The following is a 133,551-nucleotide window of genomic DNA, read 5'->3' as shown; positions in this document are numbered from 1 at the left end:
ATTTTTATTACCCCTCACATCCAATTCTTTCCTTGATCTACCTGTTAAACAAAACTGGTTTTAACTGGCCCTGGTGGTGTGTTCAGTGGTTAGAGCATCACCCTGCCCACCGAAGGGTCACAAGTTTGATTCCCGGTCAAGGGCACGTACCTGGGTTGCAGGTTCCATCCCCAGCCCCTGTTGGGGCAGGTGCAGGAGGCAACCGACTGATGTGTTTCTCTCGAGTAGATGTTTCTCTCTCTCTTCCCCCTCCCTTGCACTCTCTCTAAAAAGGATCAATTGAAAAAATATCCTCAGGTGAGGATTAACAAAACCAAAACAAAGCAAAAAAACTGGTTTCAGCCGAAGAAAAATCAAAATGTTGCCTTGCTGTTGACCTTTAATATTTATGCAGCGTTTCTGCTGTAGGCAAACAAGGAGGTGGTATTGATGTCAGGTCACCTTGACAAGTTGTTGCTGCTCATAAATATCACGCAACAAAAACACTAATTTCCGGGAGGTGGGACTTGGAAGGAAAAAGGTAGGATTATAAGGCTGATTTTGTCAACAGGCCTTTATCTCGTTCTCACCATGTGCCAAACACAGACACTTGGAGTTCGTGAACCCAGCGGTCATGAAGATTTGGCTGGCATAGGAAACCGGCACATTGCCAGCCACCTGGGCTGGGAGGCCAGATGTAATGAGGGTGAGTCATGAAGAGGGGGTTGCCCAGGGCACACACAGGGGCGTGGTGCAGTGTGGAGAGCCCAGGAAGCACCTCGAAATGCACACCCAGCGATGGCAAGCCGAGGGGGCTCGGGATGGCAACGGGACTTACCTGGGACTTCCCCTCTCGCACGTCACCCAGCTCACGCCGTTGTTCTGTTTTCTTCACTCTCACTTGGGGAAGAAGAAGATATGTTATGACACGTGTCTCCTTGGGGCTTGTTGGAGTCAGATGCTGGGCAGGGAAGCTTTGCTGTAGAGAGGGCCTAAGTCCTGTTCAGAGAGAGAGCTGGTACAGGGGTGGGCGGGGTAGGCGCTGCCATGCCTGGGGCCGGGCCTGCCTTAAGCAGGAAACTTCCCAGTGGGAAAGGAGGGAGCCACGCCATTGGAGCGGAAGCCCGGCTGCTAGTCTTGGTGACGGGGTAGGTATTGGGGGGACCCAGGGAGAGCCCCTTGGGAGCTGGCGGGCGTCCGGGGCGCATGGAGACCCAGCGCTGGTCTCCAGCAGAAATTTGGGGAAGGAAGAGTGATCAGGGCGTGGCCCTCTGTGCATCAGACACCGGGGAGCTGTTTTAAATGCACATGTCACCTGTACCTGCATGAGCCTCCATCTCAGTGCAGGCCCTCAGGTGCCCCAAATCGCCTCTCTCCCTCTCCCTCTCCCTTTTCACTCCCCTCTTTCTCTCTCTCCCTCTCCCCTTTCCCTCTCCCTCTTTCTCTCTCTCTCACATACTCACACACACGCATGCACAGAGTATGCACACACAAAGTATGCACACAGGCACACACACTCTCCTTCCCACACACACTTCCTGGACTTAGAACCCCACAGGGAATGTCTGCCCGCCCTGGTGTTCCGTTATTCCAGATGATGCTGGAAGCCAGCGTGGGCTCCGGTTGCCCAGGGACACGAGAGCCAGGCGTGCGGTAAAGCCCCGGGGGCTGGCTGAGGTGCGGGCAGAGGAGCTGCTGACAGCAGCTGATTGAGAAAAAGCACTGGTGTGATTCCCCTGCTCAGCCTCACCCACCGCCAGAAGCAACGCTTCGATCCCATGCGGACGGTGCTACCTGCTCCACACGAGTGCGGGCAGCCGCCGTGACACCCGCAGTTCAGCGTCCTCCCTCCTGAGAGAAGCTGTTACAAGTGCAGCGCGTCCCGTTTCACCTTTTCTTTTCGCTTGGTTGGTAATTGTCCCAAAGCCACTGGACCAAGGATGAGCGTGAGTGTGCATGTTCATGTGATACCCGGACGTGGTTGAGCTGTCAGCAGGCCTGGAAAACGCCTATGCAGTTCAGGTATGGTAACAGGCTCTGCGGTTCAGGTATGGTAACAGCCTGTGCGGTTCAGGTATGGTAACAGGCTCTGCGGTTCAGGTATGGTAACAGGCTGTGCGGTTCAGGTATGGTAACAGGCTCTGCGGTTCAGGTATGGTAACAGGCTCTGCGGTTCAGGTATGGTGACAGCCTGTGCGGTTCAGGTATGGTAACAGCCTGTGTGGTTCAGGTATGGTAACAGGCTCTGCGGTTCAGGTATGGTAACAGCCTGTGCGGATCAGGTATGGTAACAGGCTCTGCGGTTCAGGTATGGTAACAGGCTCTGCGGTTCAGGTATGGTGACAGCCTGTGCGGTTCAGGTATGGTAACAGCCTGTGTGGTTCAGGTATGGTAACAGCCTGTGCGGTTCAGGTATGGTAACAGCCTGTGCGGTTCAGGTATGGTAACAGCCTGTGCCATTCAGGTATGGTAACAGCCTGTGTGGTTCAGGTATGGTAACAGCCTGTGCAATTCAGGTATGGTAACAGCCTGTGTGGTTCAGGTATGGTAACAGCCTGTGCAGTTAGGTATGGTAGCCCATGCAGGGTTCAGGTATGGTAACAGCCTGTGCGGTTAGGTATGGTAACAGCCTGTGCAGTTCAGGTATGGTAACAGCCTGTGCGGTTCAGGTATGGTAACAGCCTGTGCGGTTCAGGTATGGTAACAGCCTGTGCGGTTAGGTATGGTAACAGCCTGTGCGGTTCAGGTATGGTAACAGCCTGTGCAGTTAGGTATGGTAGCCCGTGCAGGGTTTAGGTATGGTAACAGCCTGTGCAGTGCAGGTATGGTGACAGCCTATGGGGTTCAGGTATGGTAACAGCCTGTGCGGTTTAGGTATGGTAACAGCCTGTGCGGTTAGGTATGGTAGCCCGTGCGGGGTTTAGGTATGGTAACAGCCTGTGCAGTGCAGGTATGGTGACAGCCTATGGGGTTCAGGTATGGTAACAGCCTTTGCGGTTCAGGTATGGTGACAGCCTGTGCGGTTCAGGTATGGTGACAGCCTGTGCGGTTCAGGTATGGTGACAGCCTGTGCGGTTCAGGTATGGTGACAGCCTGTGCAGTTCAGGTATGGTAACAGCCTGTGGGGTTCAGATATGGTAACAGCCTGTGCGGTTCAGGTATGGTAACAGCCTGTGGGGTTCAGGTATGGTAAAGGTCTATTCGGTTCAGGTATGGTAACAGCCGAGAAACTACAGGAACCAGACGGAGACTGTGTGCACCTGCGGAGCCTGCCTGCCTTCTTTGCTGACGCGTCTCCTGCAGAGGCCGCCTCGCCGCCCGGCTCAGGTCCCAGCTCACACCCCTCCGGAAGGCCAGGGTGAGGGGTCTGGAGCCCCCTGTAGCCAGGGGAGCCCCTGGGTCGTTGCACAGCCCAGAGGTTTGCCCTCTTTCTGAAGGGGGTCCTGGCAGACCCCAGCACCCTGAGCTGGAAGAAAGGAGACGGGATCCCTGGCAGCACGGCTGAGAGCAGGCCCCTGTTCTCCAGAGCTGCGTCCCAGGAGCCCTCAGACCCGGGCGGACAAGGGCACGGCAGCCTCAGTTGCTGAAAGGACGACATAGTGTCTGTGCTAAGACTGCTCTCGTGGTCCCCGTGGCCGGGGACTTATCTGGGATTGTCCCTCTCGCCCATCACCCTAGCTCACGCCATTTTCCCGTTTTCTTCACTCTGATTTGGGGGAAAGGAAGATACTTTACAACAAGTGAAAAACAAGCACTTTGAACTTCATGCATCTGGAGTGTTAAACTCCTGCACTGCGTCCTGCAGGAGTGCCAAACCTCAGTGCTGGGTCCTCCTTCCTCCTGCGGGCTCTCCCTCAGCCGTGTGCCTGGAGATACGCGGTGTGTGTGGAGACACGCGGTGTGCGCGGGGACACGCGGTGCGCCTGGAGACACGCGGTGTGCGCGGAGACACGCGGTGTGCCTGGAGACACGCGGTGTGCGCGGGGACACGCGGTGTGCCTGGAGACACGCGGTGTGCGCGGGGACACGCGGTGTGCCTGGAGACACGCGGTGTGCGCGGGGACACGCGGTGTGCCTGGAGACACGCGGTGTGCGCGGGGACACGCGGTGTGCCTGGAGACACGCGGTGTGCGCGGGGACACGCGGTGTGCCTGGAGACACGCGGTGTGCCTGGAGACACGCGGTGTGCCTGGGGACACGCGGTGTGCGCGGGGACACGCGGTGTGCGCGGAGAGATGTGAGGCTGGGCGGCTAGGCCTGGCTCTGCAGCCTGGAAGGACTCGCCCTGTCTGAAGCAGCGGCCCTGGCACGGCACGGCTGGTGCAGAGGCAGCTGCCAGAGCGCCGGGCCTGAGCCCAGTGTGGGCCCAGCTCAGCAGGAAGCGTCTTCACCAGCCTCCCGGTTCTCCTGCTGTGGAAGCTGGGGGCGGGGGAAGCTGAGCGCCCCGCTCTCCGCTGCAGAGGCCTTCACCCCGGACCGCTCCCAGGGCCCTCAGTCCGGTTAATGCTGGGCCGGCGCCGTTCCGTGCTCTCCAGTCCACTGTGGTCCACGTGGGGTGCCAGTCATGGCCGCTGATGCCCTCAGCAGTGGTCACCCTCTCTCTCCAGAAATCTCTACAGCTACTGGCAACTACGGAGTTACAGACGATTGTTCTGAGCGATTTTTACAAATTTAACCCAACACACGTAAACTCTAATTTGCGTTCAGAATTATCCTTCATCCACATCTAAGGCCAGGTAGATTTACACTGTGTGACATTAAATGACTTTTCTAGTGGCTGGGAGGAACCAAGCCGAGATGTTTATAAAAACAAAAAGTGGGGGTGGGGGAGGCGGACTGCAACGTCCAGGCCATTTTTTCCTTGGGTGAGTCAGCTGCTCCCAAGCGGAAAGGCTGGCCACTGGTGACTGCCAACATGCCCGATGGACCAGGTCACCACGTGTGGCCAGTGCCAGGGTCCCAGCTCCCTTCGTGGGTGCCCAGCCTGAGATGGCCCATGCCGTCCTGGAGAGAAGCAGAGCGGGCACTGTGCCCATTCATAGTGCCCAGGCCAGGCTGCTGACCCGCTGGAGGAGTGGTGCCCTGGGCCAGTGCGTGGGGCCAGATTCTGGTGTCTTAGCTGAGCGTGGGAAGCAGGGTCTACTCCCGAGTGGCAGTGGCTCTAAGGAAACAACCAATGGGGTTACAGAAACAGGAACGGACGCCAAGCCGGGAAATGCTGTTTGGGGTCCAGGGAACTCCGGCACCTATTAGAGCAATCCTGGTCCTGGACGAGAGAAGTTGTCCAACCCTAGGCCATATATGTCACAATTGTTTTTGACCCCCAGTAGCTTTTGTATTCATCAAATGGTAACGTTGCCCCTTTCGTATTAGGGTCATTCAAGACCTGCACTTACTCTGGGTTCCTGCTAACTATGCACACATCTCAGAGAATGGCACACTAACTATTTTTCTATCTACAACACAGGTGATTGGGTGGGGAGGCTGGGTTATACCTTCATGTGGCCAATGGCTTAGCTTCTACCTTGAGAGACGAAAGGGAAACCGTACGCTTGAATTTTAATCCACCATTGGCTAGCTTGTGCCAGAAGGAACACACATCAAATATCCAAGAAGCAAAACTGATCACTAGCTTAATTTGGGGACTCCCTGTGGGAGGAGTTATCGTGTCTAGAACACACACACCTACGAGTAGACTGTGAGCTGGTTTCTTGGCAACCAGGTCTTAAAAGCCCTTTAAAATGTTCTGGACAGCACAACTCCTGGGTCCGTATGGTTGATGTAAGCATAACTAAGTAGTGAAATTGTATGGTATATGTCTACATGCCAATAGTGTACACCTGTATGTGGGATTTGCTAATGTAACCATTTCAATAAAAACCTATTGAAAAAGCTGCTTTGCCGCACGGAATCCTGTTGGTGGTAACCTGTCAGTGAGGAGTCTTACAGAAACCCCAACCAACACTGGCTTCAGCAACAGGGGCTGCCGCGAGGGGCTCGCAGGAGCTAAATGCCCAGGGACTGTTTGTTTCAGCGGCGTGGCCTGGCTCGCTCCTCAGACACGGATACAGGGCACGTTGCTGGCTTTGCCGCCTCCAGGTAAACTTCAGGCTCAGGCACGGGTTGGTGGTAGCCCTGTGAGCAGTGGAGCTGATCTAATTCCCCAGGAGGTAGCCCAGGCCAGAATGGCATTTCCTTAACCCTGCCTGCTTGCTGGGAGGCACGTGGTCATCACCAAACTGGCCACCATGGTCACAGAAGTAGAGTGTGTAGTGGTCACCATGGGTTCCACTTCTGCCACTGCCTTCGGCTCCACCTGAAAGACATTCCGAGTTCTAAGGCGTGGTTCCCACAGCATCCACTCTTTCTGTGCAGCATCTTGATTTTGCTGCAGGTGCCCCATTCAGGTAGAAAAGAGCGGGAGCCAGGAAGGCCTGCGCATGAGTGCCACCCCTGCCACGTGCAAGTGTGAACTTGGCAGGATTTCACCTGTCTGGATTTTTGTTTTATCGTCTCTCAAATAAGGATCATAAAATACTCACTGTTAGGGTCACCAAAGGAGGAACGCACGAGGCCAAAAAGGGCAAAGGATTATGAATTTATTAGGTCACCTGGATACCAGATGGGCTGAGCCCCCAAATGGCGCTAGCACCCAAAGACGGGGAGTCAGAGGTTTTTAAAGGACTCTAGGTGGGCTTTTTCTGGGCGGAGAATGCTCTGTGCAGGTCTGGATTCTGGGAAAGTCCAGAGGGGAGAGAGAATGGTCTCAGCAAGTGGAGTGTCCATTGTGAAGGGGGTTTCGATTTCATTTATTTGGTCAGACCTAACACCTACCTCACCCAGTTAACGTGTGAGGATTAGATTTAAAATAATGTAAGAGGTCTAGTATCCCAAATACACAGATAACTCTTACAACGCAACAATAAAAAGGCAACCTCATTTATTTATTTTATTTTTTTCAGAAAAAATGTTGCTTTATTATGACATCAGAAAGACTACAAGCCATGAAAGAAGGGAAGAGCCAAACAGTTCCTCAAACAGCACAGTACGATCATCAGAATATTTTCCCTACAATTTTAGTTTTTGGTTATAACAATCACTTCAATTATTAACACACACACACACACACAGCCCACCCCGGCAATTTTACACAGTCAAAGCATACACACCAGGCCTAACCCACAAAAGCTTGGGTATATAGTCCTGGGACATTCTAGCGCCTGACAGGAGAAGGGCTGTGTGGGCCAGAGCGAGGCCTGGCCGCTCAGTCCTCAGGCTGCCACTGGGCCAGGACCTGACCCCATTATCCCAGCATCTACACAGCTTGGAACTCACTCCACACATCAGAAGAGCGACCGTCCACCATTTCACTGAGAAGCGTGAAGTGGCGGCCAACATTTCAGAAATTCCGGTCATTTTAAATACACGGATGGGAGTGGAGGGGTCACCTATTGCTGGGGTCCAACCCCAGCAGGTCCAGGGGTCCCCAAAGGTGTGGACGGAGTCGGCGAAGAAGGAATGACACGGAGACAGCGTTCAGTTGATCAGCAGCCTAGCCAGGATCTCTAGCCAAGTTCTGTTCAGGATCTCCAGCGAAGATCTGTTCAGGATCTCCAGCGAAGTTCTGGTTAGGATCTCCGGCCAGGTTCTGTGTCCATGTTCTCTTGCTAGGTTCTCCAGGTTCTCCAGTCAGGTTCTGTAGCCATGTTCCCTCGCTAGGTTCTCCAGCCAGATTCTGTCCAGGTTCTCCAGCCAGGTTCAGTCGCCAGGTTCTAGTCAGGTTCTCTTGCCATGTTCTATCCAGGTTCTGTAGCCAGGTTCTGTCTCCTGTGGCCAGTTTCTGTCCAGGATCTTTTGCCATGTTCTCTCGCTAGGTTCTGTCTCTAGGTTCTGTGTCCTGTTGTCTTGTTACATCTGTATTTATACCAGTTGATTCCAATCCTATCAATCTCTATTCCAAAGGTTAGGGCGTTTCTTATCTCCATTCCAGGGAGTAAAGATTATGTAGTTTAAGCATGATTGTTCGTAGTTAGTGAGTAATTACCCGCCTGGCACTTAGTTAAGGGGTTTTATTCCCTCCCTAACTTCAGGGGAAAATCCCTACCTGGGGAAACAACCTTTCTCAGAGAGGTGACCTTGGTTAAAACACATAGTGCCAAGAAGGTGAGCAAACATATTAAGAACAGTATGCCATATATGCCAGGTCCCTTGAAACAGCAAGGATGGACCAGCTCCCGGCAACCTATGAGTCCTTAGTGTCAGACCCACTGGGTAAGGATAGGAACACCTACATAGAAGTGATTGTTAGGAAACAACCATTTTCCTGAATTTAATAGCTGGATTGGGAACTTTATAAAAAGGAAATTTAATGTAATATTTTGTTCCTAACAAGATCAATTCAAATAAGCACGGCTACCACGGACCTCCTGCTGGGCGTCAACCTGTGAGCCAGGAGGTCACGGTTCGATTCCAGGTCAGGGGTCAGGGCACAGGCAGGAATCGGGCAGATCTGGGGCAGCTCCCCTCCCTGGAGCCCTTCCAGGTGCAGGGACGGAGGTAAGTGCTTAGAACACCAAGGCCAGAGGGAAGAAAGAGAACTAATGCGGATACACAAGTTTCAAATAATGTCCACAAAAGATATACCTGGCCCCACCGTCCCTCCCTATCCTTGTGTCCTCAGGGCAGCTGAGCCTCTGAGCACCAGCGCAGGCAGGGAGGGTGGAGGGAGCACAGACTGGGAAGCAGGCTGCCTAGACCACAGATAATCTTCCAGAAACCCCAAGGCCAACACGTCTGCTTGGTCCCCACTCTGCATCTGTAACCGCCAGTCAAGCGAGGAGGACACAGCAGCACACGCACACCTCGAACATGTTGCCATTTCTAAAAATCTGCACCCATCCATACTTCTCTGAAAACAACTGCTATTTTAAAACACGCTTTAACAGAGCAGGGCAACCCAATTTAAAATGGACAAAGGCCCTGGCTGGTTTGACTCAGTGATTAAAGCATCAGCCCACGGACTACAGGGTCATGGGTTCGATTCCTGATCTAGGGCACGTACCTCAGTTGCAGGTTCCATCCCCAGCCCCAGCTGGAGCATATGTGGGAGTCAACCAATCAATGTGTCTCTCTTACATCAATGTTTCTCTCTCTTTCTCCCCCTCCTCCTTCCCTTTCATCCTCTCTAAAAATAAACGGGGAAAATATCCTCGGGTGAGGATTCAAACATAATAAAATAAAATAAAATAAAATGGGCAAAGGATGTGAATAGACATTTCCCCAAAGAAGAAACACAAATGACCATCAAGTACACGAAAAGACTCTCCAGCCCAGCCAGTGTGGCTCAGTGGCTGAGCGTCAGCCTATGAACCAGGAGATCATGGTTCGATTCCGGTCAGGGCACGTGCCTAGGTTTCAGGTTCGATCCTCAGTTGGGGGCATGCAGGAGGCAGGCGATCAGTGATTCTCTCCCATCACTGATGTTTCTATCTCTCTCTCTCCATCTCCTTTCCTCTCTCTGGAATCAATAAAAACATGTTATTAAAAAAACAAAGATACTCCATATCATAAGTCATTACAAAACTGCAAACCCAAACCACATGAGATGCCACTTCAGACCCACTAGGATGGCTATAATAACAAAGATAGGCAATAGCAAATGTTGAGATAGAGAAACTGCAACCCTCACAGATCTCTGGTGCCAATGGGAAATGGTATGGCTGCTTTGAAGGACAGTTTGGTGGTTCCTCAAAAAGATAAACATGGCCCTAACCAGTTTGGCTCAGTGGATAGAGCGTCGGCCTGCGGATTCAAGGGTCCCAGGTTTGATTCCGGTCAAGGGCATGTACCTTGGTTGTGGGCACATCCCCAGTAGCAGGAAGCAGCTGATCAATGTTTCTCTCTCATCGATGTTTCTAGCTCTCTATCCCTCTCCCTTCCTCTCTGTAAAAAATCAATAAAATATATATATTTTTAAAAAAAGATAAACATGACCTTGCTATATGACTGAACAATTCCGCTCCTAGGGACCTGCCCAAGAGAACTGAAACATGTCTCCATGAAAACTTGTACACAGCTGTTTACAGCATGGTCATTCACCGTAGCCAAAAGGGGAAACAACACAAATGTCCAACTGATGAACAGATCAGCAATGTGGCCTATCCACACAATGGACTGGGATTCAGCCATGAAGCAGAATGAAGCACTGACATGCTAGAGCCTGCATGAACCTTGAACAGGTGATAGTAACTAAAAGAATTCACACACAAAGGCCACATATTAAGTGGTTTTATTTACATGAAATGTCCAGTGTGAGCAAATCTATAGGGATAGAAATGGGTTAGTGTTGCCAGGAGTGGAGGGAGGTGGGGAGTGGGGAGTGACTGTTAATGGCTAAGAGGTTTCTCTTTTGAAGTAATAAAAATGTTCTGGATTAGATAGTGGTGATGGTTGTACAGCTTTGTGAATATACTAATAGTCACTGCATTGTGTGATTTAAAAGGGTGAGTTTTAATGGGGTGTGAATTATCTATACTAATAAAAGGGTTATATGCTAATTAGACCAGAGATCTTCCAGACGTCCTTCTGGACAAAGCCATGGTGATGGGGGCCGAGGCAGAGGTGGTTATGGGCAATCAGGCAGGCAGGCAGGCAGAGGGGTTAGGGATGATCAGGCAGGCAGAGGCAATTAGGGGTGATCAGGCAGGCAGGCAGGTAAGCGGTTAGGAGCCAGTGGTCCCAGGTTGTGAGAGAGTGCAGGCTGGGCTGAGGGACAAATTTCATGCACTGGGCCTCTAGTATCTTATAAAGAAGAGTTCTCAAAAGGTGGTCTCCAGGTCAGCAGCATCAACATCATTAGAACTTGTTAGAAAAACAAATACTCCAGGTGGGGCCCAGCAATCCACCTTTTGACAAGCGCTGCAGGTGATTCCGATGCAGCCCAGGTTTGAGAACCTCTGGAGTGAAGAAACCAAATAATCCTCACCTCCTCTCCGGGTGTTAACCAGTTCCTCCAAATTATTGAGATCACAAGGACACCTTATCAATTTAAGTTTCCAAGGTTTAGAGAGAACCAGCCTCTACATCTGGAATGTAGATTCAGAGTCAGGCAACATTTCAGAAGACTTTTGATCGCTTTGGCCGTCAACCATGAAAACACCTGTTTATATCGACATCTACCATATTCCATTATTGAATGCCAGTGACAGAACCCCAATTGGAAAGTAACTTAAATTAAGCTTCCCAGGGTGATTCTGCCCTCCTCCCGGGCCCTGGCAGGCCAGCAGGGTGAGCCTGCATCCGTTGGTTGGCCCAGGACACTCTGCATATTGTCCCAGACGGAGTTACCAGCTTCACTCAAGAGTCAGTGCTGGGACTGTGAGGGGTGGACTCCTACAGGCCAGCACTGGAGACCCGCATCCCAGTGCCCGGTGCTGGTGATGCCCGCCGGTGCCCGTGCAGAAACCTCCGCTGGCCCCAGGGCCACCCAGCCTTAGGATCCTGCCAGCCTCGGGGCTTCCTGAAACCTGTCCCCGGCTCCTAGAGGTCCTCTTAGTCTCAGGCCCGAGTGTCCAAATTCAGAGAATTATTAGAACTGCCTAACCCTTTCCAGCTGCCCTTTGCAACGTTAGCACTCACTGGCCGCACTGCCCAATCAGCCAAGGTGTACCTCCAAACGCTCTTTACATTTCCCCCCAGACCCTGGGCAGGTTTTCTGCCCTCTGCACAACCAGCTCCTCCCTGCACAGCCAGTTCCTCTTGGCCTGTGTGCTCGGCCACCCCAGGCAGACCCCGTGACCGCGGGGCTGGGCCGTTCCTGGCGGATAAAGCTACAGCGCTGGGGCCGCCGGGGAAGGGGAGGCATACATCGCGGAGCGGCGGGGCGTGGGGCGGGGCCTGCGCGGCGGGGCCTTTGTGGGTGGCTGGGGCGGGCGTAGGGCGTGGCCTTTGTGGGTGGGGCGGGGCCGAGCGGGCCGTGCTTGAGTGGGCGGGGCCTGCATGGACTGGGCCGCCTGGGAGAGCCGGCGCCGGCGTCCTGCGGTCAGGCCGCCCGCCAGGGGGCGCCGCTCGCCCCGCCCTCTCGCTCGGCCCCGGAGCGGCGGCGACGGCGGCAGCGCTTCCGCCTGGCGGGCCGGGCCGGTGCGAGTGGCCGCAAGATGTGGCTGGGCCCCGAGGAAGTGCTGGTGGCCAACGCGCTGTGGGTGACGGAACGGGCCAACCCCTTCTTCGTGCTGCAGCGGCGCCGGGGCCACGGCAGGGGCGGCGGCCTCACGGGTGAGAGAGCGCAGCAGCCCGGCGGGAAGGGCGCGCCGGGTGGCGGGGCCGGACGACCTGCCCCGACAGGCCCGGCCTCGGCGCGTCGTCGCGGACGCGCACGTCAGCGCGCGCGGCGGGCACGGGCGCGAGGCCGAGCCCGGCGGGCCGGGAGGCGGGGGCCGGGGTGGCGGGGCGAGGGCTGCCAGCTGTGGGGAGCCGGCGAGGGGCGGAGTGAGGACGCGGCGCGGCGGGGCGGGAGGAGACCGAGGCGCGGCACTCGGAGGCGGGTTGGGAGCCGGTCCACCGGGAGGCTGGCGGCGGCCTCTGCCCGCGCTCGGTGCCGGCGGCTTCCCGGGGCTCCGCCAAGTGGGTGCAGCCGGACCTCCCGGTCTCTCCCCCGCCTCAGTTTCCCCGAGGGCCAGCTCGCCAAGGAACGGCCCCTTAGCGAGATCAGCGGCTCCGCGAGCTGCGGGCTGCCCTCCCCGCTCCCTCCCGCCTCCCTGCCACCTTCCCTGGTTCTTGGCGCATCGGAGCTGCAGACCAAGCCTTTGCCAAGTGGCCAGTGTGCCGCGCTCCGGGGAGCTAGGCGGGGGCGTCTGTGCCGTGTGGCCTCGCCGCTCCCCGGGATGAGGCTGCGCCGCAGGCGCTCCTGCAGCACGGCCTGTGGGGTCCACCTCTGCAGGTGTCCGGCCCCTGGGCCCGGGGCCTGTGCCGCCGGCCAGGGCAGAGCTGGGTCCGGCTCGGGCTCGGGCCGGACCAGGGCCTGGGCGCAGGGGCCCTGTCGTTGCCCTGCAGGGCTGTGCGCCACAGTTGCCAGATGTTCCTGTTGATCCTGAGAATCTTCTCGAACCTAGTCCTGCCGGGGGCAGAGGCTGCCCGCTGCTGCCAGCCTCGCCTGGGCGCCCCTCCTGATGCGGAGAGACGGCACCATTCCCAAGAAAACTGCTCCCTCCCGCAGCGGGGGCGCGGTGCTGGGCCTGCCTCCTAGGTGCTGGGCCTGCCTCCTGCCAGGACGCGCGGGGAGGTGACAGCAGCTTCTGGAGGGGCTGGGAGCGCACCCTTGGCAGCTCCTGCAAGCCCGCGTTGGAAATTGGGGAGCCAGTGCCCAGCACCGAGTTGCCGTGAACAGTGTGTCGGATCGCCAGCCGCTCGGAGCCTTGTTCTGTGCGGATGTATCTGTGGGTGATCTCAGCCAGTGGCCGGGGGCCCTCTGGGCACCCTGGCTCGCTCCCCAGAACACCGTGTTCTGGTCACTTGGCAAAGGCTTGGTCTGCGGCCCCCGTGGCACCTTCCTGCCCAGAGAAAGACCTTCCTACGTCCTTTACCCCTTTGTGTCCCCCAAGACAGCTCCCCAGGTCCCCCCAGGAAACCGCGTCTTGAACTCCCCACTCTGGCTAGGTTTTGCAGGTCCTGCCATGGCCTTCCCTGGGCCATCGCAGACGCCGCGGCCTCCTGAACGCGGATGGGCAGGAAAGGCGCACACAGTGATGTGGTTTCAGTCCAGCTGTCTTACAAGCAGCTGCCAACCGTACTCGGGAAGAGCCGATGGCCCATCCACTGTAAAGCTTCCAGGTCTTGCCAACAGTGTAAGGATGAAACGAAATTTCCAAGACCGGAAGAGAAATCCCAACAGCAATCATGAGAAAAAGTTTATAGCGTGAATATGCTGTTTTAACTGCAATTTAGAAAAGCATTTTAGGACATTTCAATAAAACCAGTGAGAAATTACAGACTCCTGACTTGGATGTATGTGAAGAGTACCTTCTTTTGTAATTGGTAATTTTATTTATTAAAGACTGGAAGGGAAAATATGGTTAAAATGGAAAACGAAACGAAAGTGTTAAAGTTGAGGAATAAAATGGATAGAAATTATTCTGACATCAACAGGAAAATGATAACAAAATACTTTGAGATCATATCGAAAGCAGGACTTCATTAAAGGGAAAAAGTAGCCCTAACTGGTTTGGCTCAGTGGATAGAGCGTCAGCCTGTGGACTCAAGGGTCCCAGGTTCGATTCTGGTCAAGGGCATGTACCTTGGTTGCGGGCACATTCCCAGTAGGAGGTGTGCAGGAGGCAGCTAATCAATGTTTCTCTCTCATCAATGTTTCTAACTCTCTATCCCTCTCTCTTCCTCTCTGTAAAATATCAATAAAATGTTTTTTTTAAAAAAGAAAAAGTAAATTTTAAATAGGAACAATGAACAGATTTTTAGGTAGCTTGATAATTCCGTTAATGAAGAGGACTGAATCAAGTTAGACCTTTCCTCTGATTTGTTGGGGAAATAGTGACAACGAAGGGTACATGTGATGAGAAGGAAAACTTGAAATGCCCTAAAATGCTTCAAAGATGAGGGGGGAAAAAAACAAACTAGATCCTGTTTTCCCAAATTGGATACTTCTAAAAATTTGCATGTCCTTTTCAGTCATGACTTTGAAGGCTGCAGAGAACTTCCTTAAACTTTCCGTCATAAAAAGGATCCTGTGGCAGAGGAAAGTCTATGTTATCCTCCTGTTGAGATAGGGGAATGATGTTACAAAGCCACTGTCTTATGGAAAAAGCCATCAGAGTTCACCAAAAGTGTCGGGGGCGGGGTGGGGTGGGAATGTATCTCAAGTGATGTCTGGCAGTGAATAAAACACATTGTGTAATTTTTCTAGATTTTGTGGTATTATTTTTGTTTTTAATTTGTAACTGTTGGACTTTGTCATTCTAAAGTATTGTTTACAAAAGCTGGCTGTGCTTTTCTTGGAGAGGGCATCCCAGATTGTTTCAGCTGTGGGCTTCCTAAAACCTGCATGTGGGTGCTCCGACCTGAGCCTCAGCCCGGGCTCAGAGCCGTGTGGTGTGTTTGACAGGGCATCGTGGGTCTGTATAAAGTAAATAATATGAATATGGGGAGAGGCTGGTGGTGCCCCTGCCTGCAGGTGCGTCTGCGTCAGGAGGACAGCAGCAGCTTCCAGGAAGAAGCGGGGGGGATTGTTTGGCAGGAATCAGACATGAGGAAAAGGGAGTCAGTTGATGGAAGAGGCGATATGCTGCAGGATGCTTCTTTCTCTAGGTCCCGTCCTGGCTGCCGGGCTCAGCTCTCAGCGCCACCCTCCCTCACTCTCCACCTCTCTCCCTGCTCCCAGGTCTTCTTGTGGGCACCCTGGACGTGGTATTGGACTCCAGCGCCCGCGTGGCCCCCTATCGAATCCTGCACCAGACCCAGGACTCACAGGTCTACTGGACAGTGGCGTGCGGTAGGAGACCTGGATCGGGGGGTGCTGGGCAGGGCCTGCCCTGAGAGGGGCCAGAAGGGAGGGGACACGGCCGGGTTCCTAGGCTGGGTGTTGCCCCCTGGAGCCCAGCACTGCCCCTCACTCAGACAGCACAGCCCAGGCCAGTGTCCTGCTTAGGAAGGCAGCTTTGCTGGTCACAGGCCTGGCAGTGCTGAGTCATCTGCGGCATGGTTGGGAATACCCACGTGCAGAGCAGCGAAAAATGTGAGTCACCCAACACAGATTCCCAGCTGAGGTGGAACAAGGCGTTCTTCTGCGTTCCTGTGTCAGCTCTCAAACTGCAAACAAGTGTCCTTTCATTGGTCTAAATACCTTGTTTTTCCCATTTTTTCTTGGTGATTTGCTGTTGAGAGTGGCCCCAAGCGTAGTGATGAAGTGCTGTGTGCTGTTCCCCAGGGTGGGAAGCTGTGGGTGCCCCACGAGCCAGGGTGCACGTTGGAGGAGCTTGCTGCAGGCCTGAGCCGCAGTGTGTTGGCCGAGTGCAGTGTTAGGGAACTCACATGCAAATTTTTAAACAAAAAAAACACATAAAGCAAAGTTATGTATTGGTCAGTTGATGAAAATGTGACCAGAGGCTTCAAAGAACTTGGCTCTATAGATCCCTGGGAGTGGCCTGGTGGGTTCCGTATTCTAGGAGACTGTGTGGGCGGGACTGCTGCAAGGAACAAGAATCGGCTGCACTTGCCACCCTCGACAGCGATTTTCAACCGGTGTGCGGAAAGGACTTTCAAAACGTGAAATTCCTGACATTTAGTCATGGGCACTGGCCTCTTTTTCTTAGATTGTCAAATAACATCAAATGACAACAGCCAACACAACAATAGCCATCCAGTGTAAATGAATCTCAAAATTATACCTTTTTTTTTGTGTCAGATCAGCAAACGATATAACACTTTTTGGTGTGTCACCGAAGGTTTATGTGTGCCGTGAGATGCAAAAGGTTGAAAATCACTGCCCTATAAGACACACACCCACCTTCCTAAGAGTCTGGGGAAAGTCTCCTTCCAGTGGGTGCCTGGCTAGGGTCACCCGGTTAAAGGCAGTCATAGCCAGCACTCGGGGTGCTGCCTGCAGCCGGGCACTTCGGTGAACCTCCCAACAACTGCAGAAGGCGGAACTTTGGTCTTCCCTATTTTGAAGATGAGGAAACTGGCCCAGAGGGGTTGAGTAACTTGTCCAAGGCCACGCAGACTGCAGTTCAAACCAGGAGTATCTCCTCATGTCCCTGTGCTGAAAACCTCTCTCTGTGCTAGCAGCCACGGTGTCACTGTCCCCCAGGATAATGGCTTTCCTGGAGGCCTGAGAAAAGATAACAAGGGTGCTCACAGCTGAACGCCAGCTTCGGGAGAGGAGGGAGGTCAGGGCTGGAGGCACAGGTGGACAGCAGCCAGCACAATCCCTCTGACCAGGTGCCCCTGGCCTGGGTGCCAGGCCAGGTGGTATCTTCCTCCCAGGTACCTAACAGAGGCGTCCTCCCCCTCAGTGTGAACGGGTAAAGGCAGGCTGAAAAGGCTGTTTGCCCAGGGCCACCCTGGACGGCCGGTGGGAGCCCTGCTCTCCTGGTTACAGAGCCTGAGTGGTGCACTGGGCGGCCGGCTTGCCCGCAGGAGAGGGGCCTCCTGTGGGGTGGGATTCCCTGAGCAGGGCAGGGGAGGTCCTCGCTCTCAGCGGACCCTCAAGGTTTCCATCTCTGTCTCAGTGTGTCCTTCCCAGGGGGCGAGTGGGGAGGGGGCCGTGGCCGTGCGAGCAGCTTCTCTGTGGGGAGAGAGGAGTGTGGCCCGGCTCTGTGGGAGCCCCTTTGGTGGCAGTGGGCCTAGTGCTGGGAACTCAGGCCACACAGGCTGACCTGTCCCCCTTTACCAGCCCCCTGGCCTCTGCCGGAGCCTCCACCCCTCTGCCCATGCCCCATGCCCAGCCCCTGCCCTTCAGCTCTCCCAAACCAGACCTGGTTGTGCTGGCACTTGCGGTGAGTCCCAGCTGCTCAGCTGGCCCTGAAGGAATTCCAGGGTTGCCTCCTGCATTTCTGCCCTCGTCCTTCAGCTCACACCTGGCTGTCAGCCAGACCGGACACTGGCAGGACCCGAAGTTCCCAACTGCACTTGTCCTGAACTGTGGGAACAGCATCCCCCTGTGTCCACCTAATCTCCTCCCACTCTGATGTCACCCCCTGTGGAAAACCTTCCCAGAATCCCCAGGCCCATGTACCCACTCTTCCTTCTTCTCCTTGGGACCTGCCATGTGTGCACTTGCACACGGCATGCTGCTGGCTCTCCTGCTAGATCAGCAGCTCCCTGAGGACAAGGGGAAGCTCTGCAGCTGGGCAGCCTGGGTTAGAGTTATGGTCTGGTTATTTCCCAGCTGTGTGACACTGGGCAGCTAACTTAACCTCTCTGTGCCTCAGCTTCATCCTATAAAATGAAAATAATGATACCTATCTCCAAGGTGTTCTAAAAATTAAGTGAGTTAATCCACAAAAAGTTCTGAAAACGGAAGTAGCACTGATTAATTAATTAGCTTTTATATTCCTTTTACCAAGCATGGAGGTGGCATAGTTTGTGTTTACTTGCACTAAATGAAGATTGTGTTACTTTTAACTAATAATTCTTTCAAATGCACATACATAAATATTTATTACTGAAGTGCAGACAGATTCATAGAGACGATGTAGACACATTTCCTTCGGTTTTATACTTTCAGGAACATGCATAAAAGCAAATGATACAGTAGAGTTGCATCATGTGCAGATTTAACTTCCAAATTCAAATGTGGGCCTTGGCAAAAAGACAGGGAGAAATCCTTCCCCTACCAACTAGACCTTGGCCTCCATGCAACAGGGAAAGGAGGCCATAGCAAAAAATGCAAAGAAAAGGGGTAAAAAGGAATGGTAATGTCTGGGTACTCCAGTGTAATTCTGCCCGCCTGTTGTGACTCACTGTGAGTTATCTAAGCCCTAAGCCCCGGTTTAATTGTTTTCACACGGACATCCTCACACAGGCCAATGGAGAGGGTCCTTCCTTGGAATTGCTTGTTAGGGGCTAAATTGCTGGGGTACATGTAAAGAAACAGATCAACCCCAGCCAAGTCAGCTGGGCTGTGACATGTGAAGAGCATTGAGCAGGTACCTGGGGGGGGGGGGGGGGGGAGACACTAACTTGGGCGGGGCAGGGTGAGGGCTGAGTGTTCAGCTGGTGGAGGAAGAGTTTCTCCAGGTGGGGAAGGATGGAATGACTTGGCTCAGGCACCCAGCAACCTGTCTGTGGTCCACAGCAATGCTAGACTTGTGGCTTAGCCGAGGCTCCTCCACACCACGAGGTCAACTGAGCCACTTGGGCACTCATGACCCGTACACTGTCTGACCCCAGGACAGCTGGGAGGGTGGAGGGCCTTCACTCCTCTTCTTATTCTTGGCTTCATTCACTCAGAAAACAGTGTTTAAGTGCAGGCTCCATGCCTGGCACATGCCGGGGGCAGGGGAAGCCGGGCCACGTTGGCACTTCCCTCATCCTTTTGCTTCTCCTGGGGCCCCTTCCCCCAGTTCCCTGATGGGGACAGAGAGGGCAGCTTCCCCACCCTTTGGGGATGGCACTAGTCTGCCTTTCTCAGTGTTTCCATGTGGGCTGGGTCTGCGGTGCCCTCCAGGGCCCCTCCCTGGAGAGGACAAGCACCACCTCCCAGGCGAGGCAGACACGTCAGGCCAAGTGGAAGCTGAAGGGCTCAGATGGGTGCTCGGAGGAGGCAAGAGCAGGGCTGGGGTGTGAGCTGGAAAGGGAGGGCTGAGCATTGCAGGCAAAGGCCTGGGTGGGTGCATCTGACCTCGGAGAGACAAGGGAACTGCAGGCCTGGCCTGGCCTGCCCAGCAGGAGACTGGCCAACTGGGCGAGGAGTCCTGCAGGAAGCTCCAGCTGCCACCTGTGGACTCCTGAATTCTCAGGGGGAGCTGCAGTCATTTATACCAAGACTAACCATGTCTGCGGAGTCACCTATGTGTCAAAGGCCACATACGTTCTTTCATCTCAAAGAGCAAGCTTCAGAACTGAGCAGATTTGTAGATGCATAGACCATTTCTGGGAGGACACATAGGAAACCAGTGGTCGTTCCCATTCAGCTTCAGGGGAAATGAAGGCTCTATTTTCCATGTGGCTGCAATTCTGCCTGAATTTGTTTTTTAGTGTTCATTTTCACCAGGACTACTTATGACTTTCGTTATATAATGTATGTAAAGCCTAAGAGGAAAAGAGTCAGCAGCTTGAAGATTGTAGTCACTTGGACATAGCACTTCAGGTCATCTTTATTCTCCGAGCTCCCCTTTAAGGCCTGGTGATTATGTGATTTCCCTCTTCTTTATTCACCAAACCTCCCCTAGGCTCTTCCCGCAAAGAGATAACAGAACACTGGGAATGGCTGGAGAACAACTTACTGCAGACGCTGTCCATCTTCGACAGTGAGGAAGATATCACCACTTTCGTCAAGGGCAAGATACACGTAAGGTTCACTTTCTCTTCTCTGTGCTGGCAACACACGTTTATCTGAATGTATGTGTGTTTTCCTTTCTGTTCCTTAGGTTAGATTCCTAGCAAGACACTGCACGTATGCCAGCTTACTTCATTTTTTTTTTTTTAAATATATTTTATTGATTTTTTACAGAGAGGAAGGGAGAGAGATAGAGAGTCAGAAACATCGATGAGAGAGAAACATCGATCAGCCGCCTCCTGCACATGCCCCACCGGGGGTGTGCCCGCAACCCAGGTACATGCCCTTGACCGGAATCGAACCTGGGACCTTTCAGTCCACAGGCCGACGCTCTATCCACTGAGCCAAACCGGTCTCGGCCCAGCTTACTTCATTTTAACAACACAGCATTGGTCTTATCCCCAGCTTACAGAGGTGAAACCGGAGTGTCATTGCCAGTCCCTTGCTGTTCAAGGGGGCAGCTGAGCCGATTGCCCATGCAGGCCCATCTTCCCCTGACCAGCCACTGGAATGTGACTGAGTGGGCAGTTTCCATTCCCGCAAAGGGCCCAAGAGCAAGTGTATGGATCCACAGCTGCCTGCCAGCAACTTGGCTGGCAGAGGAGGAAGCTGGAGGTGATAGTATAGTTGGAGGCATGTTTGTGTTTTAAAACTAACATGACTTAGAAATGCACAGACCCATGACCCAGCAATGTCATTCCTTGGAGTTGACCTTGCAGTGTATTTATTCATATGTGCAGAACTAGAGGCCCAGTGCATGAAATTTGTGCACAGGTGCGGTCCCTAGGCCTGGCCTGCTATCGAGCGCGAGCGTCTGGCATGGAAGGGGAGCTCCCAGCTGGCCTCTGGGCCCTGGTCAGCACCTGGGCCCCCATGCGCCCCCCTCTGCCTGGGTCACAGCAGCCGTGTCCCCACACAGGGATGCGGTGAGCGCGGCCAGATGCTGCGGGCCGGGGCGCAGTGTGGGCCTCTGGGCTGCCCAGTGGCACCGCACAGAAGCCACACGGGCAGTGCACTCTCTCCTGCCGGCCTCGCATACCGGCTCCTGTGTGAACCCACAGGGAGCCCGACCGGCCCCAGCGGCCTGGCTCACCGGAAAAGGCCACTCGCGTGCACACGCAGGTGCAAGGGCCCTGTACCTAAGTGTGGGAGCTCCAGCAGTGCACAAGCCCTGGCGTCCCAGGGGAGGGTAGCGGGGGAGTGAGAGCAAACTCGGTGGACACCCCACATTCTCACCGCACCTCTGTCCCCATCACCCCCACCCCCAGGTAGCCGAGCGAGAGGTTACAGCCCCCTGCCCTGGCGCTGTGTCACCAACACCCACCATGTTCCATGCCACCCCCTGGTGGTCAGCACATGTCATAGTGAGCGGTCAAACTCCTGGTCTCCCAGTCAAACGACCACCTGAGGGGACAATTTGCATTTTAGGCGTTTATTATATAGGATGGCAAATGTGTCAGGATGTCCCTGCAACACTGTCGCAAAAAGACTGAGCAGTGCACCCCCAGACCTATGGTCAGGGTAACAGCCACACTCTCCTTTGCAGAACAAGAGTGATGAAATGAGAGCAGAGCATTTATTGGGCACTTTCTCTGTGAGTCCTGTGCTGAGCACTTACATTTGGGGCACTGGGTAAGTCACAGGTGGTGTACATAGTGGACTATCTTACAGCTATCAAAATAATAATTATGAGAATTGTAGCAACATGTAAAACCAGATACCATGATGATATTTAGATTGTTTCCTCTTGTGAGTAATTAACATGATAATGAGCATTTATCTGAATGTATGTTTGTTTTCCTTTCTGTTCCATTATTGCCTTAGGTTAGATTCCTAGCAGGGCTCTTACTGGTGCTGAGTTTGCCCTTGTGACTTTATTACACCACAACTTTTTAGACGTGGCAGAAGACATAAAGAGCTCCTCAGCTCTTCTCTGGGCACTTTGGAGTTCAAGGCAGGACCTGTGTTGCCTACTAGCTCCAGGGAAACAGGCAGAGAGCTAGACTCTAACAATGATAATAACAGCAACATTTTTATTTATTTTTAATATTTCTTTGATTTCAGAGAGGGAGAGAGAGCTAGAAACATCAATGATGAGAGAGAATCATTGATCGGCTGCCTCCTACACACCCCCTACTGGGGATCAAACCCATAATCTGGACATTTACCCTTGACCAGAATCGAACCTGGGACCCTTCAGTCCACAGGCTAACACTCTGTCCACTAAGCCAAACTGGCTAGGGCAATAAGAGCAACATTTTTAAATGCTTCCTGTATGCCAGACTCAAACAAACCAATCTACAAAATAGGAGAAGAGGTTCTAAATGACTCATGGGATGAAATGGAAAATAGAAAATAGTTTAGAACTGAATGATAATTGAAATACTACCGCATCTTAGAATTGATGCAAAGCAGTACAGAGTAGAGAATGTAAAGGCTTAAACCTCACATAAAAGAACAAAGGGCAGAAATTAATGAGCCAAGTGTCTAACTCAGTAAGTGAGAATTCCAGAGAAACCAGGAAATTAGAAAGAAGGAAACAACAAAGGGTAGAAGTTAATTCCGTAGAGAACAAAGGAACTATAGGAAGAGCAGCAGACCCCACAGAACCCACAAGTCCATGGTGGAGGGATCCAGGGCGGCAGGAGCCTCCTCTAAGCAAGCAGCCATGAAGGTCTGTGAGCAGCACCTGTGAGGAACTGTGACAAGCACCTATATAGAAGCAGAATTTAAAGAAAAAGAGATAATGTTATAAATAGCTTTAAGCCAATAAATTTAAGAATGTAGACAAACCCTGGCTGGTTTTGCTCAGTGGGTAGAGTGTCAGCCTGCAGACTGAAGGGCCCCAGGTTTGATTCCGGTCAAGGGCACATGCCTGGGTTGGAGGCAATCAAGAGCACATGCCTAGGGTGTGCAGGAGGCAGCTAATCAATGAGTCTCTCATCATTGATGTTTCTATCTCTCTCTCCCTCTCCCTTCCTCTCCGAAATCAATAAAAATATATTTTTTAAAAAGAGTGTAGACAAGATGGATACTTTATTAGGCATTTATTTCCAATTACTACCTCAACAAGTTAACCACAAGCTTAGTGCACAAAACAACACAAACTCAGAAATGGGTCTTGTCCTAGCTGGTTTGGCTCAGTGGATAGAGCATCAGCCTGCAGACTGAAGGTCCTGGGTTTGATTCTGGTCAAGGGCACATGCCCAGGTTGTGGGCTCAATCCCCAGTAGGAGGCAGCCGATCAACGATTCTCTCTCATCATTGATGTTTCTAGCTCTCTCTCCCTCTCCCTTCCTCTCTGAAATCAATAAAAAAATTTTTTTTAAAAAAAAGAAAAGAAATGGGTCTTATGAGCTAAAATCAAGGTGTCAGCAGGGCTCCCTTCTTTCTGGAGGCTCAAGAGAATGCGTTCATTTTCCAGCTTTTAGGGTTCACTTGTGTTCCTTGGTTCTTGACCCCTTCCTTCATCTTGAGTGCCAGCAGGGTGGCATCTTCAAATCAATCAGTCACACACCCCCTATCTTGTGCCCTCTGTGACCCTTGATTATAATGGGCCCACCGAAATAATCCAGGATAAGCTGCCCCTCTCAGAACCCTATTTAATCACATCTACAGAGTCACCTTTGCTCTAGGAGGTCACATTTTCCCAGGTTCTGGGGGTTGGGGTGTGGACATCTTTGGGGCTATTATTTGACCTACCATCCTATATAATAAAAGCCCAATATGCTAAGTGTCCTGTCCAACCAATCAAAACATAATATGCTAATGATATGCTAAGGCTGCTCAACCACTCACTATGACGTGCACTGATCACCAGGGGGCAGATGCTCCGACAGGTAGGTTAGCTTGCTGCTGGGGTCCAGCCGATTGGGACTGAGCAAGACAGGCTGGACTTGCCCTGGAGCCCTCCCGCAGTCCCTCCCTGGCTGGCCAACCTCCCACATCCCTCCCCAGCCCTGATTGTGCACCGGTGGGGTCCTTTAGCCTGGCCTGTGCCCTCTCACAATCCAGGACCCCTTGGGGGATATTGGAGAGCTGGTTTCAGTCCGATCCCGCAGGCCAGGCCTAGGGACCCCACTGGTGCACAAATTTGTGCACCGGACCTCTAATATAATATAAGTTAAACCAAGACTCAGGAAGGAAGATGCCTAAAACTATGAAAGACATGGAGTCAAGAATTTAAAGTTTAGAGAGAAACCAAGATGGCAACATAGGTAAACACCTAAAATTGTTGCCTCACTCAACCACTTCAAAAATACAACTAAAAGACAAAATGGACATCATCCAGAACCACAGGAAGGCTGGCTGAGTGAAAATTCTAAAACTAGAAGGAAAGAGAAAAGCACACTGAGACTCAGAGGAGGTGCGGAAATAAAGTGCAGAGGTACAGAAGCGCATGCGGAAAGGGCTGGCAACTGAGGACGCGGTTGTCTTTTTCAATTGGGAAGGAGACACAAGCTTCCAACTGCTCTGAACTCCAGTTCTGGGCGAGTCTTTGGGGACCCAGACTCATACGGGGAGAAACTGGACTGTCTGGCATCGGGCGGAACTCGAGAGCGGCTTTCTCTCAGAGGTGCTTGCAGCAATTACCACGGGACACTGAGACCCGGGGCCTCTTAGGGCAGGGCTGATGATCAGCCATAGCTGTTTGCCCTGCCCTGTTGATTCCCTGAGACCCCGCCTCACCCAAGCTGTGTGCAGAGGCTTTTGCATATGAATGACAGGTCAGGGCATGTCCTTTGTAAAATTACCTAACAAACTGCAGCTGGGTCAGAGAGATTCAGGACATCCAAAAGAAGGCCCAAGGCCCCACAGCAGCTTGCATTGCTTCACAGCTGGGCCTCATCTGGGCACCTCCAAACCCCAAACAAAGAAGAGAAATCTGCAGATCTCTCCATAGCTCCTGCTGGGTAGCCTCAGGCAGAGACTAAACTAGCACCTCCTTAGAGATCCAAGAGCCAGTGTACCCAGTGGTCAGAGTGAAACCATCCAGATTACAACTCCTCAGATCCATAAGGGACACACTTAGGGAGCAGACTCAGTGAGCACCAAAGCCCCACTGAAGCAGGTCTTGTCCCATAAGGGTGTCTCCAGCACAGAAGTTCTCCCACCATAGACACAGCTGATTCTCACAGCCAATTGGCCTGGAGGTCAATTCCTCCCAGTGATACCAACTACAGTCAAGGCTTAACTACAACAACACTGTGCACACAGCCCACAAAGGGGTGCACCAAGAGTGTCCACCTCAGGTAATTGGGGAGGCTGAGCCACTGGGCCCTATAGGACACCTAGCACACAAAGCCACTCTGTCAACACAGGAAAGCAGCCAAAATGTGGAGACAAAGAAACAGGTCACAAATGACAGAAATGGAGGAAAGCAAACTACTGGATATAGAGTTCAAAACCACAGTTATAAGGTTTTTCAAGAATTTTCTAGAAACCGCTGATGAATTTAGTAAGACCCTCAATAAGTCTAGTGAGACCCTCGAGGATATGAAAAAGGACCAACTAGAAATTAAGCATACACTGACTGAAATAAAGAATTATACAGAGATCCAACAGCAGACTAGAGGATCGCAAGAATCAAGTCAAAGATTTGAAGTACGAAGAAGTAAAGAACACCCAACCGGAAAAACAAAAAGAAAAAAGAATCCAAAAATATGAAGATGGTGTAAGGAGCCTCTGGGGCAACTTCAAGCGTAACAACATCTGAATTATGGGGGTGCCAGAAGAAGAGAGAGAGCAAGATATTGAAAACCTATTTGAAGAAATAATGACAGAAAACTTCCCCTACCTGGTGAAAGAAATAGACTTACAAATCCAGGAAGTCCAGAGAACCCCAAACAAAAGGAATCCAAAGAGGACCACACCAAGACACATCATAATTAAAATGCCAAGAGCAAAAGACAAAGAGAGAATCTTAAAAGCAGCAAGAGAAAAACAGTTACCTACAAGGGAGTACCCATACAATTGTCAGCTGATTTCTCAACAGAAACTGTACAGACCAAAAGGGAGTGGCAAGAAATATTCAAAGTGATGAATAGCAAGAACCTGCAACCAAGATTACTTTATCCAGCAAAGCTATCATTCAGAATTGAAGGTCAGATAAAGAGCTTCACAGATAAGAAAAAGCTAAAGGAGTTCATCACCACCAAACCAGTATTAATGAAATGCTGAAAGGTATTCTTTATGAAGAGGAAGAAGAAGAAAAAGGTAAAGATAAAAATTATAAGCAATAAATACATATCTACCAACAAGTAAATCTAAAAATCAAGTGAATAAAAAAATCTGATGAACAGAATAAACTGGTGAATATAATAGAATCGGGCCATAGAAAGGGAGTGGACTGACAATTCTCGGGGGGAAAGGGGTGTGGGGGTGCGGGAAGAGACTGGACAAAAATCGTACACCTATGGATGAGGACATGGGGGGGGTGGGTAAGGGCAGAGAGTGGAGTGGGAACCAGGTGGAGGGGAGCTATGGGGGGGAAAAAGAGGAACAACTGTAATATGAACAATAAAGATTTTTTTAAAAAAATAATTTAAAGTTTACTCAGTGATTTTTACAGTCCAGCAATATCCGCCAATAAATATAAAGCCCTAGCCCTGAGCTAGACTGGCTCATTCTCATTGGTGGGGAGGCTTACTCATAAGTAGGGGCCAATGGAGAATGAGAGCATTCAGGGTCACCCAGGTGCAGCTGGAGAGAGTGGAGCAGCGGCTGCTGGCTGAGACCCAGGAAAGTGGCCCCAGGGGCAGGATAGCCAGTGGTGGCCCACAGGTTGTCCAGAGCCCACCTTGAGCTTCTAGTAGGTAGAATCCAGGGCAGCAGAGACAAAAGCAGGACCTTAATAATGAGGAGAGAGCTTTGCCAGACCCATTTCCCAGAGCCAGTTTCTATAGGAACGGTTCAGGGCAACGCCAGAAGCAGCTTGAGAGAGATGGAAGTCATGGCAACTGCAGTGCAGCTCTACTGAGAGGGCATCAGAGCATACCTCACCGGTGGGGCCACAAGCACTGGCCTTGAACTGGCCCTGTGGCCCAGAGTGATATCTCCAGGCACTCTGAGCCCAGTAAAGACTCAGGCAGGATGCAGTTGGCATAGATGTGCCCTGAGCCCTGTGGCTGGTCTGTAGGCATGGGCAAAAGCAGGAAATCCCTGGCATGTGGGGTGGGGTGGGGAGGGGGATCAAATACAGGACTTCCCCAAGACATCATCATAAGGAAAGCACCTCACAGAACAGTCACTGCACGATGCCATTCAGGTAAGAATGCGGGAAGGAGAACGGCACGTGTGTGCTGAAAGGGGGACCATCAATGCCTGCATGTCTGGAAGGAGACCAGGAAAGTGGCTGTGGAGTAAGAGGCAGAGTCCCTGTTCACGAAATATGCTCTTCTCTGTGTATTTTTTACTGATACACTTTTTAGAAATGTTACATAAAATTAAATGTTTATGTAAAAAGTCACTGCTCTGCCATAGTAGTTCAGGGAGTTAGGGGAGCGTGCCAGTCACACGGGCAGCATCGGTCTGACCACGCTCTGCCAGAGCAGCCGACGGGCCTAGCCCAGCCTGTGGCCTTTAGGCCAGCATCCTCGGTGCCGCCACCTGAATCCTCGGGCCTCCCTGTGCCAGCCTCTGCCTGTCTTGGCCGTGGGAACCCTGGGCCACAGGTACCAGTCCCCTTGTTCTCTTGCAGGGCATCATAGCTGAAGAGAACAAGAACCTGCAGCCCCAGGGCGATGAGGACCCCGGGAAGTTCAAGGAAGCTGAGCTGAAGATGCGGAAGCAGTTCGGGATGCCCGAGGGGGAGAAGCTAGTCAACTACTACTCCTGTAGCTACTGGAAGGGCCGTGTGCCCAGGCAGGGCTGGCTCTACCTGACTGTCAATCACCTGTGCTTCTACTCCTTCCTGCTGGGCAAGGAAGGTGAGCGTGGGCGCCCTGGCATCCCCCCGGCTACCCAGCTGGCCCCGTCTTCCTCAGCTCTTTGGCCCTCACCTCCTGACCTCACCTCTAGAAAGTCCATTACCTTTCCAGACTATCCAAGTCCGTGAGGGATCTCCTTCCTCTCAGCCCCCAGATATTCTGTCCCCACACATCCAACAGGTCGTCTCCCCAAAACCAAGTGCCACCTCAGCACCCTATGACAGGAGCACCCAAACTTGAGCCAGGCACACACTGGGCTCTCGGGGACTCCTGTCCTGCCTGTGTCCGCTGATAGGGTTTTTCACATAGTGACTTTCTGCATGGGGCCTCTTTTAGGGCAAGTGTTCAAGGGCACACGTGTCCGTGAGGGGCTCTAGGTGACTCTGTGCCCTGGTGTTGCAAGTCCCTCCCTGGGGAAAGCCCTGGCCTCAGGACACAAGGCAGACTCCCCAGAGCTAGCCGGTGCCTGCACTGCGCCTTACCCCAGAAGGAGCCTCCAGGGCTTCATCCGTCCCCGTGGCCCTGCCTTTCCATGTGGAGTGCGTCCCAGCACAGCTAGGCTCAGGCGCGAGGGAGGGCGGGGCAGGGGGGAGGGGGGCTTGCTCAGTACAGTTTCCCCCAGTGCGGTGGGAAGCGGGAGCCCGCCCTGCCTAACCCTCCAGCCCATTTGACCCAGTGGTGGTGTGTCTGTCCCCACCGGCGTCCAGTGAGCCTAGTGGTGCAGTGGGTGGATGTCACCGGACTAGAGAAGAACGCCACCCTGCTCTTCCCCGAGAGCATTCGCGTGGACACCCGAGACCAGGAGCTCTTCTTCTCCATGTTCCTCAACATTGGCGAGACCTTCAAGCTCATGGAGCAGCTGGCCAACCTGGCCATGCGGCAGCTGCTGGACAACGAGGGCTTCCTGGAGGACAAGGCGCCGCCCAGGCCTGCCCAGCCGCACAGGAACATCTCTGCTCTGAAGCGGTGCGTGGCCGAGTGGGGGCCACTCGGGAAGGGGAGGTAAAGGTGTAGCTGCAGGGGGGGCACCGAGAGATTCGAGAGAGGTTTGTCCTAAGAGGCACATTCCTTCTCCCAGCCTGTGATGGGGAGGTCTCACACACTCCTTAGTCTCGACAGGAAGCTGAGGCACAGAGGTTGAGTAACTTGCCCAACGTCCCTCAGCAGGTGAGCAGGAAAGCCAGATGCAACTGTTGACAGCCTGTCCTCCCCACCAACTCAGCCAGGGTGCCCCCAGAGGCCGCTCTGGATGGCTTCGGCGATCAGGTCCCAGGGCTCACTACCTCCACCCCACCAAGATTGACAGCTCTTCTCCGTACCCCTTGGCCAGTGGCCCCTCATACCCTCTGCATTGTTATAGCTTTGGGGCCCTGGCCTAGAGGTTTGAGGTCTCTGCCACTCTGTGGGAATTGGTAGACAAAAGGGCAGATACTGGTGGCCAGCCCCTCCGGAGCACTTCTGTTTGACTCCATTGTAGCTTCACAGGACACCCGCAAGGCTGCCCGGGAGCCCCTGGGTCCCACAGCCAGTTCACACCCGCGTGCTCAGATACCATGGCCTAAGCCCAGAATCGGGTGTGCCTTTAGGACCAGAATACTGTCAAAAGATGTCACTCTCCTGATACAAGTGACAGGGTGTCTTTTGGAACCTTCTGGAAAGAAAACGAGCAGGGCCAGGACATGACAGTCCCTGGCGCTGTCCATCAGGGTGTGCTTGCCGGGCCCTGCTCAGGCTACTGGACTGTCCCCAGGACAAAGCCACCACGGGGGAGGAGCAGGGTGCCAGGCCCCCACCTTGCACAGCCATGGGCCGGGCGAGTGTGCACTTTATACCAAGCAACAGCATCGTGCCTGTCGGGAGGCCCTTGTCTAGGTTTCTAGATGGTCTGGGTCTTTCTAGTCAGAAGCAGCAGGATGGATTCGGAACCCCCTGGGCAAGCAACGAGCCACACCCCGGAGCCTCCAGGTGTCCTCCCAGAGCTGGCAAGTCTCAGGGACATGCTGTTTTCTGACCACTCCCCTGCTGGGCATACGAATGTCCCACATTTTACTTGGCCACTTAAGGTGCATGTTTCACAGAACTCTGAGATCCCTGGGCATGACTTGCTCACAGGAGGAGGCCAAAGAGCCCAAATCCAATTTGAAAACCCAAATTTTGTCCCCTCCCCTCCCATCCCCAGAGACCTAGACGCACGAGCCAAGAACGAGTACTACCGGGCCATGTTCCGGCTGCCCAGGGACGAACGCCTGGACGGCCACACAAGCTGCACCCTGTGGACTCCGTTCAACAAGCTGCACATCCCCGGCCAGATGTTCATCTCCAGCAACTACATCTGCTTTGCCAGCAAGGAGGAGGACGGCTGCCACCTCATCATACCCCTGCGGGAGGTGAGCACCCGGCCCCACCAGCTCTGCCCTGCCTCTCCTGGTTGGCCCCTCAGCATTCAGTGATGGACACGTGGTGAGTCAGCACCTGCCTGTGCAGGCCTCTTGAGAGTGGCTGCACAGGATTGGTCCCCAGGGGTCACTGGCCTCGTGGGCAGACGGAGTGGGGCTTTGGCCAGGAGAGCTCACTCTAGTACCTAAGGAAACTTCAGGAAGGATCCAAGCCTTTCTGCTGGGAATGCCCCTCAGTCCTGCCTTCCCAGACTGCAGTGGGGCTGTGGCAAAGCCCTGCTGGGCTGGGCTCGGAGGATGCTGACCCTGCATCAACCCCGCCATGTCATTCTCAGAGGCCGCCTCACTGTTCCTTTCTGACGTCTGCCTGGGCTGTGGCTCCAGCTCTAGCAGCGTCATTGAGAGCTGACTGTCACTTGTAAGAGGTGGAGACCTGTTCTCCTTTGACTGCAGTGAGAAATGTGGACAGTGAGGGAGAGAGGCCCCGCCCAGATGAAGGCACGAAGGCACTGGCCCCACTATCAGGCAGGTCTCAGAGCCCCCTTTCTCTCTTGGCCCAGCGGAGCAAACTGGCTGAAGCACAGTGAGGTTTTTAAGTTATAACCTACATCACAGTATTCTGATTTAGTTAAAAACCTAGAGCAGTGAGACCTTGCTGGCGTTTGTACAAAGCCTGAGGGCTACAGGTGTAGCTATGAAAGGTGTTGGTTAGCATGCTGCCTGGGGTCCCCAAGGAAAGTCAGGCAGAGGACTAAAAAGAGCCACAGCTCCAGGCTGAGGGGCTCCGAGGTGGCTACGCTCTTTGGCACCAGGCCATGGGTTCATCCTGACGTGCCAAGGCCTGGGGGCCGGCTTAAGGGTTTCCTGAGGTCCCAGCTCAGAGTACTGGCTGCCCGCTGTGTCGGGGAGCAGGACTGCCTTGTCCTGATCTTTTTTCCCTTTTTTTTTTGGTTAACCCTCACCTGAGGATATTTTTTTCCACTTTTTTTTTTTTTTTTTTTTTTTTTTTAGAGAGAATGGAAGGGAGGGGGAGGGACAGAGAGAAACATCAATGCTAGAGAGACACATCAATTGGTTGCCTCCCGCACATGTACACGCACCCGGCCAGGGACTGAACCTGCAACCGAGGAACGTGCCCTTGACCAAAATCGAACCCTGGACCCTTCAGTCCAGAGGCCAACACTCTAACCACTGAGCTCACCAGCTGTGGCTAGCAGGGCAGTCTTATCGCGCTCTTAGGATGGGCTCTGCAGCTGGACAGGTGGAGGCCCTGGCCCAGCACTCACCAAGCCTCCCAGCCAGCGAGGCTTCACAGGGCTCCTCCCTGAATGCCAGCTGCGCTCTTGAATTTGCACATCCAAACGTGCTCTTCTCACCCCACCCAGGCAATGGCGCCCCTTCCTTCCGTCTGCTCAGGTGAAACGCAGGAGCCACCTTGATTCTGACCTGGCCTCATTCCTGCATCTTGACCATAGCACGTCCCTTCCTCTCCACGGCCACCACCTAGGACACCAGTATCTGCTTGGACCTCAGGAGTGTCCACACATACCTAACCCCTTTAGGACCCATCCTCGCACAACTGCCAATGCTTGTCTGTCAGAGCATGTGGGCACCCTGTGTGGAATCCTCCTGCATCTTCTCCTGCTGGACCTGTGAGCTGTCTGCTCCTCAGATATCGGTTCATGTGCAGGCACGCACACACGCACACACATATAAACACTACTCACATGCATATGCACACTTGTGTATACATACAAACCATGCACATGAGCACTCGCATGCATATGCACATATACCGGTACATGTACACACAGCAACCCACATCTGTACACATGTACACATGCTACACACACGCCTCACAAACATGCACACACGTTTGTATATATATACAGGCATACACATGTACTCCCACTCATGTACTGTGCATATGCGTAGACACTCTTACACATACATTCACACGTATGCATACACATACCAGCCCTGCCCACCCCTGCTTACCCAACCCCAGCTTCCCCAGCTTTTCCTTGTCCATCAGTCCAATCTAGCACCTCCTCAGTGTGGTTCTGGGTCTCTGCCTGGCTCCTCACCTGGCTGCAGCAGGTCTCAGCTCAGCTGCTACCTCCCCAGAAGAGCCTTCAGTGAAAAGCAGCCCAGTGGCCTCCCAGCTGGCTCTGTCACCTCCACCACCCTGGGGTGTTGAGCCTGCATGGCCATTGTGTGTCCCTACCCCAGGCCTCTGTAGAGCCAGAGGCGCCCCTGGAAGCCTGCCCTGTGCTCTCCATGCCTGTGCAGCTCTGTCCACACTTCCTCGGCCGGGCCCGGACATGCCGGTCAGCGGGTACTTTGGCAACCAGTGCTTAGGACGGCCATGCAGGCAGGCTGCTCCCCAGGCTTTAGAGCAGGGGATGAACTGGCCAGTGGGAAACTTAGAAGGGCCAGTGGCTAGGCCCACCCTCCTCATGACAGGCCAGCGGGGCTGTGTGATTGATAGGTGAAAAATGAGATTTAGACGCGCATGGAACTTACAGCAGCAGGCAACAGAGTCGGAACAGATCATAGTGGGCCCGAGTGCCCCCATTCACTCACCGCACCTCCCCGGAGAGGGCCACCTGAGGCCACTTTGCTGTCACGGTCACAGAACCTTTCTGTCTTTATATGGCAAGACACAGACACCCAGTGTTTTTGCCCTCCCAGGTGACCATTGTCGAAAAAGCCGACAGTTCCAGTGTCCTGCCCAGCCCTTTGTCTATTAGCACCAAGAACAAAATGACCTTCCTGTTTGCCAACCTTAAAGACCGCGATTTCTTGGTTGAGAAGATTGCTGACTTCCTCCTGAAAACATCATCTAAGCAGCCAGGCGACAACAGCGCAGGAAGGAAAGCCAGCGTCATGGATCCAGCCCCAGAGGTGAGAGGGCGCTGTTGGGCGGGGTGGGGGTCGGGGCCAGGAGAGGAGCCAGGCAGTGCTGTGGTGCCTGCCATGGGCCTGGGCAGGGAGGGTCCCTGCTGGGCGTGGGGTGGAGAGCCTGACCCACCTTGGTGGTCTCAGGTGTGCAGCCACCATGCGCTACCTGACGTCACAGGCCTCTGCACCACGTCACACACACCCCAGTCCTGAGCGTCCCCACCCCGCCCACCTCAAGTCCCACCGCACAGGAGAGGCCTTTGCTGGCTGGACCTGCCTCCCTGTGAGCCTGTGCTGCACTGAGGGCCACACTGTTCATTTACCTGGTGCTTCTCCCGTCAGTCTTTCAGCCTGAGATTCCTACAATATAAGACCCCCTTTGCCCTGGCTGGTTTGCTAAGTGGTTAGAGTGTCAGCTGGTGGACTGAAGGAAGGGGTCACAGGTTCGATCCCCGACCCCCTTTTAAAAACTTAACTGCAATTATTATATCAACGTAATTCACAAGCATTCCTGAATATGAAATACTTGTATTCACCTTTCCCCAAATGCAGATGTGCTTTTTACAGTTTAATTATTGGAATTGAAGTACACATAGGTCACATATCACGCTTAGTTAATACATCTTTTAAACTCCTTTTTATCTATAGATTTCTCTCTCTCTCTCTCTCTCTCTCTCTCTCTCTCTCTCTCTCTCTCTTTCTCTCCCTCTCTCTCTCTCTCAGTATTTTTTTATGGAATTTGGGTCATTTGTGCTGTAGCTTCTCCAAGTGGTTTTCATTGACTGCATTCTCCTATTTCCTGTAAGTTGGTGGTTGAGTAGTAAAATCCAGAACAAATTCAGGTTCCATTGTTTGTGTTTGGGGGGCAAGTCTTCTCATAGGAAGGATTGAGGTGATGGGTACTTCCACCAAGAGATATACGACACCGGGTCTTCTTGTCGTGTGCTGTTAGGTTCGCCTAGATCCACTCATTCATTAGGGATTGCAGGATGGCAGCACTCCAATTCTGTCATCCCTTCTGTTTGTCAACTGGAATAATCCTGTAAAGGAAATTTTCCCTCATCAATTTTTTAGGGACCCTGAGGCACAGTTCATATACAAAAGGGAAAATAAATCTTACTCTTTCCTGTTCTTCACCAGTTACAATGATGAGTTGGGCCCGGCTAGTGTGGTTCAGTGGTTGAGCATCGACCCATGCACCAAGAGGTCACCAGTTTGATTCCTCTTCAGGGCACATGCCTGGGTTGTGGGCTTGATCCCCAGGAGGGGTGTGCAGGAGGCAGCCAATCGATGATGTTTTTCTCTCTTTGATGTTTCTGTCTCTCCCTGGCTCTCTCTCCAAAATCAATAAAAACTTATTTTAAAAATAAGATAAAATGATGAGTTGGACTCTGGCTGGTGTTGCTCAGTGGTTTTGACTGTGGACCCATGAGCCGAAGGGTCACAGGTTCAATTCCCAGTCAGTCAAGGACATGTACCTGAGTCGCAGGTTTGGTCCCCAGCCCGTCGGGGTGTGTGAAGGAGGCCACCAGTCGATGTGTCTCCCTCACAGCAGTGTTCTCTCTCTCTCAGTCTCTCTCCCCCCCTTCCAAGCCCCCCTCCTTCCTCCCTTCCTTCCACTCTCTCTAAAAATCAATAGACAAATCTTCGGGTAAGGATTAACAACAATTAAAAAATAATAATGAGTTGTTCGTCTAATATCCTCTAAATGTGATCAGTTTGTTTTTTATGTTTAGTTTTTAGTATAATTATGAACTTGCAGATTTAAGCAACTTGATGTGTTTCAATCCATGACAGAAATTACCCTAAGTCCATCTGTGCCCAGAGGAAGCTTATTCAATTTGGCTTATGTTCTTTGGACATAACCATAGCCATGTTTGATTGTTTCCTTGCTTCCTGGTGTGACAGGCTGTATGTGCTGTTGGTCTTTCTGAAATTACGCACTTCCTGGTGACAAGAGTCCATTAGATCAGCAGCCCTGCCATTACAGGCCACATTCCCACTGAGGGGCACTGGAGCTGGCGGCAGCATGTGCCCGCAGCTAGCCAGAGCCCGCCTGGGCCGTCCCATGGAGGCCTGTATATTTTCCACCCCTGTAATCGATGCTCAGTGAGTTATTGAGGGTGGGAGGGGCCCGGCAGAATCAGTGTCCAGTAGAGACATTAAGAAAGGTTTCTTAGAGGAGGTTGGGCTTGATCTGACTAAGGTTGGGTGGGTGAAAGGGACGTGAGCAGGGATTCTGAGCTGCCTTCATGAGGTCCAGCACCACTCATGATAGGGCCTGATGGCCAGAGTGAGCAGACCCCATGGCCCCTTCCGAGCTCACCATTCATTCATCCAGCTCGTTTTTACTGCATTCCTCATAGGTACCGAGTGCTATTCTAGGCACCAGGAATAGAGAATGAACAGAGTAGACGAATTCATGTCCTCTTAGAGCTCATATTCTAGTGAGAGAGACAGTAAGCAAATAAGCACCCAGAGTGTTAGGTGGTGATAAGGGCCATCGATAAAAATAAATCAGGATAAAAAGGGATTAGGAGTGCCAGGGGATAGTGGGGGTCAGGTGGCATTTGAGCAGGAAACTAAAAGAAGAGAAGCCAGTCTAGAGGCCAGACAGCTGGGCAAAGCTCCTAAAACTAGCGGAGACCAGTGGAGGAGTGAGAGAGAGAGGAAGCAGGAAGCTGGAGCACGTGAAGCCAGCACAGGGGCCTCACAGGCACTTTAGCTTTGACTCTGAGTGAGAAGAGAAGCTGTTGGAGAGTTTTGTCAAAAAGAGGGACACAATCTGTTTATGTTTTAATAGAATTACTCTGACCGTCGTGTTGAGAATGCTTATAGGCACAGCTGTCACAGCAGCCACATGTGGCTGTTGGCACTGAAATGCAGTTAGTCCAAATTGAAATGTGCTGAAGCATAAACTACACACCAGACATTGAAGATTTAGTATGAAAATGAGAATGTAAGATATCTATAATTTTTATATTCCATGTTGAAATGGTAATATTTTGGCTATATTGTATTAAATAAAATATATCTCACCAATTTGTTGTTTTTTTATTTATCTTTATTTTTGAAAGTATTGCAGATTTCCCCTATTTTTCCCCATTGACCCCTTCTGGCCTGCACCCAACCATTCCAATTTATTGTTTTTTAATGTTTTTTAACTAGAAAATTTTAAATTATATATGGGCTATCATGATATTTCTCTTGGGCAATGCTTGACTAGAGAGTGGCAAGAATAGAAGCTGAGACGAGCTGGAAGGCTCTGACAGGAATCAGGACACAAGGTGAAGAGCCTTGGTTAAGGGTGGTACCGGTGAAGTTGGTGGGAAGTGGTCAGATTCAGGATACATATTTTTTACTGTGGTAAAATACACATAAAATTTACAAGCTTAACCATTTTTTTAAATATACCTTTTTATTGATTTCGGAGAGGAAAGGAAAGGGAGAGAGAGATACAAACATCAATGATGGCGAATCATTGATCAGCTGCCTCTTGCACACCCCCTACTAGGGATCAAGCCCGCAACCTGGGCATGTGCCCTGACTGGGGATCAAACCTCCTGGTTTACAGGTTGACACTCAACCACTGAGCAACACTGGCTGGGCTACCTTAACCATTTTAAATTGTACATTTCAGTGACATGAAGTATATTCACACTAATGTGCAACCATCGCCAACATCCACCCACAGAATATTTTTCATTTTGAAAAACTGAATCTGCCCTGGCTGGTTTGGCTCAGTGGATAAAGCATCGGCCTGCAAGGGTCCAGGGTTCAATTCCAGTCAGGGGCACGTACCTCAGTTGCAGGCTCCTCCCCAACCCAGGCCCTGGTCAGGGCTCGTGCTGGAGGCGACCAATCGATGTGTTTCTCTCACATCGATGTTTCGCTCTGTCTTTCTCCCTCACTCTTCCATTCTCCCTAAAAATCAATGGAAAGATATCCTCAGGCAAAGATAAACAAAAAAAATTAAAATAGAAAGAAAGAAAGGAGGAAGGAAGGGAGGGAGGGAGGGAGGGAGGGAGGGAGGGAGGGAGGGAGGGAGGCGGGGAGGGAGGAAAGAAAAACTGAATCTCTGTACCCATTCTCATTTAACACTGACTCCTCATTACCCCAGCCCCCGGTAACGACATTATTCTTTCTCTCTCTGTGAACTTGATTATTCTATGTACCTCATATAAGGGGAATCATACGGTATTTATTCTTTTGTGATTGGTTTATTTCACCTAGCATAACATTCCATTATATATATATATATATATATATATATATATATATGTCATTTTGTTTATCCATTCAGTTTTTTATCCATTTTTTAAAATTAATTTTTATTTTCAATTACAGTTGACATTCAATATTTTATATTAGTTTCAAGTATACAGCCTAGTGGTTAGGCATTTGTATAATTTACAAAGTGATCCCCCTGATAAGTCTGGTACCCACCTGGCACAATACATAGTTATTATAATATTACTGACTATATTCCCTATGCTGTACTTTACATCCACATGACTGCTTTGTAAATACCAAACGGAGACCTCCTGGTCCATAGGTCAACACTCAACCACTGAGTCACACCAGCCAGGCCCAATTTTTACTTCTTTATCCCTTCACCATTTTGACCCACCTGGCAACCCATCAATTTGCTCTATTTATGAGTTTGTTTCTGTTTTGGTTGTTCATTTATTTTGTTTTTTAGATTCCACATATAAGTGAAACCTTATGGCGTCACTAGTCATCAGAGAAATGCAAATTAAAACCAAATGAGATCTCATCTCACACCTTTCAGAATGGCTATCATCAATAAATCAGCAAACAACAAGTGTGGGTGAGGATATGGGAAAAGGGGGCCCAACCAGTGTGACCCAGTGGTTGAATGTCGACCCATGTACCAAGTCACTGGTTTGATTGTGGGCTCAGTCCCCATTGGAGGGTGTGCAGGCAGCAGCCAATGGATGTTGATGTTTCTCTCTCATAGATGTTTCTGTCTCTTTCTCCTTCTCCCTTCCTCTCTCTCTAAAATCAATAAAAACACTTTTTTTACAAAGAAAAAAGGGAACCCTTGTGCACTGTTGGTGGGAATATAGATTGGTGCAGCCACTGTGGAGAATTATGGATGTTCCTCAAAAAATTAAAAATAGAACTACCATATGATTCAACAATTCCACTTCTGGGTATTTATTCGAAGAAACCTAAAACACTAATTTGAAAGAATATGTGCACCCCTATGTTCATTGCAGTGTTATTTACAATAACCAAGATTTGGAAACAGCCCAAGTGCCCATCAGTAGATGAGTGGCTATAAAATAAAAGAAGGAAATCTTACCTTTTGCGACAGCATGGATGGACCTGGAGAGTATTATGCTAAATGAAATAAGCCAAGTACCATATGATTTCACTTATATGTGGAATCTAATGAACAAAATAAAGTGGAAACGGACTCATGGATACAGATAACAGACTGACATCTGTCAGGGGTGGGGGCTGGGGGCTGTGTGAAAAGGGTGAAGGGATTGAACACAGAAAACAAAGGACTCATAAACACAGACAACAGCATGGTGACTGCCAGAGGGAAGGGGGTGGGGGGAGTAGACGAGGGTAAAGAGGGGGATAAATGGTGATGGAAGGAGACTTAATTCGTGGTGGTAAACACAGTACAGTATACAGATGATGTATCGTAGAGTTGTGTACCTGAAACCGATATAACCAATGTCACCCCAGTGATACAATTTTTTTTTTTTTTAGTGTGTTTGGCAGATGGCACTAATGGAATTTTTGTTATCTGTCTCCCTGAGTAGGGTGATTTAAGCTATTTACCCTCTGGTTGGGGAGAACTGCAAACCATTTACGCTTTTTTAAAAAAAAAAATTAAACCTTTATGTTGAGAGTATTACAGATATCCTCCTTTTTTCCCCCCACTGCCCCCTCTTCCCGGTTCCCACCCCACTCCCGGCCTTCACCACTCTACTGTCTGTGTCCATAGGTAAGATCTTTGGTTAATCCCTTCCCATGCTCTGCCCCTCATCACCCTTTCCTCTGAGTTTCGTCAGTCTGTTCCATGCTCCCATGCCTCTGATTCTATTTTATTCACCAGTTTATTTTGTTCATTAGATTTCTTGTTTATTTTGATTTTTAGATTCAATTTTGATAGATATGTATTTAGTGCCATTTTATTGTTCATATTTTTAATCTCTTCTTCATCATCTTCTTCTTTCCTTCTTCCTCTTCTTAAAGAATACCCTTCAACATTTTATGTAATACTAGGTTGGTGGTGATGAACTCCTTTAGCTTTTTCTTGTCTGTGAAGCTCTTTATCTGACCCTCAATTCTAAATGAGAGCTTTGCTGGGTAGAATAATCTTGGTTGCAGGTCCTTGCTATTCATCACTTTGAATATTTCTTCTCACTCCCTTCTGGCCTGCAAAGTTTCTGTTGAGAAATCAGCAGACAGTCATATGGGTGCTCCCTTGTAGGTAACTAATTGCTTTTCTCTTATTGCTTTTAAGATTCTCTCTTTGTCTTTAATTCTTGGCATTTTAATTATGATGTGTCTTGGTGTGGGCCTCTTTGGGTTCCTCTTGTTTGGGACTCTGTGCTTCCTGGACTTGTAAGTCTATTTCTTTCTCCAGGTAGGGAAGTTTTCTGTCATTATTTCTTCAAATAGATTTTAAATATCTTGCCTCTCTCTCCTCCTTCTGGCACCCCCATATGCAAATGTTGGTATGCTTGAAGTTGTCGCAGAGGTTCCTTACACTGTCTTCATTTTTTAGATTCTTTTTGCTCTTCTGATTGGGTGGTTTTTTTACTTCCTCACATTCCAGATCATTGATTTGACTCTCAGAATCTGCTACTTTACTATTGAATCCTTGTAAAATTATTCTTTATTTCAGTTAGTATATGCTTAATTTCTGACTGGTCCTTTTTCAGGTCTTTGGCATTCTCACTAAGATCCTTTAAAGTCTTGTTAAATCCCTTGAGTAACCTTATAACCATGGTTTTGAACTCTGTATCCAGTAGTTTGCTTGTTCCCATTTCTTTCATTTGTGACATGTTTCTTTGTCTCAGCATTTTGGCTGATTTCCTGTGTCTGTTTCTATGTATTAGGTAGAACTGCTTTGTCTCTTAGTGGCCTTGTTTAGAGTGGCCTTGTTTAGTAGGTGTCCAGTGGCTTAGCCTCCCCAGTCACCTGAGCTGGGCACTCTAGCTGCACCCCTGTTTGGGCTGTGTGCACAGTCCTGTAGTTGAGCTTTGATTGCTATTGGCATCTCTGGGAGGAGTTGACCTCCAGTCCAATTGGCTGTGAGGACCAGCTGTGACTATAGTGGGAGACCTTCTGTCCAGGAGACACCCCTATGGAGCAGGACTTGTTTCAGTGGGGCTTTGGTGCTCACTGAGTCTGCCTCTTGAGTGTGTCACTTGTGGATGTGAAGAGTTGTAATCTGCTATGGGCTGAAGCTACCTATCATGTGTACTGACTCTAGGGCCTCCAGCGAGGTGCAAACTCAACCACTACCTGGGGCCACCCTTCAGGAGCTACAGAGAGATCTGCAGATGGCTGCTATTTGCTATTTGTATTGGGGTTGGAGGTGCCCAGGTGAGGCCCAGCTATGAAGCAAGGCAGGCTGGTGGTAGTGCCAGATCTTGGGCCTTTTATTGATAGGTTTGGGGCACACTGTCACCAGCTGCAGCTTGTTTGAGAGATTTTAGCAAAGCCTGAGCCAGGACTGACCATGCATTTAGAAAAGCTGCTATAAACACCTTGGTTGGGGCTGCAAATTGGATGGGGCGGGATTTCAGGAAATCATCAGGGTGGAGCAAACAGTGTGCTCCAGGCTGATGGAGGCTCAGATATGGCTGCCAGTAAGCCCTGTGACAGGGGAGGTCCCAGCACTGGAACAGTGACCCCTGTGAGGACTCCTGTCTGGGAGAAAGCCACCCCCGAGTTCCTGCCCCAATGCCAGACAATCTAGTTCCTCCCTGTATGTGTCTGGGTTCCCTCAAAGCCACCTGGTACTGGGAGTCCAAGTAAGTTCGTGCACCAGCCCTTTAAAAGGAACACCTGGGTCTTCAGCAGCCTCCATGTTACTCAGCCACAGTCCCCACTGGTTTTTACAGCCGATAGTTGTGGGGACTTCTCTTCCCAGCTATGGAACCCTGGGCTGGGGTCTGGTGTGGGGCTGGGTCCCATTGGTCTTCACAGCCAGCTTCCACAAAGACAATCTCCCTCTGATTAGAAAAATGGTGCATGTGGGTGTCGGACCAGCCCATTCTGCGTCTCTGCCCCTCCTACCAGTCTCAATGTGCTTTCTTCTTTATTTCTCTAGTTGTAGGACTTCCATTCAGCCAGCTTTCAGGTGGTTGTGAATGATTGTTGTCCTGTATTTTAGTTGTAATTTTGATATGATTGTTTTTTTTGGGTTTTTTTGTTTTTTTTTTTTTTAATATATTTTATTGATTTTTTACAGAGAGGAAGGGAGAGGGATAGAGAGTTAGAAACATCGACGAGAGAGAAACATCGATCAACTGCCTCCTGCACACCCCCCACTGGGGATGTGCCCGCAACCAAGGTACATGCCCTTGACCGGAATCGAACCCGGGACCCTTCAGTCCGTAGGCTGACGCTCCATCCACTGAGCCACACCTGCCAGGGCTTGATATGATTGTTTTAATATATCTTTTTTATTGATTTCAGAGAGGAAGGTAGAGGGAGAGAGAGATAGAAACATCAATGATGAGAGAATCATTGATTAGCTGCCTCCTGCAGACCCCTACTGAGGATTGAACCCACAGCCCAGGCATCTACCCTGACCAGAATCGAACTGTGACCCCCTGGTTCATAGGTTGACATTCAACCACTGAGCCACACCAGCCAGGCAGTAAATTTAATTTTTAAAAAAAGATATGCCCTAACCAGTTTGGCTCAGTGGATAGAGCATTGGCCTGCGGACTGAAGGGTCCCAGGTTCGATTCCAGTCAAGGGCATGTACCTTGGTTGCGGGCACATCCCCAGTTGGGGGTGTGCAGGAGGCAGCTGATCAATGTTTCTCTCTCATTGGTGTTTCTATCTCTCTATCCCTCTCCCTTCCTCTCTGTAAAAAAATCAATAAAATATATTAAAAAAAAAAAAAAAAAAAGATATGACGCCGAACCGGTTTGGCTCAGTGGATAGAGCGTCTGCCTGCGGACTCAGGGGTCCCGGGTTCGATTCCGGTCAAGGGCATGTGCCTTGGTTGCGGGCACATCCCCACTGGGGGGCATGCAGGAGGCAGCTGATCGATCTCTCTCATCGATGTTTCTAACTCTCTATCCCTATCCCTTCTTCTCTGTAAAAAATCAATAAAATATATATTTTTTTAAAAAAAGATATGTATTCATTCATCTTTTGATGGACACGAGTTGCTTCCACCTTTTGGCTGTTGTGAACAATGGTCCTATGAACATGGATATAAAAATTTCTACTCATTACTCTTCAAGACCCTACATGTAGTTATTTTGGAGAACTTCCCAGAAGTAGAATTGCTGGATCAAATAGTAATTCAATGTTTACTATTTTGAGGCATTATCATATGGTCTTCCACATTAGTTGCACCAATGTACATTCCTACCAGTAGTGTAAAAGGGTCCAGTTTCTCCTGATCCATGCCAATGCTTGGTGGGTGTTTTTTGTTGTTGTTTTTTGTTTTGTTTTGTTTACAATAACCATTCTAATGGGTGTGATGTGGTATCTCATTGGTTTCGATTTACATTTCCCAATGATTAGTGATGTTGAGCATCTTTTCATGTCTTATTGGCCATTTGTATATCCTCTTTTGAAAAATGTCTATTCAGGTCCTTTGCCTATTTTTTTTATATATATATCTTTATTGATTTCAGAGAGGAAGGGAAAGAGAGAGAGATAGAAACATCAATGATTCTCTCATGCTGTACTGGGGATCGAGCCTGCAACCCAGGCATGTGCCCTGACCAGGAATCAAACCATGACCTCTAGGTTCATAAGTCAACACTCAACCACTGAGCCAGGTTGGCATCAGGTATTTTTTTAATTGGGTTATTTGATTTCGTTGTTGAGGGTTAGAACTTCTTTTTTTAAAAAAATATTTTATTGACTTTTTACAGAGAGGAAGGGAGAGGGATAGCGAGTTAGAAATATCGATGAGAGAGAAACATCGATCAGCTGCCTCCTGCACACCCCCCACTGGGGATGTGCCCTCAACCAAGGTACATGCCCTTGACTGGAATCGAACCTGGGACCCTTCAGTCCGCAGGCTGATGCTCTATCCACTGAGCCAAACCGGTCAGGGCAGAACTTCATTATATATTGCAGATATTAGACTCTTATCGACATATGGTTTTCAAATGTGTCCTCCCATTCTATGGGTTGCCTTCTCATTCTGATAATTGTGTCCTTTGATGCAGATAAGTTTTTAATTTTAATATAGTTCAGTTTACCAATTTTTCTTTTATTACTTGTGCTTTTAATGTCACCTCCAAGAAATAATTGTCATTTCAATGTCATGAAGCTTTTCCTCTGTTTTATTTTAAAAGTTTTATAATTTAAGCTCTTGTATTTAGGTGTTTGCTCCATTTTGAGTTAGTCTTTGTGTATAATGTGAGGTAAGGCTCCAACTTCATCATTTTGTGTGTGATATCCAAGTTTTTCAGCACCATTTGTTGTAAAAACTATTCCTTCCACATTGAATGGTCTTGGCACCCTTGTTGAAATCATTTGACCGTAAATGTGATGGTTCATTTTTGAACTCTCAGTTCTATTCTATTGGTCTATATGTCTGTCTCTATGCCAGTGCCATACTGTTTTAACTGCTGTAGCTTTACAGTAAATTTTTAAATCAGGAAGTCTGAGATCTCCAACTTTATTCTTTTTCCGAGATGTTTTTGGCTATTTGGGATCCCTTGAGTTTCCATATGAATTTGAGAAAATATTTTTCTATTTCTGCAGAAAAGTTATTTGGTTTTTTATAGGGGTTGCACTGAATCTGTAGATCCCTTTGGTAGTGCTGATGTCTTCACAGTCTTAAGGTTTTCCAGTCTATGGACACCGTATGTCTTTCCACTTTGTGTCTTCTTTCATTTCTCTCATCAGTGTCTTTTCCTTGTCAGTGTATGCCTTTCACCTCCAGGGTTAAGTGTATTCTAAATATTTTTTTTCTTTTTGGTGCTATTGTAAATGAAATTTTCTTATTTTCCTTTGGGATTGTTTGGAGTTAATGTATAACGGTATATTTTGAAGGCAGTTCTAAGGACTGATGGGTCAGATGTGGGGTTTAAGAGACAGAAAGGGGCCAAAGATGACACTGGCTTTGCCCAGGGCAGCTCAGGGAACAGACCGCATTCAGTGACAGGGGACGATGCAGGAAGAGCAGGTTTGGAAGAATTCCGTTTTGGACATAAGATGTTTGAGGTCAAGGATAAGGAGAATTGACCACTGGAGATGGCAAAGAGAGGTCCTGGTGGCCTTGATAAGAGTTGTTCAGCCCTGACCAGTTTGGCTCGGTGAATAGAGCCTCGGCCTGCGGACTGAAAGGTCCCAGGTTCTGTTCCGGTCAAGGGCATGTACCTTGGTTGCAGGCGCCTCCCCAGTGGGGGGGGGGGGGGGGGGGAGGTGCAGGAGGCAGCTCATCGATGTTTCTCTCTCATTGAAGTTTCTAACTCTCTATCCCTCTCCCTTCCTCTGTAAAAAATCAATAATTTTTTTTTTAAAGAGTAAAAGCAAAAGTGCACAGACAGCATCTTCAACAAAACCAGGAGAAAAGGCATTGCCACACCCCTGACTACAGTGGTGGGGGTCCAAGCACCGCGGGGGGGGGGGGGACCATTATTCTGCATAGACACAGCATCACAGCTGTGCTGGGGCCAGGGAGGGGAGAGGAAAAGCCCTAAGGGCCTGGAGTTCAGAAATAACCAAAAAATAGCTCCCTCCCCCCAAAAGTGATGCCTCACTGAACAGAACCCTCAGCAAGTGACTCTGAGAAACAGCCCATGAAACTGGGAGCAGATTCCTCAGGCTCATTGACAGATAAGGACTAGTAAACAGAACTGCATGCAGAATCCGCTAACGAGCTGAGGGCAGAGGGAGAAGCTAGGGTGGCGCTCGCCACCGAGAATCGCAAAAACACCCAACGAAGCTCTGCACCAGGACACTCTCGGTCTGGACTAGGCCCTTCCCCTGGATTCTAGCAGTTTGTCATGAAAAAGTATTTAGTGGCCCCAAATCCATTTCAGAACGCCAGCTAGGGCAGAGGGGTGGGCTGTGGATATGAGCTAGCAGGCTTGTCTTTTTCTCCTTTTTAAAGTTTTTATTAAAAACTGCTCTACTGCCCTGACCGGTTTGGCTCAGTGCATGGAGCGTCAGCCTGCGGACTCAAGGGTCCCGGGTTCGATTCCGGTCAAGGGCATGCACCTTGGTTGCGGGCACATCCCCAGTAGGGGGTGTGCAGGAGGCAGCTGATCGATGTTTCTCTCTCATGGATGTTTCTAACTCTCTATCCCTCTCTCTTCCTCTCTGTAAAATATCAATAAAATATATTTAATAATAATAATAATAATAATAATAATAATAATAAAAACTGCTCTACTGTGGTACCATGGACTTACACTATGCTGTGCATATTGAAAGAGTAGAGTTTGCCAAAACCGGTTTGGCTCAGTGGATAGAGCGTCGGCCTGCGGACTGAAGGGTCCCGGGTTCAATTCCGGTCAAGGGCATGTGCCTGGGTTGCGGGCACATCCCCAGTGGGGAGTGTGCAGGAGGCAGCTGATCGATGTTTCTATCTCTCTATCTCTCCCTTCCTCTCTGTAAAAACTCAATAAAATATATTTTTAAAAAAAAAAAAAAAAAAAAGAAAGAGTAGAGTTTGATGGGTTTAACGTGGAGAGTCCCCATGCAGGGGACATAGAAAAGGGGGAGTGTGGTGCGGTGGCTGGTGGGATCAGAGGTGACGGGAGGACGCAAGGGCAGAAGCCCAGCCCAGACTGGAGCTGGCAGAGGGAGCCACTGGCCCACGAAGCCGAGAAGGCCATGCAGTGGCCACCTGTCATCAAAGGTGGCTTCTGTCCACTGAACGTGGTTTCCTGCCAGCAGTACCATCCCCAGGCTGGGTGGTACCAGAATGGCAGAAGCCCCTGCATCCTCCTTGGCTCATCCTCATGTTCCCTGTAGAGTCACCACTGCACGTCCTGGTGGCCACTGGGTGACACAGCACCCCAAGTTCCCTGAGGCTATGAGTAGAAATGCTAATTAATTAGTGTGGGGTCATCACCCCAGGTCTCAGCAGAACCCACAAAGCGTGGGTCCAAGAGTGGAGAGAGATGTGCCCATGTGAAGACGGGAAACTGCTGCTGGCGGAAGTGGAAGTGGATTCCAGGGAGCCAGTGACCAGTGTCCACCCAAGAGCAGCACTGTTTCTGTCGGTGGGCACTCAGGGCAGGAGCTGAGGGGAGAACCAGAGAGGGCAGTGGCTCTAGACCACCTGATCCCTGGGCCAGAGGACAAGCTCCCTGCACAGGCCATTGCCCACAGTGGCAAGCTTGCCTGGAAGTCAGGTGCCCACAGGCAGAATATAGTCTGGAGAGCAAGGGGCAAAGGCAGGTGTCGGGCATCACCCACACTGTGCCTAAAGGGGCTAGGATGCCAGTGCTTCCCTGAGGAGACCTTCTCCTTGGGGGGAGGGGAGGAGTCAGGGCTAGGAACTTACCTACTTGCTCTATGAGCATGGAGGGCCGGAGGCTCGGTTCCAGAAAGCCAGGGAAGAACCCTGAGGTTCAGGGCTTCCTTGCAGACCTGTGTTCCTGGTGCCCCCCTTCTGCCATCCCTATGTGCATTCCCCGTAGGTTCCCAAAGCCCACAGGGTTCATTTCTCTTGCCGTTGGCTATCTGTGCAATGGGAAAGCAGATTCCCAGGCTCCTGCACTGGGGCGGGGCCTCCCCTAATACAGGTTACCCTGCGGGGAGGTAGCCCGAAGTAGAGATAATCCACAGGCGAGGACCCCTTCCTTACATCCAGTTCTAGGTCTGTGAACAATCTTTGCCCCAGAGCCCCGGGAGTGCAGTGGACGGGCAGCCTGAGGAAGGCCGCCTTCCCTCACTCAGCAGACAGTCGTGGAGGCACCTGCAGGAGGGACCCGTCGCTCTGAAAAGGCTGTCAGGCTTGGGCCTGCGCTGGGGCCAGGCTCTGCGCCACGTTCCTGCATGGCTCGGTGCGTGCTCCATGGGGTCCCCAGTGCTCTTTCCTGGCAGTCCCAACCTGAGCTGATCCCTGTGGCCAGGGGCCCGGGAACAGTCATGGCAGATGCCACCATCAGCCATCTCTGGGGCCCGCTGGGTCTGCAGCCCAGAGGCTGGAATAAGGATAGTGTCCCTGGGAGCTCAGCACTGCAGGCAGGTCCCTGGGGTACACGAGCGGCTCCTCAGAGTTTCTTCTCTCCTGGCCCTGACCTCACTGAGCAGGCCTCACAGGATGGGCCAGAACCCTCCAGTGAGAAGCCAGCCGGCGTGGGTGGGCCTGGTGAAGGAGGACAGTGTAGGAGTTTGGCGAGGCGGTGGGACCAGGCCGAAGCGTAGGCTCCTGCTGGTCCAGACCAGGTGTGCCCACCCCGTGCTGCCCCCTTCGGGCAGTGACTGCGTGCACCTGGGAGGCCTGCAGGCTCAGTGTCGCCCTCTGTTGTACTTTCCAGTCTTCTCCAGCTCCTCAGGAGGCACCAGAGCAGCCCGCCAGCCCCGGCTCACCCTGTGGTGGCTGCCAGAGCTCCCTCGCGCAGGAGGCGCCCACTGCTTCCCAGGGCCTGCTCAAGCTCTTCCGGAGAAACGCGCCAGTGGAGGACCTGGGGGCCAAAGGGGTAAGCCCAGAGCGGGGCTCCATTGCCATGCCAGGCCCACGTGGGGGGGGGGCGGGGGGGCAGGGCCAGCCTGTGATTCTGTGCCTATCACAGGCAGTCGTCCCTATGGGCCCCAGGCCTCTGCAGGGAGGCCCATGTGCCTGCTGCCTGAGGTTGGTGCTGTGCTCAGTGCAGCGTGAGCTGGGGGCATGTACTGTGAGCCCTTGGAAACCTGAGGTGGCGGTCAGCGTGCCAGATGGAGAAGGAAGGTAGGAGAGCAACTTGGGTCACACGTAGCTCCTCATTGCCTTTCCCCCAGGCCAAGGAGAAGATGAAGGAGGAGTTATGGAACATCCACTTCTCTGAATACGGGCGCGGTGTGTGCATGTACCGCACGGCCAAGACCCGGGACCTGGTGCTGAAGGGCATTCCCGAGGGCCTCCGTGGGGAGCTCTGGCTCCTCTTCTCTGGTGAGCTGCCCTGCCAACCCCCAGCTGGCTCCTGAGCTGGCCAGGCAGGAGCTGCCTGACCTTCACAGGGTGGAAATGGGACTCCACTGTGAGTGGCCTGGTTCGGGCCCACACCAGGAGCGGAGTCCCGGGGAGCAGACGGCGGGGCGGGGCGCTGTCGCCGGCTGACACCCCTCCACCTGCAGTGGGACTCGAGTAGCCCCCCTGGCCTCCTTTCCCTGGGACAGACTCTGACCACATGCACACCCTTGGCCACTTGGACAGTTTCAGGAGGAGGGGTATCAGCCATTGGAACTTGGGTGGGGTGCCCCCAAGGAGCAGTCACGAGGGGACCTTTGCCTCCCACCACATGACTGATCCCAAAGTTCCACTTCTCTGTGGTCCATTGTCGTCTCCAAACTGCCTGTCACTGCCCTGAAGCCCCAGGAGGGGAGGAGACAGCGCCAGCCGTGTCTCCACAGGGGCCTGGAATGAGATGGTGACTCACCCTGGCTACTACTCGGAGCTGGTGGAGAAGTCCACAGGGAGGTACAGCCTGGCCACGGAGGAGATTGAGCGAGACCTCCACCGCTCCATGCCCGAGCACCCTGCCTTCCAGAACGAGCTCGGGATCGCCGCGCTTCGGCGGGTGCTGACTGCCTATGCTTTCCGAAACCCTACCATCGGCTACTGCCAGGTAAGGGGCTTATCAGGGACCCAGAGAGCATCACCCACCCGAGGCTCATGGGAGCAGGTCCCCATGGCCCTGGGCCTGAGTGATGGCCTCACATCATAACTTCAAGGGTGCCGTTCCAAGGTGTAATTAAAAACAATTGCTCATCTCATCCCCATGCTATATATTGTTACCTTCTATGTGCTTCTGGTATAGGTCCTGGAGTCATTTGATTATTTTTTGTGTGTGATAAAAACACATAATAAAACTTAACGCCTTCACCATTCATTCTTTTTTTTTTTTTTTTCTTTTTCTTTTTTTTTTTTTTTAATATATTTTTATTGATTAAGATATTACATATGTGTCCTTGTCCCCACGTTACCCTCTACCCCCCACGCCCTCCACCCCCGCTCATGCCCTCACCCCCCCGTTGTCCATGTCCATTGGTTAGGCCTATATGCTTGCATATAAGTCCTTTGGTTGATCTTTCCCCCGTACCCCCCCCCACCCCCACCCTCCCCTACCTTCCCTCCAAGTCCCGACAGTCCAATCAATGCCTCTCCGTCTCTGGATCAGTCCTTGTTCATCAGCTTATGTTGTTCATTATATTCCACAAATGAGTGAGATCCTGTGGTATTTATCCGCTCTCAAGTTCCATCCATGCTGTGGCAAATGGTAAGAGTTCCTTTTTCTTCTTCCTCTTCTTAAAGAATACCTTTCAGCATTTCATATAATGCTGGTTTGGTGGTGATGAACTCCTTTAGCTTTTTCTTATCCGTGAAGCTCTTTATCTGACCTTCTATTCTGAATGATAGCTTTGCTGGATAAAGTAATCTTGGTTGCAGGTTCTTGCTATTCATCACTTTGAATATTTCTTGCCACTCTCTTCTGGCCTGCATGGTTTCTGTTGAGAAATCAGCTGACAGTCGTATGGGTACTCCCTTGTAGGTAACTGACTGTCTTTCTCTTGCTGCTTTTAAGATTCTCTCTTTATCTTTTGCTCTTGGCATTTTAATTATGATGTGTCTTGGTGTGGTCCTCCTTGGATTCCTTTTGTTTGGGGTTCTCTGCGCTTCCTGGACTTGTAAGTCCATTTCTTTCACCAGGTAGGGGAAGTTTTCTGTCATTATTTCTTCAAAAAGGTTTTCAATATCTTGCCCTCTCTCTCCTTCTGGTACCCCTATAATTCTGATGTTGGTACGCTTGAAGTTGTCCCAGAGGTTCCTTACACTATCTTCATATTTTTGGAATCTCTTTTCTTTTTTGGTTGGGTATTTTTTGTTTCTTTGTATTTCAAATCTTTGACTTGATTCTTGGGATCCTCTTTTCTGCTGCTGGATCTCTGTAAATTATTCTTTATTTCAGTCAGTGTATGCTTAATTTCTAGTTGGTCCTTTTTCATGTCCTCCATGGTCTCCCTATACTTATTGAGGGATTCATTAAATTTATCGGCGGTTTCCATAAAATTCTTGAAAAACCTTATAACCGTGGCCTTAAACTCTATATCCAATCGTTTGCTTTCCTCCATTTCTGCCATTTGTGACCTGTTTCTTTGTCTCCGCATTTTGGTTGCTTCCCTGTGTTGATAGAGTGGCTTTGTGTGCTAGGTGTCCTGTAGGGCCCAGTAGCTCAGCCTCCCCAGTTACCTGAGGTGGACACTCTTGGTGCACCCCCTCGTGGGCTTTGTGCACAGTCTTGTTGTAGCTATGCCTTGGTTGTTGTAGGATCACTGGGAGGAATTGACCTCCAGGGCAATTGGCAGCGAGAATCAGCTGCCCTGATGATGCTCAGCTGTGTAGCAATGCAAGCCGCTGTGGGGCCTGGGCCTTCTCTTGGAAGCTCTGAGTCTATCTGGCCCGGCTGCGGTTAGGTAATTACAGGTTGCAAATGGCCGGGGCATTCATATGCAAAAGCCTCTGCCGCAGCCTGGGTGGGGCGGGGTCTCAAGGAATCAAAGGGCTGAGAAAGCAGCTATGGCGGAGCCTCAGCCCTGCCCTAAGGAGTCGCGAGTCCCAGTGTCCCGGCAACGGCTGCAAGCACCTCTGAGGGAAAGCCGCTCTCAAGCTCGCCCGCTGCCAGACAGTCCAGTATTTCCCCGTATGAGCCCTGGGTCCCCAGAGACTTCCCGGAACCGGATTTCAGAGCCGTCGGGAGCTTGTGTCTCCCTCCGGATTCAAAAAGACAGCCGCGTCCTCAGGTGCCAGACCCTTTCCGCGCGCGCGAGCCCCCGTACCTCTGCACGCCACCTCCGCAGCTCCTCCCGCTCGCAGTGTGCTTTTCTTTCCTTCTAGTTGTAGAATTTACACTCAGCCAGCCCTCCTGTAGTTCTGGATGATGTCCACCTTGTGTTTCTGATGCATTTATCGATTGTTGTGGGAAGCAGAAATTTCCCGGTGTTTATCTATGCCGCCATCTTAGTTTCTCCTTCTTCAGCATATTCCACCATTCATTCTTAAGTGTACACTCTATGCCAGTGATGGGAACCTTTTGAGCTCGGCGTGTCAGCATTTTGAAAAACCCTAACTTAACTCTGGTGCCGTGTCACATATAGAAATTTTTTTATATTTGCAACCATAGTTAAACAAAGACATATTTTTTATATTTATTTTATATATTTAAATGCCATTTAACAAAGAAAAATCAACCAAAAAAATGAGTCAGAGGTGACACACGTGTCATAGGTTTGCCATCACTGCCCTATGGCATTAAGTATATCTGTGCAGCCTTCACTACCATCCATTGCCAGAACTCTTTCAGCAATTCCCCTAGCTACCCCTGGCAACCACTGTTCTTTCTGTCTCTGTGAACCTGACTCCTCGAGGAACCTCGGATAAGTGGACTCAGAGAGTATTTGTCCTTTTGTGTCTGGCTTATTTCATTAGCATAGTATCCTCGAGGTTCATTCATGTCGTAGCTTGTGTTAGCGTTTCCTGCCTTTTTAGAACACACTTTGTTAATCCAGTCATCTAAGGATGGACACTTGGCTTCCTTCATCTTTGGCTGTTGTGAATATGCTGCTATGAACGGAGTACACAGTATCTGTTCCAGTCCCTGCTTCTAGTTATGTTGTTTATATACCCAGAAGTAGAAGTGCCAGTCATATAATGATTCTATATTTAAATGTTTTAGGAATTGCCATAGCATTTTCCACAGAAGTTACACCATTTACATTCCCACCAGCAATGCACAAGGCTTCCAGTTTCTCCTCATCCTCACCAACCCTTGTTATTGTCTGTGTTTTTGGTAACAGCCATCCTCATGGGGTGAGGTGTCATCTCACTGAAGCTTTGATTTGCATTTCTGGCAGGTTTGATTGTAAATCTAGCGGGCGTTTTTCTGGTCAGGTCAGATGGCTTCCTGTTTCCCATAGCTTGCTCCTGGGCTTCAGAAAAACAGGCCAACTCCCCCCAAATCACTTTCTGTAGGGCCAGTGTTCTGCACGAATCTCACCAGTGCACGGGAAGCCGGTATGCGAGCTTTAAGTAATTTTTAAGCTAAGATGTCACCACTGAAGTGCTGTGCGGGTCCCAGTCTTGCCATAGTCTCCCTGTAGCCATAGAGCCTCGCACACAGCTCACTTACACGTCCACCTGTGCTCACACACCTCAGACACCGGATGCCACTCAAGAAGTGCCACGCGCTCATATCTGCCTTCTCAGTTTTCCAAGTGCCTGCTGCCCAATTTGAGGGACGTAGCTGACTGTTTTTGTCAAGTTGATTTCCTGCAAATTACTTTTTGACAAATTATACATAGCCCAGTGGGATGGTTTGTTGTCGCCAAACTTGATTGTAGTGCCAAACCCTTTGGGGGAATTGACAGTTTTCCTTGGTGTCCAGCTCCGGAGCCTCCTTCACCATCTCTGTGCCCACAGGCCATGAACATCGTCACCTCTGTGCTCCTGCTCTATGGCAGCGAGGAGGAGGCCTTCTGGCTGCTGGTGGCCCTCTGCGAGCGAATGCTGCCCGACTACTACAACACCAGGGTGGTGGGTGAGTGCCTGCCGGCTGGTGGCTGCAGGGTGAGGCCTCCCTGGGCTGGCTCCCTGCCCGGCATGTCCTACACGGGAGCCCTCGGAGGCTGCAGGCTGAAGACAGCCCCTGTCCCCACTGGACAAACCGTGACGCTGCCAAGTGGAGAGCCATGCAGGCAGCCCTGGCCGTCCAGGCAGACTGCCTGTGGACCCCTGGGATGGCTGCAGGAAGAGCAGGCCTTACATACTGGTGGTGGGTCAGAGTCAGCTGGTGCCTAAATTCCGAAACATCTAACTCTTCTTAAGCTTTTTTATTGTGGACAATTTCCAGCCTCACAACTAGAGTGTACAGTACACCGTGCACCTCTTACCCAGCCCAGCTCTCACGGCCTCAGCAGGGGTTCTGTGTTAGCAGTGGAAGTGCACTTGCCAATGTGTTCTGTGATGTACAAAAGTATGTCTGCTCTTTCAAGATTCGTTTCAGGGGTCTCTACTCTCGGGGTCCTTTAGAATCATATCTGTTCATCAGCTTCAAGGCAGGTACACACAGAAGCCACCAAGATCACTGTTACTGTCCCAGAAAAAAATCCCCAGTATAATGGAAGAAATAATTATTTTAAACCACCAAATGTGTAACATCTCCTCCTGCCAGCCACTCCTGGGGCGTCCACAGGAAATCTGGTGAGACAACCAGGGCCTGCCTGCATGTGGCGCTCCACTTTGCAGCTGAATAGGCGGAGCTGGCCAGGGACCCCTGGGCTTCCTGCCCCTTAGGCCCTGGATTCCACGCGGGCCACCGTCCACTTCTGCGTGCTCTCACTAGGGGCCCTGGTGGACCAAGGAATCTTCGAAGAGCTCACGAGAGACTTCCTGCCCCAGCTCTCTGAGAAGATGCAAGACCTCGGGGTAATCGCCAGCATCTCGCTCTCCTGGTTCCTCACCCTCTTCCTCAGCGTCATGCCCTTCGAGAGCGCTGTGGTCATTGTCGACTGCTTCTTCTACGAGGGCATCAAGGTGGTCCTGCAGCTGGCCTTGGCCATCCTGGATGCCAACATGAAGAAGCTGCTGGACTGCAGCGACGAGGGCGAGGCCATGACCATCCTGGGCAGGTGACCGAGTGGCCTCCCTTCTCCTGCTGGAGAGCCCGCCCTTCCTCGGCCCTGGGCACTCCTTGGTCAGCAAGAGCCCAGCCAGGGCTAGAGTCAGGAACACTCCAGGAGGGGGCTGGGGCCTCCTCTCAGTGGGAGATAAATGGCAGAGGGCAGTGATCGCCACCTGGAGAAGATGAAACAGGGGTCAGCTCAAGCATGTTGGGCAGGAGGGCCATTGGGCAGGGAGGAGCAGGGCCTCCTGCTTGTGCCTCCCTTAGCCCAGCAGCATCACTCCTCCCACCCCCAGCCCGAGGGCTCACGCGGGCCTGCCGTGATTGCTGAAAAGTGGTCCTGGCATCCTCCTCCTCTCCAGTCCTCGTAGACACTCTGGAGGATCCAGCCCCTCCTTCCAGGCCCATGACACTCCTGCCATGAGCCCCGAGCCTGCTTCCTTATGGTTCTCCCTGCTCCCCTCTTACCCACCAGCATCCCACAGGGATCTTGCTGATCAGAATATCACCATCTCTCCCCTGGACATGGGGGCTCCCTATACCACTGGTGGTTCTCTGTACAAAGGAGCTGAGTCCCCCAGCCTGGCCTTCAGACCACTTACATCCAGGCCCCTCCTGGCCTCATTCCAGCCGAGACCCTGAGCTCTGTATAGTCCTGCTGCCCGTGTGCACGTGTTTGGCCCACCTGGAATGCCAGCTGCCCAGGACAGCCTGGGGCACTGCCCCTCAACTGCTGAGCCAACCCAGGTGCTGTGGGAGGTTCAGCCAGTGGCCAGAGTCTGAGACGGTTCTCATGCCCTTCTCACACCAGAAACACTGGGCCTTGGGCGGGAACCTATGGTGTAGATCAGCCACCCTCTCCCACCTGAGTGTCAGCCCAGCCCAGCAAGCCTGGGAGGGCGTGAGATCCTGGCCGGCCAAGGTCAAGCCCTGTCCTAAGGCTGTCCCGGGGGAAGCAGGTCCCTACGACCCCCCACAGCGGGGCCCCTTGCGCCTTTCTCCCGGGGCATTCCTTTGGTCCCTGATTCTTCCTGGCCAGGGAGTCCCCAAGTCCCCGAGGGCTCGACAAAGGTGGGGAGCACATCCTTCCAATGGACAAAGCGTCTCCCAGTATGTGAGGACCTGGCTTATCCAGGGTCCTGCCCATGGGACCCAAGAGGACAGTCTGGCTGCCTCAGGCCTTGAGGGAGCAAGGCCTTCTCTCCACTACCTCCCGGGGGATAACTGATGTGCAGGGCTCATCTCTCACCGCCCTGCAGGATGCTCAGCCCTCGGCAGGCTCCTTCATTAATTGGGAGACTATGCAAATTAAGTCCCTCCACATCACTGTCGCCTGTTAGCGGTCCAGACTTCTGTCCTTTAATCCCTCCAGATACCTGGATAATGTGGTCAATAAGCAGAGTGTTTCTCCGCCCATCCCACACCTCCACGCCCTGCTGACCAGTGGAGATGACCCTCCTGAAGAGGTGGACATCTTTGACCTCCTTAAAGTGTCCTATGAGGTCAGCACTGACCGGGGATGTTTGGCCAGGCCGTTCGTTTGGTCCCTGTGGTGCGGGTGGCCCAGCAGTGGTGGCCCTCTGCTCTGTGGTTTTACCTCACCTCACTGAGTCACCCTTGGCCCATAGAAATTCAGCAGCCTGAGGGCCGACGACATTGAACAGATGAGGTTTAAACAGAGGCTGAAAGTGATCCAGTCTTTGGAGGATACGGCCAAGAGGAGTGTGGTATGATGGCCCCAGGTTGCCGGGGGCAAAGGTGGGGTGGTACCCCATTGGGTGCTCCTGCTGTGCTGCCTTCAGGGCTCCCCTCAGGGTGGGGCAGGTGCAGTTCCCTAGTGCTGCCTCGGTGGGACTGGCACCAGGGCGCCTGTGCCAGTCACTGTGTCCTGCTCGTGGGTTGGTCACTGGGAAACGTATCTGACACTCAGTGTCCACAGGCCGAACGCGACCTGACTCTGTGCTGAGCCCTCGCCTGGCAGTGCCCTGCCTCTGGGCAGTGACCCTCAGACACCCTCCACCCCCCCAGCCCACTGGAGGCCTGCTCTAGCCTTTGTTCCCCTCATCTCTGGAGAGAGGGTTTCATGAGAAGTTCTAGAACGATTTCCAAAGAGCCAGTGTCAGGGTCTTCCCAGGGGCCCAGACAGCAGCCACGCGATGCCTGCCCCTCACCCGTGTCCTTAACCGGGCATTCCGGACAGGGAGCTCCCCGTCCCCACCGGGAGGGAGTGTGAACCGAGCGGCAGGTGGTGTGGAGGGAAGCCATGGACCACACCCTCCTTCCTGAATGGACTGCCTCCTGTGCTTGACCAGCGGGCAGCACCAAGACGGTTCTCCTCCTTCGTCATCCGCGCGGGGATTCAGAGCGCCTCGCCTTCACCACGGCGGGAACTTGAGAAGCTGTCACTCACTCGTTTCTCTCTCTCCTCCCAGGTCCGGGCTATACCTGGGGACATTGGTTTCTCAGTGGAAGAGCTGGAGGACCTTTACATGGTGTTTAAGGTGACAGCCAAGAGCAAGGGCAGCACCGGCCCCATCCTGTCCCCGATGCATCCTCATGCAGCGGCCAGACTGCATGTGGTGGGAGGAAGTCCTTGGAGTTTAGGCAGGGCACGATCTTAGTGTTAGAAAACCCGCTCGCCAGCTCACAGGAGAGGGAACGCCTGGCCTGTGTGACGAAAGCCTGGGCGTGCACAGCTTCACGCATGGCAGCGTCTGGCTCACCCGCTGGTCCTGTCAGGGCTCCACCGCTCCGGGCTTCACGCCCGCTGGTCTGTCCAGGCTCGCCAGACCCGCGTCCGGCTCCGCGCTGTCTGTCCGGCTCCCAGCCCGCGTCCGGCTCACCCGCTGTCTGTCAGGCTCCCAGCCCGCGTCCGGCTGCACCGCTGTCTGTCAGGCTCCCAGCCCGCGTCCGTCTTGCACCCCTGTCTGTGCAGTCTCCCAGCCTCGTCCGGCTCACCCGCTGTCTGTTCAGGCTCCCAGCCCGCGTCCGGCTCACCCGCTGTCTGCAGGCTCCCAGCCCGCGTCCGGCTCACCGCTGTCTGTCAGGCTCCCAGCCCGCGTCCGGCTCACCCGCTGTCTGTCAGGCTCCCAGCCCGCGTCCGGCTCACCCTCTGTCTGTCAGGCTCCCAGCCCGCGTCCGGCTCACCCGCTGTCTGTCAGGCTCCCAGCCCGCGTCCGGCTCACCCGCTGTCTGTCAGGCTCCCAGCCCGCGTCCGGCTCACCCGCTGTCTGTCAGGCTCCCAGCCCGCGTCCGGCTCACCCGCTGTCTGTCAGGCTCCCAGCCCGCGTCCGGCTCACCGCTGTCTGTCAGGCTCCCAGCCCGCGTCCGGCTCACCCGCTGTCTGTCAGGCTCCCAGCCCGCGTCCGGCTCACCCGCTGTCTGTCAGGCTCCCAGCCCGCGTCCGGCTCACCCGCTGTCTGTCAGGCTCCCAGCCCGCGTGCGCTGGGCTGCTCTCCCTGCGGAGTGGCAGGCTGTCATCGGCGCCGGGTCGCCCTGTCCTCAGTAGCCCCGTGGAAGGAGATGTTTCTTTCCAGTGGTTTTAGCGAAAGGCTCGGTGCCGTGACTACAGGAAAGTGTCACTGGGTCAGAAGGGCCATCTCCTGCCCCATTGCGTGAGGCTGGGACAGAGGGGCCTTCCAGGTGCTGTTAGCAGGCGAAGGGAAAAGGGTGCTGAAGGCCACACTGGTCGGTTCCGGTCATTTCCCTTCGGCCCCGTCTGCCTCTGGTTCAGCCCCTGAGGTGGCCGCTGTGCTGTGGCCTTAGGGTCAGAACAGTCGAGCCAGCGCTGCCCCTCGCCCACCATGGCCACCATGACCGGTCCCAGCACCCACACCTGTGAACAAGGGCTGGGGCTCTAGCTTGAGGTCCTGGGAGGCTGTGCAGCTCGGCGCTCACACTCGGGCCTCCGCAGCCATGGCTGGAGGAGGAGGGTGGGCACGTGGGCCCCGTCTCACCAGGCTGTGCCCCTGCAGGCCAAGCACCTGGCGAGTCAGTACTGGGGGAGCAGCAGGCCCACCGCTGTGCGTCGGGACCCCAGCCTGCCCTACCTGGAGCAGTACCGCATCGACGCCAGCCAGTTCCAGGAACTCTTTGCCAGCCTGACGCCCTGGGCCTGTGGCGCCCACACGCCCGTGCTGGCGGGGCGCATGTTCCGGCTCCTGGACCGAAACAAGGACTCACTGATCAACTTCAAGGAATTCGTGACAGGGATGAGTGAGTGGCTCAGGGCCGTTTTCCACTGGAGACGTGGGGGCCCAATGGGGTTCCTCCGTCCCTCAGCCCAGTGCTGCCCACGGCTGGGTCTGTGGGCCCCAGAGAAGGGGGGAGCTCGGGACAGCAGGAGGCCTGGGCCCACTCCAGGACCCTCCCCAAGGGTGGCAGTTGTGAGGAGGGCCCAGGAGACGGGGAGGAGGAGAGGGCAGGCGTGGGGGTAAGAGCCCTCTTGCCAGTGAGCCTCTTTCCTCCACAGGCGGCATGTACCACGGGGACCTGACGGAGAAGCTCAAGGTCCTCTACAAGCTGCACTTGCCCCCCGGTGAGCCTCCCTCCCACTCCCCGGGGAAGGCCCCTCACTGTCCAGAGCTGCCCTGCAGCATCCAAGCACAGGCCCTGGGGGAGGAGGGGCAAGTGGAGTGGGGGCTCCCTCTCCCCATGAGCCAGTGCTGAGGCGCACCCCCATCTTCGTCTGAGAGTTAGCTAGAGTGGCTTTGAGGAGAGCTCTCCAGGGCGGGTCCCTGAGGGGCTGGGGCTGGGCAGGTGGAAGTCCTGGCCCCAGGCCCTGCTCTGGGTGGCGCCGCCCTCCTGCTGGCCCTCCTGCTGCTGCTGGCCACGGTGTCAGCACTGCCTGGGAGGGATTTGCTAAATGCTGGGGCCACACCCACCCCAGAGGGTAGTTTTAAAGCCGGTTCTGTGCAGCCAGAGCGGGAAGCCCTGCTCTCACTGCCCAAGCCACAGTGGCCTCCAGGGAAGTTGTATTGGCCACCAATGATTCTGCTGAGGGAGGCTGGCGCTCTCTCCCACTGGGCCAGGCCCTGCCACCTCCCCAGTGCCACACACTGCGCAGCCCGCACTGCACTCCCTCCCACAACAGGGAGAATACGCCCCACTGAACCGTGTGGGTCCCTCGGGGACCACTTTCAGAGAAAGTCCCCATGTGGACTGGTGTCCAGGATGCAGGGAGTGAGAAGAGCGAGTTACTGTGCGCAGGTGGTCCCTGCACATACGCTGGCAGGAGCACAAACATCAGAGGGCCCTCTGGGCCACAGCACAGGGAGGGAGGCTGGCCGCTCCCTGGCCTCCAGCTGCACTGGCTAGACTTCTACCTGTGACAACTATTACATTTCAAAAACAACGTCAAAGTCAAGAAAGTAGCCATAACCAGAACCCGGCTTCATGATGACCACGGGCTCTATGGCGGGCAGGGAGTGGGGGCACACGCCAGTGGGGGGCACACCTTATCCAGGACTCAGGACGGCCTCGCCAGAGTCACATTGTTTCTCCCTGCCCTCGCCCTCCTTTTGCTCTGAGCACAGCCCTGAGCCCCGAGGAGGCCGAGTCAGCCCTGGAAGCAGCCCACTACTTCACTGAGGACAGCTCCTCGGAAGGTGAGCGCTGCTGGGACAGGTGGCCTGCAGCCCTGAGGGGTGGGGAACCTGCCTTGTTGGGGTGCTCGCGAACCAGGGCACTGCCTCTCTCTGGGCAGATTCCTGGGGTGTTCTCACTCATTTCTCTTGTCTCTGCCTTCCTGGACTCTGGCCTTGCCCTCCCTCCCTGTGCCCTTCACTCCCCCCTCTCCTTTCCAGCATCTCCTCTGGCCTCAGATCTGGATCTTTACCTGCCCTGGGAGGCTCAAGGTCAGTCCCTGGGGGCAGCGGCACCCTCTGCCCTGGGCTTCCTCCAGGCCTTGGGCTCTGTCGTCCTCACAGTTCCCTGCACGGTCAGGAGGCCTGCAAGCTTTTGGTCCCAGGGACGCTCCTGAGTGGCTAAGTCCTGAGGAGGACCCATAGCCAAGGGCTTGTCATGGGTGGTCAGTGAGGGCACGCAGCACGGGGGGCTTGTGCAGGCACCAGAGCGTCAGCTCCACAGCCATGTGCAAAAAGTGTCCCGTTGTCTCATTCGGAGGAACAAGCACAAACGCTGTCATTGCGACCAGGCAAAGCACGAGCAAGGTGCATGGCAGAGAGGAGGGTGGTGGGTGCTTCCTTGAGAAATGTTTTCCGTGTCCCACACACCTTCCTGTTAGGGGTGAATGTTTGTTTAAACCCCTGTGCTGCACTTAAGCCCTTGGGAGATTCAGATCCAGATGGTGGGGCATTCTGGGCCTGGGCCTTAGCAGTCGAGCTGGTGCTGTATAATGTACTTACCCAAAGGGACTAACACTCTGCCCTGTGACTTCTCGGGGGGATGAGGGGAACATTACACACCAAGGATAATACACCCAACAGAAATTACAAACAGCATGTATGTAGCAAGATGCCCAGGGCAGCCCGGATCTGTGTGTTCAGTGGTTAGAACATCAGCCTCGCACCAAAGGGTCGTGGTTTCTATTGTTAGTTAAGGGCACGTGCACATACCTGGGTTGTAGGGTTTGGGTTGTTTTAAATATATTTTTATTGATTTCAGAGAGGAAGGGAGGGGGAAGAGAGAGATGGAAACATCAATGATGAATCCTTGATCTGCTGCCTCCTGCACGCCCCACAATGGGGATCGAGCCCAAACCTGGGCATGTGCCCTGACTGGGAATCAAACTGTGACCTCCTGGTTCATAGGTCAACACTCAGCCACTGAGCCACACCGGTTTAATCCCCAGGCCCAGCTGGAGAGGGTGCAGGAGGCAACCAATCGATGTGTCTCTCATATTGATGTCTCTCTCCCCCGTCACTCCCTTCCTTCCACTCTCTCTAAAAATTAATGGAAAAAATATCCTCAGGAGAGGATTTAAAAAAGAAGAAGAGATACAGAGCTGAGCAGTATTTAAAACTTCATCCTCGGCTGGTGTGGTGGAAGGTCAAATTGCTAATTAGGCCCCTTTGGTTTGACCTTTTTCAGCAGAGATTACAGAACTTGGTTCTTGGCGTTTTTCTCCATAACGTGCACCATCGTTTGCTCAAACACCCAGTGGAGCGATTTACATCCCTTTGAAAGGCAGGACGTGCGAGCTGGTGGCTCTGGGTTTCATGTAGCCAAGCGGAGAGGAGCAGCGCCCCTGCCGACAGGCGGGCGGCCAGCCAGAGAGCAGAGCAGCGCCTGCCACCGGGGCGTGTTGGCTTCTGCAGGAGACCACGGCGCCGCTCACGGACCTCAGCGTGGAGTCGTAACGGGAGGATGTTCTGTGTTCTTTTTTCGGTGTCCAGAAGCCCTGCGGCAGGAAGAGGGCGAGGGAGCTGGAAGTGAGGACGTCCAAGGAAAAGGAGGAGGTATATACAGGCCATCTCCGCTGCTGCCGTGGAGGCGGGGCCAGCGGGGTGCCCTGTCACTTCGGGAAGGCCCCCACCGGGGACATGGCAAGCCCCGCCTGAGTCCAAGGCTCTCCCTGTGGAAAGGGGGGATGTGAGGGAGGCCCTGCTCCTGTCAGCCCCAGGCCTGGATCTTCTAGTAGCTGTGAACCCCTCCCCTCCCCACCCCCGCTGCCGCCACCTCCTCCCGGTTGCCTGCTTTCTTCCAGGACCCTTCTCATGCGCCCTCATTCCAGCCTCCCGTGGTCCCATCACCATCCTGGGGCTTGGGGAAGGCGGGTTGGCTCATCTTTATCAGTTTAGGTCAAACCTACTTTAGCGTAGCCCAGGGGAGACCCCTCCCCTGAGTGTTCTGGAGTGTTCTTTCACCACGTCCCCAAATGCCAGGGTGTTTGTAAAAGGGCCAGGTAACTCCATGCCAGACCACACCCCACCCCGCTCGTTCCCCACTCATTCCCCGCTACCAGCCCCCGCCCCCGCCCTCTGTCATTTGATAGAGGAGTTTAATTTTTTCTCCCAACTCGCAGAGGAGAAGGGGACCAGCCCCCCCGATTACCGGCACTACCTTCAGATGTGGGCCAAGGAGAAGGAGGTTCAGAAGGAGACCATTAAGGACTTTCCCAAGATGAACCAGGTAGGCCCCCCGAGCCTGCAGTAGACGCTGCGTGAGTGGCCTCGCTGGTCCTCCCACCGCACCCCAGAGGGGGTTCTCTCTGCCTCTGGATCCCGCTAGTCAGATGGCAGGGACGAGTCCAGAAAGACAGGAGGCCAGGTGTGTCAGGACCTGTTGGTTCGTGTCGTGGGGACAGCTTGCTCACGGTCACTCAGGACCCACGAACCAGAAAAGCACTGGGGAAGGTGGGCCTCTGAGGGACAGAGGCTTGACACACCCCCTTCAAGGAGACGTGTCACGGCGCTCCTGCTGCTGGGCCCACACGCGCGCTCTGCACACACAGGCTCCCGGTTGATTTGCTGGTCTCTAGGTTTGGAGCCTGGAGTCTCAGTGAATTCTCAAGGCCAGACCACAGACATGTAACCAAAGGCAGTTATTTTTAAATATATTTGTATTGATTTCTGAGAGGGAAGGAGAGGGAGGGAGAGAGATAGAAACATTAATGAAAGAGAAACATCTATCGGCTGCCTCCTGCACACCCCACACTGGGGATCCAGCCTGCAACCTGGGCATGTGCCCTGACCAGGAATCAAACCGTGACACTCAGCCACTGAGCCACACCTGCTGGACCAGCCTGAGGGTGGCCCTGCTCTGCCCAAAGGGACCCCTGCAGTCGGGCACCTCACCGCGGGCAGGAGGCATCGTGTGTGATCTCAGGACCTGGAACCGGATCTCCTTCCCTCACTGACCGGCCGCACTTGCCTGGTCACCACCCTCTAAAGAGCTTTGTCAGGAGTTGAAGTCGCTCTGATTAAAGATATAAAAAGCTGAAGGTGGCTCCAAAGCACAGCGAGGAAATCTGTGTAGTCACTGGGTCCAGAGAATCACGATAGAAAAAGGCCCATCTCTGCTGACAGAGGACGCAGACAGAGAGATTCCAGGTCGTTCTCTGTCCTGAAGGGCAGTTGGGAGATAGAGCCCTCTGAGGCCACGCTTCCCTTCCCTCTCCAACCCTCATGGTTGAGTCTGACCTGGCACCACAAGGCGCGGGCGTGGATGTGCCAACAAGACCACACCCCACGCAGTAGGTGGCCAGCACTGGCAGCCTGACCTGTCTTCCACCAGCTCCCTGCCCTTGTTCTGTTTTTCCCTTTAAAAGGAGCAGTTCATTGAGCTGTGCAAGACGCTTTACAACATGTTCAGTGAAGACTCCAGGGAGCAGGCCTTGTACCACGCCATCGCCACAGTGGCCAGCCTGCTGCTGCGCATCGGGGAGGTGGGGAAGCGGTTCTCGGCGCAGCCCGGCAGGAAGTCCCGGGACGGGGCCCCCGGGGAGGACCAGCCCCCAGCCCCCGACACCCCGCAGGACCCTGCCCAGGAGCTCCAGCCACCAGCTGTGGGCGACCCCCAGGCCAGAGCTGGTGGAGACACCCAACTTGGGAAAGCACCGCAGGAGAGCCAGGTGGTGGGCGACGGGGGCGGTGGCGAGGGCCTGGGCTCCCCCTCCCAGCGTCTGTCTGATGATGAAACCAAAGACGACATGTCCATGTCCTCCTACTCGGTGGTCAGCACGGGCTCCCTGCAGTGTGAGGACCTGGCCGACGACACGGTGCTGGTGGGCGGGGAGGCCCGCAGCCCCTTGGCCCCCAGCCGCAACGGGGGCTCCGTCGACACCGACTGGAGCATCTCCTTCGAGCAGATCCTGGCCTCCATCCTGACTGAGTCTGTGCTGGTGAACTTCTTTGAGAAGAGGATGGACATTGGACTCAAGATCAAGGACCAAAGGAAAGTGGAGAGACAGTTCAGCTCCTCCAGTGACCATGAGCATTCTGGGGTTTCCAGCTGAACACTCGCACGTGGGGCCGACCCCCGCTTCCCTCCGGGTCTGGTCTCTCCCTAATCACACCCTCCCTTCTCCCAGAAGCAGTGACCTGTAGAGGGAAAGAAGGCTGAACAGCGCAGTGGGGCCCAGGCAGAGGCTCCTGCCCTTCTTCCAACCCTGGGCCCTGGGGCCCGCAGATGCCAGAGCCTCCTGTGTGCCTCTGCCTGCCCAGGGCCTGCCCACCTGCGCCACCGCCAGGCCACGCCGAGCCCCCCACAGGCTCCCCTGCAGCCGCCTGCTCGGAGCACCTGCCTGTTGGGCACCAGTGGCCGCTCTCCAGGAGCCCCTGAGGGACGCTGGGTGCCAGGCAGGTGTATTCTAAATGTTCCTTCAGCTCGTCATCCTCACCATTAACCTTAACACATTCCTCGGGTCCTGATGTCTTTCCTTGTGTTCTTTCAGTTAGCTACAGCCACACTGTGTTTAATGCCTTAATACGTCCCTGAAAGAGCTGAAAACCACACCGTGGCCCTGGCCGGTGGGCGCAGTGGCTGAGCGCTGTCCCACGCACCCAGAGGTCGCAGGTTCAGTTTCCTGTCAGGGAACCTGCCCAGGTTGTGGGCTTGGTCCCCAGTAGGGGGCGTGCAGGAGGCAGCCGATGGATGTTTCTCTCCCTCTCCCTTCCTCTCTCTAAAATCAATAAAAACATATTTTTTAAAAACAACCATGCTGTACGTGAGCCTGAATGTGGCCCTTGCCCACTGCTTGGGGCTCCTGGCTTCTCCGCCTCGGGCTGCCAGACAGTCCCTACAGGCTGGTGCCAAGGCCCCAGGGAGATGGGGCACAGAAGGTGCTGATGGAAGCTGAGCTGAGCAGGGCTGCAGGTGGCCTGTGACAGGGAGCCCCCAGCTCTGCGCTCCACAAGTGTGAGCAGCCTGGGCTTGGGTGCCGGGAGCAGGCTGCGGGGCCACAGGCTGAGCCGAAAGCACCCTCTTGCTTCGCATCAGGAGCGGATCATCAGTGTCCAGTGTTACACACGCGCGCACACACACACACACACACACGCACGCACACACACGGGAGCTCTTGCTTTTGAAAAATCTAATATTGAAAGTCTTCGCAGCACGGGCCCTCATGGGTCACAGGTCCCAAGCCCTCGCCCAGGAGGTGGCCCGCCCGTCCGCGATGTGATCTCAGGCTGATCCCAGGCCGTAGCTCCAGCCCGCAGAGCCCTTCACTGTGGTGCCTGAGGCTACAGCCCAAGTATCTTCAGCTCAGGAAGTTAGAAGATGGCTTCCCTGGACGCCTGGCCGTCTCCCCGGGTTGCCGGGGTCTTGGGGTCGTGGAGCAGGGAAGCTGGTCCGCTCTCAGAAGGAGCGACGGCTGCGCGGACACAGCAAGTTTCTGAAGCCGGTGGCCGCCATCAGCTGCCCGGGCCCAGGCGGGTGTGCCCTGAAGGCAGCCCTGTGACTTGGCCCAGCCCCTCAGCAGACGCTTCATGGTGGACGGACTGAACGGCCAGTCTTTTCCTGATGTTCTGCGGCTGCCCGGCAGATGGGTGTCCTGGCCTTTGCCTGTGTGTGTCTCCCCAGAATCCAGCATTGCACACTGGCCCTGTCCCCCGACTTCCGCCGCCTCCCTGCCTGCACTCCCCCTGTCTCCCTGTCCCCCCTCTGGTGTTTGGGCGGGTCCTGCTCTAGGATTCTTTCCCAAGGAGGAGCCTGGGGCGGAGAGGGGGGTGGGGATGGGGGTGGGGAGGATCCATGTGTGAGTCTCAGGTTTCAGCCGTGTTTGCAACATTCACAGTTCAATAAATATTGAAGGAATTTTTTTAAAAATCTAATATTACAGTTTTGAGACATAACTTACCATAAAATTTGCTTGTTTTAATTTACAATTCAATGGTTTTTAGTAAATTTATAGAATTGTGCAACCATCACCAAATGCAGTTCCACAATATTTTCATACCAAGAAAGCCCCCTCTCCCCACCCCTCTACCCACCTCCACCCCCGCCCACGTGCAGCCAATCCCCATTCCACCCTCAGCTCCAGGAAACCACGACTCCATTTGCTGTCTCTTTAGAGCAGCGGTTCTCAACCTGTGGGCCGCGACCCCTTTGAGGTCGAATGACCCTTTCACAGGGGTCGCCTAAGACCATTGGAAAACACATATATAAATACATATTTTTGTGATTAATCACTATGCTTTAATTATGTTCAATTTGTAACAATGAAAATACATCCTGCATATCAGATATTTACATGACGATTCATAACAGTAGCAAAGTTACAGTTATGAAGTAGCAACGAAAATAATTTTGTGGTTGGGGGTCACCACAGCATGAGGAACTGTATTAAAGGGCCGTGGCGTTAGGAAGGTTGAGAACCTCTGCTTTAGATGTTATGGTGTTTCAAAAATCACTCTTTGGTTTTATCTTGTTTACAGTTTCTAGGGCACAGTGTCAATAAAGGCAACAAAACATCAAGGAAACTGAACAACTGTGTTTTTCTTTTAAAAAGTCATTAATTGGGTGGTCCTGGTCAAAAATGGTGACGGCGGCTGCTAGGTCAATCCCAGGCGCAGCTGGCAGGACCTGTGTCTCGTGGCACCCACGGCGGGGGAGGCTCAGCCCACAGAGAAGGCCCTCCCCTACTGTCCTGCTCCCCAGGGTGGCGTGACCGTGCTGAGCATCTTCCTGAAGCCACACTGCAGGGAGCATGATAGACCGACCCCTCCGCAGGTCCCAGCCGTGCCCTGGGGAGATGATAACCGTTCTCTGCTCCATAACTCTCATGTGGATCTGCTTCTGACTGACATGGAGATGAATAAAAAGAACCGGGACCACTGCCCAGTGGGAAACAGCACTGGTTTGGACCATTACTCTCCCCTCGAACATGAAAAGTGTCTGGGACCTTAAGCTGACCTTCTTTCTTCATCGCAAATGATGACTAGAGTATACTGATCTCTGCTTATGGCAGGAGATGGCTTAAATAAATAACTTAGATTGGTGATTTTAAGAAGTCATTAATCAATGTCATTTCCTTTCTAGTATTTATACAAATAACCACATGCTTTACCGTAAAGTAATTTCAAAGGATTCATACTAGAAAGACTATGTTTTGGGCCATAGTTAAGATCCTTATACATAAGAATCCCACACAGGCCCTAGCCGGTTTGGCTCAGTGGATAGAGCGTCAGCCTGCAGACTGAGGGGTCCCAGGTTTGATTCCGGCCAAGGGCACATGCCTGGGTTGTGGGCTCAATCCCCAGTAGGGGATGTGCAGGAGGCAGCCGATCAATGATTCTCTCTCATCATTGATTTTTCTATCTCTCTATAATCAATATTCCTCCCTTCCTCTCTAAAATCAATTTAAAAATAGTAAAATGGTCTAAAAAAAAAAAGAATCCCACACAGCAGTTTAGTCTTCAATCGATTGTAATTAATTACAAAGATTTAAATGGAAATTAGGATAAATGTTTTATATACCATGGAGAAGTATAAATTTTAGAATATACCAAAGAAGATCTGAAACCAAGATTACTATATCCAGCAAGGCTATCATTCAAAATAGATGGTGAAATAAAGAGTTTCCCAGACAAAAAATAAAGGCTAAAGGAGTACATCATCACCAAGCCAGCATTACAAGAAATGCTAAAGGGAATGCTATAATGAGAAGAAGAAATAGAGAAAGAAACCCAGGCATACAGAATTAAAATGGCAATAAATAAGTACCTGTCAATAATAACCTTAAATATAAATGGATTAAATGCGTCCATCAAAAGACCTATGGTAGCTGAATGGATACAAAAACATGACCCAACTATATGCTGTCTACAAGAGACACACCTCAGAACAAAAGATTCACACAAGATGAGAGTGAAGGGATGGGGAAAAAAATTCTATGTAAATAGAAAATGCTGGAGTAGCAAATTAGACTTCAAAATGAAGGCCATCACAAGAGACAACAAAGGTCACTACATAATACTAAAGGGATCGATCCAACAAGAGGATATAACCCTGGTAAACATATATGCACCCAATATAGAAGCACTTAAATATATAAAAGAAACTTGTAAAAGACTTTAAGGGAGAGAACGGCAACAATACAGTCATAGTAGGGGACTTTAACACCCTGCTGATTTCACTCGATAGCTCTTCCAGACAAAACAAGAAAACAGACACTCTAAATGACACACAGGATCAGATGGATTTAATTGACATTAATAGAACATCTTGCCCTAATCAGTTTGGCTCAGTGAATAGAGTGTTGACTGCGGACTGAAGGGTCCCAGGTTTGATTCCAGTCAAGGGCATGTATCTTGGTTGCGGGCACATCCCCAGTAGGGGGTATGCAGGAGGCAGCTGGTCGATGTTTCTCTCTCATCAATGTTTCTAACTCTTTATCTCTCTCCCTTCCTCTCTGTAAAAAAAATAAATGAAATATATATTTTTTAAAAAATAGAACATCTCACCCCAAAGTTGCAGAATATACATTCTTCTCAAGTGCACATGGATCATTCATAAAGATAGACCACAGGTTAGGATGCAAAACAAGTCTCTACAAGTTCAAGAAGATTGAAATCATATCAAGCATCTTCTCATATCAGTGGAATGAAATTAGAAATCAACTACAATAAAAACACCCAAAAACATTCAAAGTCATGGAGGCTAAATAGCATGTTATTAAACAATGAATGGGTTACCAACAAGATCAAGAAAGAAATCAAAATCTTCCTGGAGCCAAACTGGTTTGGCTCAGTGGATAGATCGTCAGCCTGCGGACTGAAAGGTTCCAGGTTCAGTTCCGGTCAAGGGCATGTACCTTGGTTGCAGGCACATCCCCGGTGGGAGGTGTGCAGGAGGCAGCTGGTCGATGTTTCTCTCTCATCGATGTTTCTTTTTTCTTTTTTCTTTTTTTTTTTAAATATATTTTATTGATTTTTTACAGAGAGGAAGGGAGAGAGACAGAGAGCCAGAAACATCGATGAGAGAGAAACATCGATCAGCTGCCTCCTGCACATCTCCCACTGGGGATGCGCCCGCAACCCAAGCACATGCCCCCGACCGGAATCGAACCCGGGACCTTTCAGTCCACAGGCCGACGCTCTATCCACTGAGCCAAACCGGTTTCGGCTCTCATCGATGTTTCTAACTCTCTATCCCTCTTCCTTCCTCTCTGTAAAAAATCAATAAAATATATATTAAAAAAAAAAAATCTTCCTGGAAACAAATGAAAATGAACACACAACAACCCCACATCTCGGGAACTCGGCAAAAGCAGTCCTGAGAGGGAAGTTCATAGCAACAGGCCTACCTCAAAAAACATGAAAAATTAATAAACTCTTTAACCCTATAACTTAAGGAACTAGAAAGAAAACAACAAGAAAAGTCCAGAGTAAGTAGAAGGGAGGAAATAGTAAAGATTAGAGCAGAAATATTTAACCAATACAAAAAATCAGTGAAACCAAGAGCTGGTTCTTTGAAAGGATAAACACAATTGATAATCCATTAGCCAGACTCATCAAGTAACAGAGAGGACCCAAATAAATAAAATTAGAAACAACAGTGGATAAGGAACCACTGACACCACAGAAATATGAAAGGTTGTAAGAAAATACTATGAACAACTATATGCCAACAAGCTGGACAATGTGGATGAAATGGACAAATTCCTAGAAAAATACAATCTCCCGCCATAACTGGCTTGGCTCAGTGGATAGAGCGTCGGCCTGCAGACTGAAGGGTCCCAGGTTCGATTCCAATCAAGGGCATATACCTGGGTTGCGGGCACATCCCCAGTAGGGGATGTGAAGGAGGCAGCTGATCAATGTTTCTTTCTCATCGATGTTTCTAACTCTCTATCCCTCTTCCTTCCTCTCTGTAAAAAAATTAATAAAATATATTTAAAAAAAAAAAAGAAAAGAAAAGAAAAATACAATCTCCCAAAACTGAATCAGTAAGAAACAGAAAGCCTGAATAGGCCAATAACAACTGATGAAATGGAAGCAGTAGTCAAAAAACTCCCAGCAAATGAAAGTCAGGGTCCAGATGACAATGTGGGAGTTTTACAAAACATTCAAAGAAGAACTAACACCTAAACTCCTCAAACTATTCAAAAAAATCCAAGAGGAAGGAACACTTCCAAGCTCTTTATATGAAGTCAGCATTATCCTAATTTCAAAACCAGATAAAGACACTACAACGAAAGAGAATTACAGGCCAATATCCCTGATGAACATAGATGCTAAAATCACCAACAAAATATTGCAAATTGGATCCAGCAATATATTAAAAAGGGTATACACCATGATTAAGTGGAATTTATTCCAGGGATTCAAGGCTGGTACAATATTTGCAAGTCAATAAACATAATACATCACATAAACAAATTAAAAGACAAAAAAATCACATGATCATATCAATAGATGCAGAGAAAGCATTCGACAAAATCCAACACTGGCTTTTTATAAAAACTCTCATCAAAGTGGGAATAGAGGGAGCATATCTCAAGATGATAAAGACCATATATGACAAACCTATAGTCAACATCATACTCAGTGGGCAAAAACTAAGAGCATTTCCCCCAAGAACAGGAACAAGACAGGATGTCTGCTTCCACCACTCTTATTCAATGTAGTACTAGAAGTCCTAGCCACAGCGATCAGACAAGAAAAAATAAAAGGCATCCAAATTGGAAAGGAGGAAGTAAAACGCTCACTCTTCGTAGATGACATGATATTGTACATAGAAAACCTTAAGCCTTTAACTACTAGCCTTTAACCACCAAAAACTACTAGATTTAATAAATGAATTTGGCAATGTAACAGGATACAAATTCAACACCCAAAAATTGATGGCTTTTTTATACACCAATAAAGAATTCTCAGAAAGAGAAACTAAACAAACAACCCCATTTACCACTGCAACAAAAAAATTAAAATACTTAGGAATAAACTTAACCAAGGAGGTAAAAGACCTTTACTCCAAAAACTGCAGACATTGAAAAAAGAGATAGAAGAAGATATAAACAGGTGGAAAGAATATTCTATGTTCATGGGTTGGTAGAATCAGCATCATTAAAATGTCCATACTACCCAAGACAATCTACAGATTCATTGCAATCCCCTTTAAAATATCAACAGCATATTTCACAGACCTAGAATAAATACTCCAAAAACTTATATGGAAACAAAAAAGACCCCGAATAGCTGCAGCAATCTTGAGAAAGAAGTACAAAGTTGGAGGAATCACAATACCAGATTTCAAGTTATACTACAAAGCCACTGTAATTCAAAACAGCCTGGTACTGGCACAAGAACAGGCATATAGATCAATGGAACAGAACAAAGACCCCAGAAATCAACCCAAGACATTACGCTCAATTAATATTTGACAATGGAGTCAAGACAGTCTCTTCAATAAAAGGTGTTGGGATAATTGGACAGATACTTGCAAAAAAAATGAAACTAGCCCACCAATTTACACCATACACAAGAATAAACTCAAGTCCTGGCTGGTTTGGCTCAGTGGATAGAGCGTCAGCCTGCAGACTGAAGGGTCGCTGGTTTGATTCCAGTCAAGGGTACATACCCAGGTTGCTGGCTTGATTCCAATAGGGGGCGTGCAGGAGGCAACCAGTCAATGATTCTCTCTCATCATTCATGGTGGTTTTTTAAAATAAATTTTTTTATTGATTTCAGAGAGGAAGGGAGAGGGAAAGCAAGATAGAGATAGAAACATCAATGATGAGAGAGAATCATTGATTGGCTGCCTCCTGCATGCCCCCCACTGGGGGTTGAGCCTGCAACCCAGGCATGTGCCCTTGACCAGAATCAAATCCGGGATCCTTCAGTCCACAGGCCAGTGCTCTATCCATTGAACCAAACTATCTAGGGCTCTTCTCACTCATGTTTCTATGTCTCTCTCCCTCTCCCTTCCTCTCTGAAATCAATAAAAATATTTTTTAAATAAAGAATAAAGTAAAAATGGATAAAAGACCTAAATGTAAGTCGGGAAACCATAAAATTCCTAGAAGAAATCATAGGCAGCAAAATATCAGACATATCTCACAGCAATATCTTTACAGCTATATCTTCCAGGGCAAAGGAAACTAAGGAAAAAATAAACAAATGGGACTACACCAAAATAAAAAGCTTCTGCACAGTAAAAGAAACCGTCAACAAAGCAACAAGAGAGCCCACTGCATGGGAGAACATATTTGGCAATGTTATCTCTAATAAGGGTTTAATCTCCAAAATTTATAGGAAACTCATACAACTCAACAAAAGGAAGGTAAACAATCCAATAAAAAAAAATGGGCAAAAGACCTAAATAGACACTTCTCCAAAAAGGACATACAGAAGGCCAAAAGACATGAAAAAAATGCTCAAGACACTGATCATCAGAGAAATGCAAATTAAAATGACAGTGAGCTATCACCTCACACAAGTCAGAATGGTTACCGTCAACAAATGACAAGTGCTGGTAAGGATGTGGAGAAAAGAAAACCCTAGTGCTGGTGGGAATACAGACTGGTGCAGCCAATATGGAAATATGGAGTTTCCTCAATAAGCTAAATATGGAACTGTCATTTGACCCAGTGATCCCACTTGTAGGAATATATCCTAAGAAACCTGAAACACCAATCATAAAGAATGTATGCACTCCTATGTTCATAGCAGCACAATTTACAATAGCTCAGATCTGGAAACAGCCCATCAGTAGATGAGTGGATAAAAAGCTGTGGTACATTTACACCATGGAATACTATGCAGCAGTAAAAAAGAAGGATCTCTTACCCTTTGAGACAGCATGGAGGGACCTGGAGAGTATCACGCTAAGTAAAATAAGCCAGTCAGAGAAAGATAAGTATCACATGATCGCACTCAGATGTGGAATCTAATTAACAAAATAAACTGATGAACGGAGTGATCCAGAGGCATGGAAGCCTGGGACAGACTGTGGAATTTCGGAGGGAAGGTGGGAGATGGTGGGTGAGTGGGAAGTAATCAACCAAAGAACTTGTATGCACATGTGCATAACCCATAGACGCAGATAGTGGGGTGGGAGGGCCTGGGACAGGGGGCGGGGTGGGCTGGAGGGGGTCGATGGGGAAAAAAACGGGACATATGTAATACTTTCAACAATAAAGATTTTTTTTAAAAACCAGCAAACAAAAAACAAATGCTAGCCAGCAAAGGGCCAGTCCTAGGGCATGCGGTGTGAGCCACCAGCCGCAGAGCTGGGTGGAAAAGGCAGCACTTCCAGCTTGCTGTAACTTAATTTAGGACAGCTCGGAATGTTCCTCTTGTCAACAGTAATGTTAATACATGGATAATGCAATGAAAGGTTTAATGTATTTTTATTCTGTGTATTTAATTGTATATTTTAACACTGCATACCAAGCAATGTCATGCACCAAACCATTCATCGAGTGATTCTTTTTTTTAAAATATATTTTATTGTTTTTTTACAGAGAGGAAGGGAGAGAGATAGTTAGAAACATCGATGAGAGAGAAACATCAATCAGCTGCCTCCTGCACACCTCCCACTGGGGATGTGCCCGCAACCCAGGTATATGCCCTTGACCGGAATCGAACCTGGGACCCTTCAGTCCGCAGGCTGACGCTCTATCCACTGAGCCAAACCGGTTTCGGCCATCAAGTCATTCTTATAATTTTCAAGAAAAAAATATATGTATATGGGTTTCAAAGGATTACATGTTTATTTCAGAAAGGAGGAAAAAATACAGGAAAGTAGAAAAACAATTCTTCCTAGTCCTTGAGATTACTACTCAAAAAAATAAAAAAATACTACTCAGTATTTTAGCTTTTATTTTTTCTATATTTATCTTTTTCAAAATTGAATTCATACCATATCGGAAATTTTTATTCTGCTCTGTTTATTAAGCAAAAATATCCTTTGCATATGTCTTCTCTCAACTACAATTGAAGCGAGGTCAACCAAGTCTGGTACTCGACCAAAAAGCGAGACAGGGATTGGACTATAAGTGTGTGTTTCATAATATCAGATGCTGGAAATCTGGGGAGGTGACAGGTAAAAACCCTAACATCCACCTGCCCCTTAAGCTTATTAGGAGTGAGATTATGTGGGGGAGCCAGGGGAAGGGAATGTGGTGGGAGGGAGTTGCAAAAGGGGGACTAAGGGGTTTGCAGTCCTGGGATTTGAGTCTCTGGGGTCTTGGGTCTTGATGAATGTCTTCATTACTGGTCCCTGGAACTGGACCGTCTGTCCTGAAACCCAGGAAGGGGTGACTGGGTGTGTGTCATCCAGTGTTTCTGAGACCTGGTCGACCAGCTCCCACATTCCTGGTGGCCAGTCGTGTAAGTTCAGGGCTGGGTTAAAGGCTGTTTGTTCTTGCCAGGTCAACTGAGAATTGCAACAAAACCTTAGCCAGAACATAAGGTTAAAATAAACATACACAGTTGATTAATCAGTTACTTACACATTCTGTTAGTAAACGGTGGGAAAGGAAAGAGAAAGGAAGGGAACAGAGGGAAAAATAAAAAATCACATTTTTATTCTATCCGTGTACCCCTATCACAATAACTCAAATATGTGGAAATAAGCAAAGATTCCCCCCAAGTGAGAATGCGGACTATCTAACCAGAGCTGCTATAGGAAAGGGGCCAGCTGCTGTCATTTGCATCTGGCAGAGAGCAGACAGGCCATAGGCAGGTGTGTGTGGGGGGCCGGGGCCGGCTCACCAGCAGCAGCATGTCCATGTGATTGGTGTGGGGAGCACAGCTGGCTTCCTCTGGTTTGCCCTGAGATGGGGAGGAGGTGAAAGTGACCAAGCACTCAGTGCTGTAGAGGTTGTGGTTTGGATTTGGGGGCTGGTTACTGCAGAGGCTGCCAAGGGCGGAGTGGTCACTGTCCGTTTGTATAGTCAGCCTCAAACATTAATTTTTAAACTGTTTTTCAAACATTTGCTATTGTGCAAAACTTGGAAAATATAATTTATTAAAATGTATAAAATCATCGATATAACCCTAACCACCTATACCGGGGAGTAAGTCGTATCTGATTTTACACAATCGGGGACTTATGTACACTCTAACCTCCTGGCCTCCTAACAGTATACGTGCACCTTCACTTCAAACTCACGCTCTTTGTAAAGAACCTATAGCTAACCCATGCTAAGTTACAGTGAGCAACCATTCTTTAGGACGTTATTTCCATCTTTTTCTCTTCTACTTCAGGGAACGTTGTACATAAATAATCCATCCAGCCCTAGCTGGCTTGGCTCAGTGGATAGAGCATGGCCTGCGGACTGAAGCTCCCGGTTAGATTCAGGGCAAGGACACATGCCCAGGTTTCGGCTTAGTGCACAGTAGGGAAGTGCAGGAGGCAGCCGATCAATGATTCTCTCATCATTGATGTTTGTATCTCTCTCCCGCTCTCTTCTTCTCTCAAATCAATAAAAATATATTTTAAAAAATAATAATACATCTCGGCGATTCAGGGTGTTTATAACGGTTTCCACTTTACCGCTCTCCCAGCATCCCCAGGAGGGCTCCTCTCCCATCCTTGTCCGCCCGGGAGCTGTAATTCTCTTAACCGGATGGTTTGTGTGGTCAGGCACGTGGGAGTGTTTGGCGGCCGGGTTCAGGGTCCCGGTGCGGCTGGGACAGAAGTGGCGCGGGAGGGGGTCAGCGCGGGGTGGGGGGCCCTGCTCCCCCACCTTCCTGGATGGGGACTGAGCGGTGGGGGTCCCGGGGCTGCCCGAGGGATGGGTTTGCGTTCACAGCTGCCCCGTCGCCGAGCCGGTTTCCGGGACCCCGCTCAGATGTCCTGCAAGTTCCAGCCCCGGGCCCTGGCCGGAGGGGAGGCGCCCTCCAGCGCCCTCTCGGCGACGTACAGGGGCGGGAGGAGGGGGACGGCGCGGCCCGAGGCCCGGCCCTTGGGGTACAATCTTCCCAGCGAGGCCCCGGGGAAGCGCTGGCTCAGACGGAGAAGGGACTGACCGGTCCGCGGCCGGGCACTGACGCAAGGCACAGCCTACGCCCCCCTCGCGGCCAGGGCGCCGGGACCGGAAGTCGCAGGAGCCCAGCCACCCGCCAGGACGCGCCGGGGGCGGGGCTGGGCGCAGGGCGCAGGCGCACACGGCTGGGCGGGCGGGGCCCCGGGGTCGACCGGGGCGCGGAGGACTGGAGAGCGGGGCGCGGAGGACTGGAGAGCGGGGCGCGGAGGACTGGAGAGCGGGGCGCGCGCGCTCGCGGGCCGGGACCGAGGCCGCCATGGCGCCGCCCCCGCAGGCTCGCGTGCTGCGGTGCTGCCGCTGCCGCCTGTTCCAGGCGCACCAGGTGAGCGGCCGCCTCCCCCCCCCCCCCCCCGGCTCCGGGACCCCCTTCCCCCCGCGCGCCGTCTCGTGCGGTGGCCCGTGGACGGGACCGGGCGGATGACGAGGATCTCGGTGTCGCTTCCCCGTGACGATGCGTGGGAACCAGGGCTGATGGTTCCGCGGAGGCGGCCTCCATGCAGAGCCTCCCGCCAGGTGGCTCTCGTTTCTGTTGAAATGCAGCGGCGCGGGCAGCGTTTAAAGGAGACCGCGAGGCTGCCCGCCGCCCGCACCCGCCCCGCCCGGGGAGGCGCTGGCCGCCCGCTCTCCGAGCCTGAACCACCCGCACGCCGGGTTCTCACACAGACCATGGCCCCCGCACGCCGGCATCTCACACAGACCGTGGCCCCCCGCACGCCGGCATCTCACACAGACCGTGGCCCCCGCACGCCGGCATCTCACACAGACCATGGCCCCCCGCACGCCGGCATCTCACACACACCATGGCCCCCGCACGCCGGCATCTCACACAGACCGTGGCCCCCCGCACGCCGGCATCTCACACAGACCGTGGCCCCCCGCACGCCGGCATCACACACAGACCGTGGCCCCCCGCACGCCGGCATCACACACAGACCGTGGCCCCCCGCACGCCGGCATCTCACACACACCATGGCCCCCCGCACGCCGGCATCTCACACAGACCGTGGCCCCCGCACGCCGGCATCTCACACAGACCATGGCCCCCCGCACGCCTGCATCTCACACAGACCATGGCCCCCCGCACGCCGGCATCACACACAGACCGTGGCCCCCCGCACGCCGGCATCTCACACACACCATGGCCCCCCGCACGCCGGCATCTCACACAGACCGTGGCCCCCGCACGCCGGCATCTCACACAGACCATGGCCCCCCGCACGCCTGCATCTCACACAGACCATGGCCCCCGCACGCCGGCATCTCACACAGACCGTGGCCCCCGCACGCCGGCATCACACACAGACCGTGGCCCCCCGCACGCCGGCATCTCGCACAGACCGTGGCCCCCGCACGCCGGCATCTCACACAGACCATGGCCCCCGCACGCCGACATCTCACACAGACCGTGGCCCCCGCACGCCGGCATCTCACACAGACCATGGCCCCCGCACGCCGGCATCTCACACAGACCATGGCCCCCGCACGCCGGCATCTCACACAGACCATGGCCCCCGCACGCCGGCATCTCACACAGACCATGGCCCCCGCACGCCGGCATCTCACACACACCATGGCCCCCCGCACGCCGGGTTCTCACACAGACCATGGCCCCCGCACGCCGGCATCTCACACAGACCGTGGCCCCCGCACGCCGGCATCACACACAGACCGTGGCCCCCGCACGCCGGCATCTCCCACAGACCGTGGCCCCCGCACGCCGGCATCTCACACAGACCGTGGCCCCCGCACGCCGGCATCACACACAGACTGTGGCCCCCGCACGCCGGCATCTCACACAGACCATGGCCCCCCGCACGCCGGCATCTCACACAGACCATGGCCCCCGCACGCCGGCATCTCACACACACCATGGCCCCCCGCACGCCGGCATCTCGCACAGACCATGGCCCCCGCACGCCGGCATCTCACACAGACCATGGCCCCCGCACGCCGGCATCTCACACACACCATGGCCCCCCGCACGCCGGCATCTCGCACAGACCATGGCCCCCGCACGCCGGCATCTCACACAGACCGTGGCCCCCGCACGCCGGCATCTCACACAGACCGTGGCCCCCGCACGCGGCATCACACACAGACCGTGGCCCCCCGCACGCCGACATCTCACACAGACCGTGGCCCCCGCACGCCGGCATCACACACAGACCATGGCCCCCCGCACGCCGGCATCACACACAGACCATGGCCCCCCGCACGCCGGCATCTCACACAGACTGTGGCCCCCCGCACGCCGACATCTCACACAGACCGTGGCCCCCCGCACGCCGGCATCACACACAGACCATGGCCCCCCGCACGCCGACATCTCACACAGACTGTGGCCCCCCGCACGCCGACATCTCACACAGACTGTGGCCCCCCGCACGCCGACATCTCACACAGACCGTGGCCCCCGCACGCCGGCATCTCACACAGACCGTGGCCCCCGCACGCCGACATCTCACACAGACCATGGCCCCCGCACGCCGGCATCTCACACAGACCATGGCCCCCGCACGCCGGCATCTCACACAGACCATGGCCCCCGCACGCCGGCATCTCACACAGACCATGGCCCCCCGCACGCCGGCATCTCACACAGACCATGGCCCCCCGCACGCCGGCATCTCACACAGACCATGGCCCCCGCACGCCGGCATCTCACACAGACCATGGCCCCCCGCACGCCGGCATCTCACACAGACCATGGCCCCCGCACGCCGGCATCTCACACAGACCGTGGCCCCCGCACGCCGGCATCTCACACACACCATGGCCCCCCGCACGCCGGGTTCTCACACAGACCATGGCCCCCGCACGCCGGCATCTCACACAGACCGTGGCCCCCGCACGCCGGCATCACACACAGACCGTGGCCCCCGCACGCCGGCATCTCACACAGACCGTGGCCCCCGCACGCCGGCATCTCACACAGACCGTGGCCCCCGCACGCCGGCATCACACACAGACTGTGGCCCCCGCACGCCGGCATCTCACACAGACCATGGCCCCCCGCACGCCGGCATCTCACACAGACCATGGCCCCCGCACGCCGGCATCTCACACACACCATGGCCCCCCGCACGCCGGCATCTCGCACAGACCATGGCCCCCGCACGCCGGCATCTCACACAGACCATGGCCCCCGCCCGCCGGCATCTCACACACACCATGGCCCCCCGCACGCCGGCATCTCGCACAGACCATGGCCCCCGCACGCCGGCATCTCACACAGACCATGGCCCCCGCACGCCGGCATCTCACACAGACCGTGGCCCCCGCACGCCGGCATCACACACAGACTGTGGCCCCCCGCACGCCGACATCTCACACAGACTGTGGCCCCCGCACGCCGGCATCACACACAGACCATGGCCCCCCGCACGCCGGCATCTCACACAGACCGTGGCCCCCGCACGCCGGCATCTCACACAGACCGTGGCCCCCCGCACGCCGGCATCTCACACAGACCATGGCCCCCCGCACGCCGGGATCTCACACAGACCGTGGCCCCCGCACGCCGGCATCACACACAGACCGTGGCCCCCGCACGCCGGCATCTCACACAGACCGTGGCCCCCGCACGCCGGCATCTCACACAGACCGTGGCCCCCCGCACGCCGGCATACACACAGACTGTGGCCCCCCGCACGCCGACATCTCACACAGACCGTGGCCCCCGCACGCCGGGTTCTCACACAGACCGTGGCCCCCGCACGCCGGCATCTCACACAGACCGTGGCCCCCCGCACGCCGGGTTCTCGCACAGACCATGGCCCCCCGCACGCCGGCATCTCACACAGACCATGGCCCCCCGCACGCCGGCATCTCACACAGACCGTGGCCCCCCGCACGCCGGCATCTCACACAGACCATGGCCCCCGCACGCCGGCATCTCACACAGACCATGGCCCCCGCACGCCGGCATCACACACACACCATGGCCCCCCGCACGCCGGCATCTCGCACAGACCGTGGCCCCCGCACGCCGGCATCTCACACAGACCGTGGCCCCCCGCACGCCGGCATCTCACACAGACCATGGCCCCCCGCACGCCGGCATCTCACACAGACCGTGGCCCCCGCACGCCGGCATCACACACAGACCATGGCCCCCGCACGCCGGCATCTCACACAGACCGTGGCCCCCGCACGCCGGCATCTCACACAGACCATGGCCCCCCCGCACGCCGGCATCACACACAGACTGTGGCCCCCCGCACGCCGGCATCTCACACAGACCGTGGCCCCCGCACGCCGGGTTCTCACACAGACCGTGGCCCCCCGCACGCCGGCATCTCACACAGACCATGGCCCCCCGCACGCCGGCATCTCACACAGACCATGGCCCCCGCACGCCGGCATCTCACACACACCATGGCCCCCCGCACGCCGGCATCTCGCACAGACCATGGCCCCCGCACGCCGGCATCTCACACAGACCATGGCCCCCGCACGCCGGCATCTCACACACACCATGGCCCCCCGCACGCCGGCATCTCGCACAGACCTTGGCCCCCGCACGCCGGCATCTCACACAGACCATGGCCCCCGCACGCCGGCATCACACACAGACCGTGGCCCCCGCACGCCGGCATCACACACAGACTGTGGCCCCCCGCACGCCGACATCTCACACAGACCGTGGCCCCCGCACGCCGGCATCACACACAGACCATGGCCCCCGCACGCCGGCATCACACACAGACCATGGCCCCCGCACGCCGGCATCTCACACAGACTGTGGCCCCCCGCACGCCGACATCTCACACAGACTGTGGCCCCCCGCACGCCGGCATCTCACACAGACCGTGGCCCCCCGCACGCCGACATCTCACACAGACTGTGGCCCCCCGCACGCCGGCATCACACACAGACCATGGCCCCCCGCACGCCGACATCTCACACAGACTGTGGCCCCCCGCACGCCGACATCTCACACAGACCGTGGCCCCCCGCACGCCGACATCTCACACAGACCGTGGCCCCCGCACGCGGCATCACACACAGACCATGGCCCCCCGCACGCCGGCATCTCACACAGACCGTGGCCCCCGCACGCCGGCATCTCACACAGACCATGGCCCCCGCACGCCGGCATCTCACACAGACCGTGGCCCCCGCACGCCGGCATCTCACACAGACCATGGCCCCCGCACGCCGGCATCTCACACAGACTGTGGCCCCCCGCACGCCGACATCTCACACAGACTGTGGCCCCCCGCACGCCGGCATCTCACACAGACCGTGGCCCCCCGCACGCCGACATCTCACACAGACTGTGGCCCCCCGCACGCCGGCATCACACACAGACCATGGCCCCCCGCACGCCGACATCTCACACAGACTGTGGCCCCCCGCACGCCGACATCTCACACAGACCGTGGCCCCCCGCACGCCGACATCTCACACAGACCGTGGCCCCCGCACGCCGGCATCACACACAGACCGTGGCCCCCCGCACGCCGGCGTCTCACACAGACCGTGGCCCCCGCACGCCGGCATCTCACACAGACCGTGGCCCCCCGCACGCCGGCATCTCACACAGACCATGGCCCCCCGCACGCCGGCATCTCACACAGACCGTGGCCCCCGCACGCCGGCATCACACACAGACCATGGCCCCCCGCACGCCGGCATCTCACACAGACCGTGGCCCCCGCACGCCGGCATCTCACACAGACCATGGCCCCCCGCACGCCGGCATCACACACAGACTGTGGCCCCCCGCACGCCGACATCTCACACAGACCGTGGCCCCCGCACGCCGGGTTCTCACACAGACCGTGGCCCCCGCACGCCGGCATCTCACACAGACCGTGGCCCCCCGCACGCCGGCATCTCGCACAGACCATGGCCCCCCGCACGCCGGCATCTCACACAGACCATGGCCCCCCGCACGCCGGCATCTCACACAGACCGTGGCCCCCCGCACGCCGGCATCTCACACAGACCATGGCCCCCCGCACGCCGGCATCTCACACAGACCATGGCCCCCCGCACGCCGGCATCTCACACAGACTGTGGCCCCCGCACGCCGGCATCTCACACAGACCGTGGCCCCCCGCACGCTGGCATCTCGCACAGACCATGGCCCCCCGCACGCCGGCATCTCACACAGACCATGGCCCCCCGCACGCCGGCATCGCACACAGACCATGGCCCCCCGCACGCTGGCATCTCGCACAGACCGTGGCCCCCGCACGCCGGCATCTCACACAGACCGTGGCCCCCTCACGCCGGCATCTCACACAGACCGTGGCCCCCGCACGCCGGGTTCTCACACAGACCGTGGCCCCCGCACGCCGGGTTCTCACACAGACCGTGGCCGTCTCTGTAGCCTCCTGTTCCCTGACTCTCAGAGCGAGGGGTGGAGGCCGTCCCAGCCTACAGGGAGGGGCAAAAGTAGGTTTACAGTTCATACAGCAAATAATACAATAATTAATAACTAATGTAAGAATACATTGTACTCACAACGGTAACCCTATCTTTGCCCCACCTTGTATTTTTTTTATTGATTTTATTTAGAGAGAGGAAGGGGGTTTGGGGAGAGAGAGAAACATTGATGGGTTGTTCCACTTATTTCTGCATTCATTGGGTGGCTTTTGTATATGCCCTGACTGGGGGTGGAACCTGCAACCCTGGCTTGTCCAGCTGACGCTCTGACCACCGGAGCTCCCGGCCAGGGCACCACCCTGACTTCTTAACTGGATGTATTCTCTCTCCTGCTCGACGTCACCTAACTGCTGTCGCCTGTCTGCTTCTGCGAGTCCCTCCTCTGCCTAGTTCTCTGCTAATCCACCCTTCTCTGAAAAAGGATAGCATCAAACTTTAGGAGCTCAGAAACTGTTTTTTCATTCGTTGAAAATAAATGGGAATCGTTTCCATTAAAAAAATTTTTCACGTATACTGTAGTACATGCTCTCATGGTCGTGTTCAAATCTGAAAAGTGATTTGAAACCAAAGGAGAAAGAGGGTTAACAGTTGAATTGCAAGCCTGCTGTGTACCCGGCCGCTGAACGAGGTACCATTCAACGAGGTACCCCTCTAACAAATGGCAGGGCCCCGGCTGTCAGTTGCAGTGTCCCCGTTACACCACGCTGCCTCTCTCCAGCCCCCCAGACCTAGCCCCTAGCTCTCCAGCCCCCCAGACCTAGCCCCTAGCTCTCCAGCCCCCCAGACCTAGCCCCTAGCTCTCCAGCCCCCCAGACCTAGCCCCTAGCTCTCCAGCCCCCCAGACCTAGCCCCTAGCTCTCCAGCCCCCCAGACCTAGCCCCTAGCTCTCCAGCCCCCCAGACCTAGCCCCTAGCTCTCCAGCCCCCCAGACCTAGCCCCTAGCTCTCCAGCCCCCCAGACCTAGCCCCTAGCTCTCCAGCCCCCCAGACCTAGCCCCTAGCTCTCCAGCCCCCCAGACCTAGCCCCTAGCTCTCCAGCCCCCCAGACCTAGCCCCTAGCTCTCCAGACCCCAGACCTAGCCCCTAGCTCTCCAGACCCCCAGACCTAGCCCCTAGCTCTCCAGCCGCCCAGAGCTAATTACTGAATCCTTCCAGACCTTTTATTTTTCTTTAAAGGAATTTCTTACTTGCATGTGTACCTATACAAAGTCAGTATTTCTATGGTTTCAAGTAGATGCTGAGCGTGGAATCGCCAAATCATAGAATATACCCACTTGAATTTGTAGTCCACCTTAGAGTTTTGTGGGGTACTTCCCTCAAACCTTGGTGGTTTTTGTATTAGGATCATATTAATCATCAACTTGAATGAGCCAACCTAGACATGCTCGTGATGCTGTTTCGTTCTATTTCTTCAAGCAACTTTGTGCCCATTGATAACATTTTCTTTGTTACTATCATAAGTAGACTCTTTTTCTAACTAGATGTTTGCTTATATAAAGGCTGGATTAATTTTTAAAGATATATTAATTTTGTACGCAGCCACTATATTAAATTGTCTTACTGGTTTTGGTAGTTTTTCATTTGATTCTCTTGGGCTTTTAGGTTAAAAAACAACAACTGATTATTTTATCTATAAATAATGATAGTTTTCTCCTTTCCGATTTTCATACCTTTTATTACCTTCTCTTTTAAAATTCCACTGATTGAACATCCAGGGAAAATTGGTGGGGATCCCTGGTTCCCCACAATAGTGGGGATCCCTGGTTTGTTCTAGACTTTTGCGGGGATGGCGGTAGTTATTGTACAGTTTCAGAGCTGGTATAAGGTATTTTTCATGTTAAGAGAAACCATCTAGTCAGGTTTATCAAGAATCAAAATTAAGCCCTAGCCGGTTTGGCTCAGTGGATAGAGCATCGGCCCACGGACTGAAGGGTCCCAGGTTCGATTCCAATAAAGGGCATGTACCTCAGTTGCAGGCTTGATCCCCAGCCCTGGTCGGGGCCGTGTGGGAGGCAGCCAGTTGGTGTATCTCTCACATTGATGTTTCTCTCTCTCCTCTTCCTCTCTTCCACTCTCTAAAAATCAGCGGGAAAAATATCTTCAGGTGAGGATTAACAAAACAAAAGAATCAAAATTAAGGCCCTGGCTGGCTAGCTCAATTGGTTAGAACGCCATCCCGATACGCCAAGATTTCGGGTAAATGCATAAATAAGTGGAACAACAAATTGATCTCTCTTTCTCTCTCTCAGATCAGTAAATAAACATTTTTTTTTAATCAAAATTAAATGTTATGGAATTGTTTTTGAGAGCCACACCTGGCAGAGATGTAAGTGGATGTTTGACATGGATAGCTGGTTTTCCCGGCAGCACTTACTAAATAGTCTATTCTCTCCTCGCCTCTATAATATTCTAAGTTTTCATGTGTGTGTTGGTTTGTTTTTGATTTTTTCCCATTGATCTTTTAAAATTAGTTTTTGGATCCATTCCACCTGTTTTGAATAATTACCTAAGCTATATATGTTTCTGAAATTTCATTGTAGATGAAAAAGAGTCTCAAATGGACGTGCAAAGCTTGTGGAGAGAAGCAGTCATTTTTACGGGTGAGTCCCAAGAAGCAGGGCATCTCCCCAGGCCAGGGACAGGCGGGTCCTCGTTCAGTACAGATAGAGCCCCGCTCCCTGGGTTCCTGCTCCTTCAGGAGCTGGAATGAATGGAGCAGCGACTTGAATGGTACCTTCAGTTGTTACACATCGGCGAGTATTTATTGAATACCTTTGAGTGCCAGCCACAGGAAGGGCAGTGACAGGTGAGAATGTGGCCGTTCTTGCCCTCACAGATCTGCGCATGTGAAAGGAAAGAGAAACTACTAAACACGCAGGCACCCCCTGCACGTGCGTGTAATTTAAAACCAGACGGGGCACAATGAAAGGAGGTGGGGGGCCTGCACGAAGGTGACAGGCGTAGGCCCCCCTGGAGTGGGCAGACGGGTTGGTGGTTCCAGGGTGGGAGGATGGGAGCCGGTGGGCCCAAGAAGTGGAGGCCATCGAGATGCCAGGCTAGCGAGGGTGTGCACTGAAGTGACCACATTCTCAGTGCTTTTGCCTAGCCCACTTTTTCTTTTTCTTTTTTAAAATATATTTTTGTGGATTTCAGAGAGGAAGGGAGAGGAGAGCGAGATAGAAACATCAATGATGAGAAAGAATCATCGATCGGCTGCCTCCTGCACGCCCCCCACAGGGGATCAAGCCCACAACCCGGGCATGTGCCCTGACCAGGAATCAGACAGTGACCTCCTAGTTCATAGGTCGACGCTCAACCACTGAGCCATGCCAGCCGGGCTAGCCCACTTTTTTCAAGTCCATATCTACTGATCCACCCAGTCCCTGTGGCACCACTAACTGTCCTGCATTCGTTCTCACTAAGCCCCACTCGCCTACACCAGCCCCGGATGCCACTGCTCCAGCCTCATCTCATCACTCCTGCAGCCATGGGGACTTTTCTTTCTGACTTGGAAACAGTCCAGACCTGCTCCCCTTTGTGCTCTGTCTGGGGCTTCACCCAGCTGTTCTCATTATCCTGATCAGAAATCACGTCAGACGGTGTTATGTGAGCGTTGTCCGTCGCAGACCGTAAGCTCCGTGCGAGCAGAGGCTTTGTGCGTTGACTGGTGTACGCTCAGCTCCCGGCACAGGGCCTGGCCCATGGTGAGTGACTAAGTGACCAGTCTCCTCACATCAGTGGGCATTTCCGTTGCTGTTAGTTTTTATTGTTATGAACAACTCTGCAGTGAAGCTTCTCACACATACCGCGCTCTCCACGCGATCAGTTATTTCCTTAGGGCACATTCTAGAAGTTAAATTCTGTTTCAGAGGGTATCTTTCAACCAAGGTTTTTAGTTGGAGAAAAAGAGAAAGAGAAAGGAGAGAGGAAGAGAGAGAGAGAGAGAGAGGAAGAAAAGAAAGAAAGAAAGAAAGAAAGAAAGAAAGAAAAAGAAAGAAAGAAAGAAAGAGAAAGAAAGAAAGAAAGAAAGAAAAGAAGAAAGGAAGAAAGGGGAGGACGGGAAGGGAAGGAGGAGGGAGGGAGGGAGGGAGGGAGGAAGGAAGGAAGGAAGAGAGAGAGAGAGAGAGAGGGAGAGAGAAGAAAAGAAAAAAGGAAAAGAAGAAAAGAAAAGAAAGAAAAGAAAAGAGAGAAGGAAGGAAGGAAGGACACAAAACAAAACACTTGGAAGGCACTTCATCCTTGACCCTTTGAGGAACCGGTTCCAAGAATTGAAAAGCTGCTGACAACGCAGACATCATCTTTTCTCCCTTCTCCCTGCCTTCTCTCCTTCCCTCCCTCCCTCTCCCCAGACAGTTCACAGTACACCCTCCGCTCAAGCCCGCTGGAATAGCTGAGTCCCAATTATCAGCTCCTGGGAGAAGTGATCTGATTGGTGCTGTGGACTCCGATGTCCGCCTCTGGGCCAGTCAGCTGGGGAAGGGGGTGGGGGGGGTCTCAGAAGACGGGGCTGGCTTGGAGCTACAGAGACCCCCGCAGAGTGCCTGCTGCTTGCTTTTACTGAGGCTGGAGCAGTGGCATCCGGGGTGGTGTAGACGAGTGGGGCTTAGTGAGAATGAATGCAGGACAGTTAGTGGTGCCGGCTTGTGGTTCTGAGTTCTCCCTGAGGAGGCTCTGCAGTCCTCGCACCATCTCCATGCACATGAGGTGGTGTCTGACTTGTTGGCTAGGCCACAGTAACAGACGCCAAAATTGTGGTTAAACGCAGTAGACGGTTCTCTTTCTCTTTGGAGGGGTTGAGGTCAGCAGGGCCACTGTCCATGGCATTGCATTCAGGGACGCAGGCTTCTGCTGTTTTGAGATTCTGTGGTTCCCTGAGGCTTGCCGCCTGCTGCCTGAACCCCTGAAAGGGGCAGGAGCCTGGAGGAGCTACTACCTGCAGGCTTTCAGGGGCCGGCGTGGGAGGGCTCACGTCCCACCGGAAAGAACCTAGTGTCAGGGCCACGCCTCCCTGCAGGGAAGACTGGGACAGGGAGTCCAGTCTGTGCCTAGATCAGAGGAATATGCGTTTTAGCGTTCAGCCAGGGGTCTCTGCCATTCAGGAGAGCAAACGCAGTACGGGTTTTGCCAGATGTGGGTTACATTCTTTTTAAAATTTGCCATTCCCCCTCCAGTTCTCTCCTTTCATTCCCACTTGAACTTGGGCCAAAAGGGATTTCACTGTGGACCAGTCCATCACAGTCAGCAGTGATCTCCATGTCGCTAAGGGCAGTGGGTGGTGCTCAGTCCTCAACTCGCTCGACTCGGTGGTGGCATCTGTCAAGTTTGTCACTTCCTCCTCCGGGAAACATTGTCTTCACTTGGGTTCTTGTCATCTTGCTCCTGGCTTTCCTATTTTCCTGGCTGTTTCTTTCCATCCTCTGCTAGTTTTCCCGTCGCCCCAGCTTCTGCACCTCACCAAAGCCTGCTTTCCCCACAGTCATCCCCATCTCTTTTTAAAATTTATTATTTATTATTTCTTTTTTTTAAGTTACAGTTGATATTTAATATCATATTAATTTCAGGTGTATAACATAGTGGTTAGACATACCTTACAAGTTGATCCCCCCTAATAAGTCTACTGCCCACTTGGCATCATACAGGGTTATTACAATATTATTGACTGGACTGGACTTTACACCCCCGGGACTGGTCTGTAACTACCAATTTGTACTTAATCCCTTCACCGTTTTCACCCCTCCCTCAAAACCCCCTCCCACCTGGCAACCATCGGTTTGTTCTCTGTATCTATGAGTTTGTTTCTGTTTTGTTTGTTCATTTATTTTGTTTTCTTCGATTTGACATAAAAGTGAACTCACATATATTTGTCTTTCTCTGTCTGACCTGACCCATTTCACTGAGCATAACATCCTCTAGGTCAGGGGTCCTCAAACTACGGCCCGCCGGCCACATGCAAATACAAATATTGTATTTGTTCCCGTTTTGTTTTTTTACTTCAAAATAAGATATGTGCAGTGTGCATAGGAATTTGTTCATAGTTTTTTTTAAACTATAGTCCGGCCCTCCAACGGTCTGAGGGACAGTGAACTGGCCCCCTGTTTAAAAAGTTTGAGGACCGCTGCTCTAGGTCCATCAATGTCTTTGCACATAAAAGGTGTTCAGTAAACATGTATTGAACAAGTGAGTGGCTGCTACATGAAAAAGAAGTATCATTTTCATTGGTATGCCTTTGATTCTCAGTGAGGGGTATCATTTCATGTTTATTGGCAATTTGTGTAACTTCTCTTCTGAAGTTCTTATGTTCATTAACCGTTTTGTGTGGGGTTTGGGATTGAGTGCAGTTTGGCTGTGTAGAGCTTGGGGTCCTAGTGGGCAGCCACATGGACTGAAACTGTTTGTCGCCTGAGACTGTGGGTTTGTAAACCACTCCAGGGCCCAGCTACAGTATTTTAAATGCACTGATGAGACGACAAAAAAGTAAATAACGCCGAAACCGGATTGGCTCAGTGGATAGAGCGTCAGCCTGCGGACTGAGAGGTCCTGGGTTCGGTTCCGGTCAGGGGCATGTACCTGGGTTGCGGGCACAGGATATGCAAGAGGCAGCTGATTGATGTTTCTCTCTCATCGATGTTTCTAACTCTCTCTATCTCTCTCCCTTCCTCTCTGTGAAAAATCAATAAAATATATTTAAAAAAAAAGAAAGAAAGAAAGTAAATAACTATCGGAGGTCAAAAATGAAGCAAAAGTCAAATTCCAGAGTAAGCAGTCGGTCGCTGATTTCTGCACGGTGCTTCAGGCCTGTAGGGGTACAGCTTTCCCCCTCAGGTGCATCTCAGTCCTGTCAGCACTTTTTAAAATTAATATTTGTGTTTGTTCCTCAGGCTTATGGTGAGGGCTCTGGTGCTGACTGTAGACGTCACGTCCAAAAATTGAACCTGCTGCAGGGCCAGCTCTCGGAGGCGTCACCCAGGTAGGTCGTCCGAGGGCGTGGCTCGCGGACATCTGTGTGGAGAAACCCCTTAGCTTTCAGGTCTTCCGATGCCGCAGTTAGACTAACACCCTGCACCATCTTCCCACTGAAAGTAATTGTTTGGAGACAGGCGCTTTCAGAATGGCAGGGCCTAGCGTGCTGGTGCGGGCTTAAATGCCAGCTGCCTTTTTTTCTTTAATCCTCACCCAGGGTATGCTTTTATTGGTTTTAGAGAGAGAGGAAGGGAGAGAGAGAGAAACATTAATGTGAGAGAGAAACCGATTGGTTGCCTCACATACACACCCCGACCGGGATCGAACCTGCAACCTGGGTATGTGCCCTGACTATGAATTGAACCCACAACCTTTCGATATGCGGAATGACCCTCCAACCACCTGAGCCACCTAGTAGGGCCCAGTTATAATATTTTAAATGCATTGATGAGAGGACAAGAAAGTAAATAACTATCAGAGGTCAAAAATGAACCCAAAGCCGAGTTCCAGAGAATAAGCCCCTGGCTGCGAGGCGATGGGAGCTCGCTGCCTGGAGCGCCCTTGAGAGGCTGGGCCGTCCGGGAGACAGGCAGCCTGCGGCTCACTCTGGGGGGGTCCGTAGGACACCAGCACATAAAGCTTCGTCCCCCAAACCTGCACCCTCAGGACACAAATGACCAGAAACGCGCCCCTTGCAGCAGAAGCCCGCCCATGTTGGCCTTGACCCAGGCTGAAGAGGGGACGTGTTGCTCCGGGATTTTATAAGCTCAGGGAAGCTGCCACATGTCTTTTCAGCCTTTTCCACGTGTGAAAAGCTTCAAGCTGAGATTTTATTTTCAAACTGTCGCAGGAAGCAGAGGTAAATGCAGCTCCCCTCTGGAGCAACACATTTCAACCCAGGCCTGAAAGAATCCCACAGATAGCGTTCCAAGGAGTATGTACTCACAGTCATTAAACTCAAGGAAGCGTGTCCTATGAGCAAAAAAAAGCAGAGCAACAGACAGACTTCAGAATTCATGATATTGTAAGTTTACTATATTTCATGAAATAAAAGAGAAGGCTGGTAGTAGGAGCAAGAGCCTTTAAGAATAATCGAGTTGTTTTGAAAAGAGAACCAAAAGTAGTTTGTAGAAATGGAAAGTACAGTCATTGAAACTAAAATTGTAGTCAAAAGGTTAAATAGGTTAAGTGCAGCTGAAGACAGAATCGGTGAAATGGAAGATAAACCCGAAGAAATTCTTCAAAAAGATAAAAAGGTGAAAAGTATGAGTTGAGAGGCACAGAGGACACAGAGAAGAGTTATTGCAAGAATAAAAAAACTGGGCAAAGGCAATATTTGCAGAGAAAAGAACCAAGCATTTCCTAGAGTCAAAGGTATTCATTCTTAGATCCAGGAAACACAATAAATCCCAAACTGGACAAAGACATGGTGGATGTAGGAAATGCTAATGGACCTACACACAGCTACTAGAGCTAAGAAGTTAATTTAGCAAAATCACCAGGACACAGCATCAACATACAAAATTTAAGTTTATATAGATGCAGTAAACCATTGGAAAATTATTGTTAAAATCAAATATCATTATAATAGTATCAACAAATGAAATACTTAGGTATAGATAATAAAAAATGTAAGGTTTGTTCAGTAAAAAATATAAAACATTGCTAAGAGAAATTAAAGAGGATCTAAATTAATGAAAGATATCATGTTCATGGATTAGAAAATTCAATATCATTAAGATGACAGTTCATCCTAAATTGATCTTAGAGTCAACCTAATCCCAATCAAAATTCCAGCAGCCTTTTTTTTTTTTGTAGAAATTGACAAACTGATCCTAAAATTTATATATATCTGCAAAGGACCTAGAATTGCTGGAACAGATTTGATAAGAAGAAAGTTGGAATACTTCTGCAACCTGATTTCAGGATTTACTATAACAGGAATCAAGATATTGGTGAAGGGCTAGACATACAGATACATCAGAAGGTGAATGAGCTGAAACCGGTTTGGCTCAGTGGATAGAGTGTCGGCCTGCGGACTGAAAGGTCCCAGGTTCGATTCCGGTCAAGGGCGTGTACCTGGGTTGCGGGCACATCCCCAGTGGGAGATGTGCAGGAGGCAGCTGATCGATGTTTCTAACTCTATCTCTCTCCCTTCCTCTCTGTAAAAAATCAATAAAATATATTAAAAAAAAAAAAGAGAGAGAGAGAAAGAAGGTGAATGAATGAACAGATTGTAGCGTATTCATACAACAGAATTCTGCTTGGCAACAACAACAACGTGACAAATCCCCAAAACACTGGTAAGTGAAAGGAGCCAGACACACAGGACCACGTACTGCAGGGTCAGCCATTTTCTAGGAGGGGATTGCCCGCAGTCCGAAGGGAACTTCTTGGGTGATGAAAATTTTCTTTTTATTTATTTTTTAATATATTTGTATTGATCTCAGAGAGGAAGGGGGGGGGGCAGAGAGGTAGAAACATCAATGATGAGAGAGAACCATTGATTGGCTGCCACCTGCACACCCCACAGTGGGAATCGAGCCTGCAACCCAGGTATGTGCCCTTGGCAGGAATCGAACCCAGGATCCTTCAGTCCACAGGCCAACTCTCAGAGTCTTCTTTTTTTTTTTTTTTCTCAGAGTCTTCTTATCCACTGAGCCAAACTGGCTAGGGCGGGTGATGAAAATTTCCTATGCCTTGTCAGTTCTATCTTAATAAAAAAAATGTTCAATACCTTGATTGGGGTGATATTTCCAAAGGAATAATTTCTCAAAACTTAGTAACTGTATACAGAAATGGGTGCGTTTTAGTGTATATTAATTATACCTTAATAAGGTAATTTTAAAAGTTAAGAAAAAAAATCTGTCCTTAGACACAGCATAATGAGATTGGAGAACACAGAAAACAAAAGGAAGGGCTGAAGAGCAGCTGAAGAGGCACAAGATCACCTGGAAGGAGCACGGGACACCCAAGTCTCAGTGGCAACGTTGGGAGCAGGAGGCAGGCTAGATCTTCAGCCTGCTGAGCACTGGCCTTAGTTGATGAAGTTGCGTTCCAGAATCAGAGAGGTGAGCAGAGTTCTGGCTGGCAGCTGTCAGGAACTGCTCGAGGGAAGGCTGGTGTAGCAGCCACGTGCCCGACCTGGCCTCATCTCACTTCATAATCGCCCTGAGGGCCATTGGCTTCTTCTTACAGATGAACTGTCTGAAGTAGAGGTGCCCACACTTGGTAGAGTTTGGGGTTCTCGAAGTTCCCTGGAGAGTTCCGATTCAGTCGTGCCACAGCCCTGGCTGACCTGGGTGGATGTGGCGCCGGCTCTCCCTCCTGCCCTCGCACAATAGATTCCCCTGGACGTCAGCCCCCCTCGGGGCTCGGAGAAGAACGGCTCCTCGCTCTCCTCTGTGTGAAAGCCTGGTGCCCTGGGACACTTCGAGCTCAGCGCCTTCTCTTTGTAGTGGTTGAGACGCACACAGCGGTAAAGACCTGCGCGCCCTTGTGATGGGCACGTCTCCATTGCTGGGGAGGGACCCTGTGCCACAGGAGTCCCGAGGGCATTGGTCTCCGTGTCCCGGGCCCCAGGCAGGGCATGTGCACACATGTCTCATTTATCTTCACAGTCACCCGAGCAGTAGTACCCACTTCGGATGAGCAAACAGTAATGAACCCAAAGTCGCACCATCATAATGACAGCCAGTCATTGGCAAAGCCAGGACGCGAACTGTGGTCTCTGGGTTAGGCGTCTGCCCCCTCTCTGTCACTTTTCCTGTTGACGGAGGGCCCTACCAGCCTAAATCCGAGGAAGAAACGGTCCTTTTACCAGGCCTTGTGAACTGCTAGGCTAGGAGATTACTGAGTCGCATCAGAACCGCAGAGCTAAGATGCTAACGTTCCCTCCAAGTCTGGTTGATACTCATTGTCCAGTCCTTGCAGCTTCCTGTCCTCCAGCTTCCTGGTCCTTTTACAAGGATGTCTGTGCAATCTTTCCCTAAGGTCTCTGGAAGAACCTGTAAATGCTGACAAGGAAAATGCAGGTCCTGGGCAGGCTGAGCATGTGGGTCCGCAGGTAAGCCAGCAGCACCTGGGGTTCCACTTCTCTATTTGCCCTATAAATGCCTGTTGATGCAACTGAATGGCAGGCACTTGGCTTAAAGCTACAGGGAACACAAAAAGGAATAAACCTGTCCCCTTTGTAAGGGAGACACCGCTCTGTATACAAATAATTGCAACACTCTCTCTGTCTGCTTGGAGAACTGCTCTGTGCTTAGCTTGTACTTCACCCCCTGCGCCTCTCGCCCGTCCCTCGCGCTCGAGGCACACCAGGAGGGGAAAAGACGCTGTGCTAAAGAACCCGAGGTTCCGAGACCCCCCTCTCCAGCCTGAGCCTGGCCGCGGGGCTCACACCCAGTTCTGGCCGGTGCCTGTGAAGTAGGTGCTCCAACGGGGTGAGCTTGAGTGATGGGTAGGGTGACGCCATCATCTAGGTGCCATGGTAGGCGGAGTGCGTGTCCTGCCAAGGTGCCTCTTCGGGGGCGAGGGCTAGTGAGGTAGATTTCAGGTCAAAATAAGGACTTTGTAGCAACAACAAGCCAGGAGCTGAGAAACGCTGCCTGGGCTGTGCTGGGGGTCTTACTGGCCGTGGGGCGGAGCTCAGTAGTCCTGAGGAAGTGATGCCGGATGACAGGTTCCTACCTGCGCGGGCATCAGATCAGGCGACTCAGGGTGATAGGATGGATTCTTTTTTTAAAGCATAATATGTGTTTAAATATTTTTATTGATTTTTAAAGAAAGAGAGAGAGAAACATCAATGGGCTGCCTCCTGCACACCCCCTTGGGAATGGAGCCCGCAACCCTCGAATGTGCCCTGACCGGGAATCAAATCATGACCTCCTGGTTCATAAGTTGACATTCAACCACTGAGCCACACCGGCCCAGGACTGGATTCTTTGTTTTGTTTTGTTAATCCTCACCCAAGGATATTTCTCCATTGATTTTTAGGGAGAGTGGAAGAGAGAGGGAAAGACAGAGAAACACATTGATTGGTTGCCTCCTGCACATGCCCTGACCAGAGTGCAGGCCGGGGAGGAGCCTTGACCGGAGTCGAACCCAGGACCCTTCAATCCGCAGGCCGATGCTCTATCCACTGAGCGACACCGGCCAGGCAGGACTGGATTCTTGATGGCACTTTCCCTGCCAGGAGATGGAGCCAGAGCACTGTCCTCCATGCAGCCCCGATGGCCAGGTCGAGGGGGTCCGAGGTCACCTTAGACCCCAGAAGGCAGTGATGGGGGACGTTTTCTCTCTGGCCAGTGACTGTTTCATCGTCTTGCTTTGTCGACAATGGGAGTGAGACTGTCTCTGTCTGAGCACCGCCTCCCTCTGGCCTGTGCTGCTTCCCTGTCGGGCTCATCCTCAGTGTCACCTCCTGGTCAAGGCATTTTTTAAAATGTATTTTTATTGATTTCAGAGAGGAAGAGAGAGGGATAGAGAGATAGAAACATCAACCATGGGAATCACTGATTGGCTGCCTCCTGCACGCCCCCTACTGAGGACCGAGCCCGCAACCCAGGCATGTACCCTTGACCAGAATCGAACCCAGGACCCTTCAGTCCGCAGGCCGACGCTCTATCCACTGAGCCACACCAGCCAGGGCGTCGAGGGCATTTTGATGCCTGAGAGGCAGCCGAGGTTGACCAGCAGAGGACCGTTCTCGGTTGTGTGTGGAGTGCCTTCAGCAGACTGTCCAGCACGCCCTACCCTGGGCCTGAGGGACTGTTCCACCCTCCTCTTCGTGCACCGAGGCACCCTCGCCCCCAGGATCTGCTCTCGTTCCTGATGCTCCAAACCAGCAGACCCCCTGCACTCAGGGCCCCAGACGCAGGTTTACTTTACGCTGTCCTGAGAGCCACGGGGGCCCAGGCAGAGAAACTGCTGGGCGTCTGGCATGGCCGCCCCAGCAGGGGCCAAGGCTGGCCTGGCCACGTCAGGTCAGGTGGTGGCGTAGAGCACCGGCTCAAAGCCTAGAGGCGCTGGCTGTGTGACCCACTTAAGGATGTGGCCCCGAATCTCCCAGTTACAGACCGCTCTTCGTGACAGTTATTGACGTGGCCGTCCCCGGGCTAATCATGCTAACGGAGTGTTTATCGCTCAACCACGAGCCTGTTCAAACGTGAGGAGCTGGGCTAGCGAAGGCTCAGTGACAGCAAGTCGGGCAGAGCGGGCAGTGCAGCAGGCCCGCGCCTCCTCCCTACCACCTGGGGGGGCGGAGGGTGGCCAGGACCTGTCATTGTGTGGTGGAACCCACTTTTCATGCGTCTGGTCCCTGAGGGAGGGAAGGCCAGGCCCCAGCACCACCGTCTCCCCCAGGAGTGCGCCTCTGAGCAGCCACTTCCACGGCTCAGACCCCTCAGCCCGGTTCTGGGTCCTGGGCCTTCCCGCCTGCCCGGCCAGGAGCAGGCAGGATGGAGTCTGCGTCGCTTTGCACATGGCTCCCTGGTCTCTCCCCACTCGCCCCTCCTCTCAGGCACCCCCTTTCCTGATCCTAAGGTCCCCATGAGACGAGTGCCTGATCGCCTGTCTTCCTTTTTGGGAAGCCTGGTCATGGATTTGGCAGAGGACCTGGAGTGAGGTAACCGGCATTCACTCTGTGCTAGTAACCCTCACAATCAAAGGCTGTCCCTAGGCTGCAGCCTGGTGACCAGCTAGTAGACAGCACAGAGCAGAAGGCCAGAATCCAGGCCCAGGGACCTTGCTCTTCCTGCTCCCTGGTCCTGCCGGACCACTGGCCCTCGCTCTGAAGGCGAACACGGCCCTCTCCTGCTTTTGTCTCCATTGCAGGACCACGCTGGCCCAGCAGGGAAGGTGAGAGAAGGAAGCAGGCGTGAGGACTGGGACGCTGGCCAGCTCACTGGCCCTTGGGGGGAACCACTATGTCCTGCCCAGCGGGTCAGGGCCACGTCTAAGTGGGAACGATTTCTTTTGCCACTTGGAAGCTCACATGTGGACACAGGGCCCCCAACACCCCTGCAGAGGGACCCCAGGCCAGCGGGGGCAGCACAGGCTGAGCAGGGGTCCCCCAGGGCTCAAACTACAAAAGACGGGGGCCTCAGGACACCCAGTCCGCTCCAGCTTCCTTGGGCCACACACACTCCTACATCTGGGCCCAGGAGGCCCTTCGGGGAGACCCCTGAGCAGTGGGGTGCAGGCCCTCAGGCAGAGGGCGGGCACTTGGTCAAAGGGGCACAGGAGCCACGACCTGTGCGACTGTGTGACCTCTTTAACACTGGTGAGGACTTTGATGATGTTCTGTGAGCTGAGACTAGTATGTTATTATGCAGATGTGGTAGGTACCTGAGCCCTCCTCCCCTAGACCTGTGTCCCTGAACAGGGTTCCCTGAGGGCTTTAATTAGGGCTGAGGATTTATGGGAACTAAGAACCGACAATAAACATGACTTTCAAACGGATCATCTCTTATTGCAACATCTTGGATTAAAAGTGCTTACACCATTTAATTGCAGTTGGTTTACAGATATGCTAACAGAATGGCTACAAAGGATCCTCTTACTTTAAAAGCAGGCGACACATTTGGAAATGAGAGAACTAGAATGTTGTGAAACGGGCAGTGCTCAGTGACCACCGGGGGTGCCTGCAGCCACTCCTGTGCCCGCGAGAGGCCTGCCGACTGCCTGCCCTCCCATTCTGGCTGCAGGACAACCACCTTCTGACGCGATGCTAGCTGTTGCAGGTTCTAGCAGAAAATCAGCTACACATCAGTTACTATTAGTCATTTAAAAAAAGAAAAAGACGACCATGAGGCAAGATGGATTCTGGGCTGTTGGTGATACCCTGGTGGGCAGAGGGCAGGGAGATGAGGGGCCCGCCCTGGCTGCACGAAGTGGGCACCGAGGGAAACTGGGAAGCCCCCTTAGTCATCGTCGAAACGCTGGGAACGCCCTCCTGTCCTTGTCCTGCTGCCCTAAACGGCTTCATGCATCCCACCCGGTTCTGAAAGAAAGATGCAGAGTAACTGGCCCTTAGAGGCGTGGGGTTCTAATAAGCTCAACACAACTGTGAGACAAGAAGGGGGTCAGATAGCAGGTGAGCACAGCTGTCACAAGGGCGGTGGATGCTTTGAGTACTGGATGGTGTCCAGGGCAGCCCCAATGTCGTAATTCTTGGTCTGTAGGAGCCTGGTGAGCCAGCCGCCTTCATCAGAGAACCCCATGGACAGCATCTGGGAGAGGGACTCAATGAGCCGGGGGTCAGCTTCTGCCAGAGAGAATAATAAAAGCCATGAGGGGGAGTTGCTGGGCCCCAAGTGTGACCCGCAGGCAGCAGCAGCTCCTCCATCCAGCAAGCCCCTGTGCCTGCAGGGCCTGGCCTCCCAGGCTCTCCTGCCCTCAGGCACACTCCAGGCCAGGGATGGGCAAGCTTTTCAGCTGCTTTGCAGGCTATTGGTCTGTCACAACCACACCATTCTGCCATTACATCATAAATGCCATTACATAAAAGCCAGACACCATCTAAGCAAGTGAGTGCTGTGTTCACATAAACTTGTTATTTATGGGCACCGAAATAGGAATTTCATCTGATTTTCACAGGTCTTGATTTTTTAATGAGGGAGGGAAATAGACTAAAAGTGAGGTCTCCTCATTTTTTTTTAAATAGAGTTCTAGACAGGAAAGGAGAGGAAGAAACATCGATTAGCTGCCTCCTGCATGCCTCCCACCTGGGATTTGACCGCAACCCAACCATGTGCCCTGACCAGAAGTGAACTGGCAACCTTTTGGTGCATGGAATGACACCCAACCAACTGAGACACACTGACCAGGGCCACAGGTCTTTTTTTAATTGATTTCAGAGAGGAAGGGAGAGGGGAGAGAGATAGAAACATCAATGATGAGAGAGAATCATTGACTGGCTGCCTCCTGCACACCCCACACTGGGGATTGAGCCTGCAACCTGGGCATGTGCCCTTCACTGGAATCGGACCCGGGATCTCAGTCCACAGGCCGTTGCTCTATCCACTGAGCAAAACCAGCCAGGGCGAGGGCCACAGGTGTGACCTTCTTAGACAACTGTTATAAAGGTGAGAAAATTGCCCTGGCCGGTGGCTCCGTTGATTGGAGCGCCATCCCATACATCAAAAAGGCTGCAGGTTTGAGTCCTGGTCAGGGCACATACAGACCTAGCTCGCAGGTTTGAGCCCCGGGCTGGATGTGTACCGGAGGCAGCTGATGTTCTCTCCCCCCACCCCACTTCCTCTCCAAAAAATCACAAAAACAGGTGAGAACTTTCAAAAAATCATTCTTGGCCCATAGGCTGTAGTTTGTCTCCCTTGCTCTAGGCAGAGAAGGTAGACACCGGGGCCCAAGGGCCACAGCTGGCCCCAGGGGTTTTCTCTTAAGTATCCTCTCAACAACACTGCATGTGACAGTGATGAACAAGCAGACATCGGCTGCCCTACTCCACGTGTGCTCTCCGGCTAGCATGCCCCCCCCTTCTCCGCCCCCCCCCCCCCCCCCCCCGCGGCTCCCCGCCTGCTCCCACAGGAGCCTTGGCTGGGCCCTGTTAGGCCGAACTCTCCATGAGGAAGCGGAGCCCGGAGCCAGGACCAGGACCGCTGCTACAGAATCTCGGGTCCAGATGTTACGTTTCAGAAGCTACTAAAATCAGCTGCGCTTACGAGGGGCTCAGTATAGACAGAGGACAAAACCAACTAATTTCCTCTCGTGTCAACAGACAAGCCCACAGCAGAGAACAGGATGTCTTTGTGTGGCTGACAGCGGATCGGATCTCTGAATAAAAAGGCAGAACACAGTCACTTGCCTGGCGGCAGGTGTGGGTACACCGCAGCTTCCTTCAGCCCCGTGGGTCCCTCCTGGGAAGGGTCCAGAGAGCTTGGCCCTTCGGACTCGGGCATCTGTAGAGACTGGAGTTCGCCTGTCGACGGGTCCACTTCCTTTGAAGATAAATGAGTCCAGTCATCGTCTCCTCCCGAGCAGTTGTCAGACTCCATCTGCTCCTGGAACGAAACCCCATGAGCACAGGCCCTCGCAGCCGCCCGGCCACAGCCTCAGCCCCTGGGGGGTGCGTGGAGCAGACAGACTGGCAAGCAGCTAGAGGACTGTTTTTCTTTACCAAGTTCTAGTGAAGGGGCCAGAGAACGACTGAGGTGCCACACACCTAACTGCACCGGAACTGGGTCCTGGCTGTGTCAGTGCCAGGAGGGGATGGGGGGGGGGGGGGGGCTTGCCTCGGGCTGCACACCGGACTGCAGTGTGATCTTGTTCATTTGCTTCGCCAGAGCCTGTGCAGCTCCTTCCATGGCCCCGTCCGGTTTGCTGGAGTCAGAAGAGCAGCTTCCTGGCTGCGAGCTGCACCTCTCCTCCGCGCTGGAGCTGCCTGGGGAGACGGGGGTCAGGCGGCTTCTTTTCCCTCCATGTTCCACGTCAATATCCACCTCGATGCCTAGAGGCCAAGGAGACAAAAACCCTAAGTCCTCAGAGGGCGAACCTGCCGCTTACAAAGCGTTCTCACATTCAGCCCCGAAGCGGGAGGGCCGGGATGCTGGCATCCACTCCAGACCCGGCCACATGCCAACACAGGACCAGCTCAGGTGGCAGCCACCAGCAAGAAGGCAAGTGGATGGTCATTGTGATCTTCACGATTCCAAGGGCTGAACTCCCCAAATCCTGGCCCAAATCTTCCTGGCTTCTAGAAACTCACTGCACCTCTCTTCCTCCAGCATAAAAAACATCAATTGACACCCCAGGTCAGTTTCAGAGCCAGTAAGTCCAGAATGAGTCCCTGTTTCCCCCGCACCAGGCAGGACAGACCTGCACAGAGAGGGCCAGGACCTAGGAACCGGGGACCATGTGTGGCCAGAGCACCCCTCTGGTGCTGAGCACTGGAGCTCCGTGCTGTTTGAGGGGCCGAGTGAGGTGAAAACCACGTGCACTCAGCACTGGCATTCTGCTTGGGCAGGTGCACAGCTCTGCAGGTTGGTGAGCTGGTGTGGCACCTGTGCTCATTCTTTCAGACACTTCCTGCCACTGCAGTCACCAAGATGAGGGCTCACCTCGTCTGAGGGCATGGGTCTGTGGTCATCTTGAACCAGAAGTCACCTTTAACTGATTCTGACGGCAGGAGGCCTAGCCCTGAGCACCCACCTCGACTAGCAGACGGATGCAGTGGGTGCTTTCAGAAGCCTCAGAGGCCACACCTGTCACACCCCTGGGGTCCATGCGGCAGTTCACTAACCCAGAGACCTGCTCTGAACCTGGCGTCACTCAGAGCCCCTTCCTCTTCCTCCCTGCTCCCAGCACCGGCATCAGCCTGCACTCGGGAAGCACCAGGAAAGCTCGGGGGTTGCAAAGACGAGGGAGAAAAAGAGAAAAGGCATCTCAACTGACTACTCGCCCCAAGCCCTTGCGGAAATCCCAGGCTCATGAGGAGGAAATGCAGGCTGTTCTCCCCCAAGGACAAGGCAGGCTGAGCTGGACAGCCTCCCTCCTGGGACTATTCTAAGACCTGGCTGACTCTCCTGCACTCGGGGCAGCTCAAGAACCTGTCGGGGACTCCAACCTCGAGTGGCCTGTGGTGCAGCGCTTGGCAAAGGTTGACTTGAGGCCACCAAGCCTTACTAGTCTCAAGGGTGTTCCATTCCTCTGCAGTATCTCAGCTGAAAGCTGCAAACAGCCACGCCCACACTGAGCTGCCATAGGCCCTGCTGGTATCAAAGGTCAGACACACTTACCCAGGGGGCTGAGGGCGGCTGCCACACTCTCCCCTACGTTCTTGAGGAAATTCACACTGGGATCCTCCGATGGACCAGAAGCTTTGATTTTTAAAATATAAAAACAACAATATGTTTAATTAATACATTTCTCAATGACCTTGATACCTATTGCAGTGCTGTCACCTTTTTCCTGCACGCTCTCCATCCCGGGGGCCTTTCCTGGCAGCCTGCAACCCTTGTTCCCTCCCACCCCTGGCCACCTCCCCGGCCCCTTCACCCCCCTTCATCTGTGACCCTGGTGATCGGAACCCCGAGAGGGGCTCAATACACACATTATAAAATGCCAATCACATCCCAGATATGTTATTTTCTCAAAATCAAGTATCTCCACCCTTGTCCCAAAGGATGAGGTGAATCAAAGGACACAGTAATAAAACCAGAATCCAAAAATCTAGAATGCAAGCTCTGTGCAGTTTCTAACTTTGTGACTGTTATGAAGACTTGACCTAATTTGGCTCTGACCTTCCTGACAGCTAAGAGAACAGAACACATTACCGAGATGAAGGTGTAGAGGGTGCTGAGCGGGCTGGGCCCAGGTGGGTTTAAGGCAGGGGAACTAGTGGCCGTGGGCACTCAGGCCCGTTTTCCCATTTGTAAAGGGAAAGTGCTCCACCCTCTGCAGGGTTTGGTGAGGATGAAATAACCTCAGTGGCTGTGAGTGTCCAGCCCCGCACGGGCACAGCCGGAATTGGGGACACGGGGAAGGCCCCCCAGCCTGCGGCCCTGCCACCTCACCCTGCAGAAGCCAGCAGACCAAGGCTCACCGGAGTTTGCTGTGGGGCTGGCCTGGGTGTCCCCCGCCCGCGGAGGACGTGGGCTCCAGTTCCCAGGCAGGCCCATCTCCCAGGCAGGCCACCCAAAGTGGCCGTGTTTCAGCTTCCGGAGCCAGCGGCTGTGAGAGAAGCCCTGAGGAGAGGAGACAGGGCAAGTGGCGCTGGGTCAGGAGGCTCCGGCCACCCTGCGCCCACCCTGGCCAGCAGGGAGGCCCGGCTCACCTCAAAGGGGCTGGGGAAGGCGAGCTTGCTGTGCTCCCTGTGCATGCCCTTCCCCTCGCAGCCGGCACACAGGTCGTAGTCAGGGCAGACGCTGCACTTGTACCGGGTGCCCACCACTGGACCGTTGCAGCCATCGCAGATCACATTGGGGTGCACCATGTTGCGGGGTGCCTCCTGAGCACATGGGGGGCGGTGGTCCCGCCGGCACTCCTTCCTCTCTGCATGGAGGGCAGAGAGCCATGAGGTGGGTCCCACAAAGTGTCCCCTTGTCACTACCGTGGGCTGCAGCACTGTCAGCAGCCCCTGGTCCCGCTCTCCAGACACCGAGTCCATGTGGGACTCAGCTGCTCAAGTGACAGCAATAAAGTGACCTGAGAACCTGCCGGGGGCCCCAGCACCTGGGCCCGTGTGGCCCGCGTGGGAGAGAGGCAGCGGGGGCTGTGTCTGTACAGCTCTGGTCCTGCCCTTCGCTAAAATAACCCCACAGCACCCCACAAGCTGCTCCAGGCCACGGCTCTTGGTCTGGGCACAATCAACAGTGAACCCAGAGACCTGCCCCCACCCACTGTGGTGGACACCGACTCCTGCTCGGGCGAAGCACAGAGAGGACGGTGCCCTCTCCACAGCCCGCACCCTCCATGCTGGGGGTTTCTCCACAGCCCCAGGTCGTCCGGGTCTGCTTAGAGGCAGCACCCCAGGCAGCCCCTCACCTTTAATGTAAATACGGAAGAGGTCATCCTTCACGTATGCCATGGCCATCGTCAGCTCCTCGTCACTGGAAAAGGCAACCAAGTCCCCGTCCTCATCTAGATGGTAAAGACAGCACATGAGCACCCAGGCTTCTCCCCTGCGCACAACTGCTGCGAAGGGCTGAGGCCGGTGCTCCAGGAGCACCTTGGGGGCGACCCGAAGCCCACCAGTATGAGGCAGGGGGAGCAGGACTGAGGCCAGACTGCTCATCCCGCTGGCGCTGCTGGGAAGGTACGGACTCCAACCTGGGCCTGGGGGCACGGAGGAGGCAGAGCACCGGGTGCACCGGCAGCAGCCATAGTGGCTACACACTGCTCTGCTTCCAGGCCAGCTGCCCCCTCACAAAGGGGCTGCCTCGGTCCACATCTGACCAGGCCCAGACCCATCGTCAACTGTGGGAGGTCCCCACCTGTGACCTGTTCCTGGGAAACCAAGCCCCTCCAAAGGCCTTGGGCCTCTCGGGGTTTAGGAGAGGAAATTAGGAGACTCCATCTGCTCGCTTCCTTCCCCAGTGAAGCTGAAACTATGGATTTGTTTGCAGTCTCCTTTTTAGATGTTGGCTCAACATGGTTTTAAAGCACCACCACGGAGGTCACAGCACACCGTACATCTGCAGGCTGGGCCAGCTGTGTGGGCCACCAGACAGCACCTACCGTAAGACTAGGGGCAGTGCCAAAAGGTGAAAACAACCCAAACATCCATCAACTAGTGAACCAACAGATAAGCAAATGTATGTCCACACAACGGAACATTACTCAGCCACCAAAAAAAAGAACGAAGCAGACACATGCTCCAACACTGGTGTACCTGGGAAACATGACGCTAAGTTTTTAGAAGCCAGTTGTGAATATTTATATGAAATGTCCAGAATAGGGAAATCCACAGAAAAAAAGAGTGCATTCGTGGTTGCCGAGGGCCAGGATGGGAGGGTGGCTGAAGGAAGAGGTCCTTTATAAGGTAGTGAAAAGATCCCAAAATTGTGATCATGGTTGCACAACCCTGTGAATATGCTAAAAACCGTACACTTTAGCCCGACCAGCGTGGCTCAGTGGTTGAGCGTGAACCTATGAACCAGGAGGTCGGGTTCCATTCCTGGTCAGGGCACATGCCCAGGTTGCAGGCTCGATCCCGGTGTGGGCTGGCAGGAGGCGGCCAATCAATGATTCTCTCGTCACTGATGTTTCTACGTATCTCTCCCTCCCCCTGCCTCTCTGAAATCAATAAAAAATATGTATCTTTTTAAATTATTCACTTTAAATGAGCGAATTGTATGGCATGTGACTTGTAACTCCATAAAGTTCCTACGAAAATAAAACCAACTAGAAGCGGGCCGGGCACTCGCCGCCCCCTCCCGCCCCGCCCCCGGCAGCCACCGGTCCGCACACGGGGCCGGCTTCCCGGGCTCCGGTCCCACCCGACCCTTCCGTTCCCCCCGCCGGTGGGACACCGTCGGACTCGGCCTGGCCTCGGGCTCCTGTCCCGACCTCCCCCTCCCCGCCCGCAGCCGCCAAGGGCTCCCCGCCAGCCCGCAGCCCCGAGGCGCCGACCGCCCGCATGTTGACGTGCGTCACTCCCGGCGGCCCAGGCCCGCCCGCGGCAGATCGGAAGCCCCGCCCGCACCCGCAGGCCCGGGCTGGAGCGCAGCGACGTCCGTGTCACCTGAGTGCCCGCCTGACCGCCAGCGCCCGCCGCCAGCGGGCGAGGACGCCGGGGAGCAGCCTGGCCAAGATCTGCAGCATCACGGCGGGGGGGGGGAGGCCTCTAGCGCCCGGGCCTGGGATCCGCGGGAGGCGGCCGGGGCCACCGCTCCTGGTCACTAGGCTGGCCCCCGAGATTGCACCGGGGACCCACGCGAGCCTCCGACCGCCCAGTGAGCGGCAGGGCAACCCCCCGCCCCCAGGCGCCACCCCGCCCGTCGCGAGGCTCCGGCCCGCTCACCGCGGTAGTGCGCCTGGAAGCTGCCGGGCCGCAGCGCGGGGAACAGGGAGGCCACCCGGCTCAGCAGCCGCTCGCAGGGCCCCAGGCCCGCCGTGGCCTCGGCCTCCGCCTCGGGGTCGGGGCTGAAGCAGAAGCTGAAGCGGCGGATCTCGCGGGCCGCGTCCTCCTTCCCCAGAAGGTACGCCTTCACGGTGAGCGACGCCATCGCTGCAGACGGAGGAGCAGGAGCCTGGCTGGTAACGGCGACGGCGGGGGCGAGCGGCTTTTATAGCGGACGCCGGCGCCTGGTCCCGCCTCCGGGGGGCGGAGCCTCACTCCAGCCCCGCCCCCACCGCTGGGGCCGAGGCGCGCGAGCCGCCCTGCCGGGGCCCCGCGCGAGGCGCTCCCTCCTGCCGCCGCCCCCCACCCGCCCTTTCCCCGGGGTCTCCCTGGGCCCCTCGTCGCCCCCCTCCCCGCACGGCCCCCGGTGCCCCAGAGGCCGGCTCCCACTCCGCCACCTCGCTCTGGGGGGGAGGGAGGAGGGAGGGGGGAATAGAGCCGGCCGTTCCGCCCCGGACCCTCCCGGCCTGGCCGTGACTCAGCAGAACAGAACCGCGCGGGATGCCCCCCGCGGGAGGGAGGAGACCCCAGAGGCCCGAGGCCACTCTCGGCAGACCCCCTTCTCCAGTGGCAGCCCCCTCCCCCGTTTGTCCACGCCGGCCCCTTCCTGGGCGGGGGGCGCACGCCCACCTCTGGGCCAAGCGTTGGAGGAGCTCCCGTTTGCTAAGAGGGCGCCTGGAGGTGCCGACACACAGAAGCCCACCAGCAGCTGGAGGGCCGCTCGGGCGCCCCCCGCCCAGGGGTTCCGTTCGGCAGGGAGTGCCCAGGGCCTGTGGGCTCAGGCCTGTGGCTACATGGGCAGCCCAGGGGTAGGACCAACTGCCCTACAACTAGGAACCAAGAAACGTGCTTTATGTGACCAAAGTTGTTGGGGGCAGAAATAGAATATTGAGGACTAGCCAAGAAACAAAATAAGAATATGACCCCTGACGGTTACTGCTCCGATTAAAGAAAGCACCTGCTAACCTGGTTGGGCGTTGTACGCCCCCGGGCCTAGGAGTCAACCTTGGAATGTTCAGGAACATTCAAGAACAGCTTATTATTATGGAAAGATTAACAACCTCGTTGCTCAAACAATGGAGTCCTGCCCCTGCTCCCCACCCCAGCCCACCTTGCCTACCTCCCCACGCCTGTGACGCCTGCTTCCCCATGTAATCTTTGTCCTTTGACCCAATATAAGCAGCTGGCTTATGGCGGGGGGCAGAGCAGATTTTGTGGGTGACCTGCTGCTCTCCCTGCTGCCGGCAATATTGGAATAAACGCTCATAGATGATGCAACCCTGTCTCTGCTTAATTGACTCAAGCAGTGACAGGCGGCCCGCACCCCTGGTTGTCCGGTTACACAGGGGCCTGGTCACAAGGCCTGGAGGAAGGGGGCTGGGGAGGTGGGTGGGGAAGAGCATGCCACTCGATGAATCCTCCGGTAGGGTCCTGTGAGGAGAAGCTCGGACCTGTTGAGCCGAAGTCATGCACTTTCAGTCATGGAGGGGTTTGTGGGAGCCCAGACCCCCCTCCCCCAGGGTGGGTGGATTTGATTCCTCAGCTGTGGCTGGTCCTCCCCAGACTGTCCCAGAGCAGGCGAGGCTGTGCATCCCCGCACAAACCGCCCTGCAGCAGGACAGCCCCTCTCAGGCCCGCCAGCCTGCCTACTGCGAGCCTGGGAGCGTGGCCCTCCGCCGCGCCGCGGACAGGGCCAGGGCCAGGGACAAGGGAGGGGCAGTACCGGGCAGAGGCTGAAGGGCCTACAGTGCCCAGGGTGACTCAGCAGCCTTGCAGCCCCTGCAGACGGGCCAGGAGCCCCGCCTCCAGCTCCCAGGGCTCCAGCGTCCCGGGCTGAGTGGGTGGAGGGTGCACAAGGAGCACAAGGGGAGCCCCCTGGTCTGGGGAACCCGGGACGCAGGAAAGGCCCCAGGCAGGGCCCCGACAAAGAGTGACTGAGGGAAACCGGAGGCTGCCCGCGGCACCGCCTGGCCTCGGCAACCGGGGAAGGTGGGGTTTGCAGGATGGGACGGAGAGCTCGGGCAGAAACCGGACGGCAGGAAACTGGCCCCTGAGAAGCAGACCAGAAGACCCCTGGCCCCTGGGGATCCCCAGCTGTGGCCTTCCCAGCATGCCCGGCTGCGAGCCCATCCGCCCCCCGCCCCCCCAAGGACAGGAGCCGTAAACAAGGCTGCGGCCGGGGAACCCCCTGGCAGGGCCCTCTCCGCCAGCCACGCCTGGTCAGGTGGCCAGGCCGGCAGTGACTCAGCATCCCATGACCAGCTGTCATAACAGGGGGATCCCCAGCCCTGCTGCCACCATCTGGATGGCATCTCACCAGCCAGCCGGGCGGAGGGTGAGGAGCCCTGTCCTCACCACCCGAGTGCCCCTGCGGACATCTCTGTCCTCACCCTCCCCCGGCAGGGAGCTCCCGCCACCTCCTCACCTTCCCGGGCATGGCATCCAGGGGGCATTGGCGGGGGGCGGGAGGGGGGGCGTGAAGCTTGGTGCCTGAATCAGACCAACTACCCACCACCCTGCCATCGCCGGGCAAATGAGCAGCCTGTTTCCTCCTGTCTGAAGGGGTGGGCGTGGGAGGACTGGGCGCCCCGCCCAGGGGGTGCCCCCCGGGGTGCTAGCTGATGTCCCACTGCCTTTGGGAGTGTCAGCTTGGCGGGCGGGAATGTCAGGGAGGAGATGCGGCCAATGGTGGAGGTGAAGGGGGGGAGGGCTGGAAGGGACCGGAGGGGACGTCCAGGGGCCGCTGGGGGCCGGCCGTCTGTCTGGTGCACAGTAACCACCGCCTCGGTTCCTCCCCCGCGAAAGTAATCCCACCCGGGTAACGGCTTTCTGAAAATCCAGTTATTTTCTTAGGGAATGGAGCCCCGCCTCCAGGGGGTGCTGGGCCAGCCAGACACGGCCTCTCCCTCTCCCCGTCCCTCCCTCTCCGAAATCAATAAAAATAAGACTAAAAGAACGGGGTTCAAGCCATTGGGGAAATGAAATACAGCGGGAGCAGCCATGGAGGGAGAGCTGTGCGTGGGAAACTAGCTGGACACGCCTCCGCCCCGCGGGCGGGCAGACACCGGCTCACCGACGCCATCTGGGGGCAGGGGCCGCGGCCCGGGCGGGACGGGGAGAAGCCTGTCGTCCGGGAGGCCGCCGGGGCTCGGGCCACTGGGAAGGGACCCCCCCCCCCCCCGCCCCCAGGGGCCGCGCTCGCCCGGGAGGAGGCGGCACCCGATCGCGGACCCGCCCGCCCGCCAGGCCCTTCTGCCCCAGGGCGTACCCGGACTCCGCGCGGGGTGCGGGGCGGGAGGGGCTCTGGCTTCCCGCAGCGACGGGGGAGAGACGGTTTGCCGGTCGGAAGCGGCCTGGTCCCCCAAGGATGTTCATTAAGTGGGACCCCAGGTGGGCTCCCACGGCCCCGCCCCTTCCTGGGTGGGCACGGCCGCGGCCCCCAAGCACAGGACCCGCGTAACTGCGGTAAGTTCTGGGGGGCGTGGGAGACCGCGTGGCGCCCCCGGCCGGAGCCTGGAAGACTGGGTGACAGAAGCTCCAGGAGCGGAAGGGTGCAGGGCTCCCAACCCGGCTGGGGCAGCGGCCAAGTCAGCCCGACACTTGGCCGCGGAGCTCCAGAGTTTGGGGGTCGGGCTCGGGGCTCTGTCCCGAGTCTCCCCCCAACCCCCCCCCACCACCACCACCACCACCGAGGGCGACGATTTTGGAGAGATTGCTCCAAAACCCTGCGAACGGCCAGTGCCTGGAGCCTGGGCTCCCCTTCTCCCATTCGGCCTTCCATCCCAGGACCCAGCTCCTTCACATCCCTTCGGACCCGAGGGCCGTGGGCACCCCTTTTGCTCAGCTTGTGTCCCCGCGCCTGGCACGTGGGAGCTGAGGTAGTCCGTGTTCTGCGAGGGGGGGCTCGGGGATCAGGCACCTGTTGGACCTAGAGCGCTGCCCCCATCCTGCATCCTGACTCGGGGGCAGGCGGCCATGCCGGGTGGTTGGCTTCCAGCCCCCTGATCACCGGACAGGGGTGCAGCCTGGCTTTGCGCAAGTGACGAGGTGGGGGAGGGTGTGGGGAGGCCCTGGTGGCTGAGGCTGGTTCTCAGCATCCTGCCCTGCCTAGTGCCCAGGAGTTATGGTCTGGCAGACCCTGAGGTGAGGAGAGAAGAGAGGCTGGAGGACCCACTCCCACCCTCAGGCTCTGCGGTTCCCGGAGGGAAGGGGTTAAAGCCTTGCTCCTCTGCTCCCAGATTTGATGTGCATTCCCCATGCCCATTGCCGTGCTCAATATCCATCGCTTTTCTGGATGGGAGTTTTCCTTTGGGGACGCATTCCTCTCCTACGTGGGTAGGCCCACGTCCCAGGTTTGGCCAACTAGAGCACTCACTGTAGCTGGGTCAGAAAGGCACATAGAACAGGCTGGTGGGTGAAATGCCCACAGGGGCCCCTTGAAGCTGGAGTCCACCTGTGAGCTGCGCCTCCGCAGAGCAGGAGACCAAGGCCCGATTTCAGCAACTGAGCTTCTAGGTCCCCGCAGGCCTGATGCTGGATCACGAGACACTTAAATCTGTTGATTTTGGTCTTGGTCAGTTGAATCCAAGAGTATGAATCATCTCCCCACACCAGAGGCCAGCCCGGTGTTCTCAGTGGTAGTTATATCACCAAAATGCAGGCCAGAAACACGAGGGGCAGCTAGCTGTGACCATGCCTCAAACCACAGCAGTTCCGGCTGACTGTACTTCCCAATGACCACAGTAGTGCTTCTCTCACGCCAGGAAGCACTCTGAATGTTTTGTATGTATTAACTCACCTGCTCTGTCGAGGTGAGACCATGTGATTGGTCCTGGCCAAGGACCTGCGACAGAAGAGCCATGTACCCCTCAGAGGCAGAGCTGGAGCTGTTCAGTTGCCAGTGCCGGCGTTTTTAGGGCTCTTTCCCTTTGCCAGGGAAGCCTTCGATGTTTGGGTGCTTATTCCATAGCAGAGCGCCCAGCGGAGCCTTGCTAGATACACAGCTTTGAGAAATATACCTTTATTAAATCACAGAAATGTAGGGTTATTACAGGGCATAATCAAGCCTATTCTAACGTCATTATCTCTCATTTTACACCCCTCTCCCCCCGGGAAATGGACTAAAAAAGGATTAAGTCTCACAGTGGTACACCCAGAATCATGAACCCAGGCAGGCTTGTGTCCATGCTCCTGACCTCAATGATATACCATCTCCTTAAGAGTGTCCTGAACCCATTTTCTTCTTTTCATCTCTAACCCCATCCCCATCCCAGACCAGCTCTCTCTGTGGAGAGAGAAAACTTTTTCTCTACCCTCTTAGGTTCAGTACTTGGGGCCTGTGAATTAAACTGACATAAGACAGATTAACAAGAACAAAAACAGACTTTTATTCAAGTAGTAGGCAGTTAGAATTGGCGGGCTTATATATAGCAACTTAATAGGGAGCAGGGGGGAAGAAGGAGGAGAAAGGTACTTACAGGAGAAACAAATGACTTTTAGGAAAGATAAATGGGCCCTTAGGAGAAACGATGAGAGGTATGATTGATAGTTTGCCATACTGTCTGGGTTTGCTAGGTGATAATGAAAGGAATTTTAGAGACAGGACAGGCAGTTTTAGGGAAAAGCGGGGGGGGGGGGGGGGGGGGGGGGGGGGGGGGGCCATGGGAGAAGAATGCAGAGTGAGGGCTTGGAGCCACCACAATGCTTATCTTACTTTTACAGAGGACAGAGAAATGCCACAGGATAAGAGGGGAGGAAGACCTACATTCACAGAGGATAGAGGAATGTTACAAGACATGAGGAGAGAGACAGGGGGGCACCAGGTGGGCTTTGACCTTTGAAAGTGATACTTTGCAGAAGAATGACCAATTAGGAAAGCACGGGGGTCATAAATTAAGGAAGGGTCCAATTAGAGAGGGTCACGAAGAGACAAAGAGCTGCAGCCTTTATAAACCCAGAGACAAAGAGACTCAGAGGATTCGATTTTTCCCCATTTTGGAGCAGGCTTTTCCCAAAGGAGACCCCTCTCTAGGGAGAGTTTGTACATGCATACAATAAACCTTCACATTTTTGTTTAAAAGTGTGAATTTTTAAAACTTTCTTTATTGATTAAGGTATTACATATATCCTTATTCCCCCATAAAATCATGCATTTATTATTCAAACTTTGTAGGACAAGAACCCACTGGAAGAATCCAGGCCCATCTGCATATATCAGTAAGATCAATCTTTCCCTGGTTGCTCCCGGGAAGGGATTTAGGACAACTGAGTTCTGTTGGGAGGCTCTGCTTTTAGGCAGGTAGGAGACTTCAGGAAGAAGCCTATTCGCAAATGCCTTCAGCTCAAAATGATTTTCATGCCACAGCTGTGCGTTCTAGACCAGCGGTCGCCAACTGGTGGTCCATGAGGTCCAAAATATTGGCGACCGCTGTTCTAGACTCCTTCCCCTGCTTCCTCTCTTCCTCTCTCTAGCCCCTTCTCTACGCTTGACCAATTAATCACTTAAAAATGCAAATCTGATTGTCTCAACCCCCAGGCAGCCCCCTTCCTCTCCCTGCTTTGGAGGGTCCCATAGCTCCAAGGGTAAAAACCCAAATAGGTGACCAGGTGTGCCAGGTCCTGGTGCTCTGCCCTAGGAAATCGAGGTGGGCTTGATTTCCAGTGTGGGGCGTGCAGGAGGCAGCCAATCAATGATTCTCCCTCATCATTGATGTTTCTCTCTCCCTCTCTCTCCTCTCTGAATATATATTCAAACCCCCACCACACACAAAATCATGTTTTGAGATGCATAAAGTATATTGTAATACAAAAGGACTGCTAATATTGAAATGCAAATATCCTATCTAGTAAAAGAGTAATATGCAAATTGACCACCACTCCAACACACAAGATGGCCACCCTATGTGGACACAAGATGGCCAGCTGGGGAGGGCAGTTGGGAGGGACCCAGGCCTGCAGGGGAGGGCAGTTAGGGGCGACCAGGCCAGCAGGGGAGGGCAGTTAGGGGCAACCAGGCCAGCAGGGGAGGGCAGTTAGGGGCAATTGGGCCAGCAGAGGAGCAGTTAGGCATCAATCAGGCTGGCAGGGGAGTGGTTAGGAGGTGATAAGGGCTGGCAGGCAGAAGCAGTTAGAGGCAATCAGGCAGGCGAGCTGTTGGGAGCCAGCAGTCCTGGATTATGAGAGGGATGTCCGACTGCCCGTTTATGCCTGATACCAGGCCTAAACTGGCAGTTGGACATCTCTCAAGGGGTCCCAGATTGAAGAGGGTGCAGGCTGGGCTGAGGGACACACTCCCCTCCTGTGCACGAATTTCATGCACTGGGCCTCTAGTCAAAATATAAAAACAGTTATGACATTATAAGATACAGAGGTGGGACTAGTAAGTACCAGAACCAGCAGGCAGAAGTGGGTATGTAGCTGCTATTTTTTTAAAAAAATATATTTTATTGATTTTAGAGAGGGAAGGAGAGGGGAAGAGAGAAACATCAATGATGAGAGAGAATCATTGATTAGCTGCCTCCTGCACACCCTCCACTGGGGATCCAGCCCACAACCCAGGCATGTGCCCTTGGCCAGAATCGAACCCGGGACCCCTCAGTCCACAGGCTGACGCTCTATCCATTGAGCCAAACCAGCTAGGGCTGTAGCTGCTATTTTGAGGTGTGTGCAGCACCTGCAGTGGGTATGAAAACCCCTGTGAATTTGTTGGGGGCAAAATAGATACTGGGACTAGCTATGGTTATGGGAAGTATCATGCTGTTAACCATGATTGCCTTGTTCTGGTTAAAGAAAGAACATTCTGACCTGGCTGGGAGTTGTACGCCCCCAGGGCCTGGAAGTCAACCCTGGGATGTGGCCTATTCTCAATCAAGAGCTGCCTGTTGTCACGGAAAGATTAGCAACCTTGTTGCTCAAACAACGAGTCCCACACTGCCTGCCTCCCCCCCCTTGTAATCTCTACTTCCCCTTCCCCGTGTAGTCTTTGTCTTACCCTACATAAGCAGCTGGCTGGTGGGGGCGCTAGAGAGCAGATTTTGTGGAAGACCTGCTGCCGTGCTATTGGAATAAACGCTCATAGACGACTCAACCCCATGTCTGCTTAATTGGCTGAATAAGTGACAGGCAGCCCGGGCCCGTTGGTTGTCCGCTTTCAATTTCTGTGTGACAGCCACGGGTATTGTGAATTCTGCTGGACTTTGCTGCCTCCATTCACAACTCAAGGAAATACCAAATTTCAGTTAATATGAAAATGAAGATGGATTTTTTCCCCTCATCTCAGCTCCTGGAACTCCCCAACTCTGGGTCCTTGGGCCACAGGTCAAGAGGCCCGTGAAGAAGGACGGAAGGAGGGGCCACCTCCAGGGGCTGGCCCAGGAATTCTCCGGAAGGCAGTGTGGGCTGAAGGCCGACATGGAATCCAACACAAAAGGGCACTTTCACTCCGTGGGAAGCAAGAACAAAGGAGGAAGGGCCACAGCCGGGTCTGGAGAGAAAACAGGACTTTCTACGCCCCTTTGGCTCCGCCCTCCCTCCTGGGTGGGGGTGCCCCATCCTGGGTGGCAGGATGACAGGTAGAGTTCACCTGCCTAGAAGTGCCCGCGGGACTTGGGTTGCAGGTAGGCCCTGAGGAATTCATTAAAGGGCACAGGACCTGTGGCAAACTGGCCAGGAGCCAGACACTGCTGCCGTTCCCAAGGATAAAGTTGGGAGCGCAGAGGCTCCAGGGAGGGCGGCTCTGGGACAGCAGGGCCAGTGAATGCATGCGGCGGCCTTCCCTCACGGTGGTGTCACTTGTGCAGGCGCTGGGGGACACAGCCTCTTGCCATGACCACCCCCTCTCCAGCCCCCGTCCAGAGGGAGCACCAGGCTTCCCTTCGGGACGTCCCTCTCAGTTAGTGTACAATCCGGACAGGACAGTCAGGCCTGGTGCCGGGCCATTCTCAGCCAAGCTGGTGGGTGTGTGGCCCAGCACCCCCTCCTGGGATTCTGATGGGGTGGGGCTGGGAGGGATCTGCAAAGACTGCCCTCACTCTCCACTGCCTGGAGCCCTCAGCCACCAGTGTCCTCACTCCAGCCCCTCTCCCATTCCCCTTCACTCCAGACCTCCCCCTTCCCAAAGTCAATCACACCTTTCTCCCCACCCAGGCCCTGGACAGTCCCATTTCGGACTGAGGCCCTGCATCTCCAGGCTTCAGGGCAGAATTGCACCCCCTCCAGAGCCACTCCCATCTCTGCTCCTCCCCCAGAGCCCTTGTGTAGGGCAGTGGTTGGCAAACTGCAGCTCCCGAGCCACATGCGGCTCTTTGGCCCCTTGAGTGTGGGTGGCTCTTCCACAAAATACCACGTGCGGGCGCGCACATACAGTGCGAAGCTGACTTAAAACTTTAAAGTTTATTACGTTAATTTTAGGGAACGTTGTGGGGTGAAAGATGTGGTGTCGAGGATGGAGAAAGGTATGTTGAGACGGTTTGGACACAGAGAGAGGGTGAACGAAAGGAGAGACGAAACAAGTACACAAGACGAGAGTGGATGGGAGAGTTGGAAGGGGTCGACCTCAGCGAACGTACCTCCATCAGATTGAGGACGTTTTTAGCAAAGGCCAGCTTAGGAGGCCCCTGATTAAGTTAATAACAATGTGCCTACCTATGTACTTTAAGTTTAAAAAATTTGGCTCTCAGAAGAAATTTCAGTCGTTGTGCTGTTGATATTTGGCTCTGTTGACTGGTGAGTTTGCCGGCCACTGGCCTAGGGGGCAGGGGACTCAGGGGAGCTTCTCAAACTTTGGCTACTGACAGGCCATCTCCTTAATTCTTACTGGTTTAGTTTCCTTAAATCAACTCATTTTAAACTTCAACACACACTTAGGGAAACAATTAAACCCTTTGTATCACAGCCCAGATGGAAAGCCACGGTCCCTTGCCACAGGTGTAAGACGCCCGTGAAAAGGGGAGCACAAAGCAGTTTCCTCCAGAAGGCTCCTGGCCGGCCGAGGGCAGGGCGGCTGCCACGGCCCTGGAAACAGGCCTGCGGGAAAGCGGACGCCGTCCGGTCATCAGGCCCCATCCAGCCTCCCGCAGCCACGGGCCTGCCTCCCGGCTCTTGGCAGACACCTCTCTGCAGAGGCCAGGGCCCGGCCCGGCCTTCTCCCAGCTCCCACCTGCCCAGGTGCAGGCCTGGGCTGAGAGAGGACAACGAAGGCCCAGCGTCTCCCGTCTGCACCCAGGCCCGCAAGGGCCCCACCCACGGTCCTCGCAGCCGAGGCCAGGAACCAGGGCGATGAGGAAGGCTGCTGAGGTCCCCAAGGCCGGCCCAGAGCCTGTGCCGGACTGACCCCCTGATGGTGTGTCCCCTTCCTGGTCCCACAGGGCTGGCCGGGACGGCCTGGCCGGTGCAAGAACACAGGTGGGAGGGAGCCTGTGCCAGAAAACGGAGAGAAGGCGCGGGCCGCGGGCCGCACCGCCCTGAGGTCGCGCCCGCCTCCAGCCCACCCGTGCCGGTCCCCGTGCCCAACACCCACACACATCACCTCCTTTGCTCCTGAAAACACCCTCATGTCCCTACTTTGCGAATCAGGAGCACCTCCGTCCCTAGCACGCCTGCATCTGCGACCGGAAGGTCCTGGGAGGGGAGGTCGCCGCGGGGTGCAGGCAGTGCCAGCTCCGCGTACCTTCCCTCCCGGCGCCTGGAGCCGCTCAGACCCGGAGAGCCCCGAGCGCCGCGGGTGACGGGATGGCATGGGGGGGGGGGGGGTGTAATAAGAACTGTCGCTAAGAAGGGCTGGGAGGGCCCGCCGCACTCGCCAAGGCGCCCCCTCCGCCTACCTGAGCCGGACCCGAGCGCCCCGCCTCCTCGGGTGCTGGCGGCAGCGGCGGGTGCTGCGGCCCCTTTAAGTCGGGGCCGCCCCGCCCCGCCCCGCGCAGCCGACTCCGCGGCGGCCCCGGATCCAGGCCGGGCCCCGGCTTTCGCCGCCCAGCCCAGCCCAGCCCGGCCCGGCCCGGCCCCGCGCGGAGGAAGGCCCCGCGCCCCGCGCCCCGCGCCCCGCGCCCGGCCCGGAGGAGCCGCCCCGGCCCGCCCGGCCCGGGCCCCGCCCCGCCCCGCCCCGGGGCCGGGGCCCCCGCCGGCCCCCGCCGCCTCCGGCCCGCGCCCGGCCCCGCTCCCGGGCCATGCGGCCTCGGCCCCGCCGGCGCCCGCCGCGCACCCGGGGAGATGAGGCTCCGCAATGGCCCCTTCCTGACGCTGCTGCTGCTCTGCCTGTGCGCGCTCCTCTCGCTGTCCTGGTACGCGGCGCTCGGCGGCCAGAAAGGTGAGTCCCCGCCCGCACCTGGGCGCCGCGGCCGGGCGGCCGGGCGGGGGTCGCGGAGCGGCCGGAAGCCGACGCGGGGCCTTCCCCGCCCGGCGCGGGAGGCGCCCCTCCCTCCCCGCCCCGCTGGCCGGCCGCCGGGACCACGAACTCGCCCTCGCCGGTGCCTCCCGCGGCGCCCGGGCCAGGTGGTCGCTCCCCCTCGCACCTGGGCACCTCGGGGTCCTCGGAGGGACAGAGAGGCAAGGTCACGGCGGCCGTGCCCAGTGCTTCCCGGGGCTGCGGGCACCTGCGCAGGAGCAGGCACTGTGTCCTGAGACAGGTGTGCAGGGACAGCGAGACTCCCAGGCGGCGACCCTCCCGCGCACCACCTGCTTACATGGTCACACCCCCGCCGCCCGGGCTGCTCTGCGGTGTCCGCAGCCCCCCTCGATGACAAGTGGCCCCAGACTGCTCCCCAGGGCCTGGGTGCAGGGGCTGCCGGCGCAGGAGTGCCCGGCGGACCTCGAGCAGCCAGCCCAGCCCCAGCTGCCCATGAACTCACTTGGTGTGGTCTCCCCTCCCCCTCGCCTCCCCAAGTTCGGTCAGGCTGGCCCACCCACCACCATGGCCCTCTGGGTCTGGCTGGCACCTTGGGAGTAGGAGGTGGGGGAAGGCGGGCTCCAGTACTGGCTGGAGATGGCAGGGGCTGGATGGACTGCAAGCCCTGGTCCGTCCAGCCTGCAGCGCAGGAGCCACCAGGAAAAAGCGGCTTCCTTCCTGCCTCCTGGCCTTCCTGCGGAGGCTTCGGCAGGATCCGGCTGAGGTCAACCGAACCTCTGCTCCCTCCACTTCCTGCTTCCCTGTTCCCCCAGCCACACAGCCTGAGGCTGGGGAGGAGCTAGCCTTCCTGACCCTCGGCCCCAGCAGCCCTTCCCACCTGCCCCTGCCTGCCCGGCCTCCTGCACTCCTGTGGGTGGAGGCCAGGGCCCCGAGGGGACACCCCTGGGGCTGGACACAGGGAGGACTGAGCGTTCTCTCCAGGTCTCGAGTGGGGTGTGTCACCTGGGGAGAGCGTGGCTGGGCAGTCTCGTCAGGTGGGGTGTCACCTTGGGAATGGCAGTTGGACCCTTGGAAGGGTGGCCATGTAAGCAGACTGGCATGGAGGCCCTGGTGGGGGCACCTTTGTCCGACTGCAGGTGGAGTGATGAGCCCGGATACCTGTCCTGGCCAGGGTACCGTTTCTGTGTGCCTCCTGCGCGGCCACAGGCCCTCAGCCTGATGTCAGGGGCCGTAGCGCAAGCCCCACCAGTGTCCCGAGCAGCAGAGGGGGGGATTCCAGTGGCTCCATTTAGGGCTCACATTCCCTGAGGGGCATCGAGGAGACTGGCACTCCAGGGCCCCGGGGAGAATGAGAGCACCCTCGGCCAAAGAATTGTGGAGCTCAGATGCGGGGATTCTCCGCCCTGGGGCGCGGAGGCCAAGGAGCCTGTGGGGTCTGGTAAGGGTGTGACCTGGGCCTTGCTGGTCGAGAGCTGTCACTGTTTCTGGGTGCCCAGTAGGGCCAGATCTTTGGAGGCCTCGAGAAGCCTGAATCTGAGCTCTTCTGTGACCCCTTCTTATTCTTACAGATAGACAATGCTATTAGGCCTGTGGAGAAGCCAGACTAAGCCAGGCTGAGGCCAGACTGGCTCCTGGCTCCCAGTTTGCAGCCAGTGGGGAGCTCAGGATAGGGTTGGCCCAGGCACTGATGCTTAGGGGGAGGACAGGGAACCTGGGTCTGTAGGGAAGGGAGGAGGCGGGCAGGTAGCCAGAGAAGAAGGAGGCTGCAGGAGAAGATGGCATCCTGAAAGCCCAGGGCCAGGAAGGACATGTAGGCCTTGGCAAGAAGGGCCCCGGATATGGGTTTCACATCCCATAGCCTTGACCACATATGTGCACCGGCGCTGCTAGCGCTCAGGCTGGAGCCCTCGGCCAAGTATCTGCTGAAAGCCTCTCCCCAGGGAGGACAGCAGCCCAGGGCCGGCTTCCTGGCACCCTGAGCTTCAGCAGTGGGGGCCCTTCCCGACTGGGAGTATGGGTACGAGTGCGGGAGGGGAAGTGAACCACTGCCCCCTCCACCCCCGGCCCCACCTGCTGGTGAACAACAGACCTGCCCGGGCCCCTCTGAGCCTGTTTCCCCTCCCTCAGCATGGGTACAGGTCTGTGTCTTCAGCTAAGAGGGGACCACAGGGAAGCTGTGGTCATGGGCCTCAGGTGTCCCGATTACGCTGCCTTCCGGTGGGAAAACCTCCAATAGTATGGCCACAGCTGCAGTCCTTCCCTGGGGCCAGGCCCCCCCCCCCCCATCTCCCTGGGATAAGAAGGTATGGATAGGAGAAACCAGGTCCCCTCAGCCCTAGCTCCCAGAAACCAGGGCTCCCAGACCTTTGCCCTTTCCATCACTTGAGCTGCCTTCCCAGCCCACTCACCACTTCAGTCCACCCACCCAGCCCTTGCAGGTTGTGGGGTGCAGGAGGGCCTGGCAGAACTCTGGCGTAAGGCTCAGCACCTGGACAGGCAGTCACAGAGCTTGAGCTTCTGGCTTTGACAGGTGAGGACAGATTGGGCTCACAAGCGAGAAGCTGGGGACCTTGCGGGCAACAGGCAGGGCAGGGGCAGGGTGCTGAGGGACCACGGGCAGGGTGCTGAGGGACCACGGGCAGGGTGCAGAGGGACCACGGGCAGGGTGCAGAGGGACCACGGGCAGGGTGCTGAGGGACCACGGGCAGGGTGCAGAGGGACCACGGGCAGGGTGCAGAGGGACCACGGGCAGGGTGCTGAGGGACCACGGGCAGGGTGCAGAGGGACCACGGGCAGGGTGCAGAGGGACCACGGGCAGGGTGCTGAGGGACCACGGGCAGGGTGCTGAGGGACCACGGGCAGGGTGCTGAGGGACAACGGGCAGGGTGCTGAGGGACCACGGGCAGGGTGCTGAGGGACCACGGGCAGGGTGCTGAGGGACCACGGGCAGGGTGCTGAGGCACCACGGGCAGGGTGCTGAGGGACCACGGGCAGGGTGCAGAGGGACCACGGGCAGGGTGCTGAGGCACCACGGGCAGGGTGCAGAGGGACAGGGTCAGTGTTCAGGGAAATGATAAGAGGGTCTATGTGGACAGGAACCAGGCCCAGGAACCCCACAGCCCATCTCCTTTTAGTAAAGGGAGGAAGCTCAGGACCTAGGCAGAGGGAGGCCCCTGGGAAGGGCAGCACGGTATGGAGCAGGCTGTGCCAGGCCTTGGTAGTCGGTGATTCAGGGCAACAGTGCCCACAGCTACCTACCCAGCCTGTCCGCCAGGGGCAGGCTAAGGTTGGACAGAGTTCAGCCTACTTAAAGATTAGAGAAAGGGAGGGGGAGTGGATGGCAGAGGCAGCAGTCAGAGGGGGTGAGGCCTTCTCACATCCCCCTACTTCACAAAGGGCCCCACTGCACGGGGGTGGGCAGCAGGGGCCAACAGGTAGGTGGGCAGGGACTCAGCAGGAGGAAGGCCACCTGCTATGTCCAGGTGATTCTGAACTGCCTCCTGCTGGGCCGGGCAGCTCCTTGTTCAAGGGTTCAGATTTCCAGGGTAACCCGGCCTTGGAACCCAGTGCAGAACCTGTAACCTGATACAACCTCCACCCTCCCCACCCCAAGGGGTTGGAGGTTGGGGCCAGCTGGGGATGGAGTGCTCCAGAAGTAGTCGTGTCCTGAGGTGGCTGAAATTTGTAAAAATATATTTTTGTTGATTTCAGAGAGGAAGGGAGAGGGAGAGAGAGATGGAAACATCAATGATGAGAGAGAATCATTGATCAGCTGCTGCCTGCAGGTCCCCTCTGGGGATCGAGCCCAAAACCCGGGCATGTGCCCTTGACCAGAATTAAACCTGGGACCCTTCAGTCCACAGGCCGACGTTCTATCCACTGAGCCAAACCATCTAGGGCATGAGGTGATTGAACTTTGCCTTGGCTGTGACCTCTGGTGCACACAGCTGTGGGGAGTGACACCACCAGGGATGGAGGGGTAGAAGAGCTGCCTGGGGGTGGGAGAGGATTCCTGCACTTGGAGACTTTGAAACCAGGCCTTGAAGGCCACACTGTGTTCATTGGGCCCAGAGGAGGAAAGGGGTCCCAGGCAGAAGAGAGGACAGCATGTGTGCGGAGCATGGCCCGTAGGCAAGGACAAGGAGTTGTGGGTGATTGCAAATGAAGGTGGCACTGGTGAGACCAGAAAGCCTGGTGTGCACAGCCCTCCAGGACCTGCTGTGCCAGCCACAGGTAGGGATGTTGTTTGTCTCATACTTGCTCACTGGTCCCTGCCCAACCAGTGGAGCCAGGTAGGGGCACCCTAGGGAATCCTCTGTACTGTCAGGCAGCCCCACCTCTGTGCTTCTCACCCTGCACCCCAACACCCGAAATGGGTCTTGCTGGAGGTTCTGACACAGGTCTCCCAAGAAGCAGGCCTCAGCGCATCAGAAATGGCCCCTCTCTGCTGCTGACTCACTGAATGACCCTGGACTAGTTTCTCAACATCATTTGCTCCTTTGAGCGCTGGGGGCTGGAGCAGCGGCAGCCAGACCTGCGGCTGGTGTGAGACTGAGGGAATCCAGGTGTGGCTCGTGCTAAGAAACCCCTTGAGGAAGGGCTGGGTCTTTGTGGCCTGGATGGGACCTTTGGGTGTCCCACCCCCTGGCAGGAGTAGATGCGGCAAGGAGAAGCCAGAGGGTGGAAAAGGATTGCCCACGCGGGACTGTAAGTGATCCTGCAGCCCTCCCACTTCAGATACCTCCTCAAAGGAGAAAATGCCTGGGGGGCAGGAGACAGTGCTGGAGAGTGCTACTCCCCAGTGGAGGCTTCTCCCCCAGGTGTGTCTGTGACTTCAAAGCGACTCTGTGCAGCCCCCGAAAACTCCCATGTGGCAGACACGACAGCAGATGCAGATGGCCTGTGGCACAGATGGGCACGCAGGTGTATGCTGGCACCCTCCAAAGGCTGTAGGTCAGCTCTGGGCCGCCCCTGGTGACCGCTTGCGGACCACCCACAGGTGATGTGGTGGACGTGTACCAGCGGGAGTTCCTGGCACTGCGCGACCGGCTGCACGCCGCTGAGCAGGAGAGCCTCAAGCGCTCCAAGGAGCTCAACCTGGTGCTGGACGAGATCAAGAGGGCCGTGTCCGAGAGGCAGGCGCTGCGAGACCGCGACGGCAATCGCACCTGGGGCAGGCTCACCGGTGAGAGGCCCAGCGGGCGGCGGGGGAGCGGGCAGGCCCGTGGTCTGACCGTCTGACCGTCTGACCGTCCTTTCCTGACCCTCCCAGAGGACCCACGACTGAAGCCGTGGAACGTCTCGCATAAGCACGTGCTGCACTTGCCCACCGTCTTCCACCACCTGCCGCACCTGCTGGCCCAGGAGAGCAGCCTGCAGCCGGCAGTGCGCGTGGGCCAGGGCCGCACGGGAGGTAGGGGCGGGGCCGGAGGGCCATTCGCAGGGGTGGGCGGCCTGGTGGCCAGGCCTGAGGACCCCTGCTCCCCGCAGTGTCGGTGGTGATGGGCATCCCCAGTGTGCGGCGCGAGGTGCACTCCTATCTGACGGACACGCTGCACTCGCTCATCTCGGAGCTGAGCCCGCAGGAGAAGGAGGACTCGGTCATCGTGGTGCTCATTGCCGAGGCGAGTGGGCGGGGCGCGGGGCCGGGACCCACTCACAGGGGACACCTGGCACCCAATGACTGAAGGAGAAATGGAAACGGCAGCATCCCGAGGGGAGAGCTACCAGTTCCCTGTCATTCACAAATTTATCAAGATAAAAAGTTAAGACATTTTAGCGCCCCTGGTGGAGATGCCGTTTACCTACTTGCCCCACCCCCAGGTACCTACCCAAAGGGCTTTTTCTGAGGCCCCACCGCCCAGCCTCACTCGGCCCTCAGGATCGGGGCTCACTCCCTCCGTGTGAGGCCCGCGCCCCTACCCCTGGCCCCTTCTTCCAGGCCATTGGGCAGCAGTCCTGCTTAGGGTGGTTGCTTGGTCTCCCCACAGACTGACCCGCAGTACACCTCGCTGGTGACAGACAACATAAAGGCCTTGTGAGTACTGGCAGCGGAGGAAGCTGGTGGGAGGAGGGCCCCTGGTGGCGGATTGGGAGGCAGATCCTGCCTCCCCCACACCACAGTGACCTGAGGAGGGTGCTGCCCTGTGGGCTGGAGGCAGTGGGTGTGTAGAGGTGGCCCAACCCCTCCAAGCCCCATCGCCTCAGTGATGGCTGCCTGTGGGCCTCCAGAAGGGACAGGGTCTGGCTGCTCAGCTCTGCCCTGCTCCGGGCCCTGGAGGCTGCACACCCACTGGGCCTTCCTGTCCTCCAGGTTCCCCACAGAGATCCATTCCGGGCTCCTGGAGGTCATCGCCCCTTCCCCGCACTTCTACCCTGACTTCTCCCGGCTCCGAGAGTCCTTTGGGGACCCCAAGGAGAGAGTCAGGTACTAGCACTGCCCCTTTCCAGGTCCCCCAGCAACCTTCTCTCTGCCCTGTGCTGAGGGCCCAGGCCGCTGGCTGGATGCCTCCGCTTCTCCACTGGAGGACCCCTGCATGGGGTGGGGTCTGGGCGCCGAGGAGGAGGAGGGTCTGAGCTCCGAGGCCCTGCCCCTGGCCCACAGGTGGAGGACCAAACAGAACCTCGATTACTGCTTCCTCATGATGTACGCGCAGTCCAAAGGCATCTACTACGTACAGGTCAGCACCGGCCCTGCTCTGCGCCCCTCCCCAGACCCTGGCGGGGCCTGGGACATGCATGCCGCCCTGCCCTGTGCCCATCCTGAGTCCCAGGCCCCTTCTGCCCCTCACGGTGCAGCTGGAGGACGACATAGTGGCCAAGCCCAACTACCTGAGCACCATGAAGAACTTCGCTCTCCAGCAGCCTTCAGAGGACTGGATGATCCTGGAGTTCTCCCAGCTGGGCTTCATTGGTGGGTCCCCTACCCTTCATCCCACTGACCTGAACAGAGCTCCTCAGTCTCTCCCCGCCCCCCCTCCCCCGCATCATAACCCTCCCACCCCCCCCATCCTGCCCCATACCCCATACCCTGCAACACCACTCCAGGCCCCTGGAGCCACACCTGGCCTCTTCCCACCTGCCCTCAGAGTCACCATCAGTGTCTGGCCCCTGGTGCCCACACCTGCCTGCAGCTGGGCACAGGGTTTGTTGTGGGACCCTCCCTAGTGGTTCCCACAGGGATTAAGAGGAGGCAGGGCAGGGCAGAGCTGCCCACTCAGCACCCTCCCCCCTCCCCACCAGGGAAGATGTTCAAGTCCCTGGACCTGAGCCTGATTGTGGAGTTCATCCTCATGTTCTACCGGGACAAGCCCATCGACTGGCTCCTGGACCACATTCTGTGGGTGAAGGTCTGCAACCCTGAGAAGGACGCGGTGAGCAGGGGCTGCAGGCGGCAGGCCGGGCGGTGCCGCACGCAACCTCCAGCGTGGACGGTGTCTGCGGGTGTGCGCCTGACTCAGGGCATGGTGCTGCTGGGGGAGGGCCCTGGCCTTGGGGGCGGGCGTGAGCTCACACTTAGAACGTTGCCCTCCCTCCACAGAAGCACTGTGACCGGCAGAAGGCCAACCTCCGCATCCGCTTCAAGCCGTCCCTCTTCCAGCACGTGGGCACGCACTCCTCACTGGCGGGCAAGATTCAGAAACTGAAGGTGGGAGCCGGGCTCTGCCTGGGTGGGGCGGGCCAAGGGGCAGCAGGGCCCGTCCAGGGCACACTCCGGCAGCACTGTCTCTCCGGGACTAGGACAAGGACTTTGGGAAGCAGGCGCTGCGGAAGGAGCACATGAACCCCCCGGCCGAAGTGAGCACGAGCCTCAAGACGTACCAGCACTTCACCCTGGAGAAGGCCTACCTGCGGGAGGATTTCTTCTGGGCCTTCACGCCTGCTGCAGGGGACTTCATCCGCTTCCGCTTCTTCCAGCCACTGCGCCTCGAGCGGTCAGTGACGGCACCACAGGCCCACCTTGGGGGAGGGGCAGGGTGGCTACCAGGGTACCGGCCTCACCACAAACTCCTGTGACCCCAGCAAATGACTCCACCCTGCCATGCCTCAGTTTGCTTATCTGAAGAGTGGGGTGCATAATGGTAGCTACCTTGTAAAGACTGTCAGGCGGGGCCCAGGGGGGCTCAGTGACGCTGCCCAACACCATCCTCCAAGGAGTAAGGCCTGGCTCCCTTGCACAGCCAATGGCTGCCCCTGGTGGTGCCAGCGTCGCCCAGCACCCGGGGCCCAAGCCTGGCCTTTTCTCTGCTGGGCAGTGTGCCTGGGCAGCTCCCACCCTGCAGCAGCTCATAGGCCTGCCTGGCTGCAGGTTCTTCTTCCGCAGCGGCAACATTGAGCACCCAGAGGACAAGCTCTTCAACACTTCTGTGGAGGTGCTGCCCTTTGATGTGAGTGTGGTAGCGTGTGGGTGTGCACTGAGGCCACCTCTCCCACAGCCCTGGCTTCAGCCCCTTGATTTCGCCCCCAGAACCCTCAGTCAGACAAGGAGGCCCTGCAGGAGGGCCGCTCAACCACCCTCCGGTACCCGCGGAGCCCCGATGGCTACCTCCAGATAGGTGAGTGGGGTCCGGCAGGCAGAGGGGGGAGAGGCTGGGCTGGGCAGGGGTCTCGGGACGAGTTCTCAGCACTGCTGTCCCCAGGCTCCTTCTACAAAGGCGTGGCTGAGGGCGAGGTGGACCCTGCCTTCGGTCCCCTGGAAGCACTGCGCCTCTCCATCCAGACAGACTCGCCCGTGTGGGTCATTCTGAGCGAGGTGAGGCAGGACACGGCAGGGGCAGGGAGCACGGAGCTGTTCCGAGTGGCTCCCTGGGGCCAGCTCTGTGGCCCCTGCTGACCCCGGGCCGGCTCTTCCAGATCTTCCTGAAGAAGGCGGACTGACGGAGGACTTCTGAGGACTGGCCCTGAAGCCCAGGAGACCAGGACGTCTTCGCTGCTGCCCCCGCAGGGCCAGATGTGCCCACCCAGCCTGAGGGGTTGTTCCTGGCACCTCTCAGCAGCCTGGGGTTGCCGCTGGCCGGGAGGCCCCAGGAGCTGGTGCTGCCCACCCGCCCGGCCGCGGGAGGAGGTGGTGGTCCCCACACTGTGCCTGAGGCCGGCCTGTGCCGCCCTGAACTGTTCGCAGCTGGCAGGTGGGCTGGAGCCAGGCCGTTTTCGAAGAGCTTTTCCTGGGCGCCTGCGCTCTCCGGCGCGAACACTGGAATGCATATACTACTTACGTGCTGTGTTTTTTATTCTTGGATACATTTGATTTTTTTCACTTAAGTCCACATATACTTCTATAAGAGCGTGACTTGTAATAAAGGGTTAATGAAGTGTGTGCCTCATACCCGGTGCTCTGAGCTCCAGTTGGTGGGGGTGGGGAGCGGGCAGCAGGTGATGCCACCTGTGCCCACCTGCTGCCACCTCTGCACAACCCCATTTTCCTGGCGCTGTCCGGTCCAGGCCGGGGCCACTGTGAAGGGTCTGCATACTGGAAGGTGGGGGCCGCGCGGAACCCGGGCCTGGCCTTTGAAAGCTGCCCCCTCCACAGGGCCTCCAAGCATGCCCCTAGCTTCCTGCATCCACCCCAGCTGCCTGCGGTGGGGCCTCTCAAACCCAAGGCACCCCCTGGCCCGTTCCCCCTTCAAGGCCCTCGGCCCTGCCCTCCTCCAAGTCCACGGTGCCAAGGCCTCCATCACCTCCCCACCCTTCTGCCACACTGTGGGGGCTCCCGCCCACTTCGGGGCCTTTGCACACATTGTCACCTACTTGCAAGTCCCTCAAGGCACCCCGACTTCTGAAAGCGCCTACCACGTTCGCTCCCGCCGCCCCCCCCTCCCCCACGCTCGGAGGCAGGGTGCCCTGAAAACCTACACTGTTGTAGACACCGGGGCCCAGTGCTGACGAGAAAGGGTCCCTGATGTCTGGTGTAAAGGCCCGGGAACAGGAATAGGGCGGGGCTCAGAGGAGATGGCGCCCTGGGCTGGGAGAGGACGGACCTACGGCCAGATCGCGGCCCTGCTGGAGGGGGCGGCTTTCCTTCCTCGGCCTGCCCCCCACCCCCCAGGAAGCCCACTCGACTGACTGCTACACGGAGAGCGACCCTGACCGACAGAGAGCGCCTTCGGGTCTGGTCGCGAGCACTTTAATTAGAGACTGGGGTGGGGTGAGGGGTCCCCTCCCCCCGCCCTCCAGGCGGCCCGGCTCCGGTCCAGCTCCGCAGGTCCCGCGTCCTCGGTCTCAGGCCCAGGGCAGCAGCGTCCGGAGCCGCCCCACGAGTGCGGCGCGCAGGGAGGCGGGGAGGAAGTGGGCGAGCAGGCCGAGCGCCGCCAGCGCCACCAGCAGCCACAGGGCGCGCGCGCTCGCGTACAGCGGGGCCAGCCTGCGGACGGCGTGCCGGGGGCGGGGCCTGGAGGAAGCCCCGCCCCTCCTGCGGGCCCGCCCCGCCCACCAGTCCCCGCCCCGCCCACCAGCCTGGCTCCCCAAAAGGGTCCCGCCCCCCGCCGGTGGCCGGGCCGTGGTGACCCCGCCCGGTTCTCACCTTTGCTGCGCGGAGCGCGCGTAGCCCTGAAAGTAGCGGAGGCGCGCGAACAGGTAGACGAGGCCGCACAGGGCCGCCGCACCTGGGGGCCGGCGGGCGGGGTCAGCGCACCGGGCGGGGGACCCTGGGCTCCAGCGCGCCCCCCTGCCCCGCGCCCAGACCTTCGTGGAAGAAGATGCCGGCTACCCAGAGGGTGGCGAGGAACAGGGGGAAGTACTCGCTGCAGTTCACCCTGCGGAGGGCGGGGCGGCGTGAGGCGTCGCCGGGCCTGCGCCCCTGCCCGCCCCGGCGCGCGCGCCCCTGCCCGGGCCCTGCCGCCGCGCCTCACTGGGCTCGGTAGACGCGCTCGAACTCTGGGGGGCCGGTGGTGAGCGGCGGCGACACGCGGAAGGCCCTGCGCGCCGAGATCACCTGCAGGGAGAAGTAGGCTGGGCGAAGGGGGTGGGAGTCAGGTCTGGCCCCTCGGCATCGGGAGCCTCCCGGGACTCCGCCTCCCAGCGGCCTCGCACCTTTCTCTTCCACTTCCGCCTCCACACTGAACTCAGGGCTCCTCTCGAAAGCCCTCGGCAGGGGCCTCCACCCCCAGTCTTCTCTGGGCTTGCCCCGTGTCCCTGACCTCCATGGGAAGGGCAGGGTGCGGCCTGGGCACCCTGTGAGTGTAGGGGAGGGGGATGCCAATCCCTGGGACCCCTGCCATGGGCAGGCCCTTTGGACTTTCCTGCTAAATCATTTGACTTGCAAAATGCAGGCAAATGCCCAGCTACCCGTCCCCCCTCTAGACATGGACCTTGCCTTTCGGTCCCCACACAGGGAGTGCCACCACGGCCTAAGGCAGAGCTGGCTGCCCCTTCCAGGTGCAGGGCAGCAGCACCCTGTGGCTAACAGCCCCGCGCCCACCTGCAGAGCCTCCTGACGCTGCCTCAGGCCAGAGTCACTCCAGCCTGGGCTCCTGGGCCTCCAAACTGTAGCAGTGGCCTCCCGTTTCAGTGTCTCTGTGCAGATACTCTGGACCCTGGCCTAAGTCTGACAGACGCGCTCCCTACCTCCGGTGGTGGCAGCTGGGACCTTCTAGTCCAACCTTCTAGCCAGACCCCAAGAGCTCTGCCACCCTTCATTCCAGCACGGGCGGCTGGGCTTGCCCTAGGGGGTCTGAGTGTGGAGGGGACCCCAGGCCAGGCCCTTACCACACACAGCCCAGTGCTGGGTGTCCCCAACTATCTTACTGCGCCCTTGGCGCCAGGCCCTATGCAGACATATCATCCCAAGGGCACTGTGGTACCAGGGTGGCCACGCGAGCAGTGTAGCATCTGGAGGAAGCCCTGCAGCTACATGAACAGGGGCTGAGGGCCAAGCTTGCTGATGTGGCTGGAAATGGAGGCTGTGCGGACCCTTCAGGCCCCTGCCCCGGCTGTGCCTCGTCCCAGCCCATCCACGGTGGTGTCCTCAGCAGAGGGGGTATCTGGCCCAGGAATGTGTCCTCTAGGCCCGTGGCTCGGCAAACCGTGGCTCGCGAGCCACATGCAGCTCTTTGGCCCCTTGAGTGTGGCTCTTCCACAGAATACCGTGCGGGCGTGCACGTACAGTGCGATTGAAACTTCGTGGCCCATGCACAGAAGTCGGTATTTTGTGGAAGAGCCACATTCAAGGGGCCAAAGAGCCGCAGGGCTCGCGAGCCATGGTTTGCCGAGCCGCGGTTTGCCGACCACTGCTCTAGGCTAAGTCTGAGACCGGCACCAAGCCGGCACCTTTTGGGGCCCAAGGGAGCAAGTTCTAACCCTGTCCAGCTCCATGTGATCCCAGCATGGAGAGGGTGCCTTTGAAGGCAAGGCCAGGGGATGGGCTCTCGTACTGGGACATCCAGAGAGGGATCGGCTGGAGCGGGCAGGAGCCAGCTGGAGCGGGTAGGGGCCAGCTGGAGCGGGGCTGCACCAGGCCCATGGTTGACCCACATCGGTACCCAGCACCAGAGCACCCATTCATCCTGGCGCGCACACACACTCAGGTCCCACAGCCCAGCACAGCTGGATGCCCATTTGCTCCCTGGGAGCTTCATTCCTACTCCAGGTTCTTATGCTGGTTGAGGGGTCACCACCTCAGTCATCCCTCAGGGCCTTTGGTCCCTGCTGGGTTTCACCGTTCACCCTGCAGACATCCCTCAGGGCTGCCCCTCCCCATCTGGGAAGCTACAAGGCCCTCAGCCCTGGGGCATGCCAGCCTCCTGTAGTCGGTCAGTGGGGTCAGGAGAGCTTGGACACCAGACTCCGGGCTGGAGGCCCCACCTGTGCCTCTCATCTGGGCCTGGGCCCTCCAGTACCTCCCCAGACCTGCAGGGCAGAAGGCAGGCTGCAGGGTCTGAGGCCCACCCACCTCCCACACAGGAGCCAGCTCACCTTGCAGGAGAACTCCCAGGAGGGTCACAGTGGCCAGAAGAGCCACCTCGTCCTTCATGGTGATGCTGGTGGCGCAGTCGGGCCAGCTGGTGTGTCAGAGGGCTCGCAGCAGAGTTTATCAGCCCCTGCCTAGCGGCTGCTCAGAGGCTGGCCCAGGAGAGGAAGAGTGGCTGGCTCTCCCGCCCCTTTGCAATGGAGGGCAAAGGGCAGGGGCGTGGCTATGGCCAGAGAGGGGCAGGCAGCCTGGTCAAACTGAGCAGGCGGAAACCAGGGTCACATGAGTCTGGGCAGGAGAGAGCAGCTGCCTGGTACAGTCTGGCCACTTCCAGTTTTTCTAGTCCCTGTGCCAAGCCCTGTGCTGACGGAACTTAAGCTGTCCCCCCAGGTGTGCTCCAGCCTAGGTGTCATCCGTGTCATCCTTGTGTTCCCCAGGCCCTGCACGCTCAGCAGGTTCCAGTTGGCCCGCGAGCCTCCCCTTGGCCTAGGTCTGGCTTCAGGAAACCAGAGCTACCACCACTGAGCACTCTGGGCTCTTTATGCTGGTTGAGGGGTCATCATCTAAGCACCCAGCCCACACTGGGCACAGCCAAGTACTCGCTTTCTCCCAGGAAGCCTGATGCCACCAGCCTCGGCTGCCCAGCTCCAGGTGCACAGGCAGCGCTGAAGGCTGCCCGGCTGGCCTGGCAGGGTGGCTCAGCCCACTCAGGATGGCCGAACTCATCCTCTCAGGGCCTCTGACCCCATGCAACTGCCTGCTGTTCTGCCTGCCCGGCAGCCCTCCTTCCTAAGACCCTGACCGTCTCCATACTTGGTCCTGTGGTCTGGGCAGAGCTGCCCCCACTCCACTTGAGACCTGTGGGAAGGACACATGAGCCAAAACTGACTGTAGAGCCGAGATGGTGAGACGCAGCTCTAGAAGCTTCCTTAGAACCGAGAGAGTTCAGAGTGAGGAGGGAGATTGCTGAAGGCCATTGATGGCCACACACCAGCCTGAGGAGGATGGAGCCCACTCAGGGCCACCATGACCGAGAGGGGGCTGGTCCTGGCACCCTGAGGCCACCTGGCCTGGACTGCCCCCTGGCTGTAAGGGCCACTTCTCCTTTAGGCTCACACCGCTGGGAAGGGGGTTTTGGTCAGTGGTGGCAGCATCCAGACTGATACACAAGCACAGGCAGGAGCCGGTGAGGCCACAAGCAAGCACTGGCCAGGCCGTGGGAGGGACAAGGGCGGGGCAGCTGGGTCTCTGGAGCAACTGCTGCTGCAGCAGGTCCTGGCCACCAGGACGGCCTGGCACCCCTCAGCCTCCACACCTTGCACCCACCTGGCCTCTTTTCTTGCTGCCCCAAGCCCAGGCTCCAGCCTGAGGACTGTGGTGCCTGCTGGGTTTCCCAAGAAACCCTTTTACTCTTAGTACCTGGCCAACACCAACCAGCCATTCTGCCCCCATCCTCCCCCAGCTACACCCCAACCAGCTGCTCCCCAGCTGGGAGCGCTGCAAGCACCTCAAGGGCAGGGATGGGTCTCCAAGTCTGTGCTCACTGTGGGCCAGGTCTGACCCATAGGAGCCCAGTGACAGGGCGTGGCTGATAGATGCTTAGAAACAAACGAGAGCACCAGGGAAGGGATGCCAGATGCACCCTCCAGCCCGCTAGCTGCCCACTCAGCCCTCTTCCTCCCTGAAACCTGCCCCTGACGGGTAGGCCCCATGCTGGCGGAAGGCCTGTGCGCCGGGCACGTCCATGCGCAGTGCGTGCCTGTCGGTCCGCTTGTTGCACGCCTGTGTGTCTCTCGGGGTCCCAGTGCTTGGGAGTGTATTACAGCTCATCCGTGGCCCGAGTGTGTGTCTGGGTGCCTGCAGATGTCCAGGCCTCTTCTCTGCCAAGCTCTTGTTTCCTCTGAGGCCTAAACATCCTCCCTTCGGAGCTCTTCCCCTTCTGCCCGGGCGGCAGGAAGCTGACCAGCAGCAGCAGCTTCTGAGGAAGTCCCTGGTCTCAGCCCCTGGAGCCCTCCCCAAGCCCTTGTCTGAGCTGGCCCAGCCTCCCAGGTCCCGGCCTGGGCTGAGTCTGCTCAGGAAAAGAGGTCCAGCCCAAGGCCATCCAGACAATGGCCACCCCCCCCCACCCCCCTGGGCAGCCCTGGAGGTGCCGGCATCAGGAGGGAAGTGAAAAAGCCCCTCCCTGACCCCTGCAGGACCTGCCCCTATGACTCAGAACCCCTGCCCTCTGTTCTAAAGCCTCTACATGGCCCTGAGGAACCTTCTGGAAGCTGAGCTCACCAGGGACCTTTTGGGGAGTGGAAAGGCCAGCAGAACCATTATGTTGAAAATAAATCACAACTTTGGTATGATAGACACAAGCAGTGCATAATAACCCTAACCTTAAACTAAAAAAGGAAAATACTTATTTTGAAATTATTTTCTTTCAAAAAGTTGCAAAAATAGTATAGTTAGCACATACCCTTCATCCAGCTTCCTCTAATATTAAAATCTTATATAACCATATTTTCATTATGTAAACTAAGAAATTAGCATTGATACAGATCTTATTAGCCATTTTACAGATCTTATTCAAGTATCACCAATTGTCCCACTAAATTAGTACAAAGACCTCAAAAACATGCTAAGTGTGCCAGACACAAAAGACCATATGTCCCACGGATCTGTAAGAGCTTGTCGCTTGAAGCCCTGTTTTTCCAAAAAATGTGCGACTCTGGTCCTTTGTTCCTTGGGAACGGTGGGAAGGACTTTATCAGCCATGCTGAAGTCCCTCCGCATGACAGCCGTCTGGTGACCAGGAGGGAGTAGCTGACGATGTTCTTCTTTATCCCCCAGATAAAGCCTGTTGTCTTTAGGAATATAGCCCAGGAGATACATCGTTCTGTCCAAGTGGGCAATGGTGACTATTTCTCCTCCAACATAGTAATTTAATCTGTTCACAGAACCCGTGTAAATGAAGCAGTCACCTCCCCACAGCCCCGTCTTCACAATTTCCTGAATCTCACCAAGAACCTCAAAGGCATCTTTAATGCCATCTTCAGTAACTCCCTCATGTGTTTCCTGTGCAACCAAGACTTTTTTCCGACAGATACGTAAGGATAAAAATGACTCCTCAGTGGCAATACAGACTAGCTCTCCAGAGTCAGACCAGAAAATATGTTTGGGCTGAATTTCAATTCTGTGTGTGAGTTCTGTATTGTCCCAGTCATAGAAAGCTAAGCCATTTACAGATCTGACCCCCAATAAGAAGCCTCCATAGATACTTTCAGCTCCAAAATCTGGTTTAAATGATTTTTTTTCCTTAAAGTTTTTAAATATCTTTACAACACTGTTGCTCTCTTATTGCATACTCTGAGGGATCATGGGCCCATGCAAACTCCTGGGCAGACCCAAAGTTCTTGTTTCTCAAAGCCATTGCTGTGTAGATGATATACTCGCCATCACCACAAACCACAACAAATTGCCCATTAGGACTGTGCTGACTAGTCTGAGGGTATATTTCACTGCCCATATCCTTTACTGCCAGTGGCAATCTTTCTCCATCTTTAATTTCAGCATTGCCCATTGCTTTTGGGTTGGCCTGCTGGACTTCTGAATGCTTGGCCCAAATTATCTTTCAAATTGGCATCCATGGACATGGCAGGTTCCTCCTGACCAAGCTTAACAATGATACTCCCTTCGTCATAGCCCAAAGATTGAATTTATATAAAATTCCCCAAAAGGCAAAGTAATAGAGACAGAAAACAGGTAAATGGCAACCTGGGCTGTGAGTATGAGGGCTCTGATTAGGATGATGAGAATGTTCTAGAGCTGGTTTGTGGTGATATTTGCACAACTTAGTAAATTTACTAAAAAATTATTGAATTTTTACACTTAAAATGGGCAGATTTTGTGGTATGTAAGCTATCCTATCTAATAAAAGAGAAACATGGTAATTAGCGTACGCCCGCTACCCTTCCCATTGGCTAATCAGCGAGATATGCACATTAACTGCCAGCCAAGATGGCGGCCAGCAGCCAGGCAGCTAGAAACTAACATGAGGCTTGCTTGCTTCAGTGACAGAGGAAACCAACGTTCCCCGCCTGCCGCTGCCGGCCTCTGAGCTTGTAGTTTGAAACATTGTTATAAATATAGAAGCTGAACAAAATCCCAGAAACCTGCTTTCAGCCAGCCGGGATCTCAGAGCTGGAGTTGATACAGTGTTTCAATTATAGAACCCAAACAAA

At 54.7% G+C, this 133,551-nt stretch overlaps 5 protein-coding genes and 1 pseudogene across 14 annotated transcripts; 3 read left to right on the top strand and 3 right to left on the bottom strand.

Moving 5' to 3' along the window:
- Positions 1–11,970: 11,970 nt before the first annotated feature.
- On the top strand, positions 11,971–64,860 carry TBC1D9B (TBC1 domain family member 9B). Of its 5 annotated transcripts, XM_036312771.1 has the most exons (23): positions 11,971–12,252; positions 15,368–15,478; positions 19,881–19,999; positions 27,687–27,915; positions 28,623–28,881; positions 30,095–30,302; positions 33,006–33,218; positions 47,909–48,070; positions 48,369–48,519; positions 48,981–49,195; positions 53,044–53,161; positions 53,966–54,251; positions 55,617–55,746; positions 55,873–55,971; positions 56,677–56,745; positions 58,219–58,459; positions 58,716–58,781; positions 59,779–59,850; positions 60,049–60,099; positions 61,600–61,662; positions 62,229–62,335; positions 63,474–63,776; positions 63,884–64,045. In XM_036312771.1, the coding sequence occupies exons 1-23, from the start codon at positions 12,135–12,137 to the stop codon at positions 63,902–63,904; spliced, it is 3,411 nt and encodes a 1,136-aa protein (XP_036168664.1). In that variant the 5' UTR covers positions 11,971–12,134; the 3' UTR covers positions 63,905–64,045. The 5 variants fall into 5 exon arrangements, with proteins under 5 accessions (XP_036168664.1, XP_036168662.1, XP_036168663.1 ...); XM_036312769.1 differs by having other exon boundaries at positions 63,474–64,860; XM_036312770.1 differs by lacking the exon at positions 60,049–60,099 and having other exon boundaries at positions 63,474–64,860.
- Positions 64,861–76,273: 11,413 nt separating this feature from the next.
- On the top strand, positions 76,274–96,961 carry LOC118658616 (MRN complex interacting protein). Of its 3 annotated transcripts, XM_036314107.1 has the most exons (5): positions 76,275–76,464; positions 85,078–85,137; positions 89,416–89,504; positions 93,491–93,563; positions 96,335–96,961. In XM_036314107.1, the coding sequence occupies exons 1-5, from the start codon at positions 76,399–76,401 to the stop codon at positions 96,806–96,808; spliced, it is 762 nt and encodes a 253-aa protein (XP_036170000.1). In that variant the 5' UTR covers positions 76,275–76,398; the 3' UTR covers positions 96,809–96,961. The 3 variants fall into 3 exon arrangements, with proteins under 3 accessions (XP_036170001.1, XP_036170000.1, XP_036170002.1); XM_036314108.1 differs by lacking the exon at positions 85,078–85,137 and having other exon boundaries at positions 76,274–76,464; XM_036314109.1 differs by lacking the exons at positions 76,275–76,464; positions 85,078–85,137 and adding an exon at positions 85,793–86,241.
- Positions 96,962–96,981: 20 nt separating this feature from the next.
- Positions 96,982–105,231, bottom strand: SQSTM1 (sequestosome 1). 3 transcript variants are annotated; one of them, XM_036314103.1, is made up of 8 exons: positions 104,982–105,231; positions 103,004–103,099; positions 102,294–102,511; positions 102,063–102,204; positions 101,257–101,337; positions 99,754–99,968; positions 99,327–99,522; positions 96,982–97,766 (listed from the first exon to the last, which is right to left on the bottom strand). In XM_036314103.1, the coding sequence occupies exons 1-8, from the start codon at positions 105,184–105,186 to the stop codon at positions 97,609–97,611; spliced, it is 1,311 nt and encodes a 436-aa protein (XP_036169996.1). In that variant the 5' UTR covers positions 105,187–105,231; the 3' UTR covers positions 96,982–97,608. The 3 variants fall into 3 exon arrangements, with proteins under 3 accessions (XP_036169996.1, XP_036169998.1, XP_036169999.1); XM_036314105.1 differs by having other exon boundaries at positions 99,327–99,516; XM_036314106.1 differs by having other exon boundaries at positions 99,327–99,459.
- Positions 105,232–116,186: 10,955 nt separating this feature from the next.
- MGAT4B (alpha-1,3-mannosyl-glycoprotein 4-beta-N-acetylglucosaminyltransferase B) lies at positions 116,187–125,744 on the top strand. Of its 2 annotated transcripts, XM_036314102.1 has the most exons (15): positions 116,188–116,382; positions 121,421–121,606; positions 121,694–121,834; positions 121,912–122,045; positions 122,412–122,458; positions 122,735–122,848; positions 123,026–123,101; positions 123,220–123,334; positions 123,664–123,794; positions 123,962–124,069; positions 124,162–124,355; positions 124,730–124,808; positions 124,889–124,976; positions 125,061–125,173; positions 125,275–125,744. In XM_036314102.1, the coding sequence occupies exons 1-15, from the start codon at positions 116,286–116,288 to the stop codon at positions 125,296–125,298; spliced, it is 1,647 nt and encodes a 548-aa protein (XP_036169995.1). In that variant the 5' UTR covers positions 116,188–116,285; the 3' UTR covers positions 125,299–125,744. The 2 variants fall into 2 exon arrangements, 1 of the variants encoding a protein (XP_036169995.1); XR_004968333.1 differs by lacking the exons at positions 125,061–125,173; positions 125,275–125,744 and having other exon boundaries at positions 116,187–116,382; positions 124,677–124,808; positions 124,889–124,959.
- Positions 125,745–126,528: 784 nt separating this feature from the next.
- On the bottom strand, positions 126,529–129,514 carry LTC4S (leukotriene C4 synthase). The gene is made up of 5 exons (XM_036314110.1): positions 129,331–129,514; positions 127,269–127,368; positions 127,102–127,172; positions 126,941–127,022; positions 126,529–126,781 (listed from the first exon to the last, which is right to left on the bottom strand). The coding sequence occupies exons 1-5, from the start codon at positions 129,386–129,388 to the stop codon at positions 126,640–126,642; spliced, it is 453 nt and encodes a 150-aa protein (XP_036170003.1). The 5' UTR covers positions 129,389–129,514; the 3' UTR covers positions 126,529–126,639.
- A 2,052-nt stretch (positions 129,515–131,566) lies between these two features.
- LOC118658593 overlaps positions 131,567–133,551 on the bottom strand; it is a 2,383-nt pseudogene continuing 398 nt past the window's right edge.

Source organism: Myotis myotis, unplaced genomic scaffold (genome assembly GCF_014108235.1).
Source record: "Myotis myotis isolate mMyoMyo1 unplaced genomic scaffold, mMyoMyo1.p scaffold_m19_p_6, whole genome shotgun sequence".
Lineage (NCBI taxonomy): Eukaryota > Metazoa > Chordata > Mammalia > Chiroptera > Vespertilionidae > Myotis > Myotis myotis.
Note: the sequence above shows the minus strand (reverse complement) of the source record. Positions and strands in the feature narration are given on the sequence as shown.

Bases quoted from the DNA above. Each gene is read 5' to 3' on its own strand.
- LTC4S (XM_036314110.1), bottom strand. From the start codon at position 129,388: ATGAAGGACGAGGTGGCTCTTCTGGCCACTGTGACCCTCCTGGGAGTT. The intron at 127,369-129,330 runs GTGAGCTGGCTC...CCCTTCGCCCAG, and splicing joins CCTGGGAGTTCTCCTGCAAG to CCTACTTCTCCCTGCAGGTG. The intron at 127,023-127,101 runs GTCTGGGCGCGG...GCCGGCCCCCAG, and splicing joins CGGCATCTTCTTCCACGAAG to GTGCGGCGGCCCTGTGCGGC.
- LOC118658616 (XM_036314107.1), top strand. From the start codon at position 76,399: ATGGCGCCGCCCCCGCAGGCTCGCGTGCTGCGGTGCTGCCGCTGCCGC. The intron at 85,138-89,415 runs GTGAGTCCCAAG...TTTGTTCCTCAG, and splicing joins AGAAGCAGTCATTTTTACGG to GCTTATGGTGAGGGCTCTGG. The intron at 89,505-93,490 runs GTAGGTCGTCCG...TCTTTCCCTAAG, and splicing joins CTCTCGGAGGCGTCACCCAG to GTCTCTGGAAGAACCTGTAA.
- TBC1D9B (XM_036312769.1), top strand. From the start codon at position 12,135: ATGTGGCTGGGCCCCGAGGAAGTGCTGGTGGCCAACGCGCTGTGGGTG. The intron at 55,747-55,872 runs GTCAGCACTGAC...CTTGGCCCATAG, and splicing joins TCCTTAAAGTGTCCTATGAG to AAATTCAGCAGCCTGAGGGC. The intron at 60,100-61,599 runs GTCAGTCCCTGG...TTCGGTGTCCAG, and splicing joins CCTGCCCTGGGAGGCTCAAG to AAGCCCTGCGGCAGGAAGAG.
- MGAT4B (XM_036314102.1), top strand. From the start codon at position 116,286: ATGAGGCTCCGCAATGGCCCCTTCCTGACGCTGCTGCTGCTCTGCCTG. The intron at 123,102-123,219 runs GTCAGCACCGGC...CTCACGGTGCAG, and splicing joins AAGGCATCTACTACGTACAG to CTGGAGGACGACATAGTGGC. The intron at 125,174-125,274 runs GTGAGGCAGGAC...CGGCTCTTCCAG, and splicing joins TGTGGGTCATTCTGAGCGAG to ATCTTCCTGAAGAAGGCGGA.
- SQSTM1 (XM_036314103.1), bottom strand. From the start codon at position 105,186: ATGGCGTCGCTCACCGTGAAGGCGTACCTTCTGGGGAAGGAGGACGCG. The intron at 102,512-103,003 runs GTGAGGGGCTGC...CCCTCCATGCAG, and splicing joins CTTCCGTATTTACATTAAAG to AGAGGAAGGAGTGCCGGCGG. The intron at 99,523-99,753 runs GCAAGCCCCCCC...GTTTCGTTCCAG, and splicing joins AGTCCGGTGTGCAGCCCGAG to GAGCAGATGGAGTCTGACAA.